The sequence below is a fragment of the Canis aureus genome, chromosome 28, assembly GCF_053574225.1.
Source record: "Canis aureus isolate CA01 chromosome 28, VMU_Caureus_v.1.0, whole genome shotgun sequence".
NCBI lineage: Eukaryota > Metazoa > Chordata > Mammalia > Carnivora > Canidae > Canis > Canis aureus.
Window position 1 is genome coordinate 3,010,977 of NC_135638.1, and position 143,196 is coordinate 3,154,172.

Here is a 143,196-nt window from a genome sequence, read left to right on the forward strand (position 1 = left end):
CATTTCTCTTGTTTGCTTGAAGCCAGAGACTATCCTCATGCTGATTCTACCTCTGGGCCTGGACCATAACACAGCGCCTAAGACGTAGATGTTGCATCCACTTAAAACTCCCAGAATTCAATTGTACTCAACATTTCTATTGTGATGCACCTCACAGACTAGGACTGAACAGACTATAGTCAGGTCAAGGCCAGAGTCAATCCCCAAGGGTTTATGGAGCACCTGCTTTGAGACTGGGGATGACTCAGGTACGGGAGAGCAGGCCACATGGCAAGCTAAGAATTCTCACCAACACGTGTGCTCTGACCACCTCCTCCCCCCTGCAGGGAGTCCTTCCCCTGCTGAGGCCCTGGAAGGAGAGCTTGTGCAAACCTAATGCCCGCATTTCTCCGCGCTCCCTCCTAGGTCCGTGTGGAGGACAGAAGGTGGACCGGGGAGCTGGCTTTGGAGAACACTCAGGTCTCTGCACTTCTCACCCCTGGTTCAGATTTTCACCCCCATCTCCTGAGACCAGCGTTTGGGTTCTGCCTCCGGGCCCCGTGCCTTTACTTCTCTTGAGTCCTTCATGAGGGCGTTCAAGGGCAGCCAAGCCCAGCCCCACCCCGCCATCCGCAGGTGAAGACGATGTCCTGAGCCATTTAGATTGAAGTCTGAGGACAGCAGAGGTGATTTCTATGCATGTATGTATGTATGTATTTATTCACCCTTTAGTATTTTTCAGGCACAGAATGAAAAGGAATCTCTGTTCTGGTGGGAGATCCGAATCTGAGTCCCTGCACATCTGGGTTCCAAAAAAAGGGTCACATTATTAGCTCTATGTCATGTGTCTAATCCAAGAACCAGGCCTCCTTGGTTGGGAAAGAGCCGTGGAGAGAAGACCCTCCCACCCCCCACCGGAGGGGACAAAGGGCGGGCCGTGGCTCATCCAGAGGGGCAGCGGTCCCCGAGCACTGGTTCCAGCGGGGTCCCAGGGGGGGCGGGCCACAGCCCGGGCGTGACTCGGGCACCCGGAGGTGGGCTGCGGCCCAGCTCCCGTAGGAAGGGTGGTAGACGACTCAGGTGTGCATCTCCATTGAGCCCCTTGGGTAAATCCTGGTCTCCCCCCCGTGGAGCGTCAGGCAGCTATTGAAGAGAATGTGCCAACACACAGCGGTCTCCGTGTTCCGGGGAGAGCAGAGGGTACAGCCCAGTGTCCATGGCTTCGATCAGCTCGGAGACGAGGACGGATCTCTGGGCCTACCTGTGTCCCCGTGCATGCCCGGGACCAGCGATCCTTCGTCTTAGATCTTCCTACAGAGGGATGGATCTTGATAGGACAATAGGTTGACTCACTATTACTCTCATCATCACCATTATTAGTGCTGCTGCTCCCAGTCTCCTGCACCCTGGCCCCTCAGCAGCTTGTCGCCATAGACAGGATCCATACGTTGGTGCTACCACGTTCCTAGGGACCACCAGGCAGGAAAGTAGCCACGTGGGTATTTCCTAACAACTAGAGAGGGAAGGCTGTTGATAAGTGTAAGAATTGGCCCCAAGTTCCTGAACGGTCTCTGGGCCTCCGATCAGCCAACAGACAGGCCAGAGCGAGGCTCTGAAGCCAGCTCCAAAAGGGACAGAAAAATGGCTTTTAATTAGCTAACCAGGAGGCCAGTGATAGGTAGCACAGTGGTAGAGGGCTTGGGTTTAGGGGGCCAGGAAGATTGGATATGAATTTTCGCTCCTCTACTTGCTAGCTATGTAACTGTGGGTATGTTATCTTTTTTCTTTCCATTTTTTTGGGGGGGAAGGGGGGTTCAAAATGAGGATAATAATAAATCCTTCTCCTTTCCATATAATGTTGTTGAGAGGATTAAATAAGACAAATACGGAAACTGTGTGGCTCATGGTCAGGCACCAAGTAGTCTGAAGACGGGCATTTATTCTCACAGCCATTTTCTTTATATGGCATCTGACCACGTACAACCCATATGTTATCCCTCCCTGCAGACAGACATATCCTTGCTCTCAGGGCACGAAGCACAGCATGACTATCCCCGACAAGTTCTTAGAAATTCCTCTCCTAATCACTGCCCATGAGCAACCGAGAAAAATACACGTTAAGTTCGAATTAAACGTAGAATGCGTCACATGGGCTCAGGGAACTAATTCATCAGTTGAAATAGGCTGACAGGAGATGAGATAAGAAGCTCTTGAGAGAAAAGACAAAGGATGCTATAAAAATAGGCAGCGTGGTTTATTGCCGTGGGGTGGTTTTGTAGTGAGCTGGCTGGCAAGGCAATACTCGTGCAAGCAAGAAGAAATGAGCTCCAATTCTTGGATAAGCAGAACACTTGTCTTCATTACCTTCAGCAGCTCAGACACCATTCCCGAGGCTGAAGCAATGAAGTATTGTTCTAGAATGTGAGCGAGGCGGTTAAAGAATGAAATAGTCCCCGACGGGCTGGCAGAACGGAGTGCTCTTTCACTCCCTTGGACTCCATTCCTCTCCCCACGAGCAACTGGACTGAGCCAATGTCTTCTGACTCTTTTTGGTGGCATTCTCCATGGAATCAAGCAAAAAAACTTTTACCCATTTTTTTTATTATTATTTTTCAAATGGTAACAGACCAGATGCCTTGTTCTTCGCTCTGGCATTGCATTCAGCGCCGTGGCCTGGTGATCACGGTGGCACCAGCGCGGGAGGGGGTCCTCGTCCCCTTCCTGGTTGTACAGCCACCTGTCACCCGCATACACCATAACTCGCTTAGGGCATGGCCTACTGGTGGGGGTTCGGGTTGTTTCTAGTCTTTCACTATCCTGAAGAGTGCTGCAGGGAATAACTTCAGACCCCTAGCACCTCTTACCTGTAGAGAGAGCATTGAAAAAAGTATATCAGCATTTCTTTTTTCTTATCTTTTCTTTTTTTTTTTTTTTTTTTTTTTTTGGAGGCGGGAGTTACAGACACTGAGAGTCTTGAGGAAACGATGCTTCTACTCGGGTGCCCTCTGCGATCCCCTCCACCAGGGCCAGTGCCCCAAGCCTCCAGCTACAGAGGCTGGAGGTGAACGTGGGCTGCTGATGGCTCATGGTGACCCTTTTTCCAGAGTGCCACCCTACCCAGAAGGCTTGACATTCCCCCCTACCCCCAGCAGCCCTGGCTGACACGGGGTACAAGACAAAGACCAACTCTGTGGTGCTGTTGAGTGTCCACAAGGCCAGCAGAAAGCTGGACCTCAGCTGAGACCACTGCTTCTCTTGGGTCTTTCCTGTGCTCTATCCTGCTTTCCTTAGTCCTTTTTTCCTGGAGATAATTCCCTCATACACTCGAATCTCTGTTTTAGGTTCTACTTCGAAGGAAGTCAACCTAAGGCAGCTTTTCTCCCCAGAAAAACGTCTGCACAGACACCCAAGAAAACTTTCCAGACAATTTCAGGGAATTTTATCATCTGAGTTCCAGCTTGAAAAACTTTGTGTGGAATAACACAGGACTTTACTTCCAAAATCCTAAAATGCCCCTGGCCTCACAAAGAGACATAGCCCCTCGCATGTGGGATGACATCATATCCAAACAACTCTTCGGCACTTTAATTTCTCTATTTCCTTTTCAGTGGAAGATGTCAACTTGATTAATTTCCTTCAGAGCATCAAAAATCTTGATCAATAATTGGACTGTTCACAATCTATGGGTTAAGAAGTGGAAATTTTTACTCCAAAATAGGCTCCAGTTTGCAAACGCACGTCCAGGGCAAAAGCGTTTTTACCTCTGGGAAACTGGTGGAAATAAGAAATCTTTCCAAGTTGTTCAAATACCTGATATCTTTTTTGGGGGGAGGAGGGAGGTAGTTTCCTGCATCTTTGGAAGACAGATCTCCAGTTTCCTTAGAGGACCGTAGAATTACAGGGGACGCATTCTTCTGGAATTCATCAGTTTCTGTTACCCAGTTTTCCAAAGTTATAGGAAGCTCTCTTCCTTAATCATTGGTAAACTCAAATGGCACAGATTCTTCCAGCTGGCTTAATGAATCCAATAGATAGGTCATGAAAAATGACTTTTTTTAAAAAAGATTTTATTTATTTGACACAGAGAGAGAGCATAAGCAGGGGGAGTGGCAAGCAGAGGGAGAGGGAGAAGCAGACTCCCCACTGAGCAGGGAGCCCGATGCAGGGCTCGATCCAGGACCTGAGCTGAAGGCAGACGCTTAACCGACTGAGCCACCCAGGCCCCCCATGAAGAATGACTTTAACTAAAAATATGGCACCTAAATTCAGCAGTCTAAGTCTCCACAGACAATGATCAGAGCCTTGGTTTTTTAGTGCTGCTACCTATGGGGAAAGGCGACAGATAGGAGGCTAACTAATAATAATAACAACAATAACAGCAGCAACATGAATAGCAGCTATTAATCACTGAGCATCCGCTGCTAGCACTGTGCTAGGTCAGCATTGTGCCAGTCAGCTTGCATGCGATATCTGATTTCAATCTCATGACCATCCCATAAGATGTGGCTTCCATGTGACAAGAATGAGGTACCCAGAGGTGCTCTTTTTCAACCTCAGGAAGACATATTTATATTAAACAAGGAATCTCCAAGAATTTCCTGATAAAAAGCCAGCTGAATCCTTGGGATTGCCTACCATAAGGATGGGGTAGAAAAGAACAGAAATAAGAAGATATGGGGTAGTAAGGACCCCAGCTAAAAATTAAAGCTGCCCATAAGTGTGCCACTGACTATGGAGAGGGCCTTGTGGTGGTGGCCAACAGAGGACCATCCAGGTCTGTTGAATGGGATTTCTGAGGTTTGAATTCACCACAGCCTTCTCTCTTCTGCCCTCCAGATTCTGAATCCATTAAGAAGTAGATAGGAGTTCTAGAGAGAGCAAGATATCCGGTTATTGATGGCCACGCTGGGTGAAAAGATGATCTGGACCCTCAGACAACCTAGTGATTAAATCTGGGCAGGGGTGGGGGGCGGCGGGGGGTTGGGATGGGAAAGCCGCATGGAGGACCAGGCCTGGCCTCACAGATTGTGAGTCTAAGAGATTGAGAGACGGGAGCAAAAAGAAGGAGGCCTCTAACTCATTGACCTAACAGAGAATATGAACTTCCAGGGACCAATGGATCGTCAAACTCTAGTCATCTCTGCAAGCAGATGAATCATTCTCCCCACAGGAGGAGGACTGACAGGTGAGGAGGGGGACCAGAAACATTAGTCCAGAGCTCTTTCCTCTGGGGAATAGAACGGATGTTCCCTCTCCTCTAAAGAAATGTGAAAACAGGTGACTGAACCTCCTCTCTCAGGCCTCATGGTACCTCGATCCCCACGTGAATTTCTGCCACGAAGCCATATTTGTTCAATTTTAACTTGCTTTCCACTAAAGGGATGCCACGTGTCATAGGAATATCAAGACCTAGACTGTAATGAAAAATAGAGAAAACAAGAACAGAAGCATAAAGAAACAAACGCTTTAGGCAGATTTTTTACTAGTGATGAAAGAATAAACACACTTGGCATGAAATGATGCTATGATGGTTTCTCCTGTTCACTTCCTTCTTGCTCCCCTTTCCTCTGGATTTAAAAAATTTAAATCCCTGAAGGGGAAGAGCATTTTTGTAATGCTCTCTCACATCTTGGGCGCTATGGGAAAAGGTCCAAACGTCAGAGAGGAAAACCCTCGGGTTCTCTCTGGAATACAGTTGCTCTACTCATACATGGTAAAAAGTCTCCATTCCTTGATGAGATTTTCCTAGGTGGAAACTGGGAGGCAAGGAGCATTGTCTTTCCCACGTTGGTAAAGCAAAAAAACATAGAAGACAAAGCCTGAAGGTGCATTACTTCCCAAAACTGAAATTTGACCCTTTGGGGGAAAAGAATGTGCATGTTGCTGCTCAAATATGGAAAGTGAAACATATATGTAAGACTGTATAGATCATGTAGCCCTTTGGGGATGAAAGGAGAAAATCTAGATGACTTTGGGTATGGTGATGATGTTTTAGCTACAACACCAAAGGCACCATTCATGAAAGAAACAGTTGATAAGCTAGGCTTTATTAAAATTAAAAACTTCTGGGGATCCCTGGGTGGCTCAGTGGTTTAGCACCTGCCTTTGGCCCAAGGTGCGATCCTGGAGTCCTGGGATCGAGTCCCATGTCGGGCTCCCTGCATGGAGCCTGCTTCTCCCTCCTCCTGTGTCTCTGCCTCATTCTCTCTCTCTCTATGTCTATCATGAATAAATAAATAAATAAATCTTTAAATAAATAAATAAAATTAAAAACTTCTGCTCTGTGAGAGACACTATCAATAAAATGAAAAGACAAAACCATAGACTTGGAGTCAGTACTTGCAAAAGACATATCTGATAAAGGACTATCATGCAAAATATCCTAAGGACGCTTAAAAACTCAACAGTAAGGAAACAAGCAACCTGATTTAAAAATGGGCAAGAGAGGGGTATTATCTGGGGGGTTCAGTCAGTTGAGTGTCTGACTCTTGACTTCAGCTCAGGTCATGATCCTAGGGTCCTGAGATTGAGCTTCCTGTCGGGCTCCATGCTGGGGGTGGCACCTGTTTGGGATCTTGTCTCTCCCTCTCTCTCTGTGCAACCACCCCATCACCCCACTCACTCTCTTGCTCTCTCTTTGACTCTATTTTTAAAAAATGGGCCAAAGATCTGAACAGACATTTTATGAAAGAAGATACACAGGTGGCAAGTGAGCATATGAAAAGATGCTCAACATCCTTTGTCATTAGGGAAATTAAAACAATGAGATAGCGCTACATGTCTTCCAAGATAGCCAAACCCAAGACACTGACAACACGAACTGCTGGTGAGGATGTGGAGCAACACGAGCGCTCGGTCATTATGATGGGAATGCAAAATGGCGCAGCCACTCTGGATGGTTTCTTTAAAAACTAAACATACTCTTTCCATATGATCCGACAACCACGCTCCTTGATATTCACTCAAAGGAGTTGAACATTTATGTTCACACACAAATCTGCACATAGATATTTATAATAGCTTTGTTTTTAATTGCCAGAACTTGGGAGCAACCAAGATGCCCTTCAGTAAGGGAATGGTGTGTAAATAAAAGGAAGCCAAGCAAAGGAGGAAAGCAGAGACTATTTATTCCGAACTTGCTATAGCAAGGGAAATGGCCACCATCATTCATATTCTGACAGAGACTCAAAGGCAAGCAGCGGTAAAAAGTGGGGGGAGAAAGGGTGGAAAAAAGGCTCCAGTACGCTGCTGTAGGAGGCTGTTGGCGTGAGGAAGCCAGAGGTGGGCTACCGAGAAGCGGGGCATCCTACGTGATTGGTTATGGGTGCATATTTGGCACTTTCTGCCTGGCCTGACATTGGAAGCAGAGACAAAAATGAGGGAAACTGTCATTTTAAACCCCAGCCACTTTGGGCAGATTGTTATAGAGCTGATTATTTAGTTTTGTGGGTAGTCTCTGAAGATAGCGTCCCCAATTCTGACAGAGCCGGCTGGCCTCCTGGGTTGTTTGTTGTACATGAAGAGGTTGGTTTCCCAAGGCGGTTAGATGGTGACTCAAAATCTTTTATATATGGTCTGGTGTGGTGGAAGGTGAAATATTACTCAGCATTAAAAAGAAATGGGCTCTCAAGCCATGCAAAGACATGGAGGAGCCTTCAAGGCCCATAACTAAGGGAAGCGGCCAATCTGAGAAGGCCGCATACTGTAGGATGTCAACTGTATGACATTCTGAAAAAGCCAAATCTATGGCGACGGTGGTTGTCAGGAGGGAGGGGTGTTAATTAAACTAGGAGGCCACTAGACAAAGGGGCTCTAATGCTGTGGTGGCATAAGGAAGCAACCAAAAATCTGAGTCTGTAAATGCCCCAAGTTTACGAAATCAAAGCTGAAGGACAACCGATCACTAACAGCCAGCTAGTCTTCGAGCCATAGCTGATCAAATAATTTCCTTTCATCACTTGGCACCGTCTCTGTCTACATCTACCCCCCAAGCTCCTGCCCACTTTGCAGTTTGGCAAGAGAGAACCCCGATGTAAACCATGGGCTCTGGGTGACAACCATGTGGCCGTGGTGGTTCATGGGTGGAAGCAAATGTACCAGTCTGCGGGGGGGATGTTGGTCGTGGGGGGAGCTGGGCATGTCGGGGGCAGGGGGTGCAGGGGGACTCTCTGATTTCTGCCCACGTGCGATGTGAACCTAAAGCTGCATTGAATATAAAATCTATTAGAAATGAAAAAAAAAAGTCTTAGAACTAGACAGTGATGATGGTTGCATAACACCATGGAGGTACTAAATGCTACTGAATCACATGCTTCAAAATGGCTAATTTTGTGTTCTGTGGATCCTGCTCAATTTTGTTTTGTTTTGTTTTCTTTTTTTTTTTTAAGGAACATATACTTAAAGTAAAGCCTGTGGTGAGTATTCTACTTCTGCCTATGCTGGTTCATTGCTGGGTCTCAGAACATGTGTAGGCCTGCCCGGGGGGAAACTGAGGCCCCACTGGGCGAAGGATCTGCTCCTATGGGAAGACAAAGAAGGCACGCTTTGTCCAGTAGGTCACGGGGAAGGGCGATTCAAAGAAGAAATCTGTTTCTGAATCCTGCTTTTCCCCCATGGAACCTTGACTTTGAGGCCAACTGGGGTGCCCTATCTGTGCACATCAGGCCCCAACTCCACCGTGACAGTTAGATGTCCTGTACACCCCCCGAGACTGCTGACAGTCCCAAGGAGTAGGGCTGTGACACATCCCGGGGGGCCTCTCCCCACTTACACCAGTATTATGCTCTGGTTCTTCCCCATACCGCCTCCGGCCAGCCCGCTCCCTCTCCTCGCCTCACTACTTCTCCCCAGCCTACATTCATAGAGCTTGGATGATAACAGAATTACATCCCTGAGCAAGGGACACGGTCAGACACCGGGCATCACTTTCCCTAAAGTCCTAGACCAACTCCGCCCAAGCCAGTCTCCTGGCAGAGGCCTTCCTCTGACCCTTGCCCATCGCCATGCTGCTCCGGCCTGTTCCCTCAGAATGGAAGCCAGTTGCCAATTATCTCTCTCTCTCTCTCTCTCTGAAGTCTAGAAATTTCTCCCTTCCCTTTTTCCCCCTGGACTGGCTGGAGAAAACCAAAATCAGTGATCACCAAATACGGGATAAACTGGTAGTAAAAACATAACATTCATCCAGAGAAGGAAATGCTGAAAACAAAACAAAACCAAAAAAAAAAAAAAAAAAAAACTAGCAACAGCTTCCACCAAACTCTAGAAAGAGTTCACTTCATTAGCAATGGGAGAAATACCAAACACAGCCTCTATTTCATACCCGTCAGACCGGCAGACCCGAATCTCAAAATACCAGCTGTTGGCAAGGATGTGGAACAACAGGTGCCTGTCACAGGCATGTTGGGAACACTCAGTGAAACAATGGGGCTAATTGCTTGGCGCAGAGCAAATACTCAGTGTTACTGGCCTTTAATATCCCTCCGTTTCTTTTACTTTGTAAAATGGAGCTAATTAGCTTCTCTTTGTAGCAACAGGAAAAGGAAGGTCTGGCATCGCTTTCATATATTCTCTTTGACAAAGCAAAATCTCCTCAGGATGGTTCTGCCCCTAAGGTGGAAGGGTCCCTGGCATGAGAGGCAAACCTGTAGCTCCTCCTGCCTCTGTGCTCCCTCATGGATCCTGGCTCTCCTACTCTGGGTCAGAATAACTGAGGTGGGGAAAGGGATTTCCAGGTCCTCCTGCAGAACTGCCTTCAGACACCATGGAGGCTGCACTGAGCTTTGCCAGCTCCAGGGCTGGCCTTCTTCATGCCGGGGGTCAGCAGGAGCACTTTGGCCCTGGGCACGGCAGGGATAACAGTGAGCACTGGAAGAGTTAGCGGTTCTCCAACATCAAAGGTGGTTCAGAGTCAGTGTGGGAGGCAGGTAGCAATCTGCGCTTTGGCACCGGGCCTGTGATGGCCTACGGGTGGCTCCCAGGGTTGTGTTCCTACAGGGAGCAGAGTAGGAATGAGGACGTGTGCACCTCACGTGGGTCAGGTCGATCATCTCAGGTAGATGAGGACGCCCTCCCCAGGGCTCAGAAAGCTTGGGGAAAGGCCTCACCATGGAGGGAAATAAATGCCAGAACCAGAGACCTTGATGGTGAGGGAGATGGTGATGGTATCCATGTTGATTCTCCAATTTTATACCCTGCTGGTGTGACCTGGGGCATGACCGACAACATGCTGATAAATCAGGTAATCCTCTGTTTAGAGCCAGTCTTATAGAACTCACGTAAAATAGTGCTTCTCAACAGGAAGTCTTCCAGCCATGAGCAGCAGTATCAGTGGGAAGTTTCTTTAAATGTGAGTGCAAGTCCTAGCACAGGCCTCCTGAATCAGGGTCTTTGAGGCAGGGACCCAAGAACCTACATTTCAAGGAATTCTTTTTTTTAAAATATTTTATTAATTCATGAGAGATACACAGACACAGGCAAAGGGAGGAGCAGGCTCCCTGCGGGGAGCCCAATGTGGGACTTGATCTCGGGACCCTGGGGTCATGCCCTGGGCTGAAGGCAGACGCTCAACCACTGAGCCACTCAGGTGCCCCCATTTTAAGGAATTTCTAGGTGTTTCCCCACCATCCTGAGGGGCAGGGGCTGTGCCTCTGACGACAGAGGGCTCAGTGACCCCGGCTCAGCCTTCTCACTGACTCTCAGGGAGTCTCATGCATCAAAGTGGCTCAAGAATTGTTTTCAGGTTCACTCGTCCCCTCATCAGAATGCAAGCTCCTTGTGACAAAATTCCTGTTAAGAGGCTTTGCTTGTAGAATGTCTCTGAGCAGTCCATCAAGGGGATGTTACATCCCTAAAGGGGTGGCGACACCACTTTTTGCTTTAATTGCGATTTTGTGAAACATGAGATTTAGGAATTAGCACAGTTTAGTCTGTTTTATCCTGGAAGCCACACTCGTGATTTGTCCCCTGAACATATGCATCCTCTAGAGGAAGGAAGAGACCGGGGTCGGCCCAGAGGCGCCTGCTCCTTTGCCACTTGCCCCCCAACTTCTATGAGGCCCTCACAGAGGCAGGCTCAGGGCCAACTTGGCTTGTAGAGTTTAGAGTGTTACCTGGATTTTTTTCCAGGGGTTTTCTGTGTATCTTGGTCCCTCGTGTTCCTCCCCCAGCTTCTCCATAGTGTCTCCAAGGTAAGTAATGCAGAAGAAAGACCCCCACCGGGATTCGACATGTTGGCTCGTATCCCTTGTGACCTGTGGTTTGGATGTGTTACTTAGTCACCAGGGAAGTCTGGCTTGGGCTCCAATAAAATCAGTTTGACACTAAAAACTTAAAAGTGCCAGATGCACTTAAATGTTTAGACGGGCCCGGCAGATGAAAGGTCCCACAATCGGAAAATGGTACAAGCAGGAAAGCCGCCCAAACGCACAGGCCTCTGCATTTATACTTTCTCTCAACTGTCCCGTCTGCTTCCCCAAGCCCTTCACTTGCCTGTGGGTGGGCAACACATCTGTCTCCCGCCAAACCTTCCTTTACCTGTTGTCAGTGATGAAGCATGTCTGTTCCCGGTGCAAAAGACGGAGGGGGACTCTGGAAAAATAGGGAGTCCCCCCATTTTTCTATTTATAGGAAAGCATAGGCAAGGACATGTCGCAGTTTGGAAATACATATGGCGCGTCTCCCCTGCTAAACACGTTTTCCACCACAGATCCAAGTTTGATCACAAAGGGCTGTTTTGGTGATAAAAGGGGAGAGAAAAAAGAAAAAAATGAGGAAAAGCATCTGTTCTGGGATGCCCGGGTGGCTCAGTGGTTGAGCGTCTGCCTTCGGTTCAGGGGTCCCGGGGTCCTGGGATTGAGTCCCACATCGGGATCCCCGCAGGGAGCCCGCTTCTCCCTCTGCCTGTGCCTCTGCCTCTGTGTGTGTGTCTCTCACTAATAAATAAATAAAATCTTAACAAAACAAAGCAAACAAAAAAGCCCCACCAAAAAGAAGAAGGAGGAGGAGGAGGAGGAACTTCATGCTTCCCACACATCAGATTTACAGATAAAGTGCACCTGTAATTCCTTCTAGAATAATGGGTAGAGCGCCGATCCCTACCCTATTTCTGGTTCCAGTTGAGGACCTCACTTGATCTGATATCTTTCCTTTCTTTTGGGGTCGCTTGGATGGGAAGAGCGGCATTGGGAAGACCTAATGTTACTGTTTCGAGACTATATATCAACGCACCCCCTCGAGTTTCAATCATTCCCCCTGCTGGGCTATTTCAGGGCCTGTGTCATGGGTGTCTATCCTCTACAAGGCAAAATTGGATCCTCAGAAATGTAGCTGTTGTCCTTTTTCGGCTTCTGGACAGTTTGTTTAAGATAAGAGGATGACAAATGGGCTGATGTAGAGTCGCTGAAGGAGAGGCTGCAAGAGCCACCACGCAGCCTACACCTCTGCTGGCACAGGGACGTCACCCCTCCCCCCGGAGAGCCCTGGTCACTGCCATTCTAAAGAGAAATATCCCTTCAAATATCCCTTGTTTTCTTTCTTCCTCTGGATGACCCCATATGGCTGATCCTTGGCCCAGCAGTTGTGGGATTAGAGGGTGGGGTGGAGTGAGAGGTGGTAAGAGAATAGGGGCTAAGAGCTCAAACTCTGAGTCAAAGACCACTCCAGCCCTGAGTGACCTTGTGATCTTGTCTTCATAGTCTGATCTTTTTTTTATTTTATTTTTTAAGATTTATTCATTTATTTTAGAGAGAGAACCCTCATGCTGCGGGGGCCGGGGGGGTGGGGGCAGAAGGAAAGGTAGAGAAAGAGAGAGAATCCCAAGCAGGCTCTGCACACAGTGCAGAGCCCAACACAGGGCTTAACTTCACGACTCTGAGATCATGACCTGAGCCGAAATCAAGAGTCCAGTGCTTAACCGACCACGTGCCCTCATATCCTGATCTTTAAATTGGGTGAAAACAACGCCTCCTTCATATCACAAATATGACAGTTAAGATAATGCAACGCTTTTAGAAAGAGTTTCTACAGTCCTGGTTCAACGTCTGGGTCCTCAACCCTCTTTATCCAGTTTTCTGTCCCCGAACTCTGCGTGGCCAGTCTCTGCCTTTGTCCAGGTCACCCGTGATCCACACACAGCATAATCCAGGGGCCACTTCTCCAGGACCATCTTCCTTGGCCCTTGTGCGTGCTCAACACGGCTGTCTCTGCTCCTCCTTGGAACGTTCTCCTCTCTTGGAGTCCCTGACACCCCGTCCCCTCCTTCCTCCTCCTTGGCCTCTCCTCAGCTGGCTTTGTCAGATCCTCCAGCTCCGCACCCCCTGACCCTGCTCCTTCTTCTTCCCTCCCCCAGTCTCCTCTAAGGTGATCTTAGACATCTCACCCTAAGGCTTTGAGTGCCATCTGGAAGCCAGTGATGTCCAAATCTTTATCAGCGGTCTTGACTTCAGGAATCCTGCACTTAGATAGCCAGCTGCCTGCAGGACATGGCCACTTAGGTGCCCAGGGGTCGTCACTCCATACTTAATATGCCCAAAACAAGACTCTTAGTTCGTGCTCTCCCAGCCCTTCCTCCTAAAAGGCCTGCTTCCCAGACTTGCCTTTAGGAGTTATCTTAGATTATTCTTTCTTTGTAACCCCCCTACCACCACCAGCAGTTGATCCATGGCCTGGCCTGTCAACGGCATCTCAAAACCTACCCCAAATCCCCCCCCTCCCTCCATTCCTGCCTCCCTAGGCCGAGCCCCCTTGTCTTGTTTTGGAACTGCCATCACCGCCTTACTGTTCTCCTTGCTCTTTCTCTTCCCCTCTATAACCAATCCCCTCCCCTGGCAGGAGCACACCCTTGCCTACTCCCTCTGCACCCTCGTCTCATCCTTTCTCCTTCCATCCATCCTGCCGAGGCCACACTGACCCTGCTACCATTTCTCGTACGTGCTGAGTTCACCCTCCCTCTAGAGCATTTGCTCTAGAGATTTATTTCCTCTGTCTGAATGCTCTTTGGTCGAACAGGGCAAGCGGTCTCTCAGCCTCACCCAGAAATGCACTCAGTAGCTGAAAGCAAAGGGAACAGAAGTTTTTAAATTATTTGCCACTTTAGACCATCTATAGCATGGCTGCATTTCTTCATCCGGGATGATTGGCAGCTGGACATGATCTCTGTCAAGAGAGACACAGACACTCAGGCAAACACCTCTCCTGTTGACAAGTCAAGGTGATCCCAACCTGAGGAATTCTAGGAGGTTATGTGGTTCATGACTCATAGTGACTCATAGCCCAGCCCGGCTTTGGTGCAAATCCCTTCCTGGTACCAGGGGCAGACTCCGAGGGCAATTTACTCAATTGCACCCTGTTACTATATTGCGGTCACATCACCTCTTGTTAAAATTTATTTCCCTTCCCTCCGAAAGTTTATTTCCCCTCCCATGCGCTCTCCTAAGCCCTGGAGCTGACCTCGGACAGTACCTGGAGAACAGACATTGTAAGGAAGAGCACGAGGGTCACAAGGGCCGGACGCAATTCTTTTTCCTAAAAATGAGACACAAAGGACATGACACAAAGCCGTGACAGGACAGGCCCCGTCGTTCTTCCGAAAGGGCCTCAGTGCACAGTCCATGGTACCAGACAGGATGGGTGAAGCCAGAGGCCTGTAAACGCTCTCATCACCATTAGACCCCTCTGCCATTTGCCAGTGACGTTGGAAGCTCCCTTTCCTTGGGCCCTAGAGTTCGGGGCTGCACTGCGGGTGGCCTTGTTAGCCGCTGGGATCCTGCCCCCCCACGTTGGGCGTTTTCAGAGAGCTGGGTGTCTGCTCCGGGGCATGAGAGCACAGATCATTCATCTGCTGCCCGCAGGCTGGGTGACCAGCGAACTCCCCAGCCCGTGGGGAGCTCAGAGACCAACAAAGAATAGGGAACACTTGGATGGAAGGCACATGACCTCCCTATTAACCAGGACACTTTGAACCCCGGCCCCGTGTTTGAGCCGTGCCCCATAGGCCACCCTACATTGTCTCTGCTCTACTTTATGGACCAAGGCATCAGAGGCAAAACCTGTACTCTTGGCGGCAAACAACACCCTGCGCCCAGGGCGGGAGGGTGTTCTGAGAATAAGCCGAAGCTCTAAAACGGCCACGGGAATGATTTGGATTTGAGCACAACACTAGGGTCACGCTGTAGTCACCACAGGTACGAATCTGGATTTGCAAGGACTGCGCGAAACCCTCAAATGTGTATTGTTACCCTTTTATTCTGCATTCTTCTGGAGAACAGAGGTGGTATAGGGGAAACGGATAAGAGTAAAATGAGACTGAGGCCCACAAGAGTCTTCATCTCAGCACCAGGGTGTCAGTGACCTGTCACCCGAGAGCAGCCCGAACTGGGCAACTGGGCTCCGAGAGGAGCTCTGGGGGGAGGACAGCCCAGCCCTGGACATTGCCTTCCACATCCTGAGGACCCTGGTCCAGGGACTGTCGGCAGCGACAGCCCAGTTCATCTGCACCTACGAGAGGGCCTGGCATGGCACGGCCCACGCGACCCACGTTCTCTGGAGTCTAATGCTCAAACCAGCCCAGCAGATAGGGGTCATCCCCCCACTTGACTGATGTCAAACAGGCAAGAACGGGGGACTAGCGCCCTCCACGTCTGCCCACCGCCCAGCTCCTTCCCTGGGTTTACTTCCTCCTTCCAGGCCCCCTACCGACCCTGCCCTTCATATCCTGCAGGGCCAAGCGTCCCTGTCCCAGAAGAGGCAAAGGGGAGGCCCCAGCGTCAGCCTGATGGTTCCTTTGCTTCTAGTCACTATCCCATCGCCCTCCCTCCTGTCATTTCATTTTTCCAGAATTCTTTAATGAGATAGATTTTAATATGTGCCCACGTTTGGGGGCTGACTTTGTGATCGGGGAGCGTGAGGCTCGGTTGCTATGTCGTTGGGAGGAAGTGATGATTCCCAGATTAATCCAGCAAACAGACTCCTCATATGGAGGGATGTTTAAAAATCCACATTCAGGACCCCATTTCACACCTGAATCAGAATTCCTGCAGCCTGTGTGTGCAGTGAGGACACTTAAGAGCTACATTTCTCGCAAATGCCCAGTGTATGCACAATACGACGTCCATCGGATCTCCAGGACTTACTTAGGTTCCAACTGCAATTTTGCGCCCCTTGACCAACATCTCCCTATTCCCCACTCCGGCCCCTGTTCTACTCTCTGTTTCCATGAGTCTGACTTGTTCATTAATTTTTAAAAATTTTTTAAAGATTTTATTTATTTATTTAGAGAATGGGGGTGGGGTGGGGGCTGCAGAGGACAAAGGAGAGGGGAATCCTCAGGCTGCGCTGAGCGCGGAGCCCGACTCGGGGCTGCCTCCCATGGCCCTGAGATCACGACCTGAGCCGAAATCAAGACTTAGACGATGGACCACTGAGCCTCCCAGGCGCCCCTCCGTGAGTCTGTTTTAGATTCCACGTGGAAGCGCGACCGTGCAGTATTTGTCTCTCCGCCCCTGGCTCATCTCACTCAGCATGTCTGCCAGGGTCATCCGCGTTGTCACAAATAACAGGGTTTCCTTGTTTTTCGAGGCTGACTAGTTGTGTATGTGCTCTATTCATTCACTTATCAATGGTCATTTAGCCTTTTTTCATAACTTGACTACGGTGAACAATGCTGCGATCACTGTAAGAGTGCAGATGTCGCCTCAACAGGCTGATTTCATGTCCTTAGGGTATGAGGGAGGGAAGTAGGGTGGTTGCATCCTTAGGGAGGTATGTGTGTCATTTTTTGAGGAACTCCCACAGTTTTGCATCAACTCCCCTTTAGAATCAATCTTCAAATCAATCTTTTTGCATGGTGTGCAAAGTACGCAATTGTGTTAAAAGGGAGGGGGATCTTTTTTACTTGTTTATGTACAGAATACCTGTCCTGTGGAAGGACACCCAAGAAACTGGGAACTCTGATTCCCACGGGGAGAAGAGGAGGGTCAGGGGCCGCCTCACACGGAGCAGGGCTGCCGGCTGAGCTCAGCTGAGGTCAGCCAACCCTCAGCAGATCCACTGATGTATGAACAATAATCAATAATTATTACGTAAAACTAATAGAAATGAATAAATTATACGGGTGCTGTATATCTCACCATTACACTGTAATAATTCTCTATTTAAATACGTATTCAAGGAGACTAAAGTGGTTAAGGGAACAGGCTCTGTAGCCTAACTGCCTAGTTCGAATTGGTTGAACTCTGGCACTGTCCAGCTGGGTAACCTGGGGCATGTCACCCGACCTCTCTGTGTCTGAGCTTTCTCAGTTGTAAAGTGAGAATTACAATAGAGCCAACCTCAAAGGCTGAATTAAAAAAAAAAAAAAAAGGATTTTATTTATTCCTCAGAGATCCAGAGAAAGAGGCAGGGACACAGGCAGAGGGAGAAGCAGGCTCCCTGCGGGGAGCCCGATGCAGGACTCGATCCCAGGACCCCGGGGTCATGCCCTGATTGATGCTCAATCACTGAGCCAGCCAGGTGCCCCATGGCTAAACACTTTCTAATACACATTTTACAGTATGTAACTATTCATAAAAAGTGTTTATTCACATACCACCTAAAATTATCTTCTAAAATGCCAATTGTCCTTACATCTTTTTTGGGATATGCTATTATATAAAATAAAGAAAAAGAAGTAAGTGTGCTTAGAGTCCTCCCTGAGCCCAAGAGGAAGGCAGGGTGATGCTCACGTGACCCCCCCTCCCCGCCCCCAGGGACTCCAAGCAGAGCAGCTAGGCCCCAGGCTGGCAGAAACTCCCATGACGCTTCCACGAGCCCACAATGTCTTCCAGGGCATGCGTGGCACCTGCCCCTTCCAGTCCATCGGGTCCTTCCCAAATTCATTTAAAATGGCTTTGCCAAAAGAGTAGGCTAGAGCCCCCCTCCCCCACATGGATAAGATGGATTCTGAGGAATCTGTTTGTTTCCCTAGCCCAATTCCATGTTTTTACCCCAAACTCCTTCAAATCTGAAAAGCTGTTGGTCAAGTTTTCAGGCTTTGCTAATATCCTCTAGGTGAGACAGCGTCAGCAAGCTTCTGGAAATCTAAGCACGAAGTGGTAAAGGGAAAGCCCGACTGTCAATCACAGGGATAAACACCTTGTAGCTTCCAAATGTAAGCGTCTTAAAAGTACTAAAGATGTTACATGTCCTACAGCTGCAAGCCCCTTTGTGCCTCCATCACGTGTGTGTGAAAGGGAAGAGAACACTTGAGCTGTTTTTGCAAGGAACACAGAAATCTGAGTCAAAAAATGACGAAAGCATCCTCGAGAGCCGGGAAGGTGGGGGCACACCTTGCCCCGCGGCCCTCCAGCGTGTCCTCAGGCCCGGTGACGTCTTTAGTAGGATGTTAGGGTCCCATGGGTCAGTGAGGGTAGTATCTGGGCTAAACCAGCGGCAGAAGGCTGCAGAAGGCCAAGGTCCGTGCTCCCCAGTTCTGTCTCTGCCGTTAGCCTCCTGCAGAATTCTGGGCTTCTCTCATAGGAAACAGAAAGGTTTTTAACCGAGCTAATCACCAAATGGTTTAAAATAATAGCAATAGCACGATGGAAAGGTCATGTTCACATACACCCGCGCAGATAGAGAGCCTGCAAGCATAGGCTCTCAGAGCTCAAGGAGGTGTTAGCTCAATCCTCTTGTTTAATCAGTGAAGACGCAGGCACAGAAAGGTCGAGTCCGCAGGTCACCCGGTATCACTCCAGGATGCTTTGCTCTTTAGTACTTGGATGGCAACGTACGTGGCACAGTTAGGTCAATGGTCAAGTCTAAAACTGGAAGATAAATAGATATGATGGAAGTATAATTATCCTTCTAAGCTCTTCTTACGAAAACTGAACACTGATAATTTTTTGCTCTCCTTGATAGAGATCGAATGGCAAGGAAATCAGTATAGATTTTAAAGCATAAGTAATAGTACAAATGATAACAGCCACGAAACGGTCTATCAGTAATCACAGTAGTAGTTGACACGGAGCACAGAACGTCACGGGCCAGGCCCTGTGCTTATGGCCTCAGTTTATCGTCATGACATCCCCATGCCCGTGAGATTGAAACCATTCTCGTCACCGTTTTAGCAAAGAGAAAAACCGAGTTTGATGAGGCTCTGCCACGAATGGCCTGCTCTGTGGATGGTCGGAGGCCTTGGCTGCGCCGCCTCTCTTTCACCAACGGCTCCCCGACAGCTCAGTCCCAGAAGCCCGGGGTCTAAAACTCGTCACAGCAGAGGGAGCGGAGGGGCCCCTTCCTGGACGCTCCTGGCCCAGGTGAACACATACCAACTCATTTGCTCCCTCTCCGCGACCATGAGGCCTAGTTACTGGGATCTCCCTGGGTCCGGTCTACGGATGTGGGCACTGAGCAAAGAGAGATCAAGGAAGTTAGCGGAGGTGGGGGGGCTAGGATTGGGTCCCGCCTGCTGCCCGCCAGGCTCTCCTCCGGACCCTCAGTTCTTCCGTCTGTGAGGGGCCTTACACACCGGTCCTAAGCGTGGGGAGGATTCCATCTGCGTGCTGCTGGCCTCGGCAGCTGCTAGGTGCTGTGGGGACCCCAATATTTCATGACAGGAGATGGAAAGGGCAGCTTTGTTCATAGAATTGAAAGCTTGGTTTTCCTTGGAACACTTTCTACTCTTTTTTTTTTTTTTTTCCTAGATTCTGGGCGCTAAACTTCTAGATGCCTCCTTGCAGTTTCCCGGCTGCATACATTGCTAAAATATGCATGAAACCCCAAGATGCGAATTCAGCTTTCTTATGAAAGCCATCACCAGTTAAAACGCTTTGAGAGATTGATGAAGAGCAGAGTTAAAAATCAGAATAGCAGGCGAGCTCCCCAAGGGTTGTTCCTGTTGACCTTGGGATTCTGAAAGGCCGTAATTAAAGCAGGGCCTGCGCAAGGTTCCCGCCAGATTTATGGACAGAAACAGGTACCTCAGCAATTCTGCTTGTTTCTGGCTCCCTTGTCAGTGACCTCCACCGGGGAGGGCCTGGGGCTCAAGGGCTGGGGATGGGGGGGGGCGTGGGAGTGGGATTGGAGGGGTGGGGTGTGGGTGGGGGATTGGAGAGAGAGTGGGGTGGGAGTGAGGGTGGGGGTGGGGGTTGGAGAGGTGAGACTGAAGGTGAAGTGGGGGTGGGGTGGAGGGTGAGGGTGGGAGCAGGGATGGAGAGGTGAGACTGAGGGTGAAGTGCGGTGGGGTGGGGTGGGGGTGAGGGTGGGAGTGGGGGTTGAAGGTGGGGGTGGGGTGAGCATGGGGGTGGGGCCTTGTGGTCCCAGCAGCCGGAGGCTCCCGCCGCAGACCGAGCAGTGTGTGTCGCCCGCGGAGCGCGACCAGCTGTGCTCCTGGAGGTCACCGCTCGTGGACCAAAGTCAAAGGTCCCACCGTATCTTGTAGCGCGTGCCGGGCCCCACGCGTCGCTTCAAGTTAGTGTTTCAGGCCCGGGTTGGAGCCGGGCAGCCCTGTCCCAACGCAGGGGTGCGGCCCCCGCCGTGACGCAGGGGTGCGGCCCTGTCCTGACACAGGAGTGCGGTCCCCGCCCCAACGCAGGGGTGCGGCCCCCGCCCCGGCGCAGGGGTGCGGTCCCCCCACCCGACGCAGGGGTGTGGACGCAGCCCTGATGCAGGGGTGCAGCCCCCCACCCGACGCAGAGGTGCGGCCCCCGCCTCAACGCAGGGGTGCGGCCCTTGTCCCGACGCAGGGGTGCGACCCTCGTCCCTCATCCGGACGCAGGGGTGCGGCCCCCCACCCGACGCAGGGGTGCGGCCCCAGTCCCGACGCAAGGGTGCGGCCCTCGTCCCGATGCAGGGGTGCGGCCCCCGCCCCGAAGCAGGGATGCGGCCCCCGCCCCGACGCAGCAGTGCGGCCCCCGCCCCGACGCAGGGGTGCAGCCCCCGTCCCTCGTCCCGACGCAGGGGTGCGGCCCCCCACCCGACGAAGGCGTGCGGCCCCCGTCCCGACGCAGAGGTGCGGCCCTCCTCCCTCATCCCGACGCAGGGGTGCGGCCCCCGCCCCGACGCAGGGGTGCAGCCCCCGTCCCTCGTCCCGATGCAGGGGTGTAGTCCCCCACCCGACGAAGGCGTGCGGCTCCCGTCCCGACGCAGAGGTGCGGCCCTCCTCCCTCATCCGGACGCAGGGGTGCGGCCTCCGTCCCGACGCAGGGGTGCGGCCCCCGCCCTGACGCAGGCTCCGGGCCTCCTCCGTTTAGAAACGCCCCCGCACCCTGGGATGCGCGCTCTCGGGGCCCCGGGTGGGTCCGCGGGCCGCCGTGGGGTGACTCCCGCCCTGGCAGCAGGCCCCGGGCCCCCGCCCCCCCAGCCCCGAGCTACCGCGGCCTGTTTTTTTCTGAGCTTCCAGGCTCCCCGAGGACGAGGACGAGGACGAGGACGCTTCCGCGATGAGCCGCGCAAACGGCCGCCCGCAGCCCGGGGAGCCGGGAACACCACCGGCTGGGCTCGTGCCCCCCCCCCCCGGGCCCCGCGGCCTCGCACTCGCGCCCCCCCGGCCACGCCCCCCAGCGGCCCCCAGGAGGCTGCCCCGGACCCGCTGCCGGCGTGTGGCTTCGGGCGGCCTCCATCCTCCACGGATCTTTATTTTACATATTTTACTTTAAAGATGTGATTTGTGTACTCACGGGGCCCCGGAGAGAGGCAGACACCCGGGGAGGGGGCAGCGGGCTCCCCGCGGGGAGGGCGGGGCAGGACTCGATCCCGGGACCCGGGGTCGCCCTGGGCCGAGGAATGCTCAGGCCGCACAGCCTTAGCCCCCAGGGCTCTGCCCCCCACCCCCAACCAGGCGGTCGGGGCCCGGGCAGGTGCGCACGCACAGGTGGGCGGCCGGCCTTCCCCCCTCCCCCCGGGGCCCAAGCACACACTCGTGTGCAAGCGGTCACGGCGGAATCGGGCGGCCCAACGCCCCCCTCCCGGGAGGAGAAGGGCGCAGCACAGGTGAGCCAGGCAGGTGAGCCCAGGCCCCAACTGCCGCTCAACCTTCCGCTGTTGAGGGAGCATCGTCTGGTGACCGTGGGACTCTGGGAGGGGCCTAGGCTGCAGGGACAGACCAGGACCGAGCATCGTCTGGTGACCGTGGGACTCCGGGAGGGGCCTAGGCCGCAGGGACAGACCAGGACTGAGCATCGTCTGGTGACCGTGGGACTCCGGGAGGGGCCTAGGCCGCAGGGACAGACCAGGACCGAGCATCGTCTGGTGACCGTGGGACTCCAGGACGGGGCCTAGGCCGCAGGGACAGACCAGGACTGAGCATCGTCTGGTGACCGTGGGACTCCGGGAGGGGCCTAGGCTGCAGGGACAGACCAGGACCGAGCATCGTCTGGTGACCGTGGGACTCCAGGAGCGGGAACCTAGGCCGCAGGGACAGACCAGGACCGAGCATCGTCTGGTGACCGTGGGACTCCGGGAGGGGCCTAGGCCGCAGGGACAGACCAGGACTGAGCATCGTCTGGTGACCGTGGGACTCCGGGAGGGGCCTAGGCTGCAGGGACAGACCAGGACCGAGCATCGTCTGGTGACCGTGGGACTCCAGGAGCGGGAACCTAGGCCGCAGGGACAGACCAGGACCGAGCATCGTCTGGTGACCGTGGGACTCCGGGAGGGGCCTAGGCCGCAGGGACAGACCAGGACTGAGCATCGTCTGGTGACCGTGGGACTCCGGGAGGGGCCTAGGCTGCAGGGACAGACCAGGACCGAGCATCGTCTGGTGACCGTGGGACTCCAGGAGCGGGAACCTAGGCCGCAGGGACAGACCAGGACCGAGCATCGTCTGGTGACCGTGGGACTCCGGGAGGGGCCTAGGCCGCAGGGACAGACCAGGACTGAGCATCGTCTGGTGACCGTGGGACTCCGGGAGGGGCCTAGGCCGCAGGGACAGACCAGGACCGAGCATCGTCTGGTGACCGTGGGACTCCAGGACGGGGCCTAGGCCGCAGGGACAGACCAGGACTGAGCATCGTCTGGTGACCGTGGGACTCCGGGAGGGGCCTAGGCTGCAGGGACAGACCAGGACCGAGCATCGTCTGGTGACCGTGGGACTCCAGGAGCGGGAACCTAGGCCGCAGGGACAGACCAGGACCGAGCATCGTCTGGTGACCGTGGGACTCCGGGAGGGGCCTAGGCCGCAGGGACAGACCAGGACCGAGCATCGTCTGGTGACCGTGGGACTCCGGGAGGGGCCTAGGCCGCAGGGACAGACCAGGACCGAGCATCGTCTGGTGACCGTGGGACTCCAGGTGCGGGAACCTAGGCCGCAGGGACAGACCAGGACCGAGCATCGTCTGGTGACCGTGGGACTCCGGGAGGGGCCTAGGCCGCAGGGACAGACCAGGACCGAGCATCGTCTGGTGATCCTGGGACTCCGGGACAGGACCTAGGCTGCAGGGACTAAGACCAGGACCGAGCATCGTCTGGTGAGCATGGGACTCCAGGAGCGGGGACCTAGGATGCTAAGACCTATCCTAAGACCAGGATAGGGCATCGTCTGGTGACCGTGGGACTCCAGGAGCGGGGACCTAGGCCGCAGGGACTAAGACCAGGATAGGGCATCGTCTGGTGACCATGGGACTCCGGGAGGGGACCTAGGCCGCAGGGACTAAGACCAGGAGGGAGACGGCCGCCCCAACGCTCACGCTAAAGCAGTAAGCAGCCCATCCGAGGGGTAAGGGCAGGAAATTGAAATAAGGAGGCAGGCGGGGCTTGAACGGGGACAGCCTGGCCTGTGGCCTCGGAAGGCTGGGCCAGCGGGTGGTGTGGCTTCTGGTTGCTTGTCCCCAGTAGCTCCGTGACCCGGTCACATTTCTTTGAAATCCGTTAAAATTGCTTAGTCAGACACGATGGCCTGATTTGAAGGGCTAACGTCCTGAAAACAATTTCCTAAGATTCTGTGACCCGTACCACTATCCGTGGCGTCTGCTTTGGCAAAATGGGAGAGGCGCTCTCTGGTCACTGCTGGCCCTTGTGTATCCCACAGGCGCATCACGAGCCAGCTGGACTTCCTGCTGTTTCTCGAACCCACTCCCCTGCCCATCTTCTCTGACCCCATAGCACATGTGCTCCAGGCCTGCACCACCTCTTGTCCAGGCTCCGTAGCAGCCTTCCGGTGACTGCCCAAGTTTTGCTTTGCTTGGCTGCCTCATGTCCTGGGGTCTAGAAAAATTTTCCTCTTTGTAATTCTCACCCCAGATGGTTCTGGTTATGCCCCCTAGAGACTCCGTGGGTAACGCAGGCTTTCTACCGCACAGCTGTCCTTCCGAGGACGACGTGGGACAGCACTCCTTCTCTGTCCTCTCTCTAGTCGGCCCCGACCCCATTCCTTGGCCTTTCTTACTGCATCATGGCTTCCAGACCCTTCTTCATCCCAGTTACCCATAATTTGATTTATCGTTTTGTAAGATGTGTCCAAAACTGAACACGGTATCTCAGGTGCTACCTGAACAAAGCACCGCCGTTCTATCCCTTTCTTTGAACTAAAACTCTTTTTCAAAGTAGGTTTTTAAGAGTGCAGTTCTGAGTTTTGACAGATAAATACCCCTGTGTAGCCCCCAGCCTGATGGAGATATGGATGGAATACTGTCACCACTCCAGGCAGGTTCCTCATACCCTTCCTCAGCCCAAACCTGCCACCGATAGTTATTCTGATTTTGATTACCATAAATTCGTGTTGCCCAAATCAGATTTTCACGTAGATAGCGTCACATAGAACGTACTCTTTTGTGATTGGCTTCTTTCAGTCAAAATAATGTTTTTGAGAATCATTCACGTGGCACGTGTCAGCAGCCTGTTCTTTTCTTACTGCCAAGTACTATCCCCTTGAATGGACGTACCACTATTTAGCTCCACTCTTATTGATGGACACTTGAGTGTTTTCAGTTGGAGCTATAATGAATAAAGCTTCTAGAAACAAATAGCTTTATAGACCTTTGCTTTTATTTATCTGGGGTAAACACCCAGGAGTGGAATTTCTGGGTCACAATACAAGCATCTAAATTTATAAGAAATTGACAAGTTTCCAAAATGTCTGTGCCAGCCGTGCACGAGTTCCAGGTCTTTGCTCCACGTTCTTGCCAACATTTAGAATTAGCAGTTTTATTTGTTTTCATTTCAGCCATTCTTCTGGGTGTGAAGTCATTGTGGTTGTAATTTGAATTCATTTAATGAACTCAATCATTTTTCATGTACTTATTGCCTTTTTCCTATCTTCCCCTGTGAAGTGCCTGCTAAGTCTTTTGCCCATTTTTATTGGGTTGCGTACCTTTTTATTACTGAATTATAGGAATTATTTACTGTTAAAGATTTAAAAATTTTTTATATTTAAGTAATCTCTACACTCAACATGGGGCTCAAATTCATGACCCCCAGGTCAAGAGTCATGCACTCCACCGACTGAGCCAACCCGCCACCCCAGGAATTCTCCAAATTATCTGGATACAGATCTTTTATCAGATAGATGTATTGTGAATATTTCTCTCAGTGTGTGGCTTATCTTTTCCTTTTCTTAACGGTATCATTTGATGAGTAGAAATGATTAATTTTTCCTAAGTTTACTGTAACTCCTTTTATAGCTTAGTGCCTTTTTTGTCCTAGGATTCTCATTGGACTGCTCTGGCCTTCAGCTGACATCAGGTAAGTTCTCATGAGTTTACTCAAGAGTCCTGAGCCTGGGACTAAAACAGCCAAACTGGGACTTTTGGCCAGATGGATAAATTCTATCAAGCCCTCTCCACCACAGGTTCAGAAGGTAGTTTTGTGCGAAGCATTCACAGACATTACGCGGAAATTCTTATTAGTGATGACATGGTAAGGTAGATATATCCTTGGTATTTCCGACATTACACGTATTTGTGTAATAGCAGAAAAAGGATGGACATAGCTCAAGAACAGAAACACAGCTGATGAGGGGCACCAGGGTGGCTCAGTCAGTTAAGCGTCTGCCTTCAGCTCGGGTCATGATCTCAGGGTCCTGGATCGAGCCCCACGCTGGGCTCCCTGCTCAGTGGGGATTCTGCCTGTCCCACTCTCTCTGCCCCTCCCCGCCCTGTTTATGTTCTCTCTCTCTCTCTCTCCAATAAATAAATGAAATATTTTTTAAAAAAAGAAATGATGAAATAAAAAGCCTTTAATCTTTATTCATTCGCTCCCCAATCATTTCTCTGTCACCTGTTATGTGCCAGGAACTATTGCTTGCTAAAGACAGGAAGGGGAAAAAAAAAAAGATAAACATGCTCCCTTCTTTTCAGGGGGCTCTTATCTTAAGGGAGGAGTAAACATAAGTGCAAATAATTAGTCATGATTATGCAGAAGGTGCTTTGGGAGCATTGGAGGAAGAATGGATTCGCTGGGAGGCCAGGGGCGAGCATCACAGAGGAGGCTGCACTTGAACTCAGTCTGGAGAAAGGCATATAAGAGCCTGTCAGACAGAAATTAAGGTGGGCTCCCCAGCAGAGGAAATTCCACATATAGAGGCAAGGACAGAGAAGAGGAATGAGAAGTTTGGGAAAATTACTCTAGTACCTCAATTTTGAGCAATTAAAATGAAAAAAAAAAACTGCAAATTACATATAGGTGCTCTGATGCTAAAATGATCGATCTGAAGTGGATCTAGACAGAAGAGCATGGATCAGGGAACTAGGGCCCCAGATAGACTAGGAATAACAACAAGAACAACAACAACAAAAGGACTATCTGAACTCAAAGAGTATGACACCCGGTTTCAGTGACTTCCAGTTTCCCCTAAATCCTGGTGGGGAATAAGTGGACATTAGTCATTACATGTAGCATCTGTAAATAAGAGGACTGTTAGGCTGCATATATAATTCCAAAATGCATGTTCAGCTACTCTCAGCAAATCGTTTTGTTGTAATTGCCTAAAGTAAGCGTGCCCTTCAGGTAGTGATAAGGAGAGATGCAAGAAATGGGTGGAACCCACTGACGTTGGCCCAGTGGGTAGAGTAGAGAGGTCCTTGCAGAATGGTGCTGCAGAAGCTCTGGCACACAGTAAGCACTCAATAAATGGTAGCTCAATGGTGACAAGAGGGCATAGAAAAATAACAGGTGAAAATCCACAAGGCAGCCTAGGACAGTCCGGAGATTGCTGTCTCTCTGGGGTTTCAAGTAGGCAAAAAGTCAATTAAGGAAGGAAAATGACGTCTGCATACACACACATCTTAGTCCAAATCTATACTATCTGTGTGGCACCAGAACCCCAAACTGAGAAATTAAATTGAGAAGCGGTATAGGAACATTGAAAACTCTAGGGCTTCGGTGGATGAAAATGTCAAATTGCTCCATAAAGAGAATTCACAACCACTCGTTCACACAACCTCTCAGGAGGGGGGAAAAACCCACTTTTCGAGGGATGAGCTCATAATCAAAGATTGCAAACCACATGAAGAGACAAGCCACCATAAAGGGGAGTTAGGAGGCATAAGAGCTGGAAATAATAGGATGCTCCAAAAATGATTGGAGGACGATTTGAGGACAACAAACACTTGTATAACTTCTACCCACGTACTCAATTTAATTGAAAACGGTTATAAACAATAAAAGGTAACTCCATCTGCAGATTCTTAATGGCCTCTTTTATGCTTCACTCTTGATTTGTGGATTGACTCAGATATCAAAGTCAAAATATAATTTGATACCAATCTGGTCAAAACCTACCCAAGCTGGTTGAAACCAGTCTTTAAAAGGTAATCTTGGAAAAGGCAGAGAAGTGGAAAATGCCAGAGCAGTCCAGTTAAAACAGGCATCTCATTTTGCCCAGGCAATTATACCCACACGGAAATGGTCATAAATAATTTTATCTATTCATATTTCAGCTACTGCTTCCATTTGGCTGAAGCGTATACTTCTTAGTCATTTATTTTGTTAATAAGAGATGTCAAAGCCTCAACGAAAACTCCACAACCTTTTTTTTTTTTTTTTTTTTTTTTTTGGATCCTACTCACTGTTTCATTAGGACAACATTCCAAAAAAGCTTTACAGGGTTTATTTTTACCTATTGGATTTTTAACTCTATGACTGCCAGATTTTCATGGGTTAAAGGACCAGAAAATGGCACTGAGGCAAGAACTCCAAGTTCCTGTGTGTCCTTCCAGAACTCTCTTCGGGTAGTAGTTGCTGAACATAAGGGTTTTATAAATGAACAAAGTTTCAGGGACTGAAATGAATGAAATATGGAGGCAGTGACATAGAATGTCCATCTCATTATTTGCTAGATAAAGACATTCAGAGTAAGTATCTACTACAGCCAGAATCTAATTTTTAAAAATATTTTATTTATTTATTAACGAGAGAGGAGAATGAGCTCGGGGGCGGGGGGGTGGGCAGAGGGAGAGGGAGAAGCAGATGTAGGGCTGAACACTGGGCTCCATGTGGGGCCTGATCTTGGACCACAAGATCATGCCCTGAGCTGAAGCCAGAACCTTAACCAACCGAGCCACCCACGTATCCCCTTAATCTCATTTTCGAAAGCCTATTTTGACACCAAAATAAGGAAGAACATAATCTCAGAAAAAAAAGAGGGTATTCTTCAAATTTGTATGTAAGTAGCTTTATTAAAAATACATTATAGCATCCCTGTTTTCCCATTCTGCCATGAACTATTAAAATATTTTTTCTGAACTACTAAAATATTGAACATGGTTTCAGGTTGTGAGATAATAGAGTTCCTAAACCTTGGTAATCTCCTCAGTGATAAAAACTCTAGGAGCATCTCTTGTTCTAATATTTGGCCTCACCCTTGGTCTCTGACACAGAGCCCCTGAAACCCCTGTAATTTCCCAGGTGACAGGAGTGCTTTGTGCTCTTGGGTGACTTGGGCTGGCCTCCTGAATGGGGGCGGGTCACCAGAAGGACCAAGCCATGATTAGAAGCTGGGAATGTTCAGCTCCGCCCTCCATTGTTTCTAGAGGGAAGAGGGCCTGAAGGTGGTGGCAATGGTTGATCTTGCCCATGCGATGAAGCCTCCATAAAAATTCAACTGGTCTGGGGTTTGGAGAGCTTCTAGATTGGTGAACCACATACTGGGGGAGTGACATACCCCAACTGCATAGGAACAGAAGCTCCCAGACTGCCCTTTATATATCCCCCCATCTGGCTGTTCCTCTGTATCCTTTATCATACCCTTTAATCAACTGGTGAATATAAGTGTTTCTCTAAGTTCTGTGAGCTGCTCCAGCAAATGCGTTGAACCTGATGAGGGCTCATGGGAACCTCTCATTTGCAGCTAATTGGTCAGAAGCACAGGTGACAATCTGGACTTGAGATTGGCATCTGAATCGGTGGTGGGGAGGGGGGCGATCTTTTGGGGACTGAGCCCTTAGGCTGCAGGATCTGACACTATCTCCAGGTAGATAGGGTCAGAATTGAGTTAAATTGGTGCTGTGGGGAGTTGCGCGGCATGGAGAAGACCCCACTCCTGTGGAGTCCAGATGTGTCAGAAGTGAAGTGTTCTGTGTGAGGAGTTTAAAGAGAAAGACTTGCAGGAGGTAGACTGAACTATAGGATCCTCCCGGACATAGACTCAGTGTTCCCCAGCTTTGGGGATGCAGGGCACGTGTCCTTGTCACTCTGACTTCAAAGCAGGGGTTTCAAAGCTCTAGAGTCCCTATCAACTTCGATACCCTTCAATAGTGACAATGGGCAGACTTTACAGCCCTTGACCTACCATTATAACTCGATTGCCTATAAAATCGTTGGAGTTTAGAGGATCCTTTCTGGTTTCCACAGCACTTACATATGCATTCTCTCCTTCAATCTACGGAAGAAAGAACCCTAATGTGAGAAATTTTATTTACCTCTATCTTGCAGTTAAAAAAAAATGAATGTCAGAGCTGTCATTCATTTATTCATTCATTTGCTCAGATAGTCAACAAATATTTATGTGTCTCCAGACCCTGCAGCACTCACTCTTCTAACCCCCAATGACATGATGATGAATACAAAGTCATCCCCTTACTTAAGATTCTGTGGATAGTTCATGACAGAGCTCACCTGGAGCCCAGGTGTTCTGATGGCGAGCACTGTGCTCTCTGGGAAGCCATGATGCCCATGTATCTCTCCCTTCACCATGTTCGGTTCTCTCTGCCCCAGGCAATCCTTTCACTTCCCACAGACTGTCTGAGCTCCCTGACCTTGGCCAGGTTGAGACACGTGGCATTCTGGACAGGCTCTCATATTCACACCAACATCTAGACATTAGTTCAACATTTATTTAGGGTGGCTGAGCTCTGGAATGGGGTTGGATGGGTCTGAAGAACAAAGAAGGGGACCACTAGAGGCCACACTCAATCAGCAGAATAAAGGCCCTGCGGCTAACAGGAAGTTTAAAGACTAGATATTGTTTCTTGAACATAAACATGCTGATAAGGCCCTTGATCTTTCCCTCCTACCCAAGTAGCTTATCAGAATATTTCTTCCAAGCATACATAGTTCTTTCCCTGAGAGGAGACCCAATAAATGCAATTTTCACCAGTTCCTAATATTCCAGTAACGCCTTCACTTAACTCGCTGGTCGCCCATCCCTTCATCTTCCTCTACGCTCACTTCTTGTTTGAAACAGCCTCGGCTTAGCGTTTGGCCAAGACATATTCTTATTAGGCTCCACCCAACTCACAGCCTGTTCTTTCCAAGGACCACTTTGGTGCACCTAGAACATTTCATTTTCCCAACTGGATCTCCACACATTTCACCACCTGGTGCCCATCCACCTGAACCTGCACCCACCAGTATGGGATTGGTGTGACGCGTCTCCTGGTCACACGGATGCCCCACGTTTGAATATCACTTTTACATGTATTGCTCATAGTCCTTTGCGCTTGTAAAATCTCGGTAGATACTCTTCTTTCATATATCTGCCAGACTGAGACACGTTGGACCTTGAAGGCCATTTCCAGATAGATATAGGTCTGATAAAGGACTTTTCAACTTTTCATGTCGGAGGGCTCTGCTCCCAGGCTCCCAGCGAAGCTATACTTTCACATCTACCAAGGTCAGAATGACTTGGCAAAACCTCAAAGCACAGGCTCTGGTTCTACCCTGAGCACACGTTGTACATCTGCTTTGTTAAAGAAAATAACAAAAAGGGGCCATTCTGAACAGAAAAGGTAAGAGGTTCCCATAAGATCAAAGTCATACACCCACACATACTAGAAACTTAACGTTGACAACTTTCTGAAATGTTCTTTGTTTGATAATTTGTAACTTTTATGTAAAAAATGTGTACAACCCGATACCAGATGTCCCTCTGCTCTTTGTGTGGATTGTATCTCCCGGGCACCTGCCCTAACTTGGGCTCCAATACAACTCTCTTTAGAATCCCTTTAGGGTTTCTGAAAAGTTTGGTCACTTTGTGTCAACAGATACATAAATATGCAGATTTGCAATATGTCCAATGCAATGTCATGTGATGGATCATTACGCATCTGCTTATGATGATTTTAGAGTTAAGTGGAAAAGAAAAATAGCAGTTTCAATTCTTCACTAACAACTAGCCCCACACTCTCTTTAATGGGACTTTTAAACTCTCAATGTTTTAGAAAGTAATTGGTGCCCAACCTGAACACATTAGTGGCAAGATGATTGGTCTGCCTTGGAAGTGCCAGCTCAGCAGAGGATAGTTGACAAATCTGTTGCTAACTTCCCGCAAGATGGCCCTTCTATGAATAAACATGCTCAGTTGCAAATACTTGGCAGGCAAAAGCCTGTGTAAGACGATCGTGAACCCCACCCCCCCATTTTCAGTGGCAGTGCAAGCTTCTCTGTGAAGGAATCCTACTGCTTCCACAACCCACTGCATAGTGACCTCCACACCTTTGCTCAGAGGCAAAGAGAGACAGTATGTAGCAGTGATGCACCGCGAGCCCGGGAGTGCCTCTTGGATGCCCACACATCAAGTGGGCACATCAAGTGGGCCATCAGGTACATGGGACTTGAGCTGATGTGAGCGGTCGGGTAAGTTCCTATGCTTCACTCTCCCAATAAAGAGATACATTCTCAAGCTAGCCCTAGCTTTGGGAAAGCTGCGGGCTTCATCATCAAAAAAATGGGCACTGGGTGTTATGCTATATGTTGGCAAATTGAACTCCAATTAAAAAAAAATATGTAAAAATAAATAAGTATGGACCTGCTGCAAAAAAAAAATGCTTTGCACAAATTCGGCAGCCGATAAATATTGGTTGAATAAAATCAAAGAATGGACTGAGAAAAAAAAAAGAATAGATGAATGGAATTGGATTCTTTGCAGCCCAGAGATCGCTACAAACCTCAAATTTATTTTTTTTTCATTTTTGAAAGGTATATTTTCTTTTGAACTGAAAGGTGTTTAAAAATCGTTTATTTCCTTGATACATTGTATTTAAAATTGATATTTGTAATGCTTCTGCTTTTGTCATAAATATATATATGTATTAGCTTTTCTTTCTCTGGATTACTTGTGCTTAAGGTTTTATAAGAAGCTTTAAATAGTGTGATTTGGAGAATAAAATTTCTAAGGAAAAATGGAAAAAAAAAAGATGAGATGGATCGTCCTAGATTTACAGGGTGGGCTCTAAATCCAATGACTGGTGGTGTCTATAAGAGAAAGGACAGGGACATTTGCGACATAGAGACGAGGAGAGAAGGCCATGTGAAGACAGGGGCAGGGATTGGAGTGCTGTGTACAAGGCAAGAAATGCCAGGAACCACCAAATGCTGAGAGAGGGAAAGAAGGATTCTTCTCTAGAGTCACTGGACAAACCTCAAATTTAAATGATAATGAAATTTAACGCTGAGAATTGTACTTTCCTAACACTGATCTTGGGGAAAGAGATTTTATGCCATACATTTGGGTCCTTTGGATTGTCAGTAACCCATCTTCTCTTTGTCTTTCTACTTTCCTTATTTCAAGGTAGAATTAGAGCCTATCAATATGAGAATTCCAGGAAGAGGTTAATTTGGAGAAAAGTGTTCTCTAAAGCAGCCATTCTAAGAAGAGTATCAACTGTTTCTTGCTTATGAAGACTTAATCGCTTGGCCGGTACTTCCATCCCTTTATTTTTTAAAAAAGATTTTATTTACTTATTAATGAGACACAGAGAGAGACAGAGAGAGAGAGAGAGAGAGAGAGAGAGAGAGAGACCAAGCAGCAGAGACAGGAGCAGGCTCCATGCAGGGAGCCCGAAGTGGGACTCGATCCCGGGTCTCCAGGATCAGGCCCTGGGCTGAAGGTGGCGCTAAACTGCTGAGCCACCTGGGCTGCCCCCTCCATCCCTTTAATTCCCTCTCTTTTCCTACTTGAATAATAGTTAGCAGAAATTAAGGTATCAAAATCCCTTCTCCCCTGCCCCCCACTCAAATAGCAGGAATCCTGAGTCATAGCACTCCAAGACCCACAAGTAGAAGTGGATGCTTCCTGCAGAAAGAGTAGCTGGAAGAGGCAGGGGATTCTGAGTAAAACACTGTGTCTCCTAGGAAGTCCTCAAGGGCCAACTGAAACCATGCACAGGGACAGCCAGTGTCCCACAGCTGCAGACAGCACCTTGTAATATTCATTTCTGTGCCTCGGGTGAACAGGAAGGAGACGCAAGACAGGGTTGCAGAAGGGTGCGTGAAAGAGCATTAGACCTGAGCTTGACCTTCCTCCTTGCTCCAAAGAATGAGAAGGCCCTAATGCTGCAGAGATTTGTTTGCACTAAGAAGCTCTTATTATAAAATGCAATTACCTGTGGGATGATTAGGCCTACAGTACTGGAGATTGCATTAAACTCAATTAAGTCCTCTGCAATCAGAGTCATTATTTTGGGGCAGGGAATGAAAAAAAAAAAAAGATGTATAGTCCAGTTAAAAGGGGATGAAAAGGAAAATGATCTAGGGCAGTGTTTCCCAAATCTGCTGCATAACAATCAGAAGAGCTTGTTGAAAACACAGATTCTCTCCTCCTTCTCCCTACCTCATACCCATTCTGAATCAAGAAAGTCTGGGGTGGAGACCAGGAATCAATTTTTTAAAAATATTTTATTTATTTATTTGACAGAGAGCTGGAGAGGGCCAGAGAGTACAAGTAGGAGGAGTGGAAGAGGAGAAGCAGGCTCCCCACTGAGCAGGGAGCCCGATGCCGATGCCGGGCTGGATCCTAGGACCATGGGATCACAACTTGAGCCAAAGGCAGATGCTTAACCAACTGAGCCACCCAGGTGCCCCCAGGAATCAATATTTTTAAAAAGCTCCCTGGGTCATCTGATATTGCCAGGCCAGAGATGAGCTCTGGGGAAGCGCAGGTCTTAGAGGCTGGTTTGGTGCCCTGACCAAGCTTCAGTGTGATCCTCACCTTGACAGACATTGAACTTGGGTTTGCAGCGGGTTGATCGTAACTGATCTGCTTACAAAGTTTGTAGGAAACTTATGTATGTCAGCTTTTACAATTACAAGGAGGGAGAGTCCTTCTCAGAGGTCAAAATGCCCACGTTTCCTATGCAGAACACAGGCAGAGCACCGGACACTTAATCAGATGGTTGCCTGCTATTGATTTGTGAAATCAGATCAAAGGGAGGCTCCCAATGGCATTTTTATTCAGGCCACAGGCGGTGTGGGAAATAATTCTTTTATGCCCCAGACCAAATCTCCTTAACCTTGGCCAGAGCTAGAGAAACACTGCCAAATTCTTGCTCTCAGACACTTTTTCTAAAGTCTATGCAGACAATCCCCTTTTTGTTTTTTCACATGTTTATTCTCTTTTTAAACAGGATACTATTTTACTAAATTTCTATTTTCTTCCTTGAAGTTGCATTCCATTCATGCATCTCTGGCCACCTATGTCGCACTGCATGTATCCACATCACCAGTATCTTGGTGACTGCTTAGATGTGTAACTTATTTTCTATCCTTATGCACTGACCTGATGGTCAACCTCATGAACTTACATTCCAGCAGGAAGAAATTTGTAATAAATATATTTTAAGAACAAAATAAATATATAAGATTGTGTGAGTACTTTGAAGAAACTGAAGTACAGCAAGAGGTAGACATGATTAGCACTGGGAGTTTGGCTGAGGAAGACTTCTTGTAGATGAGAGAGCTAGAACCTCATAAGTGCACTCTCAAACAGTGTGCGTTTCCAAGGTCATGTAGAGCTTTGCATCTCCACCAGAGATACTATCATCGTTAAACTAACAGAGTCAGTAGATGGTTTTGTAAAATTTGTTATGAGAAGCTAATGGAGAAAATACTCATCTAGATAGTCTGAAATCTCTTCCATCATTAAACACAAGGAACATTGGATAAATTGGAACAACTATTTATAAATATGCTATTTTCAAGTGAAATCTATTTTTAAGTGAAGATGTGAGCTTACAATAAAGTAAGAGAAATCACCAGTTAGCAAAAGTAATGAGGGAAATTAAAATCAGTGAGGTCAACATGAGACCTGAAGCTTCAGCTGCTGCCGGGAAGGGGTTTGGATACTAATCCCTGTGTAGGAACAGGAGATACAGCCTTAAAGCCCTAGAGACAGGAAATTGGAATTCAAAAGATAACAGGAAGCCAGGATGAAGCTGTGCTGAATTTAAAAATATTTTTTAAAAAAATCCATTAGTTTTGGGTAGAGGTTTTTAAAAAGAAAAGATAATATCCCTGAGGATTTATAGCTACATAACTATCTGATGTTCAAATTCATTCCATGGGCAAGATCTAGGAAACTCCAAATTCAGATAACAGCATAAAAAGTAGCATTTAGCTAGTGATGCTCCTGGAGTAACTTACAAAAGCAAATGCAAAGCCTCTCTTGAAGAACGTCCCCTTAGCAAGGGCTCTGTAGGGATTTCCAGAGATTCAATTCCTATGAAGGCAAGCTCATAATCTAAAACTGTAAAACATATGTGGAAACAACACTATAAAAATGAGTCACCAGAAGTAATGTGTACAGTACAGAAGGTAGACTTAGAACTTTAAATGCTATAATTCTTGAATAGAAATAATTTTTAGAAAGAAGTTAAAGGATTAAATATATATTTAAAAAAAGGTCTTAAGGAAAAAGTACAGGAGTCTCTGAAAAAAAGCGGAGGCAGACCTTGAAAACTGAACCACATAGAACTTTTAGAAACAAAAAATATGGCAATAACAGCTAAAACTCGGTGGTGAAAGTATTTGCATATCACATATCAAATAAAGGACTTGTATCTGGAATATATAAAGAACTCTCTAAATCAATGATTGATGTACATAATGTGAATGGATCTTAAAGGCATTATACTGAGTGAATTAAAGCCAATCTTAAAGGGTTATGAGCTGCATAAAATTCCCCAAATGAGAAAATTATATAGAGAGAGAAGAGATCAGTGGTTGTCCAGAGTTAAGACAAGGTGCAAGGAGGCGGTGGCTATAAAGCTGCACTGGGGCTCCTGGGTGGCTCAGTCAGTGAAATGTCTGCCTTTGGTTCAGGTCATGATCCCAGGGTCCTGGGATCGAGTCCCGAATCAGGCTCCCCACTCAGCATGGAGCCTACTTCTCCCTCTTTCTCTGCCTGCTGCTCCCCCTGCTTGTGTACTGTCTCCATCTCTCTCTCTCAATCCCCCTGTCATATAAATAAATAAAATCTTTAAAGGGGCAGCATGAGGGTGTTCCACTGTGGTGAAAATTGTGATGATGGTGATATATGAATCTATATTTGTGATAAAAGTCATAAAATGGGATGCCTGGGTGGCTCAGCGGTTGAGCGTCTGCCTTTGGCTCACGGCGCGATCCCAGTTCGGGGATCGAGTCCCACATCAGGCTCCCTGTGAGGAGTCTGCTTCTCCCTCTGCCTGTGTCTCTGCCTCTCTCTGTGTCTCTCATGAATAAATAAATAAAATCTTTTGTAAAAAATAAATAAAAGTCATAAAATAAAAACATGAAAATAAAAGTATATGCAAAGACTTATGAAATCTGTGATGCAGTTGATAATATTGTGCCAGTTAATTTCTTGGCTTCAATAATGTGCTATAATTATTAATAGATCACCACTGGGGGAAGCCAAACATGAACTCTCTGTGCTATTTTTGCAACATATTATGATTCTATATTTTACAATAAAAGTTATTTTAAAATTATAAAACTATGGAATACCTATTTTTTGGAAGACACATATTTTTAAAAACCAAATGGACATGTTAAAAATAGATAAGTCACAGACAAAAAGAGAATTAGTGAATGAGGAGACTGATCTGAGGAGATCATCCAAAGTCAGTCCAGGAAGACGAAGGGATGGCAAATATAAAAACATTAAAAGACATAAAGAACAAAAGGAGATGTCTGACATAAATGTAATAGGAGTGGTGGAAAGAAAACCCTGAGAAAATGGAGGAAAGAGAATATTTGAATAGATAAAGGCTGAGAATTTTACAAAACTGATGAAAGATACAAATCTGCAGATTCAAGAAACATAACCAGTTGCAAATGGTTATAAATAGTTATAAAAAACTACCCACCCTCAGACACATTTTAATGAAACTACAGAATAGCAAAGAAAGATTTTTCTTAAAATAACAGAAACGATTCTATCTGTTGCTAATCACAATTTTCTTTTCATTGCAACACCAATTGCTTGATATTTCTTTTGCGCTTACATCTGAAATCTGCTATCCAAATACAGTGATCCCTAGAATGTCCACAGTTTATGGCTTTAGGGGAAAAAAGTACACCCTGTACTGTGTAAAGTTCAGCGCAATCTCAGTAATACGAGCTGGATAAATACGACAGGCACATGACTGTGGCTGGCCAAGAACCCAGCAAACTGTACGTCTCCCTTAGTTTTGCTCAACTTGTTTTTGCTCTGTAAACAGTGAATAAATCAAACCTGCCCGTCCTCCCAGCCTGGTCGTGGTAATGGTTCCTGCTTGGCCTGAGGACAGCTCAGTGCAAACATCTTTCAGTTAACTGGTTGAGAGTTCAGAGGGTACACTCGGGATCAGCCCCACACATCCCTTCTCCCTCAGCTACCAGTCTCTGGCTTCAAACTGGGAAAAAACTGGACCAAGATAGAAAAGAAGAATCCTGTTCTTGTTGCTACTGCTTTATCTCATACCTTGTAGGCATCGGGTCCTTCTCTGTGAATCAGGCGATTTCAGTCACTATTTCAAACTTGGAGTTGATTTACAAAATAGACCAGTGGGCTGAGAATGTTTCTGACTCTCCTGGAAATCTCTGAGTCTTGTTTTTATCCATCTCTCAAATGGTGCAAAACAATAAAACACTGCCACTCTGCTTCTCTTAAAAGAAATATCATGTTACAGCCCAATGCCCCATGGACATATGTCTCACCATTCTATTCTACTGCTGCTTAAGCTGGAGAGGGGAAGGGAAACCATTTATTCGTGCATTTATCTCTCTATAAACATTTTAGTCATTTTTCAAGCTAGAAGATAAAAAAGATGATCTTTGAGGACTAACTGGGAAAAGGTGGAATGATCTTTCATCTCTTCCTGTTCAAATTCTTGGTGGATGAGTAAGGCATGAGGGGACATTTTCTCTGGAGTTCTCCAATACATGGGGCATGGTGTTCCAGAAGAACAGGAGTCATGAAAAAAGCCCATATATAATTTCCTCATTTGGGGGACTTCTGTGACTCTCCCCCATTGAACACCCTACCTGTCCGTCACACTGTCCATAGCTCGGCTGGACTGACAAGTGCATTTCTATTAACAGCATTTAGAAAGGGGTAGATTACAAGTGTCTCAGTCCAAGGAGTATGAATAACGAGAATGAACTACGTGGGGAGGCAGGTGGTATCATCTCTTTCCACATTGAGATTCTTAGGCACAGGGATGGGAACGATTCGCAGTCCGTCCTCTTGGATCTGGGATTCTCTGTTCCCCGAGAATCTGCATAAGTAGGTCATGCAGATGTCATGCGAAGATGATTCCATCTCTGGCCAGAGGTCATCTTGATGCCTTCTTGGGCAAATTTTTAGTATGGAAAGATTTCAGCTAAAATTCACGGTAGAGAAAGATGCAAGATTTTGCTTAATCTTTATAGTTCTTGGCCCCAACTCTACTGTTTTTTTCACCTCTTGCCTACTCTCTTCGTCTGTCTTCTCTCCCTCTTTGAGCTTGAGCTCTTTGTCCTCTCATCCTTTACTTGAAGTGCTGAAATCCTTTCAAAAATTGCTGTTAAATAAAAACAATGAGGAAATGGAAAATTGCTGCCATACTCAGGCTAGGAAATGACTGGAAATTCTGACCATATCAAATAAATATACATGTGTTTTACCATCACTGTGCATTATACCAGTAAACCACAGCTGGCTAACATCACACCTACCTTTGAAAAGTGAACATTGTGGCCATAAATGTTCCAGGATGACGTGGAAGTATTTGCATCCCTTCAATTTCCCATTCAAATGATATGCACGCAGCTGGTATTTCAGTTGTTCCAAATAATAAATTATTTCACCAGGTTACATCCTTCACTTACACAAACCTCGGGGCTCTGTTTGCTTCCATCCTCCCTGCAGCTGTTGCTTAGGTTTTTGCTACATAATTACTGTTTATTCAAAATCTCTCACTTGTTAGAGGAGTTACCACAGAGCTCTCACATTCAGCTTTCAAAATGTGATGACTCTTATGTTTTATTCTCTGTGCTAAATGTTGGAGGCAGCTTTGAGTCCTAACCAAAATATTTGCACGATGCTAATTACATTTCTGTGGACCATCAAAATCAAGTCTGTAGAAGAAGAAATGAAAAACGTGCATCGAACTTCGTAATTGCAATTTCAAAAATTTCAGAACAAAGGATCTTAACGTTGGACAAAGCACGGATCCAGGCCCCTTCTTGCGGATGAACACTAATAGAAAACCCAGCTGGGGAGTACTGAGTGCTTCGCCTGGGCCAGGCCTGTCCTGAGTGCCTTCCACACTTCGTCTTTAAATAACCTGAGTGCCAAAAAAATAAAAATAAAAATAAAAATAAAAATAACCTGAGTGCCTTCCACACTTCGTCTTTAAACAATCGTATGAGATAGGAAGTATTATGAGCCCATTTGATAGGTGAAAAAAACCGAGGCACAGAGAGGTCAAGTCACTTGCACAGGGTCCCTTACACACCAAGTAGTAGGATCTGCGTTTAAATTCAGGCATTCTGACTCCAAAGCCCACGCCTGAACCACTGCTCCTTAGTCTACTTGTGAAGGCCACCTTCCCACATTACTGTATATTTTTAAAGAAGTTCCCTTGCCCTGATCCAGGTCCCCCTCTCAATGCATCAACCCCGTCATCTCCTCCCCACTATGCCCTCCACCTTGGCCGTCAGTTGGGAGAAGCCCCGTAGGGCACCCAGCTCCCCAACAGCTGCCTTTCCTGTTAAAGTTTATTTAAAAGATCTGGTCTCTGTCTTCTTCTTTTTTTTTTTTTTTGGTCTCCGTCTTCTAAGTTCATAATCCAAATCAAACAGTATACGGAGGCATATCATTTATAGTCCACGAACACAGTAGAAAGAGGCATACAGACATGGGCAGGGGGAGCCTGAAAAAAAAAAAAATAGAGTTTGTACCAAGTTTGGCCAGTGAAGCAATGAGATTTGAGATGTGTAGCTGATGAAGGGCCTCTGAAGGCCAAGTCCCAGCAAGGACTCTGCCAAGTAGCGGTGCAGCAGCGAGATGGCAGCTGCTCTTGGGATGCTCGTGTCCAAGTATCTCCTTATTTTACACCTGCACCTTGAATATCAAATGGCCTTCACGTCTCTCTGGTTGATTTAACTGGCTCTCCTTACCTCCCCTTCTTTTTGTCTCCCCTTCTTCCTTTATGTCTGCTTTCACCCCTTTTTCCAGGTGGTCCCCAAACAGCTCCTGATAAAGTGTTCATCTCCGAAAACCCTGTTCCAGGCACTCCGCGGGCGGTCACCAACAGCCAAACGCAAAGGCCTTCCTACTCGAGGAACTAATGGGCCACAGGACCAGCTTTTGGAAATACAAATTTGATCCTGCCTATGACATATGAGACCAGCCCACGGCTTTCCATTGCTCTTAAGATAAGGAGCAACTCCCTCAAAGCCCTGAGTGGACAGCCTTGCTTCCTCCCCCGCCACACCCCACAAACACACTACCCCTCTGTTTACGTCTCTCGGACATTTGTCACCTCCTCGAATGGACCAACCAGGATCTCAGTGTTTAAGCCTGATAGAGTCCTCTTTTGCCATTCAGAGTCCTTGTCCCGAGTCATAGGTACACTCCTGTGATGATGGATTAGTGCTGACCTCCCCCACCCGACTGTGAATTGCAGGAGTGTGGGGAGGAGGTTAGAGGTCCCTGGACAGGTAAGACAAATGGCAGCTGAAATCAGATTGTGAAGAGTTGTGAGGTGCCAGACATTGCCTTGCATGCTTTGGGGAGTGATTAATGGTTTTCGAGCAAAAAGGCAAGGTGATCAGAGGTGCGCTTTAGGAAAAAGAGGTGAGCTGAGCAGTAAGAAGTGAGATGGGATGGAGTGAGCTAGTGCAGGAGCCCGTTCGGGAGGCTGAAGCTACAGTCAGAGTAAGAGGTAAGAGGTCGCACAAAGGTGATGGGGGAGAGGAGGACAGGACAGACTCAGGAGACTTGGCCAAAGCAACAACATTTGATCATCGTCCAGATGTGGGAACTGAGGGCCAGGGAGAGTCCACAAAGATTCCAAGTTTTCCAATCAGGGTGTCGGAGGATATAAGTGGTGTCACGATAGAAATAGAAAGTAAGACGAGGAGTTCCCTTCTGAGAAAATGACAGAATCAGTTTGGAATTTTTCAGCTGGAGGCCGGCTGGGTGTTGGACCCATGAGACTGGAGCCAGAAGAAAGGTCATGGCCAGTGAAGAAGAAAAGGTCATGGCCAGTGGATGCCCTGGGCTGATATGGTCCTCGTGAAGAGGAAGAGGGGAAGGAGAGAAAGGAGCCGGCAGGTAGGAAGAACACCCAGAGGGAGCACCTACACTTAGGAAAACGAGGGTGGTGGCGGGGGCGTGGGGGGGAGGGTGGAGTGGTTCAGTGGGAGCCACGGTCAGTAACCGGGAGAGGAGGACACACGAGAGAAGCCAGCTGAGAGTGCCGATTATGGGAGGCCTGAGAGCACGGCTTCAGTGAGGAGTATTTTGAGGATAAAACCCATATTTCAGGCATGTTATGGAGACTATGAGGTCATGAGGGATTCCACTGCTCTGAGCTGCTGGCCTTGACTCAATTAAGTGGAGCAAACACTAGGATTTCCCTGACCACTGGCCCTGAACCAGGTGCTTTATGCTATTCAAATTATTTCTCACCACAATCTTGTAAAGAGGGTATCTTCACTCATTTTAACATTTTAGTATCTGTCATCACATAATTTACAGTTTTAAATGGAGCTCAGAAAAGTACTGTAACCCTGTGCCTCAGGACGCGTGGTGAACAAACAGCAGGGCTGTACGTTCTACGAGGACAAGACACCACAAGTTTTACTCACCAGCATCTCTACCCAGATAGCAACGCTTGGCACATAGGATAGGATGATTTTTCAAATGAATGAATGAATGAACAGACTAGTGACATCTAGCATCAGAATTAGGTCGAAGCCTCCCAGACACACGCTGCCGCCTCTCACGCATGAGTAACCCAACAGAGGGAAGTATCCTGTTGCCAACGTCTTAAAAAATCCCTCGAGCAACCAAAGTGAGGAAGTTGACTTTGTGAGAGGTGTTATTTCTGAATAAAAGTGTGTGATCATAACTTGGCTTTGCAAATTACCCAGCTGAGAAGTCAATCAAATAATCAAGTCAATGAAAGCTAAATTCATCCCGTGTATTATGTCAAAGCGTACAAGCAAGTCAATATGTAGGAAATTTAAGAAACATATCTTGGAAAGGATGTGCCCCTCAACCATCCCAAGAGTCAATCATGGGCCAAATGGTTTCCAATGATAGGAGGCAACTTTTCATAGATTTCTTTAAAAATTTTGTTTTGATTAATTTATTTGAGAGAATCTGAGCGTGTGCGAGCAACCTGGTGGGGAAGGGCAGAGGAGAGGGCGAAGGAGAAAGCCGACTCCCCGCTGTGTGGGGAGACAGATGTGGGGCTCAAGATCATGACCTGAACCTAAATCAAGAGTCGAATGCTTCTTCGACTGAGCCACCCGGGTGCCCCTGACTTTTCATATACTTTTAAAACTTTGTTCCTAAAGTGCCATTCCTTCATATGTACTTTAGGAGGCAAATTCATGGAAAATAGTGATCACATATTTAAAACTAGTTATTGGAAGTTGGAAGGGAAGTGATTCCAATTTAACTTCTATAGGATATAATTTTTGAATTTTTTTTTTTAATGAAAACGTTTGGAAGAGGCATTTCCTAAGAATAAAGATTGGAAGCACAAGCATCTGTTTGTTTCTCTTCGGGGAGGCTGCCATCATACTGATTTTTAGCCTCTTCCACCAAGTCCAAACCCAGCTGGGAGCTGGGAGGCCGGGTGGTCCATTAAAAAGCATTACAGAAGGAAGCAAATTTCAGGTCTGCCTCTAATTAAATGCAAGTCTGGGTAATCAATGAGACCTTTTAACTATCAGTTTCCCCATCTGTAATACGGGTTTAGAAGTGCCCGGTCTACGTGCTTTACAGAATTGTTTTAAAGATCAAACCAAAATCGAGCAGAAATGTCAACACTACGCAGATGCAGCATTCTCACTCTTGCCTGTGCCCTAAGAGATGTTTCTAATCCATTCCCACTTAAAGAAGAACAATCTTCAAGTAGTTGTGCTGCTCCTGGGTTTTCTCTGTGTCATCAAACACAAAATCGAAATGGCTCTTTAAGAATTCTCCAGGCAAGGCTGTCTTTAAGGACTCTGGAGAGAAAATTGTCTTTGCTTATGTTACAAAGTTCTGGTGTTACAGATGTCTGCCCCTTAGAAGTTTCCAGCTCGTCCTGAGGTTTTGATTTCCATGAAGCGTCTAGAATAATATACCGTCTCTAGATTTGAGGTTATGATTGTCCAATCCTGAGGTAGAAACTCCCACTGGTATCCTTCCCAAAGGAAAACTCAAAGTAAGCTTCAAGGAAACCAACGCCAGGATTAGCTTCGGGAGCATCGTTGGAACCAGGAAGCCCTCTGAAGCATGGAGTTTGATCCGGGGCTTCTTTCAGAGGGCTGGGCCTAGACCGCCCCGTTGTCTCTGTAGGACCCAATCTGGGCTCTGTTTGGAAAGAGGCCTGGTGCCTTCTTACCAACTGCACACTGAGCTTTCCATGGCTTCTGTTGCTGCAGCCAGACCTCCAGCCTTGAGGGCGAGTGGATAACGTTCTCTGATCGGGGCCTCTCCAATCCCGACACCCCTGCAATAGCTCTAAGTACAAGCTCAGATGCCGAGGAGGTGAGTAAGAGAGGGCGGGGGGCAGGCAGCACCCAGACAGCTCCTCCTTGGGGAAGTCCATAGGGTCGGGCCCCAGCTTCATGCCTGAGGATTACTTGGATTACGGGAATGCAGGGCAATGGGAATGTTGGCCAACAAAAATAATACTGACTGTAGATTTATCCAACACGTCTCGTGTGTCAGGAACTTCAAATACAGCATCTCATTGAGTCTTCATAACAGTTGATTCGACCAGGTAGGTATTTTGGTACCTGTGTTATAAAGAAGTCAACTGATACACAAAGTCCCATTCAGACAAAATATTTATTGAGCACCTACTGCTTCTCAGGCGTGGAGGATATAGCAGTGAGTACGGCGCATTATTGTTGAAGAACCAGCGGCCAAGTGGTGGTCAAATAACTTGCCCGGTACATGGTCACTGACAGGATTCTGGAGCCAGAATTTAAATATAGGCCTGTTGGGCTCAAAGTCTTGCTGCCTGGCTTCCAAGGCCACAGTGGCTTTAAGTCATTCATTTGTTCATTCGCCAGGGAAAGGTAAAGTACGAAGCACCTACTGGGTGCTGGGCACCATGCCAGGAAGACAGTGGACAAGATGAGTCAAAGGAGGTGGAGCTGGTTCCCATCTTCTAGGCCCTTCAGCCCTGTCCTGCGGCCCGGGGGGCCTCACCAGGGAAGAGGCTCCCCACGCTCCCCAGGAGCTGTGGCCCTCCCGCCCATCCTAGGCGGCTCTGCGAGGCCCCAGTCCACTCCACTTGGGTCAGGCGCCCCAATGGGGACAGGCCTAGCTGACGTTCCTTTCCATTTACGGACAGAAATATCTTCCTTGTTAGAGAAAAATGCTGATTTGGGGCAGATGAGATCATGTCTAAATGAGAGGAACATAAGCAAACAAATAACATAGAAGGAAGAGATTTCCTGTGTTTTCCAAAGCCGGTACCGTGGAGGGCCAGCCCCTGGCTCCCGGTGACCCGGATCCTCAGGAGCCGAGGCAGAAAACGCGCTGGCTTTGCGCTGGGGCTGCGTCAGAGCCTCCCGGGCAGGTGGCAGGTGGCGTCAGCTGCCCTCGAGTCTGTCCACCCCCCCCCCAGGGGGGGGCCTGCATTAAGGGGATGGAGGCACCGGTGACTGTGGCTGACGCAGGAATCCGGCTCACGCAGGGCAGAGGGGTTCGCAGCCCCCCAGCTCCATCTGTTGACTGTTCCAGGCAACTGTCCTCTGCTCTCCCACAGCCCTCTTGTGCGGCCCGGAGGCTCTAGTTCTTTCTGTTCCCTTTTCCTTTAGCTTTTCGACTTCAGCATTAATTTTAGGACTAAGTTATGCATGACGAGCTTTGCATCGCACACCGTGTGATTGCCTACGTGTCCTTGGTGGGGGGGGGGCAGGAAGCCATCCGTGCCATTACTGCTTATTCATACCAAAGAGGTTCAGGCTCCTGATGGGAAAGCTGCAGAACTGCAGTTGGCTCGTCTGGGTGCTTCTGGTAGGGTCTGGTGTCCGCTCTCCTGGTTTCACCCCTTTTCTGGGGTCCCAACAAGGCCCTACACACCTTCCCTCCCACCGCCCCTATGGCCAGAGGTGGTCTCTTTTTCTGGGGTTCCCCTGGGGGTGTCTCACCACAGTGAAATATTCTCTTTTCTTGTTTACCTAGCTCTTTCCTGTGCTTGTCTCAGTTCCCTGCTCATCGCATCTCAAGCCAGTTAAGTATGTTGATGCACAGGTGAACGGCTATCTGCCCACCTTTGGCATGGCTGTCCCACACCAGAGAGGTAGGAGTGAGGAGGATGAAAGTTTTCTTAAACTGCTTTCAGGTGGAATTTTGCCTTGATGGACTGGGCTGCCAGATTTAGGCTTGACAACATAAGGAAAAATTCATAGCCTATGTCCTGACGCAAAACAAAATTTAATCAATGTTTATTTCCTTCCTTCCTTGGAAGAAGTCGTCTAGTCTGTCTTAGAGACTGTCCATTCTTACATATGTGGGGAGCCTGTACCCGAAATTAGGGGAGTCAGAGCTCTGCTCAGGGACATTTCCACCTTTCCAAAGAACCGTTCTGATGGTCCAACACGCAGACTTTGTGAGATAATAGAATCTGGGGACTAACAGGGCCCTTAGAGATAATCTCTGCTGATGCTAAGGCAATTTGATAAGCTTTAAATAGATTAGTAAATTTAAAAATAAGCAGACAAAAAGATGATGGTCATTACTGGAAGAGCCCATCTTGGCTTCTTCTTGAGCACAGTCTCCAGGAAGCCAACTGTAGTGGTCCGCTGTGCTCCCTCTCCCAGGAAATGATCGACTTCCCCGGGGTTCATCTGCTTCCATATGTTTGTTGCTTCAAAAACGTAGCCATCGACTTAGGTTGATCCTTAAAGAGACACTGAAGGTCCCTTGTGAGATGCTACAGCTTTTAGGATTAGGATGACTTCCTCCAGAAGTGACGGGGCATCTCAACATGGGTGTCCGAGGAGGAAGTGGCTTGGCCCGGGGCAAAGAGCGTGGGCTTTGGAGTCAGGCACACCTGGGTTTGAGTTCAGAGGCTGGCACTTTCCGATTGTGGGATGTGGCGTCAGGGAAGTCAGTAACGTACTTCTCCGATGCCTCCCCTCCTCATCTGCAAGACAGGAAAATTAGTAACTCTCCCTGGAGATTGCTGGAGACGTGAAGGTACCTTATTACGTATACAACATGCCGGGCACATAATAAGCACCAAGTACCACTCGTTTATATTCCTTGTTGCCCATTTGAACGTCACTGTGTCAAATAGGATCAAAAGACGTGTCGCTGATGACCTATGACGTCACTGAGATTGGGAAAGGATTCAGCAGGAGGCTCTGCTAACATTTCAGCTGTGATGTTCGTTCACGATAGTCCGCATCCATTGGCAGAAATAGATTTCCTAATAAACATAATAACAAAGGCGAAGGAATGGCACTTTCCTATTGTCTTACGCAATTGAACCCACTTCTGTATAACCAGACATGCCCTGGCTTGCTGTACGATGTTTTCTCTTTTAATTTGCCATCATTTTTGGAGAACCTATCATGCATTTAATTAGGTGCTTGACATATATTTTTCTCATTTAACCCTCCTGATGATTCTGTAAAGGGACTGTCGTTATTCCAATATTATAGATGAAGCTCAGTGAAACTAAGTGACTTACCCGAGATGACATAGGCTCATCTGACACTCAGCCCCTTCCAGATTTTAGAGGTTGTGTGCGTGCACACCCTGATGAAGGTGACTGGTACTCAACAGTACTTGTTGGATGAATGAACCTTCCCTTTCTCTCAGACCTTACTTTTAATCAGCTGTGTGTCTTTGTGTGATAGTAGCAAGGTCCATGCAATGGATTTGCCTCCTCAGGGCAAAGAGATGACTTGCATTTTTGCCGAGCTAACCATGTGGGATGAAGGGAAGTGTCATGTACGTTCTTTCATAACTCACATGCTTTGTATGGTCTGACCCTTGTCTACTCCAGGTTCCACACTCACTACTCTCCCATAGGTTCCCTACATTCTGGCTACACCGGCCTGCTTCTGGCTCTTGGCAGCATCATGCTTCTCCAGCCTTGGGGTCTTCCACATGCTGCTCCACCTGCCTGAAATGCCAATCCCTTCCTAAAGTATTGAACCCTATCCATTCTTCAAATCTTAGCTTAAATAGAACTTTCTCTGAGGGGGGCACTTGACCGGATGAGCACTGGGTGTTATTCTATATGTTGGCAAATTGAACACCAATAAAAAATACATTTATAAAAAAAAAAATAGAACTTTCTCCAGAAGGCCTCCTTGACCCTCTGTTTCAGTTACCTATTGTTGTGTAAGAAACCTCCTCAAAGTGCAGTGACTTAGAACAACCATCATTTATCTGCTCACAGATGTGTGATGGAGTTGGGCTTAGTAGGGGAGCTCGTTTCTGCTCTGAGTGGCATTGGCTGGGCTCATCTGCTTGAGACTGGAGAATCCAAGATGGCCTCGGTCATACGTCTGGCATTTCAGCTGGGATGCCCACTCTCTCCCATGAGATTGCTCCAGCTGGACTTCTTTACACGGTGTTTGGCTTCCAAGTGGGTGAAAGTGAAAGCCGCAAGGCACCTTGAGGACTCTGCTTGGAAGTCCCCTGGTGTCTCTCCTGCCACATTCTATGGATCAAAGCAAATCTCAGGGCCAGGCCAGATCAAGAGGAGGAAAAGTAGACTCCATCTCTTGGAGTGGCAAGTGCTTGAGGGTGAGGAGGAAAAGCTGGTGGCCATCCTTACAGCGTCTCTACACACTCCCAAGCTAGATTAGCTCTGTTATATACAGCACCCCCTTCTCTGGACAACTAAGAGCATTTGTAAGTACTTATTCACTATCTGACTACATTCTCCCATCACCTCCCACACTGTAAAATCTATTAGAACAGGAATCCTGTCTGCCATCTTCATAGCTAATTGTAAATATGGAGTGAATGAATGAAGGAATGAATGAGTAGGTGAGCATGCTATAGTCCAGGCACACAGTCCAAAGCAATGATTGCATATGTAATGAGTGTAGTTCTCTCTTCTTGGTGATCATAAGCTTGACATTTAAAGTCCTGTGGCACTTCCTCTCTCCTGGAAATAGTGACAAGCATCTCATGAGGGTTGGAATTTGACTATCCTTAAAGGCACAGAAAAGCCTATAGTCTTGAAAAATTCTGACTTACCTCTAGGAGGTAAAGGCAATGATCATGTTGTCAATAGTCTTTCTTAAGGTTACTGCAACATGACTTGTGTTTTGGTGCCTGGAAAGCTGTTACTGTGGTACTAGAATATCTTGCCTTGTTGATGTTGACGTCTAGAAGTAGCTGTTTTGGAAACACATTGGAAAACCCCTTCCCCTGTCCCCATCTGTGTTTTTTTTTTTTTCTTCTCTCTTAATATTAATGAAAACCAGAAGGGGATTTCAAGAGAACAGCAAAACCAAACATGGCTATGCAGCATTCATGGGAATTCGTTTTAGAAACTCACATTTCAAATGCTAAATTAACTGCAGGCTTGGGAGAGAGAAAAAGAGAAACTTCTTAGAACTAGAGAAAAAAAAAAAAACAGGGAAATCGATCAATGTTCATTTCTTTTGATGTTCTTTTGCATGAAAACAGAACAGGATGTGAGGCACAGGGAAATTGGGACTTGTTCAGCCAGAGCAGAGCTTGAAAAATCTGGTTTTGACCTATGAGTCATTTGATGCACAGATGCCAAATCTGGGGCCTTAGCTGGTCGCTGCCTATCTCCTTGGCCTTCAACAGCTGAGCTCGGCCAAGGCGGATGACAAGCAGAAATCGGCCTATCAGCCACCCCTGTGTTGTGTTTTCTTTGCTCCTCTCTAAACGAACCGTGCTTAGGTGCCGGTAGTGATTGCAAGCATTTCTAAGAGTAAATGAGTGCCCACTGGCAATAATTGTTTGTTGTGTTTTTTTAAAACAGCTTAGGAAGGAAGAACCCCAAGTTACTTCAAATTCCTATAAAAAATATAGTTGGATGGATGGATAAATGTCTATGTATGTTTGTGTATATACGTGTATGTCTGTGCATGAGTGTGAGTGTGTCTGTGTGTGCAACTTTTCCTTTTCAGCAGATTGCAAAGACAGAAATAGAAGCATGCAGGCAAACATGGTCTCTTAGCCTCCGAGCTCAAACACTCAGCATCTCAGAGCTGAGAGTGACATGTTTTTCATTTGGATGTCTAGGCCTGTGTTCAGTATTTATTTCTTTATAAATACATATAAACAAAGTCTCTAGGCAACCATCATGAAAGAAAGGCAACGAGTTCTGAAAGGCAGAATAATTACTTTCATTTTATTTTTCTCTTTTTGCTATTTAGAAAATATCTTCCACTCTCTACCCACCAACTAACCCCCTCGCCACACACACGTACACATTCCCCAATAAAAACAAAGTTGTTTACAGGTTTTTTTTCATCACCAAACAGGGGGAAATTTCTCAAGTCTTAACATATTAATTATCAGAGGCAAATGCCTTTGCAAAATTCCATCGGAGAGCGCCCTAAACTGGTGGATCTTCCCAACTGAAACAGAAATCACAGAATGCAGGAGCTCTCACTGGCCTCTGGCATCATCTGGCTCAGCTCAGGCTGCTTCCTCGGCTGCCTGGTTGCCTAGCAACCTGCCACCCGGCAGCCCCGCTCCTCGGGCTCTTTTCCTAACGTGGGTCCTCGCAGGTTTTTCTTTTTTGCGTTCGTTTACTGCCAGAGCAGCATCTGCACAACCTGCAAGGATGGCTCAGGAGCCCGGGTCAGGGGCTGCCTGGCTGGCTCAGTGGGCCGAGCATGTGACTCTTGATGTCAGAGTCATGAGTTCAGGCCCCATGTTGGGTGTGGACCCTACTTTAAAAAAAAAAAAAAGTTGTTCAGGACCAGAGAGTGGAAGTCTTTGAACGTCAAGCTGCAGGGTGTCTCCATCCTTTGGGAGGTGGGAGGGAGCCCACTGTTATTCTGAAGCACAGCAGCAGCAAGATCAGTGCCTGCTGCTGCTTGGGAGACAACAGAGCATAGTGACGCCCGTGGGGATGGAAAGGAGGGTGCCCGGGTTAGCCACAGGGCCGCCCTGGAAGCAGGCCCAGCTCGCACGGGAGCACACAGTGGAGCACGAGGCACTGCGCCCGAGTTTGCCCGGACCCCACAAGGCCAGTGTTCTTTTTGTTCTTTTCCTCAGACCATCTCGTCTCCCAGCTAGTCCTGCAATGTGGCACTCGAGGGAAGAGGCAAAAAAAAAACCAGATGTGTTTGGATCTCTGCACGTTGTCCTCAATCATCTAGTGAAGCCATCTGTGACATTTTTTAATGCCCAATGTCATAGAAAACAGGAGCTATGCTCATTGTACAAATGTTCTCCATTCTTCTCCAGATGGTGACTCTCCTGCCTGCTTCAGCTTTACAAGCAAAACACCTACTTTCAGCTTGGAAAGAATCAATGGGCAGGCCACGCGCAGCCTGCCACGTCAGGGAGCCGGGGGACGCTCTGCGCCAAGGCAGCAATCCTCACGAAGGACCAGGGGTAGGAATGGGGAGAGGCGCTCTGAATGGAGGCACCCACCCTCCAACTCCGAAGGAACAAGAGCTGACTCAGAAGTTGAGGAAGGTGTGGCTGGAGATGTGGCCGTTGGGTAAGCTCACGAAATCTTGACTTTAGAACATTCTTAGTACCATGCCTGGGCTCCCGCAACAGACAACCCCTGAGCCTGTTTGGTCCTCTTTTCTGACTCACGGAAGACAGATGGATGTTTCTTGGCATTGCACAAGTCAAGGGACAATTCCTAAGTGACCCTCCCATGGAGGCGGCCAGGGCCACATAGGTCAGCTAAGAGCATGGGTGTTAGGGGAGAGAAGGTAGGGGTGAGTCAAGCCATCATCCCAAGAGAGGTCCCCTGCCACTCGATGATGGGCTCGGGAGGTGGTGACAAGATACCGCAGGCAGGGCCACAGGAGAACCGAGATCACGGCGGGTGTTTGTGGGCAAATATGAGGTTCGACCTGGGGACCCAGAGGAACGAAGGATGGGAGAGCTAGTGTGGTGCAAAGGAAGAGCAGCAGTCATCAGTCACTCAGCCTGCCCGGGTGTAGCCCACCTGAAGCTCGTGCCAACCCACTGAATCCTCATGGGCGCCTACACAGCAGGCGCTGCTGCACCGTTCAGGTGAGGAAGCCAAGGATGGAGAGGGTGGGCGACTTTCCCAAGGCCACGCAGGGGAGAGAGGCCTCCTGGCCTGGAACCCAGACACTTGAACTCCAGAGGCCTTGTGCCCTGCCAGTGTTTCACTCAGCAAATGGGGCAATGAAACGTGAGTTCTTGCTCTGCCATGGGCCCCATATGCAGCCACAGGCTGCAGTCAGGCCTTGGGGGGTAGGGGGGTGTTGGGTTTACGCTTGGTGGTCGTTTCAGATCAGCCTTATTCACCACTTGACCAAATGCCATCTACACGGACTAGTTTAATACTTAGAATTACTTAGAAATACTTCCGTCCTCAGGTTCCTCGTGTGCCCTTACGTATGAATCTGTCCACACCCTCGTGGCTGTGACAGCCTCTGCGTTCCAGCCCCGTAACGGTAACGGTAACGCCAACTGTGTCACCTAACGCCGTCTGTCCCCAGTACGGGCACTGGACTGTGTCATCCAGGCAGGGGGCTGGTCCCAAGCGTGCCCACGTCTGCATGTGGGTATTCACATAATCACCTGTCCTTTCTAGAGGAGGGCGAGGTGTGTACCTGTTGGGGTTTCACGGTTAATGAGAAGTTGGTTGCCACCATTGTTGCTTTGAGTTCTTCCTGTGGCGCTCTTTTCCTTGTTCCGGACCTTGAGCTCTGCTCATGTGCGTCCTCCAGGGGCATTCCTAAGCCCACGACTCCGGATTTTTACATGTGCAGCCAGCATGTTGGGGCGGGGGGGCGGGGAATGGCTGGGTGGTGAAGCACCAGCTTGTCCACATGGATTTTTTTTTATCAGACCAACCGTCAGAGGGCGCCCTACAGGAATGGCTTCAGGGAAGGGGGCCCTCTGGGCCCTTACAGTCCCCACAGGGGTCCAGAAATGCGGGCTTTGGCCCAGAAGAAATATGGTCTGGGGCGATGTTTCTGTCATGAAGAAGATTAGCCATCTACTTCCTGCCTGCTTGGCTAATTATATTTTCTCGGCTCTCCTTAATTACACAGACCAGATGCTTTATGACTAGAAATAAACACAAAAAAAGAGAAAGAGCATCAAAGATAAATCGTCTACGACGAAGAGTCATAAATTGAAAGAAACTAACGCATTAAGTAGTCTAGTCACTGCCACACTTCACTTAGCACAGTCCATCTTCTCAATTCGATTAGTTTTAGTGTTGAGTGTAATGGTAAGCATTTTTAAAAATTGGGGCCGGAGTCTTTTGGTTGTTTTCTTTTCTTTTCTTTCTTCTCTCTCTCTCTCTCTTTTTTTGAATAAGCAGTCAAGTAAAACATCAATGCTAATTTCCAGATCCTTTAATGGAAAAACTCATCAACTAGAGAATGTGGTACAGAAAATCCTTTGGTAGTGGTCATTTTTTAAAAATTAATCTGAAACTGTACGAGTAATCCAGAAATACATTCTCCTTGTTAAAAAGAGAAACTATAGGTACTTTGTTCAAGGCCCCTTTGAACACCACCACAGTCCTCCTACCCCCTCCATCTTCCCAGAGATCATCATGATTTCCTATCAGTGTGTTTTCTTCTGGACTTTTCTTCAATCATTTCGGTGGGTGATGAAGGGCACGTTTCTCTTACACCCATGTGATCATCCGGGCTATGTCAGGCCTTAGGAGACACTGCAAAGGCACTGGCCTTGGATTTGGTAGGCCGACGTTTGAATGTCACCTCTGTTCGGCTATGCGGCGGACTTTGGACAGGCCGCCTAAGTGCTCTGCGCAAGGGGTTCGCAGGATCTCCTTCGGACATTTGTTCACTTATTTATTCTGCAAATATTGACTGAATTCCTTCTGAGTTCTGGGCACCTGGGCAAAGCTCTGGCTTAAGGTGGCTTGCAAAGGAGTAAACATGGTATGGTCAGGAGCACGTCACAGAAGTACCAGGTGCTCTGGGATTGTGGCACTGAGAAGTCAGGGACGGCTTCCTGGAGGAGGTATTGCTTAGCTGCAATCTGAGTGATTACAAGGAATTAATTGGGCAAATAGGAGCTTGGAAGAAGGTAAATGTGTGGGGTGTTTGGGAAGGAAGAAGCAGTTTTCAAGGCAGAGAAAATGTTATGTCCAAAGGCTCATTGGCTAAAACATATATATAAAACATATATATGTGTGTATATTTGTGTATATATATATATTTGTGGGGGTTTTTTAGTTCAAAAAGCTAAAGTATGGTTGAACAGAAATTTTGAAGTGGGTGTAACTAGAGATGAGGTGGGAGAGCTTGGCAAGAACCACAACACAGCTTGTAAAGGAGCGGGACTGGATCCCACGGACGAAGGGGGCCCCTCGATGTAGCCAGGGGCACGCCGTGCTCAGATCTGCCTTGGACACGGCCAAGTGCCCCAATATGAGCTACGGTTTACACTCTCTTCCTTCAGGCAACGTCGTCGGCACGGTCACCAGCAGCGACTGCCGTCTATGAACCAAGTCCAAGAGAAGAAGGAAGAGAAGGCTGGCTGTGGTGGGCCTTGCGCCGGCTGCCGGCTGCCGGGGTCGTTAAAATCAAAGCTCCCTCCCGAGCCCTCCGTCCCAGCCCCATCTGTGTAGCTCAACCGTGACTTTCATCTGTTTTCTTCCCTGTGACCAGAGACCTGAGGAATGAGTCCAGGAGGAAAGACAGAGAAATCCATCCAGAAGCACAGAATCCGGAGACTCGGGGCCTCCCTGGTCGCGTCCGGCCGCACGCATTGCTGCTGTTCGGGGGGACCCCTGGCGCCCACGAATGGGGACACCAGGTGAGAGAGGCCGAACTCCGGGAAGCTTGCCCACGACCCAAGGCAGAGCGGGATCTGTTCCAGCACAGGAACAGCAACTAGAGGGGAAACGGGGGGAAGGGGGGGAGGGGGCTCTAGCTTTTGCCGCGTGTTCTCGATGAGGCTATTCCTAACTTTTCATCACCCTTTTCACCTCTTACCCCTTCGTTATGGAAGTGGAGGCGTGAAGAAGTCCCCGGCATCTTCCCCTAGTTCAGACACTCAAGGATTCCTGCATTTGGTGACCTGGCCCCCCCTCAGCTCCCTAGGAGCCAGGGTCTCTTGGATCCCCTCTGGAAAAACCGCTGCCTCCATCGCCCGGAGGGGGGCGGTGGTGCACAGTCCCAGTTGGACGCCCACCTGGGGATGGGGCCAGCCAGGCAGCCAGCAGGAGCCGAGAGATCAAGCGAGAGGAGACCTGCTGAAATACTAGTTGAGGCCTTCTTCTCGTTGGTAAAATCAGACCAGGCTTCGGAGCTCGGGAGGCGAAGTCCCAAAGCTCCCCTCTGAGAACAGTTCTGTTCAGGACCTCGGGTTCCAAGTGTCTCGGCTTCAATGGCAAGAACAAAGCAAGAAGGGCAGGAGTTGGGGTAGATTTGTCTGGATTCACAAAGCCTCATTTGAGGATCCAGTGCCAAACCCCGAGGACTCCGAGCCTCGAGCGGGGGTGGCAAGCCTTCTCCAGAAAGGGCCAGATGGTCCTTGTCTCCACTCCTCAGCCCTGCCCTTGGGGGGCAAACAGGTGTGGTTGTGGCCCAATGCAACTTCATTTACAAAATAAACTGTCACCAGATTTGCCACACAAACCCTAGTTGCCAGCTCTGCCCTAGAGAGTATTTGGAACCCGGAGACCGGGAAGAAGAAGATCCTTTTGTGGTCTGGAAAGAAAGCCCTGGAAGGGATGGGAAAGTAAAAAGCAAGAGAATTGAAATGCTAGTGTTGCCTTCACGTCTTTGCCCTTGTCTCCACGTTGAATCTGAGTGGAAGAGGGAGTTAGGAATAAATCCCAGACAGTCTTGGAGATCTGGGAGCAGAGGGTCGTGGGCCCAGAACATTCCACATAACTGTAGGAGGAACCAATCCCAAGGAATACCCCACATCAACATAGCATGGCCACCAGAAAGGAAAAAAGGCACTGTGGGTGGTTTAGCAGAGGAGGTCAGAGCCAGGCCTCTCACGTCTCCAGGTCTTCTTTGGCTCCCACAGGGCAAAGAGGAAACCTGAGCTTTGCACACACGCAAGGCGGCTCTGGAGGGTCCCTGGTGAGAACCAAGATGAGCCGACCCCATAGCCCACAGCAGAGCCGGGCAGTGCGCTGCCCAGACGGAAGTCGCCCTTGGCTTGAGCCAAGTGAACACCTGGTGGGCAGAGAAAGCCCACCCGGAGCCCAGGCTGGTCCCCAAGACTAGCCTCGCCCAGAGGACGGACAAGTGACATCAATTTGGGGCCTCAGAGCAGGGGGGACGGGGCGAGACCTGAGCGTCGGGGCCCAGGGGTTCCGAGGGTTTCCCTCCACAGCCTCTTCGGCTGGGGGTGAGTGCTCCTCCAGCCTCCCTCCGAATAATTCATTAATTAGCTAAAGAATGACCTCGGCCATGTCCTCTTGCTCCAGGCCTTGCTTATCTCGTGGACATCCAAGCCTTGCGGGCTGGCTGAGATGGCTGGTGGAGCTGTCAGTCCCCCTTGAACCCGAGGCCGAGAGCACTGTACCTTTTTAATTGTCACAGCTTCAAATTCATGTAAATAGATGAAATGCAAACTGAATTTCGCGCAGCGGGGCGCAGGGAGAGGGCCTGGTTGGTGCGGGGCCGGGGACACTGGGTCCTGCCGCCCTGGAGCCCTAGGGTCCCGGCGTCTGCAAACAGTTTGCACCAAGTGCAATAGTTGGAAGCGGGGGAAGCGGTGGCTTAAGGTGAGGGCTCACCTGGATTAGCCTTCTCTGGCTGCTGCAACAAATCACCGCCAACCTAATGGCTTCAAACGACACGGATTTATTGTCTTACAGTCTGGACGTCGGAAGTCCTAAAATCGGGGTGCTGGCAGGGTTGTAGTTCTTCTGGGGGCTCTAGGGGAGAACCCATTTTGGCGACTTCTCGGGGCCACCTGCATTCTTTGTCTCACGTCCCCTTCCTTGATTTACACTAACCTCTGTTTCTGTCATCATGTCTCTCTGTCCCTCTGACCCTCCTGCCTCCCGCTTATAAAGGGCTTTGGGCACGATGTCGGGGCCACCCAAATAATCTAGGGCAACCTCCCTAGTCAACAGCAAGTCCCCTTTGGCACATGGTAACGTACTCGCAGGCTCCAGAGGTCAGGACGAGGTCGCGGGGACGGGGAGGAGGTGTTTATTTAGTCCACAACACCAGCCGTGGCGCGATGCCAAAACCAGAGCAAGCCTGCCCAGGAAGACTTCCCTTGACCTGCTTGACCCTGGGTGAGAAACTCTGGGTCTGGTCTGGGCTCCCCAAAATGGGCAGCTAGAGCCTGTGTGTCCTTTCCTCTCCCCTTGCCCCACCTTGGTCTAGGTTTGCTCACGGGCTGTTAGGAAGGAAGTGAGGCTGGGCCTGGGGGCCTGGGAGGGCACACCCCACGCTGGGAAATGTCCTTCCTACAGGGAAGGGCCCCGGGCTGGGCTCCTGACCTGAGGGCCTCCTGGAAGTGCGTTCTGGGAAGTGGAGCCCGGCGTCCAGCCCTGTGGGTACCTGAGAGCCACGGAGTGGAGATGGGGACGCCATCTGCCTGCGGCCTGGGGAACTGCTTGAGAGGCACGACAGCTGGAGGGAGACCCTGCACACCCCCTGCCATCCGGCTTCGTTCTCTCCTTCCTTGGTCTGGGAGCTCCCCTATACCGTTCAGACAGATCTTTTCATATCTGAGCCACAACAGAGCTGAATTCGAGTTCTATCCTTTGGCACTGTTAGGCCCAAGCAGAACAAGGAATAAAGATGACCACTTCTGGTATGAAAGCTGAGGTAATTAGGACCGATGTACCCGCTGAGGACAAGTCAAAGAACTGGGTGAAATAACAAAAAAAAAAAATCATCAAAGAACAAACAAGGGAGTAATTGCTGAGGTTGAGTCAAGGTGAGGATCAGAACCCAGAAGCCCAGAACTCAAAGCTGTCTTTGTCCTGAGGGTACTTGCTGATACAAAAAAAAAGGGGGGAGGGGGCAGTTGAAAACCAAGCAGGTGGATTTCCAGGCTCAAGAAGACAAAAGTCAAAACCTAGAATCCACCAAAAATATGTACTGTGTTAAAACATCTTTTTTTAATGCTGGGACCCCAAAGGGCCTCAGAATAAGTTGAGTTGAAAGAAAATCTTGCAGGGACCCACAGCCCAGGTTTACCCTGCCCAGGTGGGTGAGGAAAACTCAAGACTTGAACTTGGATGAAGGGAGCACTGGACTAGTAATACCCCAGGCACCCAACAAAAATAAATGAAAATGCTCCCAGAATGCATATGTCCTCACCTAGGGGTCCTCGTTATTACTACAGCGCTCCCAATACAACGATCAGCACCCAGCGGAAGACAACCAGACACACTCAGAAACCAGAAACCATAAGTTAAAAAGAGCAGAAAGGCCAGACAGCACAAATAGACACACAAAGACCTACCGATTATCATATGCGAACTATAAAACAGCTACACTGATTATATTTGTAGAAATAAAACACAGGCCTATAAGTTTTAACAGGGACCTGGAAATTACATTCGAAAAGTAAGGGCAGCCTGGGTGGCTCAGCGGTTTAGCACCGCCTTCAGCCCAGCCCTGGAGGCCCGGGATCGAGTCCCACGTCGGGCTCCCTACATGGAGCCTGCTTCTCCCTCTGCCCGTGTCTCTGCCCCTCTCTCTCTCTCTCTCTCTCTCTGCATGTCTCATGAATAAATAAATAAAATCTTTTAAAAAAAAAAAGAAAGAAAAGTAATAGGGCAGGGGCGCCTGGGTGGCTCAGTGGTTAAGCGTCCAACTCTTGATTTTGGCTCAGGTCACGATCTCAGGGTGGTGAGGTCGAGCCCCACACCAGGCTCTGCACTCCTTGGGGAGTCGGCTTGAGATTCTCTCTCCCTCTGTCCCTCCCCTTGCTTGTGTCCCCCCGCCCCGAAGTAAATGCATCTTTAAGAAAATAAAAATTAAAAATAAACGGTCATGGGGCAGAACTGAAAAAGAGCCAAATAAGATTTCTTTCATTAAAAACTGCAGTAAGCGACGCGAGTAGCTCAGTACAGAGATGTAATAGTAAGTTATAGACGTGGCTGAAGAGGGAACTGGCAAACGGGCAGCTGGGCACGGTGGGAACGCAGCACGGAGAAACAAAGATGGAAAACACAAAAAAGACTAGGAGATCTGAGGACCTGGTGGGAAGGCCTCCGGGGTTTCTGAAGGCCACCAGAGAGGGGAAAGCGTGGGGCGGGTAACATCTGAAGAAATGGTTGGGATATGGCTGGCATCAGGGTCCCTGAATGTGCCATCAATTAGGGTCCCAAAAGCAGCCGGATTTAGGGGCCCGCTTGGCCCAGGGTGCAAGCAGGTCCTCTAGGGGATGGGGTCGTCTAAGGCCAGACACCCGTCTGAACTGCTCAGATGTGAAGAGGCCCGACGGCTCCCCACTGATGGGCGACAAGGCAGCTTGGCCGAGAGGGAGGGGGTGTCCCAACCCGATTCCATCACTTTGTGCGGAGACTGGAAGGCAGAGAGAGGGGGAAGCACAGAGATAGGGGAAGGGGTATGAATGACTCCGTCTAAAGGTGCAAATGAGCTCCCCATCTGAGGTCAGGGTGCATGGTGAGATGATAGAGAAGACCCCAAAGAGGTATTCGGGATGGGCAGGAAGGCCCTCGTAGGCCCTGGGGACATGCAAGCCCACTCTGTGGGCTGTGGGTGGCGGGACAGGGTTCTGAGAAGGGAGGGGGTGTGATGACACTCACGTGGCAGGAGAAGCCTGTGCGGCACAGAACGGGCAACTGACTGGAGCACGGAGAGCAGGTGGCCGTCCTAAGTCATCCAGGTGACAGCCCAGTGCCACCTGCTTCGGTCATGGCATTTAGAAACGGCGGTACCAGACCTCGAGAAGGGGGCAGCAAACAGGCGTGCTCGGACGCTGCTGCTGGGACACTTCGTTGAGGCAACCTCAGGGAGAGCAATTGAGGAAAACGCAGTAAGGGCTTAAAAATGAAGGTAAACTTTGACCCAGCAAATCCACTTCTAGGATTTATTTTTAAAGAATGTAAAATGTGTAGCTGATCTCAACAGTAATTATAAGAAGAAAACAACGTACATGCCCCACGTCGCGGATCAGTCACACACTGTGCACAAATAATATGGGTAGGTATTAGAGATCGTGTTGCGAAAGATTCATTTTCCTCTGGATGCTTTTATCTTTTTGTATTTCTCCATAATTGGCACAGACCACTTTTGTAATTAGGAACAAATCAGTGAGAGATGTTTAGAGTTTATGAAAACACTATAAGGAATGTTTCCAAAGAACACAAGGAGTAAGTTCCCCGAATAGAAATGATGCAGGACTTATGCTTCGACCTCTACGGATCGAAAATGAAAAGTAGCAGCGTATGTATAAGTGGCTCCACCCAGGAGGAATGCGAGCTCCAGCACGTTGTATTCATTTCTCAAATTACTCAACCCCAGTTTGAGTCCCCGTTGTCCGGGTTGCTGGAAAGTCACGGCCTTTGTGCTGCCGCCACGCGGCCCCTGCAGGCATCGGGGGAGTTCGCTGCAGGCGGTTCGAGATAGGACATTGGCAGCCACCTATTCTCAAGCAGAGAAGAAGCCTACGTTGTTGTTGTTGTTGTTGTTGTTGTTGTTCTTCTTCTTCTTCTTTTTAAAGATTTTGTCTATTTATTCATGAGAGACACACAGAGAGAGAGGGAGGCAGAGACACAGGCAGAGGGAGAAGCAGGTTCCCTACAGGGAGCCTGATGCAGGGCTCGATCCCAGGACCCCGGGGTCACGACCTGGGCCTAGGGCAGACACTCCACCACTGAGTCCCCACAGGAGGCCCAACTCCTAGGTTATGGAAGCCGGCTGCTGCCTCATCAGAGTTGTTTCGTGCTTCACAAAGCACTTTAGCCAGCTTGGATTGTCCTCTCTCTGCCCCGCACTGCTGGTCCCTGTGTCCCAAGGTCATGTCACAACAGTCATGCCCTTCAAAGGTGAGCAGCACCGTGAGCAATCCCACATGGACAGCAGGGAGTCCAAAAGGGCAGGGCTTGTAGGATTTTCCAAATCAGATCGTCCCCGGGGGCAAGCGTCCGGTGTCTCCCCGCTTTTCTTCCCTGGCTCCCAGGTATCAAGCCTGCAGCCCCCAGAGGTCACTGGGGGGCTCACAAGAACGCCGATGTTCATAGCAAGGCTGAACCCATTGAGGCACCATGAGTTTCCGCGGCTCGGGGGACCCAGAGCAGTGCTGGGTTCCACGGAGGAGGAGGAGGCTATTATCTCCTCTCTGACTCCTGCCACGTCAGACTCGTGCCCTGAAATAGTGGAGAGCCCCCAGAGCCCCCAGCGTTCCTCTCAATGTCTTCACCTCCTGGCACAACTCCTTGCCGTGAGCCCACCAAGGGCCTCAAGAAATATAGTTAGGTTTCCGAGCTGAAAACCCTCTGTAAGGAGACAAAAAAAAAAAAAAAAAAAATGAAACAAAACAAAAGCAAACAAAGCCAAACCAAATAACCAACCCCTACATATCCGTCACCTTTAACCCCGATTCCTCATTCAACCACCGTTGCACAACTGGAGCCGCAGGTGTGCGAGTGAGCGCACCAAGAGCCTCTGGGCCCTGGGGATGGAGATGTTTGTTCACAGCCTCTGAGTCCCAGGTTAGCAAGTCAGAAATGCCCCACACTCACCAAAAAGTCCATAAAACGATTCTTGGCTCATAAAACGCACTCAGGAAATGATCCCCCAAGAGCGTCAACGGTTGCTGAGTCAGGCCTCCCTCACGCGGGAGCTCAGAGCTTGGTGCTTACAGGGCGCAGCCACTGGCTTCTCTCCTTGCTTTTCCTCCCTTTGCCAGGTCTTCTTCCTGCGCCCTTCCCCATCCAGCTCTCCTCGGCTTTCTCTTTGTCTTTACTCTTTTTTTTTTGTCTTGACTCTACTAAATTCTGTTATTAATGATGATGGTTTGAATTGATTCTCTTGAGTTTTGCGGATAGAAAATGACATAATCTGAAAATCAGGCTACATTTACCTCTTTTCTGATAACACTTCCTTTCCTCGAATGCCATTTTGACACGTGTTAATCTCTCTCTTTTTTAATTTTTGTACAATACTTATCAGTAAATTCTTTTTTTTTTAAAGATTTTATTTATTTATTCATGAGAGACACAGAGAGAGAGAGGCAATGTTAATCTCTTTTTTAACGTGTACTAGAATTTCGGTAAGCCATACTGTGCTCAAGACCTAACACTGGAAAGTTCCCTAAACGTCCATTAATCAAGAACAGATAAATAAATGGTGGGGAATTCACACAATGGAATATTATGTGGTCGTGAAAAAGAACGACCTACTGCTGCGTGCAACGATGCGCGTGGATCTCATAAATACAATGTCGAATAGAAACCGCTGGACAGGAATCATACCTACTCTAGGGCCCCATTTGTATCAAGTATAAATGCAGGTGCATCTAATCTCTGCTGAGAGAAGTGAGGATGATGACTGAACAGGGACGTGAGGGGGACCCCCGGTGTGAGGGTATCTTCTGTTTCTTGATCTGGGTGCTGTTCCGTGGATAGGTTCCGTGTGTTGGAACCTGACTGCGTCACAGGGAGGCGTGCTGAGGACGGCGACAGAGGCCAGGGGCCAACTTCATCCAAAGGTGAACACACCGCTCAGGTCCAACCAGTTGCTGCAACTCAGAAAGAGAACATCAAGAAGCCAGAAGTCGAGATTTCTTTTTTTTTTTTACATGAAATCTTCCTTTTAAATATTTCTTTTTAAAACTTCAAACCAAACACAAACAAAAAACTAGTGTATCAGCCAAACACATCCTGTGTGAGGGCCAGACTTAGCTTATGGATCCCAAACTCACAGGCTCTGTTCACAATTCGGCAGGGCCAGGCGGACTCCAGCTGATTACAAGCTGACCACCTTCTTGGGGGGCGGGGGGTCTTTCTTCCCTGAAGGAGATGCTCTTCAGCTATGGCACATAAGGGTCACTTCGCAAAATTGTTACCTTCACTGATGCCCCCCCCCCCACCACACACACACACACACAAAACCTGGGAGGAAGGGGTAAAAGGAAAGGTTTGGGTCCCCTAAAGCCCACCGGCACCCCTTAATGTTTTATAATGTCCTTGCTCAGAAACTGCTCCTTTTTTTTTTCTAAGGGTTTTATTTATTTATTCATGAGAGAGAGAAAGAGAGAGAGAGAGAGGCAGAAGCAGGCTCCGTGCAGGGAGCCCGACGCGGGACTCGATCCCAGGTCTTCAGGATCACGCCCTGGGCTGAAGGCAGGCACTAAACCACTGAGTCACCCAGGGATCCCCAGAAACTGCTCCTTATTAGTAGGTTGGTTTCTGGAAGAAGCAGGACAGGAAAAAAAATGAGGCAGCATTTGAACTGGAACAGAATCTGCCACAACGGGGCAGTATAACTACATCCTGCCCGCAGTCCCTAACCACCGGGGCTTTAAAGTCCCAGCCCCTGATCCCCGGAGAGGAGCCTTATGCAATGCGGGCGGAGGTCGTAGAGGGCCGAGAATACATTTGGGACACGATGCTCTTCCTGAGTCAGGACAAAAATTGGACTTGAAAATTGCCAGGTCCATGTTTTGAGGAAAGATGGAAAGTCCAACAACAGAGGAAGATGTATTATCGAGGATCTTCTGGGTGTTTTTTCCCTTGGGGATTTCAAAACGGATGGTTTTCTGTCACGAGTTAGACAGGGAAACTTCTTGCCACTGACTCTGCTGTGCTTTAGAAACAATCTAAGGGAAGTCTGCTGTTCTTAGCAATAAACATCCCATTTCTTTTCTCCATTCAATGGAGGGGAGAAGTGAATAAACAGACTCACACCTATAAAAAGGTCATTTCCGAAAGTGTGCTGTTGGGTGAATGTTTTGGCGGTTACAGTGCATTTTTTGCACTATGAGGACTATGTTTTCATAAACAGGTCAAAAGAACCTAACGGTTCTTAACGGAACTAAAATATTATTTTTGCAATTAGGATGAGTAGAAAATGGCACTGTCCTAAGAATGGATCGTGGAGAAAACAGCCAACAAACTGAATAATTCAGCAGTCATTTACCAAATATTTGCTTTGTGCAGGACGCAGCCAATCTGAATTGGTTTAGAAGGAGGGCACTGGCAGGTTTAGTGGGGAGACGGGAACAGAAGCCCGAGGAAAATGGGCAAAAGGGAAAAGGAAGTGAGAAAGTAGAGCCAAGTGAGCTTTTTCTTTCCAGGACTTCCGTGGGGAGAGGAGAATGTTGTCGTGATGACCAAGTGGGAAAGGATTCAGGATCACGTGGGGAAGGATTCAGGACCAAGAGAGAAAGGATTTGGGACCAAAAGGGAAAGGATTCAGGACCAAGTGGAAAAAGATTCAGGAACAAGTGGGAGAGGATTCGGGGCCAAGTGGGAAAGAATTCGGGACCAAGTGGGAGAGGATTCGGGACCAAGTGGGAAAGGATTCGGGACCAAGAGAGAAAGGATTTGGGACCAAAAGGGAAAGGATTCAGGACCAAGTGGGAGAGGATTCGGGGCCAAGAGGGAAAGGATTCGGGACCAAGTGGGAGAGGATTCAGGACCGAGCCCAGACAGCAGGAGAGGCAAAACGACAAGTTAAAGGAGGTGGAATCAATGGACGTACCTGTGTCCTTGTGCAAACGCTGCTGCTGCTCGCCGCTCTTCCATCTCTGGCCTGTCCTAGTCAGAGCCCCTAGATTTCCACCAGGAGGGGGTTGCACTTAGCTAGAAGGCTGGACTCTCCAGCCTCCCTGGCAGCAAGGTGTGGCCGAGGACTCAGGTCTGGCCCATGAGACAGACGTGGGAATTCAAGGTGGGACGGGTAATGGATCATTAGTGACGGAGGCCAGCAAGATGGCAGAGCCGGTCCAGCAGGGAAAAAAGAAATCCTGAAATAAGAATGCTAAGTTGGACAGAAAGAGGCAAATGTTCTTCAGAGTCCTCAAACCATCTCTCCCGAGAGAAATCCACCTGCCCCTTCCCCATTTTTAACAAATTAATGTCTGGAATGTGGGTGCAGTGGCTGGAGCCGCAGCAGCCACGGGGAGGAAGCCATGAACTGCGCTGGCAGGACAGAGAGGGAAAGGGGGCCTGGGCGCCTTGGCTTCATCGAATTCCCCGGTCTGATCCCTCTTTGGGCTTCATGCCGTGGGACTGTCACCTCGCATAGCAGCGCCTTGCGCAGTACACATGCCTTACACGGACGTACTACTCCATGCGCTCAGGCCTACATGGCACCCCGCAGGGCTGTGTTCCTACAGCCACAGCTGACGTCACGGGTGATCTGAGAAATCTGCTAGAACCCTTCTGAGCAGCTGGGACTCTTGCCCATGTGCCCACGTAAGGATCTAATCTCCACTTTGAGATGTGATTTCACTCAAGGGAGGCTGAAGGGGGAGCTGATGAAGGCCAGTGGAGGGACAAGCTTGAAAACCGGGGAGACGGAGGGAGAAGAGGCACGGACCCCTTTGCCGTCTGGGAAGTGGGAAAGCGAGCAAGCCCTGCTAAGGAATGGGTCTGGGAGGCGAGCGAGGCCTTTGCAAGATGACAAACAAAGGCATACGCTTAAACTCCACGCATGATTTGGCCTCGGCTTGGCATCCTCTTCCTCTCCCCGTGTTTCCAGTCCCGGGGGTGGGGGGGACGTGGAGGGCGAGTGGGAGAAAGATCGAGTAGTTATGTGTTAAGCCTCTACTCAGAGTAAATACAGTCCGATCCGTAAGTAAGGTGACATTTTAGCAAGCTGTGCCGTCTGACCACATGTGGCTAAGAGCTGAAGTTTCCATCACGTATTTTACGCTTATTTTAGGTTAAATTCTGTCCCGGGGCAGAGTGTATACTTCATAAAGGCCGACGGATTGGCCAGAAACAAGGACTCCTGTAACTTTCTGAACCCTGCAGAAGCCACTGCTTAGAAGAAAAGCCCGTCGAGGCAAGAGCCCCTTCCTAGCGAAGGAGGCCTGCACCAGCACCGGCCTGGCCGCGGGTCTTGGGGGGCACCTTCCTCGCTCTCCCACCTCCTTTCACGGCGGTGACAACGGGGGGTGCCCCGAACCAGAGGACTGAGCGCCATCCTTGGCCTCTCCCATGACCCATACTGTTAGCCAGTACCATGTCCTCCAGGGTGTGCGCTTGGCCTGAGGGCGCGGCCAGTGTCCCAAGGCCGCCCGGACGCCGGGAGTCCCCCTCCAGGTCCCCCTGGGGTTGGCTGGCGACCCCACAAGAAAGGAGGCCAGAGGCAGGAGCAGGGGCGGTGGCCTCCAGCACTGCGGCCTCTGCTCCTGAGCGGGGAGCTCAGCTTCTCCGTCCAGGTGGGGGCCCCCGGGGAGGGACGGCGGCCGGGCCTGGGGCCTCTGTGTGGCCCGGACGACCTTGGGCCCAGTGGGACCCCTGCGTCCTCAGGCCCCAGGTAGGGGGATCCCGCCACCGCCCGCCCCCCTCCCCCGGGGGGTCTCCGTAGGGCTGCCCGCCCCCCTCCCTCCGGGGTGGGGAGGCCGAGTGTCCCCCCCTGGGGCACAGGCTGCCGGGGCACCCCCTCTGGGGCTGAAACATCATTAGACAGAGCCAGTCGCTCGGACTGGCAGGTATTTCCTCGCCCGTCCGGAGGGAAGGTGTGCCAGCTGCCTGGGCGTCTACAAGGCGCGGCAGGACTCTACTGCAACTAAGGACTTGGGGGCCACCCGGTGGCTCAGCGGTTAGCGCCGCCTTGGGCCCAGGGTGACCCCGGGGTCCCGGGATCGAGTCCCACGTCCGGCTCCCCGCAGGGCGCCTGCTCCTCCTTGGCCTGGGTCTTGGCCTGTCTCTCTGGGTCGAATGAACGAATGAATGAATGAATGAATGAATAAATAAATAAATAAATAAATAAATAAATAAATCTTAAAAAAAAGAAAGTCCCAAACCCCGTCAGCTGTGGCCCGAAGCCGCTGCCGGGCCGAGGGCGCGGACAGGCCGCGGGATGGACGGGCTCCCAGGCCCGTGCGGAGCCCCGGGGACAGCGGCAGCGCCGGGAGGGAGGCGCCAGGGACCTGGGCCGGGGAGGGGTGGCGGGTGAAAGCTGTGAGAACCCGGTTTTCCGAGTGTCCAGTGTACACTGCGGACTCCGGGGAAACAGAGGCAGGTGGCCCGGAGGCCCGGCGGGGCAGCTGTGTGCTGGTCCAGTCGCAGAGCGCCTGCTGGCCGCCCTCTTCCTAGGGGACCCGCACGGGTTAGAGACACGACCTTTATGAAGGTGGGATTCACATCCCCTACAACTCAGCCACCAGGTGACAACTCTGTGTTTTAGTACATTCAGAGTTGTGTGACCATCAGTCCTAGAACATTTTCTTCACCCACGCTACCCCCCACCCCCAAAACCGCACACCCATGGCAGTTGCACCTGTCACACCCCAACCAAGACAGTCTATCTAGAGATTTCCCTCGTCTGGACACTTCACAGAAACAGAACCACACAGCACAGAAACAGAACCACACACAGTGGCCCCTTGTCCCTGGCTTCTTTCACTCCGCATGACTGTTTTCACGTTTCTTCCATGTTCTATCCGTATCAACACTTCGTTCTTTTTTATCGTCAAGTGAGCTGCTGCGGCGTGGATGCGCCACGTCTGATTTCCCCACTCACCAGTTCACAGACACGTGTGTCATTTCCACTTTTTGGCTGTTATAAACGATGCTGCTGGGAACACGTATGTACGAGGTTTGTAGGACACGTATTTACGTATTTTCACTTGTCCTGGTATGTCCCTAGGTGTGGAACTGCTGGGTGATTTGGTAACTGTCTGTGTTGATCTTTTGAGGAACTGCCTTGGAGTGATCCCTATCCAAATCCTCTGCCCGTTTTTAAGTTGGGTTAGTTGTCCTTTATTATTGAGTTGTAGGGGTTCTCTATATACGTTCCGGATGCAAGTCCCTTATCAGTTGTATGATTTGCAACATGCCTTATATTTGCAACATTAGATTGATGTTCCGTGTTGAGTCGACTTTGGAAGGTGTCCAATCGTGTTGTATTGCATGTGGTGCAATTTGGTGGTGGTACCCGTCCCATTTGTTGAAAAGCCACTGCACTGCCTTGGCACCCTTGCTGGAAGTCACTGATGGGCGAGGGCAGTACACTCTGGTCTCCCGCAGACTTCACTGTATAAGGAAACTGGAGCAAGGGTAAATGGGACCCAAAGTGCTTGACCTGCCACATCCAGGGTGGAGCCTGCGTCTTAGGAGTGGGGACTGAGTGAAGGAAGGAAGCCTCCAATCTCCTGGCTGCAACTTAACCTGGAATTTAGCCCCCACTATGTAGAGCTGGTGGGGATTCCTGCATTCCAGGGAAGACACCACACAGTCCTGGGCTGGTAGCTAGGGCAACACGAAGGAACCCCATAGTCTTGGTCACTCCGAACTGGAGTGGAGCTCCCATCGCGCTGAACAGAGGCTGGGGAGAGGCAGGGAGCAGAGTGCAATAGACTTTTACCATTCTTACTGAGATTTATTAGATTTTCTTGAATGAATGATAAGTGCTTCTCCATTTGCCCTCAGGACAATCTCCACAAACTTTTTTGTTTTTTTAAAATAATTTTCACCAGTTATGGTTGTTTCACTGGGGAGCAGGCCTGAGAAGCTCCTCCTGCCATCATTCAGGAATTGCACATCTGGTACTTGCATTTGATATTTGAGCACAGAGGGAGAATACAGCTCAAGTTTGGTTGGGAGCCAGACAGAAAAGAAATGAGAACTTGGAAGCCAAAAAGAATCCCTTGGTCATGGTTACTTACCTCCTGGGGATTTTGTGGTGCAGCTCACTCTGGAGTTAGACCTCTTCTGGGCTGAGCCTGCACTGGCAAAGCTGTGGGCAGTGATGTATGACAGCCTAGCACCATTGGGAGGCATGTGATGTTCCCGCCAGCTTGCTCCTCTGACCAGAGACCAGAGAGGATGTGGGTTAGAGAGATAAGGCAAAAGTGGGGTTGGGGCTGGAGCCTCAGCAGGCCAGGAAGCAGAGAGGTAGGAAGTGAAGTGGGCAGGGTCAGGGACAGTCTCAAGCTGGCAGTTTTTGTTTGTAAAATATTCATGTCTTTCTTTTTCTTTTTTTTTTTTTTTAAGATTTTATTTATTTATTTATTTATTTGACAGAGAAAGAGAGAGAGAGAGAGAGAGAGAGCAAGCACAAGCAGGGGGAGCAGCAGAGGGAGAGGGGCAAGCACATTCCCCACCGAGCAGGGAGACTAACGTGGGGCCTGATCCTAGGATCCCAGATCATGATCTGAGCCGAAGGCAGACACTTAACTGACTGAGGCCCCAGGGGCCCCCATTTTCATGTATTTAAAGATTCTGTAAACCAGTATCACAGTTATATTCTGCAAACTTCTGCTAAAGAATGGAAATTCTCTCTGCTACTAAGTCAAAGGTAAAGAGAATGAGAAAAAGTCTGAATTTAACCACTTAAATTATTATTTTTTTAGCATGGAAATTAATCCAATAAAAAAAAATCAGACAACTAAATATGAGCTCAGGTTCTTTGTAATAGAAAAAAATTAAGATATTGGTTATATGTATTTTGGCATGTCCAAAAAATAGATTACTATGCGATTATTTTTTAAAAGATATTTGTCATTAAAGGAGAGTTAATACCTATTCTTCTCAAATTGTTCCAGAAAATAGAAACGGAAGGAAAGCTTCCAAACTCATTCTACAAAGCCAGCATTGCCTTGGTTCCAAAACCAGACAAGGACCCCACTGAAAAGAATAACAGGCCAATATCCCTGATGAAAGTGGGTGCAAAAATTCTTAAAATACTAGATAATCAAAATCAATAATACATTATGAAAAGAATTATTCACCACGATCAAGTGGGATTTATTCCTGGGCTGGAGGGATGGTTCAATATTTACAAATCAATCAATGTGCTACACCACATTAATCAAAGAAAGAATAAGAACCACATGACCTTATCAATAGATGCAGAAAAAGCATTTAAAAAAAATAAAGCTAGATGAAATAGAAAACCTTCAAAAATAAATAAAAATATTTGTCATGTGCGAATTTCATTTTACTTATATATTTAAGGTATACAAAGTGATGATTTAGTATATGCATATATTGCAAAATAATCACCATAAAGCTAATTAACATATCCCTCACCTCACATAATTAAGTTTTTTGTTGTTGTTGTTGTTGTTTTTGTAGTGAGAATACTTGGGATCTACTCGCAAGGCATTTCAAGCATACGATACAGTATTATTGGGGATCCCTGGGTGGCTCAGCGGTTTGGCGCCTGCCTTTGGCCCAGGGCATGATCCTGGAGTCCCGGGATCGAGTCCCGCGTTGGGCTCCCGGCATGGAGCCTGCTTCTCCCTCTGCCTCTCTCTCTCTCTCTCTCTCTCTCTCTCCTCTGTGTCTATCATAAATAAATAAATAAATCTTAAAAAAAAAAAGAAACGATACAGTATTATTAATGGTAGTCACCAGGCTGTATGTTAGGTTCTCAGAATTTATTCATTCTGCATAATCCAAACTATACCCTTTGACCAATATCTCCCTATTTTCTCCACCCCTTAGCTCTTGGAAACCACCATTCTGCTCTTTGCTATTACAAGTTTGAATTTTGTAGATTCCACCTATGAGATCATGCAGTATTTGTCTTTCCGTGTCTGGCTATTTCACTTAGCATAACGTGCTCCAGGTTCTTCTGCGTTGTTGCAAATGGCAGAGTTTCCATCTTTTTCAAGGCTGAATAGTATTCCTCTGTGTGCGTGTTTATGTGTGCGTGCATGCGTGTGTGCGTGTATTACATTTGCTTTATCCATTCATCTGTCAATGGATTTTTAGGTCCTCGTATCTTGGCTATATGCCAATATGTGCATATACTAAATCATCACTTTGTATACCTTAAATATATAAGTAAAATGAAATTTGCACATGACAAATATTTTTATTTATTTTTGAAGGTTTTCTAGGTCATCTAGCTTTATCTTGGCTATTGTGAATAATGGCATGAGAGATACGGGAGTGTGGATATCTCTTTGGGATACTCATTCTACGTCCTTTAGATATACACCTACAGTTGGGATTGCTAGTCCATACTGCGGTTCCACTTTTAATTCTTTGAGGAGCCTCCATACTGTTTTCCATGGTGGCTGCACCAACTTACATTCCCACCAATAGCTCACAAAGTTCCCCTTTCTCTGAATCCTTGCCAACAGTTGTTACCTCTTCTCTTTTTGATAACAGCCATTCTAACAGGAGGGTGATATCTCGCTGCAGTTTTGATTTGCATTTCTCTGGTGATTAGTAATGTTGAGCACCTTTTTCATATACTGTTGGCTTTTGTATGTTTTGAGAAACGTCTATTTGGATCCTTTGCTAATTTTTAAAAAAAATACTATGTACTTTATTTTTTTTAAGATTTATTTATTTTTGAGAGAGAGAGAGTGTGTGTGTGAGTGTGTGCATGCACACTAGTGGAGGGAGGGGCAGAGGGAGTGAGAGAGGGAACAGATTCCTGACCTGGAGAGCACGATCTGAGCAAAACCAAGAGTTGGATGTTTAACCGACTGAGACACCCAGGCGCCCCTCCTTTGCCCATTTTTAAATCCAGTTATTTGTCTTTTGCTATTGAGTTCCGTATATATTTTGGATATTAACCCTCACCAGATACATGGTTTGCGTATATTGTCTGCAAGTCTGTAGACTGTCTCTTCGCTCCGATGATTGTTTCTTTTGCTGTGCAGAAGCTTTTCAACTTGACGCAATCCCATTTCTCTATTTTTGCTTTTGTTGCTTGTACTTTGGGGGCCAGATATGCAAAAAATCATTGCTCAGACCAATGTTCAAGGCAAGCTTTTCCCCCTTGTTTTCTTCTAGCAGTTTCACAGTTCCAGGTCTTATGCTTAAGCTTTTAATCCATTTTTAGTTGGTTTTTGTATATATTGTGAGACAAAGGTCCAATCTCATTTCCACATGCAGCTATCCAATTTTTCCATCATCATTTATTGAAGAGATTCTCCTTTCCATAGTGTGTGTTCTTGGCACTCTTGTTGAAGATCAGTTGAACTATAAATGCATGGGTTTATTTCTGGCTTCTCTATTCTGTTGCATTTGTTTCTCTATGTTTTTATGCCAGTACAGTACTTCCCACATGGGCCTCCCTATAAGGCTGCTCTGATCATGGCTCCTTGCGGAGTGAGTCATCCAAAAGAAAGAGAGTGAGAATGACCAAGGCAGAAGCCGTGGTGCCTTTTATAACTGAATTTCAGGAGGGACATCTCATCGCATCTGCTGTGAGTCATCCAAAAGAAAGAGAGTGAGAATGACCAAGGCAGAAGCCGTGGTGCCTTTTATAACTGAATTTCAGGAGGGACATCTCATCGCATCTGCTGTCTTCGATCGATCACACAGACCAAACCTGGGAGCCGATGACACAGGGAGGCAGGGCGCAGTGGGAGTCATCTTAGAGGCTAGTTACCAAATATCCCAAGTATTCTAAGCAATGAAGATGGTCGAGAAAACACTTTAGCTAGACTGGACTGAACAAACTGGTGGCTGGCAATTCCATCCATAGGTAATGGCCCAAGACTTTGAAGAGTGGCTGTTTCGTCACCCAAGGCCAGTTGTCAAGTTGGCCCAAACCTGAGTAGAGCCCAGTGATCCTGCACTGTGTTAACCAAGGAATTGAGAGGAATGAAAACATGATGGTTCGAACCAAACATAATAAGCTTACATAGCAGGTTACTAAATGTCACCATAGGCACCGAATGACTAATGGCAACATGTAAATCACACAGATGTTCTGTTGCTTAACCACTAATCTTACCTGATTTAGAATTACTCAAGTCTCCCACGTACGAGAAGCTAGAAGCCCGATTTCAGCCTGGCATGGCTTGGCTGACTTTGTTTTTGTTCTTTTTCCTCTTCCTCCTGCTCCCACCGAGTCTTGCTTGCGTCCCATGATGGTCCCGGCCAGTGTTTGCCTTTTCAAGTAGTTCTGTCCTTAAACCTATGCTGGCTGCAAGGGTGCTGCAGTCGCCCTATACCTCCTTACAGCTCTTTCTGCAGTTCCTACCTCTTTACCTCTTCTCTGACCAAGGTCCTCCATCACAATGAATGTTCTGGTCATACAAAAGGTCCTCAGACATCTTCAAACATACAGTACGGTTTCAGGTTTCTGGGCTTTGACTGATGCTCTCCTTCTTCCAGGAATGTCATTCCAGGCCCTTCTCTGCCTAGGAAACTTCTCTTCGCCTTTCAAATCTCTGCTCAAGTGTTTTCCCTTCTAATGAAATTTCCTGGACTCTCCGGGGCCTGCCTTGTACCTTAGCACACCAGGACAGAGTTCATCCTTCTTTTTCCTGGATTATTGCTGGAACTTCTGCTTGTTTCAATTCCTGAATCACTCTTACTTGAGGGTAATTTTTCTTTTGTTTTACACATGCATCTTTCCAAGCAAAAGGTGAGCTCCTCAAAGGTAGATTCTACCTTTTACCCTCAACAGCTCCCCTTGGTGCCTAGACTGTAATAGATTTCGATGATCTTTCAACAAATAAACTGAGGAACTGAGAAACTGCACATCTGGACACCGCAGTGTCCTGCTAAGTGAGAGACATCTCTGGTCCCAACCTATAACACTACAACTTTGTTGATGCCCTCACCAGGCACACTCCATCGGTCTATGGGTGGTTCCATTCCTTAGGTGCTAGACTAACTATGGGGCTACATCAATCTTTGCTTTCTCTGAGGATCTTTGCCTCTGCTTCTCAGTGGGTCACTTGCTCATGGCCACCTGCTAGGTCTCAGGTCTTCTCAATCCTGAATTCTGATTACCTGGAGAAGCCAGGCAGCATGACGGCTTAGAGAAGAGGTTAAGGGGTCAGACTACCCAACGCAAGAATTAATGAGGAAATGTACGTAGCGCTCTTTCTACAAGACCTGACACGTAGTACGTGCCCAAGACACAGTAGTTGTGGTTCCTGTCAGTGCTACGATGGCCACGAGGTTAGTGGACTTTCTGGTTACACCTACTGCCATGTGAGCCGTCCCTAAGCAAGAGCCCCAGGGATCTGACCGGATCACCGGCGTGCTCACTCTCATCTGCTCGGTCCCACAGCTCTAGCTCTCCTGACATCAGGACTCAGTGATCCAGTCTGTTTTCATCAGGCTAAATTAGGCTGATTTAACCCGTGCCCGGATAGGGAGCAAGAAAAACTATCGCTAAGTGAAGTCCTTTTGGGAAAACTGTCCATGTAGGTACCACCGATCCCTCTGCACTGGGTCAGTTCCAAAGACTTCTCTTTTTCCATCTTATCTGATGAGCCGAGACAAAATGGCCATGCTGATGGAAACTGCTTTGCATTCCAACTGCTGCTGTCCCAGCATAAAATACACGGTTTCATAAAGGCCCAAAAATGTTTAAGATCTTTAGCTACTGGGATCCCTGGGTGGCGCAGCGGTTTGGCGCCTGCCTTTGGCCCAGGGCGCGATTCTGGTAGACCTGGGATCGAATCCCACATCGGGCTCCTGGTGCATGGAGCCTGCTTCTCCCTCTGCCCGTGTCTCTGCGCCTCTCTCTCTCTCTCTGTGACTATCATAAATAAATAAAAATTAAAAAAAAAAAAGATCTTTAGCTACCACTCATCAGCTCGCTGCTGCCTTTGCTCTGCAGGGCTTTCATCCTGTCACTGGTCCAAGGTGTCAGAGGATCTGAAGCGCCCTGTCCCGTTACTGCCTCTAATCACTACTGAGATTGCTGCCACCATTCTCTTCCTTCTCTTGCCCCCCCTCCCCCCAAACCAGGTCTCTTGTCAGATTTCCCACGCTTCTCCAGCTTTTCTGCCAGAAGTCTGGCCTCCTCGTCAACGCCGCCAGCCAGTCAGTTCTTGTCCATCAAGGAGGCAAACTGAGTAAACCACTGCAGGAGAGATAACATCTTCGGTTGACTCTTCCTGGCTGCTTGTTTGTGCTCAGTGCCCAAGGTCTGAGGTTTCTGAAAGGCTGAACGTGATCACTGAACTCCTTGTACCATAGTGAAATCTGGTTGTACAGCTTGGTCGAGAGCGTGCAGCAGGCCAGTCAGCGAGTTAAGGATAGCTTAGAAAAGCAGAGAAGCGTGAGCCTTAGGGAAAGGCATTAAGTGGGAAACTCTCTCTCCCCTCCACCCCATGGGGTAGTAAGGTGAACCAGGAGGAAATAGTCCTTTGGGGGCTAAGTGCCCAATACTTTCAAACAGCAGCTAGTGTTCGTGGTTGGCCCTCACAGGAACACTTCTGCTCTGTGCATATGGCATAGGGAGCATCAGGGATCGAGGGTTGGATGGGGAACATTTAAGCAAGTTTTACTGGGGGATTGGTATTAGCCTTTTGGGTCCAATTGACTGACTCACTTGACAATGGAGACTTTGATGTCTCTCCTGATTAATACTGGAAGCCATCTCCCCTGGCTAACCTGGCCAAGGGGCTAATTTGTAATTTGGCACTTTCTTTTAAATAGTTCTTTCCAACAGGAAACTACACCAAGTTTTAGAAATCATTGACTCAACTATCAAGTCGAACTACAGCTCTAGGAATAAATTATTTCTCTGCAACTGGACTGAGAAGTTCTGAAAAAGAAGGATAGAACTTCACTCTGGTTGATGTTTTGTGTACCACTAATGCAAAATAAAGTGAAGGCCGAACAGCCACTTTACATTCATTTTGTGTCGGCTCAGAGAAACAAAGCCCATGTATGGGGTCCTGCCTCTAAAAAACTGAAAATCTTGATGGATAAAATTAAAAAAACTATTACAATTTAAAACCAGATATGTGCACATTTTATGAACCTAAATATTGCTAAGTAATCGAGCCTAAATCGTGTGATCCTTAACATACGTGTCGGATAATCATTCTTAATGGCATGTGAAATACATGGATTTTATTCTTAATATACTCACTTAGAAGACTTATAACTTGAGAGCTCTTTCGAAAACAATGCTGTATACTGTCAGGATTCAATCGAAGGCATACATTTTGTCATTAAGAACTGGGCAGAGAGGATTTAGTTCGGATTAAGCGTGGCTTGCAAAGTAAAGTCTGAAAGGAAAAGATCTTCCTACTGTAGTCAATTCAGATGCCATTCAAGATGTCATTTAACCAGCTCATCCAGGACTCACCTTTGAAGTTATTATTTATGACAAAGGGATGTCAACTACTGACCAAGGAGAATAGGTATCTTCACACTCTTGCTATAACCCAAGGACAAAGCTAATAACTCATAGTCAGGCACGAGCTTTGACTCCTAAACCAAGACCATGAAACACCAAGGCATAATTTGCCTTTCTGTTACAGTCATTAGCTCAATCACTTAATGAACTTAATTAGCTCAACAAAATTCTCAGTGGGAGAGGTACAGAGAGGTCAACAGCAAATGACCACTCCTTAATCCCTTCAAACTTTCACCATCATTACTTTTTTAAAGGGCATTTCCTTAAAAAGTCCTGCCTTTGAGGTATAAAACTCACCTGCAATTGTATTTGCAAAGTTAAAGCCACACTTCAAAAAGAGTACTGCCGACAACAGCTGATCTAATGGTTGGCTTTAGTAGGGGACAGCGAGGGGCTCGTAATGGCCATCAACCGTGAATAAATTGTGATATATATTCATATGGTGGAATGTTACCTGGTAATAAAGAGACTATGAATACGCTCAACAACATAAATGAGTCTCAAAAAACTGAACAAAAGAGTAGTACGTACTGTATTTCATTTATGTGAATTTCTAGAATGAGCAACACTAAGCCACGGTGGTAGAAGTCAGAACAATAGTTAACGTGGGGAAGGATGAACTGGGAGAGGGCAGGAGGGAATTTTCCATAATGGAAAAGTTGTGTATCTTTATTGGGGTTGTGGTCACCAAATTCCAAGCTACACATTTAAAATCTGTGCATTCTATTGAATGTCAATCGTATGTGGGATTTTTGTTAAAGTACTAATTACCTACTGGATTCTAAAGTGAGGTATAACCTACTGTTGTAGAAAGCATCTAATAAATCGCATTACCATTAAAAACCAACACAAGCCATTCAGAAAGCAGATATGAAGCTTTAATTTACTGTGGGCATTTCTGTGACCAATATTATAAACTTTTCACACGTCTTCATACAGATATATCTTTTATAAGACACAGGTTTTTGTTTTTGTTTTTTACCAAGTACTGTGAAATATACCACCATTCCACTTAGTTAGGGGCATATTATAAATATCGTGAGCCACTGATTAAATATAAATACAGAGGTTGATACACGTTAGAAAGTTTCCATAATAAAAAAAAGTTTAAGAAAAGCTAAATACTATGAAAGTTTACATATGTTGCATACTTTAAATATCACATCACAGTGACAACCAATTACAATAAAATCACAACTGCTTTTAGATGATAGTACATTCAGATTTCTAACATCCAATTATTTTTGTTTCCATCATGTCAACTCCACACAGCGTTCTCATTTCTAGAGAGTAGACCAGCTTTTGGACTGCAGACCGAGTTTCTTGTGCAATAATGATTACTATTTTGATTGTGACCACTGGACACTGAATTTATAACATACGGTACTAAAAAGAGACAAGACTATGAAGTATATGATATGGAACTCTTCAGTGGCGGTGTTCAAGAGAAATTAAAATAGCAGCCTGAAAATGGGTTTTAATAATCTACATATATTTCAATTAAAAGACGTCAAAACATTTGGAAATAAATACATAGTACAGCCTTCCCCCTTCCAAAATGCTGCCTGGAAGAAAAGTTCCAAGCCGAATGAAGGGGAAAAGTGAGGGAAAAACAACAACTCAGAAAACAAACATTATATGCTGCTCTGAGCTACAATCTGCCTGAGTCTGTTTTTCAGTTGGAACAAGTTTTACCATCACTTCTACATTGCTTTAGTGTCCACAGTCCAGAGGAAGTCCTTGAACAGCTAGTTCATATTTTACAGAAATTGGAAGGACTCCTAAAACCCCTCAACTAATTACACACGGGAAAGCCGATCACGTGTTGTCTTAAAATCTATGTGAATATCAAACATAGTCGTAGCCATTCTCTTAACGGTGATGCCAGAGGAAGTGATGAAAATATATGCACAGCTGTACACAGATCACCATTAAACACAGGACAAATGCCGTTTGATGCATATCAAATAAGCTCCCAAAAAGCCAATTTGAATATATTTATTTTCATTTACTTTGATACAGCACTAGAAGGGACTGCATATAATTACAGAGACTGCTGCAAACAACACTTGATGCTACTAAGGGTTCTATTAAGCATCAGGCATGCACAACAGTTGCCTTTTAAAACTTCTCATGTATATATCTTAAGATTTCTACTTATAAGCTACAATAGGTTTAAAGCATTTAGTCATTTTTAAACCAAATATTTTAACTGACCTATGTCTACGTGGGGAAAAACAAAAACTCCCTCCCCGGTGTCAACACCCAAAAGTAATATTAAATCTTACTCTCCAATTTGAGACTTAAAACTTATTTTATATACGTCACCCTTGAAACTCCAAAAGTGGGGAAGATTCTGATCACTACTAACTGGGCAGTATGATTTCCTGGCAGCAGTCTATCCACCGCACACGCACGCACGCCAAGCCTTTGGGGATTACAAGATAAGCGTGACGTGCTGGTGGCTACAGATGACAATGATTGAATGAACAGTCTCTTCTTTTTATTCTGGATCATTTTATTTCAAACTAAATGAAATGAAATCCTTTCATTACTACAAACTAAAAAATGTTTTCTTTAACATCAACATAAGAGTGGAGGAAACCAAAAGCATCGTTTTCTAGTGTGTGGCAAAACAGAAAAGATCTCGATTACATTAGGTAACCAGGGGTGGGGAAGGGAGTAGTTTGTTTTTCCACTTAAGAAGCATTCCAGTCAAATAATCACAAACACTTACAAATTCAGATTGGTTCTCAGTCATTTATGGCTTAAAGTACTGGATTTGAAAACCACTTCAGGCTAAAATAAAGTTATATGAATAATGCATAGATTGTCTATCTAGGAAATCATGCAGTAAATAAACATTCTCATGTACACTGGAACCTTAGTGATGAAAGGGGTCTGCGGGTGTGAACGGAAACGTTTCTTCCCTTTTACCAAGAGATACGCCCAGCAAGATCCTGGCTTTGGGCCTATTCAAGATCCTACCTGCCAGGTCATCTTGATTTTCTCAGATTGATAAAAGAAGCCAATGTCACAAGACATTTGCAACAAGGAACTGACTTGCTGCGAGTGCAGGCGCTGTGAGGTCTGAGCCAGGCAGGACGAGACGCTCACGGTCCTGCCACCCTGCTGCAAAGTCAATCTGGAGTATGTGACCAACTAGAGTATCGAATGGGTAAATGCTTAGAATGACCCACTGGAAATGTTTATTATATTAGTATCTTTTACAAATCTGTCTGCCCTTGAAATCTATTTCATTTTGAGAAATGCCAGGGTAATAATATCCACTCGCTATTCCTGGTTTTGATACGCCCCTACGACATGAGAATTGAACTGAACCACGATGATGGTAATGTCGTCTCTGTACATCCGGGCAAGCTCCTCAGGAAGACTAAGCATTTTGGAGAGGCGCTCGTGATCAACAGTCCCGAACTCGTTGTTGCCCACTGCGTGACGAATGAGATGGGTTGCTGCATTCTGGTCCTCGAATACTGAGGACATCTTGGCTCTCCTTTCCGTTAAAAGGCCATGCATCTGTCCTAGAGTCACCTTGTAGCCACCAACAGCTATTGGCTGTTGGTGATGCATGCCGGTCAGGTACTCACCCACAATCCTAACCACATCCTGCCTATGCATGGTCTCCCACAACCCATCAGTAGCCAACACTAGAAATTTATCCTGTGGCCTTAACCGGTGGTAAGTGACCTCTGGCTCAGCAGTGAGATAAGGAGGTGTGTAATAATTAGGAGGGATGAACTTGGTGTATTCGTTGTCGTTCAACTGGTCTGGGCCCGATTCTATCACTCTCTTTTGAAGGTCAATGCTCCATTTGAACTTTACGTCTCCAAAAGCCCTAAAAGGCATCAGCAAGCCAAGCAGCCGATCCTGTTTCACCACACTCTTGGCCTCATTCTTCGGGTGTTCCAATTTCAGCCGTTCCAGTTCTCTTTCATTCTGAGCGTTGTGATCATTAGAGAGAGTGACTGCTGACCAAGAGCCATCCTCTTCCTGCACACCCAGCATGGCCCTGCTATCACCAGTATTGGCCACGTGAAGGTCAACACCGTCTACGTGGGCCACACAGGCGGTGGCCCCAGAAAATGCCACTCGGAGCACCAGGTAGTTGAGGAAAGAATTGGGATCACCAACTTGAGCCTCCAAGGAGATGTCATTGTCGAGCCTCTTGAAAGCATTAATTAAAGCCTCCTTAACATCGATATCAGTAGACTCCCCAGTGTTGAGGTCTATAAGTTCCTGCCAGTAAGTCCTCAAGCTGTTGAAATACAATTTGGATGCCTCCTTACTGAAGTAATCATTGGGGTGCTTGTGCCACTGGAGGATGGGCAGCAGCGCCCTACCACTCTCCACTGCATTTTCAATCTCTAGCAAAGTCTCATGGGGTAACAGAGAGACAGCAATATAATAGAAGAGTCTCTCGCTGACCGCCTGCGAACAGGCACAGCCCGCATGGCCGTCGAACACCCCCAAGAGCATCCCTCGGGTCTGCAGGCAGGTGGCCGCGCTCCTCCGGTCCTCGATGGGTGCATTTGCAGGCAGCTGATTGCTGTCAAATCCAAGGACAGAGCTGACGTTTTTGCCATCGAACTCGGGCACCTTGAAACTGTACTCGTTAGCCTTCAGGATGCTGTTGACTTGTGGAGGTGTGAGGTAAAACTTCTGGGGTGTGGAAGCATATCTCCTCCCCTGGGTGTACTGCCACCAGCTCTCCTTCGGCCTGCAGAAGGTCGCGTACGCCGGGTGGGGGCTGTATCTCAGGCGACTCTGAGGAAGGTACGGGGGCGGGCAGCAGAGATGCTTGTGGTGGCAGTAACAGGCGGTGCCATAGATTCTGCTCAGCTCGCAGTTACGGAGGAGAGGGAAAAACAGCTGAGCTGGCGCTGGCATGGCATCCGAGAACAGCGGCAGGCCGGAGCTTCCGACGGGGATTCCTAGACGGCAGGTACACAGACAACAAAGGCAAGAGTTACACTTGGGATCACTCCACCTCGCCTCGCTTCGTGCAACTGCCGGCAGGTGGACCTGCGCTAGGCCCCGGGCTCCGAGCACCGCATCTCACGTGCCCACCACGTGCTCCTTCTACAGGGTGGATTGTGCTAAGTAAGTACAATTCTCACTCCCTCACGGAGCCACGACTACAGTCGAGCTTTACTCTTCTCTTTTCCTCACATTTCCTTGTGCAGCGCAGACTGTGCGGCACGTACAATAGATGCGGCTGGGAAAAGCTGAGGAGAAGAGGATTACATAACATCATGCAGCGGCAGTCCACCTGGCCAATCACCCTCCTCCCTCTGTATCCTCAAGGCGGCCCTGGATCTCCCATATCACACAGAGACTCCTCTCATTAATGACAATCCTGTTTCGAGACTTGTGGCCAATTGTCAACCTTTGATGACACAAGGCTATCGCATGTATCGGGTGTTAGTATTGTGTGTGTATATATGTTTTCATGAATTATTTTGTAAGTAATATACGTAGATCACTGTATTGATATAATGTTCATTGTAACATATAGAAAAAACTTTACATAATGAATAAAAATAGGAATTCCAGTATTCCCTTCCTGCACCCCAGTGGACGGTCTTGCAAACTACGCTTCTCTAGACCACTGCGCCAATTTGGTGAGCTTAGGAACGTAGGTCTGCCTGCAACTTGCCAAATAATCCTAGAAAGGTCAGTTTACCTCTCTGGGCCTCACTTCCCTAGGTTGTAAGTGAACACACCAAAGCAGATGCTATCGAAAGCCTCTCCTGGAATCCTATGCCTTTTTAAGTGTTAGCTGAAGTGAGGCTTTGAAATCGGATACTAGCTTCATTTTTTCATTGTTTAATTTACTGTACTCTTTGTGATAAAAACAATTTTAGGTATAGTAGCAGCTCTAAGACTTTGTTAGTAATGTAAATGCTCTCAGTTCTGGAATTTAATTTACTTGCTGGTATTTTCCCCTGATAATCAGAGGAAGCTATAGAAATACTATTTTCAAACATTATGGATCCTGAATAGAGTTTAATACCTAGAAAAATATTTTCTCTTACATTAAAAGAAAGTATCCACTTGCCATCAGGAAGCAATAAATAGTGAAATAAAAGTCTAAGGTTTGTATAAAAAAGGTACACATATTAATCAAGAATTTAAAAATGTAATACTATATGACACTGAAAGTATTTGGCCAAAACATTTACCTACAAAATTTTATTTTATTTTTATTTTTTTAAAGAATTTACTTATTTATTCATGAGAGACACAGAAAGAGAGGCAGAGATACAGGCAGAGGGAGAAGCAGGCTCCATGCAGGGAGCCCGATGTGGGACTCGATCCCGGGTCTCCAGTATCACGCCCTGGGCCAAAGGCAGACGCTCAACTGCTGAGCCACCCAGGCACCCCTACACAGAAAATTTTATGAATGTGTATCATTAATCCAGATAATTCAGGCAAGGGGAAAAAAAAAAAAAAACTCTTCCTTCTCACTAACATTTATTTCCCCTGAATTCTTGAGGCCTTGCTTCAAAGAATTCATTTGGCCTGTAAAGAAATAGACTTTAGAAATACTTGATTATTTCTTTTTTAAGTGGACTCCATGCCTAGCATGGAGCCCAACACAGGGCTTGAACCCAGGACCTGAGACCAAGACCTGAGCTGAGATCAAGAGTCAGACACCTAACCAACTGAGCCACCCAGGCACCCCAGAAATACTTTTAAAAAGGAAATAAATGCAGTAACAAAACAGAGTACAGAAAACAAAACCATTTGAATCATAATATCAGCATTTCCTTCTTAAGTTTGAACCCATTACAGGAAAAAAATGTACAAATATCACAGAGATGGTTAGCTATGTTACGTTACTTTCAGGTACGCCCTTCTGACAATTAGAGAAGTGATAAGTGAGATGTAGGAAAGCAGAAAAAATCAAACACTGAATAATAACCGATTCTTGTCTGCTTCCGTAATAAGCAGTGCATAAGCCAGGCATATAGAACCTCTTTTGCAAATGACAGAAAGTACCATTATTTTAAATGCACTATTAAAGAAGGGATTTGTTTAAAAAACTGAAGCATAGGCAATAGAAGCTAATGATTAGAATTTTGGAAATAAGATCAATAACTAAACAAGCATTCTAAAATGCAGTAATGAAAAAGAAATTCCAGAAGGACAGGAATCTATCAAGACTAACCACTTAAATAACCGCACTTAAACTGAATACCTGAAAGTCATCCAAAGGTTAAGGGTACATGATTGAGCCAGGAGATGTGCTCAAATGTTGGGCCACATGACATTGGCTTCCAGGCATAGACTATATCTCTTGTCAGATTTGCACACAGAGAGCACAGTAACTCACTTCATGTTCTGTATAAAGATTTTCTAATATTAAAAATACACACGGATGCCCATCTTAAGGGAACGTTTTCTCCATGACTTTAGATTAAGTTTGTATTTGTACAAAAAAAAATTTGTATTTGTGCTATTTTAAAATGTAAGACTTTTACAAGAAGAAATGCTTGCTTCTGCGTGATTCAGTTGTGATTCAGTTGAACTGAATCAAACTACTACTTTGTGCATGCGCGTGTGTGTACGTGTTTGCAAGGCAGGGGTTTGGTAGATGCATAACAGAGTTTGGTTATATGATGTCTAATCAAGGAATAACAAGTCCAAGGAACCTGCACTTTCCTTAAATACTTTGTTTTGACAATTCTGCTTTTGTAGTCCACTGCAAAATGAATGAAACATTGTGGCAAAAGAACAGATTCATGCAGCAGATGGTCTGAATAATACATAAATTCAAACAACAAGCACTCAAATACTCAGGTAATAGAATATTCCTTCACCGCAAAAGTCCTCAAGATTAAAAAAAAAAAAAACAGTGGAATTTATCAACTTTCAGTTATTCAGAGGCTTAACATATGGACTGAGACTATCCCAATCCCCCAACTCCCAACATTCTTTCAAAAAACAAATTCTTGGAGAATATGGAATTCATGAAAACCCTGCTCTGTGATTATTGAGTGTTCTATCATCACCAGCACGTGATATATTCTCTCCATCAGACCAGAGATCCTTAGAAATCAGAGTACTTTCAAATGTGTAAAGCATAAAAGGAGCATTCAAAAACTGAGCATCTTTCTGAATATCCTGTGATTCAACCACAAAACCCCACAAAATCAAAACTTCTGCTGACAAACTCGCTAAATTAATGAGGTAGAGAGCTCTTGACCAGGCTATTAAGAAGGGCAACAAGGTGCAGCGTCAGGAAACCGGAGGAGTGTCGGATTTTCAAGCGATCTCTGAGCACAATTTCACTGAAAAGTTCCCATCCCGTGATCCAGACCCAGGCACCTTTACACGCAGCATCTTAGAGCTGGGCAAATTTGGCCCATTTTGCCAATGACTAATAAGAAAAGATGCACCGCAATCCGACACAGGAGCGAGACCCATCCCTTCTTACTGATGTGCTCGGCAGAGCCTGTGCCAGGAAATGATTCCACTTCATTCAATAAACCCACAGACCCTATTAATTAGAAAATGCTGTTATACTGCTCCGACTCCGCAGCTCTTTAGCTTTCCAAGCTTTTGGTAAACGGAAGAGGGAAAAAAAGGAAGGAAAGAGAGCCACACTAGTCAATGTGTCAGAACCTCAGTTTATGTAATCCGATTGCATGAAACACCCTGTATAAAGACTTGAATTTCTCGGCATTTCTGGAAATGCCTAGCCGTTTCCCAGCCCCCGTTATCCATCTCTCCGTGAGTGAAGACACCCATTTCCCTCTGAAGCCCCGAAGCCCCACGCCAGCACTTGTTTGATGAGTTTCCTCGGTCCCTCCCTGGGAATTGCACTGAGGTCTCGAAGCTCTCCGGGTCCAGGACCACCCCCCGCCCCCGCCCTGCTTCTACCTACCTCCCCCCTTCATCCACGGCGACCCACCGAAAACCATGCACACGCAAAGACAGTCACCATCCTTCCCGGGTACCCAACGCAGGTGGTCAAGCGCATACCTACCAATTCGTCTGGGCCCGGGACACACACACATTCTCCTGTCATCACAACACGGAGCCGACAACATCCACAACCCGCGCGGGCAGCAGCAGCGACAGCAGCACCGGCCCATTGAAAGCAAAGCAGAGATGCTCATTAGAGGAGGCGGCGGCGGGGGGCGGGCGCGGAGGAGGGGCGAGCCGTCGCTCCAGGCGGGAGGGGGCAGGCCCGGGCGGGCCCGGAGGGGTGGGGAGGACCGGAGCAGACGCACCCACCCACCCCGCGGGGGCGGCCGGGGCACGGCCCGAGGCGGCGGGGACCCCGCAGCCGGCAGGGGTGCGCCCCGGGCCCAGCCACGCCATCCGGCCCGGCCGCGGAGCCCGGCGGCCCCCGGCATCCTCCGCCGCCGCCGCCGCCCACCCCCCGCCCGGCCTCGGGGCAGGAGCCTCGGGCGGGGCGGCCCCGCGGCCCCGGGAGCGTACGGGAGACCTGGGCTCGCCCTCCCCCCGGTGCAGGAGCCTCGGGCGGGGCGGCCCCGGGAGCGTACGGGGGACCTGGGCTCGCCCTCCCCCCGGTGCAGGAGCCTCGGGCGGGGCGGCCCCGGGAGCGTACGGGGGACCTGGGCTCGCCCTCCCCCCGGTGCAGGAGCCTCGGGCGGCGCGGCCCGGGAGCGTACGGGGGACCTGGGCTGGCCCTCCCCCCGGCGCCGACAGCGGCCCGCCCGCAGCCCGACGCCCCCGCGCGCCCCGGGGCCCGCCCCTCCCCCGCCCGCAGCCCCCAGCGCCCCGGGACTCGTACCTCCCCCGCCGCCCGCCTGCAGCCCCGACGCCCCAGAGCGCCCCGGGGCCCGCCGCCTCCCCCTCCCGCCCGCAGCCCCGCCGCCCCGGGGCCCGCCCCTCCCCCGCCCGCGGCCCGCCCTCCGCAGCCCCGCCGCCCCCGCGCCCCCGAGCGCCCCGGGGCCCGCCCTCCGCACGCCCGCGGCCGCCGCTCCCCACGCGCGCCGGGCAACCCCTCACAACTTCGGGCGGGTCGGGGAGGATCCCGCCGGCGCGGGGCCGCGAGCAGGGGATACGAACCGGGCACGCAGGGGACGAGCCTCTTGAGCACCGGCAGGCCGCGGCGGCACCCGGCGCTCCTCCCACGCCGCCCAGCTCGGCTCCCCGGAGTGCGGCCCCAGGCCCCCAGCTGGCCCACTCCCTGCCCCGCCGGGCCGCCACCCTGCCCCGCCCGAACGTCCGGGCCCCCGGCGCTTCCCGCCTCCCGATTGGCTGCGCGAGGGCGGGTGGGCGGGGCGGAGGACGGCAGGCCCCGCCCACGGCGCGGCGGGGGGCGGAAGAGCGGCGCGCTCCAGGCCCGCTTTGTGACGTCACGGGGGTCAGACAATCCCTTCCATTCCGAACCAGCCGCTCATTGGCTGTGAGGCCCGCCCCACGTGACCGCGCCCGCTCGCCCGGCTGGGGGCGGGGCTGCGCGGCGCTAGGGACCCGCGAGCGGTGGGCGGGGCTTAGGCTCCCGCTGGGTCCCCCGGGGGCGGGGCTGCGCGGCGCTAGAGACCCGCGAGCCGTGGGCGGGGCTTAGGCACCCGCTGAGGTCCGGGGGGCGCGGCTGCGTGCCCCGCAGGGAGCGGAATTGCCGGCGCCTCGCCCCAAACGGGACTCTAAGGCGCGGCGGCCCCAGGTTCCTTTGCATTCGCTTGCAGATTTTAGACAGGGGGACTGGGAGCCTGCGTTCCCTCGTTTTCGGGACACCTTTCGGGTCCTCGCCAGGGGCAGCGGGAGGAAGTCGCGAGGAGGGCGCGCTCTCTGCAGAGCGGGGCGGGTGCTCGAGGGCTTGGGAATCTGTAGGGTCTCCTCCTCCCTAAAGGGTTGCAGCCTGCGCAAGCGGGAAGAGCGCTGGGGTCGGCAGTCAGGCCCACGGTCCAGGTCACTCCTGCTGCATGAGACGGGGTCAGTGAGGTGACGTCAGGCTTGGGGTGGCTCGGCCTCCTGTGCTTGAGCAGAAGACCTCCTGGGGCTCCTTCATTGCCTCCATCCACACTCCATCCACGAGCCCTTGGGAGCAGCGGCTTCTAAAAGCTTCCTTGGATATTTTCACTCATTTTATCTCCTTTCCCTTTATTACCTTTCACTAATTTTTATGTCAGTGAGGGTGACAAAACATGAGAGACACCTAACTCTGGGAAATGAACACGGGGTGGTGGAAGGGGAGGTGGGCGTGGGGGGGGTTGGGGTGACTGGGTGATGGGCACTGAGGGGGGCACTTGGCAGAATGAGCACTGGGTGTTATGCTATATGTTGGCAAATTGAACTCCAATAAAAAATTAAAATAAAATAAAATAAAAGCTTCCTTGGAGATGACACCAGGTGGATCCTGGCCCGATCCCTGCCCCGTGCTGAAGCTTAGTTTGATTCATTAAGCATCTCTGCTTGCTGGCCAACAGCATTCACAGGGCGATGTGAGCTGGATATAAAAACTGTCATGTTAATAGTGTTGCAGGGTTTTTACTTTTTATTAATCCTGCATTATTTGGTTTGTGTGTAATAAAGGAAGAAACTAAATAGACACAAAACAGTGCCAAGAACAGATGCTTCGTAATTGCCGGGTGTTCTCAGCTGCTCCTCCAGTCTCTAAATAAATTAGAGACGCGCATTTTTGTTCAGTGCCAGGCTGCCCACGAAACTCTTATAGCTGCTCTAAGTGGCCTTCAGCTCCGTTTACGCAGTCCACCGCCCTCACTTCCCCCTTTCTTGTTACTTCTTAAATGAGCATCCCATAATTTCCTAAGTATTCTTCATCGTCCTTTTGCCTATTAGTATATGATCCCTTTATCCACTTTTTTCTTGGTTCATAGAAACAGTAGAATGTGGTTTAGCCTAGTGGGTAAGAGCGAAAGTGAAGGCAGGCTGCCCGGGTTCCAGTCTCAGCTCTGCGGCTTTACTATGTGGTCTTGGGCAACCTCTCTCTCTGGCTCAGCCCTCTGCTATGTAAGACAGGAATAAAAATAGTGATAACTCACAGGGTTGTATTACCTAGGTCAATATAAATATATATTGTGCTAAAGAAACTACATAGCAGGTAGTAAGGTCTGTAGAAGTATTAAACTCCACATTGAGAGTAGAGGTTACTTAAAAATAAAATCTTGGGGCAGCCCCGGTGGCCTAGCAGTTTAGCGCCGCCTGCAGCCTGGGGTGTGATCCTGGAGACCCGGGGTTGAGTGCTACGTTGGGCTCCCTGCATGGAGCCTGCTTCTCCCTCTGTCTGTGTCTCTGCCCCTCTCTCTGTGTGTCTCTATGAATAAATAAGCACAATCTTTAAAAATAAATAAATAAATAAAATCTTTTTAAAAAGGTGTTAGCTGTTATTAATCTTATTGACATGTGTCCACATAACTTGTGCCTGTTTTAGATTTAGGACTCCTAAAGGGTAGGAGATCCAGATCCTTAAGAGCCTTCAGTGCAATATGTTCTTCATTAGATACTAAGAAGTTATTAATAGACTGGAAAGTCCGAGAACCTTAGGATATCAGTTTAATATGTGTGAGGGGTGTCCTGCCTCTCAGCCCCTCCTTTGCAGACGTGGTGACCAGTTAACTGAAGCTAAGAGTAGATTTTTACAAGTTTCTGCCTGAGATCTCAGAAGTGAAGTTAATACCAGGCTTGTCTGTTGTCTCTAAACTTTCCCAAGGACTGTGATAGTAATGAGATTCCACGACGTACACATCCATATTCATGACCTCTTCGAGTTGTTGGCTTGGTTGCATATACTTTTATTCCACACCAACATTGCCACTGTTCAGAGCACTTTTAAAATGACCATTTCAAACTGTCTTTGCACAGGAAACGCCCAACCTGTCTTATTATAACTAGCACCTTGGTTTTTATACCAAAATAGCATTGATTTCCCCCATCTTACTATTCTTAGTTCTAAATGACCTGACTATTTCTGAAAATAACACACATTCTCAAAAAACTAGACTTTGCCACCACTAAGTATAGTCACAAGAATTTGTCCTGACTATTGAAGGCAATGTCAAGGTATTTCTGGAATCAGGATAAAGGCTCCCCAATGTAATGCCATGAAATAAACCCATTTAGAGGGGCACGTTTTGTTTTCTCACTGCAAAGTTGGAGGATTCGGCGATATGTGTCTTATAAATAAAGTCATGGTCTTGCAGATGCTTTAGTATCTCGACCTTGCCTCCTCTCTCCTGTGGCTCTCCTGTCTCCAGGTCTCCGTTTAGCCACTTTGTAGCCTTGCTTCAAAAGTGCTGCTTGTTTTTACGTGGTCATCTGGCCAGGCAAGGACAGGTCCTTGGGTGTGCTGCTCTGACCCCACAGACTGTTTTAGCTACCAGAACACCTGTTGACACTTGGACATTGGAAGGCACAGAAAAGAAGCTCCATGACAGCCCAGGACTGTTGTAAAGAAGGGCTGGCAAAGAGAGAAGAAGGGGTTTCAAAAATAGTATGGTACCCCAAACAGGGCTGTGCAAGAAGACCTACTTTGTCAACACCCATGCTTTCTGTGATACCAGTAATGCAAAGACAGGTTCTTTTTTTAAAAAGATTTTATTTATTTATTCATAAGAGACACACAGAGAGAGGCAGAGACACAGGCAGGGGGAAAAGCAGGCTCCCTGCAGGGAGCCCGACGTGGGACTCACAGGGCTCGATCACAGGACCCCGGGATCCCAGGACCCCGGGATCACAACTTGAGCCAAAGACAGACACTTAGCCAACTGAGCCACCCAGGCGTCCCTGCAAAGACAGTTCTTGAATGAGACCCTTGACAGTCATTTTGTTGCCCTAGAATAAACCTAGAGATGAGCAAGTGCTGAAGCAGACTGGCCTGTTGTTCTTAGGGATGGATGATCAAACCCTTGGGGGTATTGGAGGTTAGCTGTGACAGCATGGAGACGGTCCAGCAGAGTCTCTGTGATCCCAGCCAGGGAGTTTAAAATAGATCCACATGTGGGTCTGACATACTGTTGGTCCCCTGGCTGCTGACTTACCTTTGCCTTTGCCCAAATCAACAATTAGAAGAGAGGTGGAGCCCACCACACTCCTCTTTTAAGTCCTACTTCCCTCCAGATGTCCTCCCCCATTCCAGATCTTGAATAGGAAATCAGCAAGTATTTACCAAGTCCTTCAGCAATCGCATCTCTTTTATTACCATCTCAGAGCTGAGAGTTGCTTCTTTGAAATCACTTGGAGTTTTATGCAGTGAGATGGACAAATCACCTGTAAGAAAGACATAGAATGTGTATTGTAGCTCATAGCATGTGGACGAGGAGCTTTCACATTTATCTCATTTAATATTTTATTTTTTATTTTTTAAAAAGTGTAATGGCTTTTAAAGTCATCATTGAAAAAAATAATAAAATAAAGTCATCATTGTTTATTTTATTTTTTAGATTTTATTTATTTATTCATGAGAGATACACAAAGAGAGAGAAGCAGAGACACAGGCAGAGGGAGAAGCAGGCTCCATGCAGGGAGCCTGATGTGGGACTCGATCCTGGGTCTCCAGGATCACGCCCTGGGCTGAAGGCAGATGCTAAACCACTGAGCCACCGAGGGATCCCCTCATTTAATATTTTAAAAGGGACCTGCTGTCATCAGAATTCATTTGGCAACAGTATGTTTGAGAGAGAAAAATAAAGCTTCATTCTCAATTTGCAAAACTAGAGACAAAAGTCGCCTGATCAGTAGGCAGGAAATTTCTGTGCATTAATTTAATATGACAAAGAATATGAATATGGGGTTGCTTAGTTAGAGGTTCAGGGGCCTTAGTAAGAAGACTGCAGGTCTGGGGACCTGGATGGCATGTCTTTCAACAGTCCCTGTTAGCGGGGTGTCTTGGAACACTGAGGATGACATGCATGTGGGGGCTTGGTATTATCAAGGCATGAGACAATCCACCAAATTGATTGCTCATTCGGTGTGAGTCTATGGATGGGTTCCCAAGAACACAGAGGGTGAAAGGTGAAGGAAGGGCTGCAGGGGAACTAAGACTATACCACAGGTGCCGATTCGTGGTGCCTCTGAAGCGGGTCAGGCCAGTCTGCAGACTCCAGGAGAGGCCTCCGCTCCATACGATCAAAAATAGTAGCTGCTGACGTGCACACTTCTTGAAAGCTGTACGTCTTTGCTGACCTACCTGTACACCTTAACTACTAGAGTGTAAGCCTCCCAAAAGCAGGGACCAGGTCTCTCTTTTGCACAGATGTAAACCCACGGCGTGGCATACAGTGAGAACCAGCAGGTCGTGAGTGCCTTAGTTTACCCTAGTGTCTCCTTATGTCCTCATAACACTCACACGAGGAAGGTGTCATCATTATATCCATTTCACAAGAGAGGAAACTGAGTCTCAAGGAGGTAACTGGCTCAGGGCTACATGGGTAGGAAGTAGCAGTGGAGCCATCTATCCCAGAGCCTGTGCTCTAAGACGCTCTAAGGACCACCACACACAATAGGTGCTCAATAATGAACGAATGACCTCACTTCAAATGAAAAAAAAAAAAAAGGTCACTTGCTGCACCCGATGAATGCATTGTGATAAAGAACTGAAGTTTTGCGGTTTCTTTGTGGATTTGAGGTCAGACTAGATACTTGCAGAATGGTCACCCAGGCTTGTCGTGTCTGTGACCAGCAGTGCATCCCGGACAGCTGAGTGTCTCACCTCCGAGTGACCACCCTGGTCAGAGCGCCGCGGGGTTTGCTCATGGTTTTTCAGGAGAACTGACTGTGGCTATAAAAGCGTATTTTCCTGAGAAGCCAGATATCAACATTTGTAGACGAATACCTAACCTAGTCGATTCATACCCTAGTAATAGACGTATAGGTAATTACAGGATACAAAGTGAACAGTTTAATCTGTCAAAAAGCTATCAGTTATGTTGAGTTGAAAATGTCACTTTTATTTTTTATTTTTTATTTATTTTTTATTTTTTTGTCACTTTTATTTTTAAGCAGTATCAACTGGAGGGAGAAGAAGGTCAAGGAGAGAAGACAGACAAAGTGGAAGGTTAGTAATCGCTATCGGATTATGTATTCAGTGTCTGCCAGGAACAATGGGCTCTGGATCACTAATCAGAATATTTAGGTAATTACTCAGGTACAATATCTGGGTTGGTATTTTATCCCTTAAGGCATCACGGCTTTAGGAAATAGGTGTAGGTTGGAGTCAGAGAGACCTGGGTTCAAATCCTAGCTCCGCTTCTTATCAGCTGGGTAATTTTTCAAAGTTTACCCGATGGCTTCGACATTTAGGAAGAGCTAAGGCACGTCGTAAAGATTAAGGATAACGTCAATGAAAATACCAAACGATGGCTGGCCAGTGGTACCAAGTGGCAGACCTTAAATGAGTTCTCTGTTGCTGCTCGAAGAAACGAGCACACATCCATGGTTAAGAGCGCACCTGTCTCATGTCTCACCGTTCTGGAGGCAGACGTGTGCCGTGGGATTCAGCTGCCGTCTACACGTCAGCAGGGTGCATCCCCTCTGCAGTCTGTAGGGAAGAGACTGCTTTCTCCCCTTGCCCGGTAGGCCGAAGCTGCCTGTGTCACCAGGCCGATGGCCCCTTGTTCCGGCCTCCGGATGAGCAGCGGTGGCATCTTCAGATCCCTAACTCTGCTCTCCTGCACTGCCCTCCTTGCTGGGGGACGCTTGCAATTGCCCCGGGCCAGTGTGATAATCCAGGAAGGTCTCTTTTTTATTTTATTTTATTTTATTTTATTTTATTTTATTTTATTTTATTTATTTATTATTTTAAATCAGCTGATGAGCAACCGTAATTCCATCTATCACCTGAGTTGCCCCTGGGGATTCTGATGTGGACACCTTGAAAGGAGGGCATTGTCCTGCCCACCACTGTGCTTTCCTCCCCTTAACATTTGTTCATTCGTTCCTACACTTATTAAAGAAAAATATGATGGCTGAAAGTATCTTTTACCCTCCAAAAATCTGTTTAGGTAGAGAGCTTAGATCTAAAAAAAAAATGTAATGGTGCACCTTATGGGTTAAATATCTAACTTCGGCTCAGGTCATGATGTCAGAGTCCTGGGGTGGAACCCTGTGTCAGGCTGTGCTCCCAGTGGGGAGTTCGTTGTCCCTCTCCCTCTGTCCGTCCCTCCTCTCATGCTCTCTCTCTCTCTCTCTCTCCCAAATAAATAAAATCTTTAAAAAAATAAATTAAAACTGTACTGCTAATCATATGTAGTTGACAGTTTTATTAAAAATCTCATTAGAAAATTAACTGGAAGACAATCTGCAACAGGCCCTGGGATGAGCCATCGATTTCCTGCTGCAGACTTTAGGAGGAAAGATCACATAGGTGTAGGAGACCCAGGGAAGAATCTCTGGAAACTTTGATTGTCTCTAAGACTGAATGTAATAGGGTGCCCCCTACCCTCCCCAAAGGACACACGTGGTCTTAGTCTACTTTAAGACGAGAACAATGGAGGTGATAGTCTCCTTCCATTCTGCCTTGGTGGCTCCTTACCAAACTTTGGAGGATGCAAAAAAATCTTCAGTGGAGCCATCGGAGGGCAGCCAACAGGGCGAAGAGCCTAGAACCGGAACATATGAAGAGTTTAGGGACATGCGTGGTGTGACCTTCAGGTGCTTAAGTGATAGTCACAGGAAAAGAAAGGTAGATTGAGCTTTCAAAATCCTAGGTTTGAAAACGCCAGAACACACGTGCGTCAGATTTAAACTCTGTATTAGAACTTTATGTGATTATAGTTTTCCGAAAATGGAATGAGCTGCCCCTTGAGGTAATGAGTTTCCTGTTCCCCAAGGTATCTGAATAGAATCCAGACAAAAGTGTGACAGAAGGAGTTCCCAAAGCCCTTTGTCCCTGTCTCAAACATTGTGCTTACAGTGGAATCATTTCCACTCCAGTCTTCCTGCATGAACTGTTACCTCTTTCTAGGCTGAACCCATCATATTGATTTTCACTTGGTGTGGAAGGTACCCACTGAATATCGGGTGGGGAATGGGTGTGGCCTGGATGACATTGAGGTTGGACAGGGCAGCCTTTGGAGTGTCTCCGACTCTGAGACTCTCAGTTCTCTGAGCTAGGATTTGAACTAGGTTAAATCAGTAGAATGAGAATCCAGAAAGGAGATGCTGGTGGTACATCCTAGGTTTCACAGTAGGGAAAGGCCTAGAGAGGGGATGGAGCACGTCTGAGTGGAGGTGCTGTATTGGGTGAAGAAGAGGCGTTAGAGTTGGGGCAGAAAGTTGGGTGCTGTTTTCCCGTAGTCTGACACATGCCTAAATCGTTCTGAAAGAAAAGTACTGTGACGATCTATGACTGGATGGGGGTGGCTGGGGGCGTAGCATGGACTGAAGTATGTCCCTCCCCAATTCGTATGTTGGATGAAGATGGGGCCCTCATGATAGGATTCATGCTCTTATACAAAGAGACACCAGGAAGCTGGCTTCCCCACCCCCATCCCGTGCAAAGACACATAGAGAAAGAAGGGTGCTGTCTACAAACCAGGAGGGCACCCTCACCAGGGAAAAGAATCAGCCTAAGCCAAGCTATGGCCTAAATATGGGAGTAAAAAGTTACAACTCTGAGCTAGACATTGGCAGCAGGATTATAAAGGAGGGGACAACTGGGGGTACCTGGGGGGCTCAGTCGGTTATGTGTGTGCCTTTGGCTCAGGCCATGACCCCGGGGTCCTGGGATCCAGTCCTGCATCAGGTTCCCTGCTCAGTGGGGAGTCTGCTTCTCCCTCAGCCTCCACTCTCTGCTCATACTCTCTCTCTTTCAAATAAATAAATAAATAAATAAATAAATAAATAAAATCTCTAAAAAAAAAAAAAAAAGGGAGGGACAGGTGGGAAGAGACATAACTGAAAACACCAGGACTCGGTGGTAAGGTGAATAAGAAAGGGAGGAAAGGAAAGGAAAGGTATCAAAGAGGCTTTGTGCATGGGTGACCTGGAGGATGGACATTTATGCCCATTGAGTTTGCTTCTTATTCAGATGGAAGGAATTTAGGAAAATATTCAGAATATTCAAGATTTCCCAACTCTTTCTGTGAAGCTCGTGGCTGAACGTGGGCTGTTCTTAATATCTGTGAGGATGAAACGTCGAGTGTCAGTCTGGGAGGGGCAGACGTCTCAGAGACGAGCTGGGGTACGGGCAAGACTTGGCCCCGAGTGGTGGCTGTGATAGCAGGTGCTGTGTGGGGCAGCCCGTCGGGAGCCGGTACAAGCACAGACACTCGAGACCAATCACCCCGTGTCATTAAATGGCCTGTGAATGTGAAGGCCTTTCAGCTCGTCCTCCACATGGTGTCTGCTTTGGGGTCACGCCCAAGGAAAATTCTCATCCGTGTTAATACTAAGGATAATTATATGTTTCTTAAGTAATTGTGTTTTCTTTTAAAAATTTTTGGACTCAGAATTGAATAAATACCCGACTGTCTTGTGTGTGTGTGTGACAGGGTGAGGGAGCAGGTTGGAGGAAGTACTCAATGTTTCGGAGCCAGGATCATGGTCCAGTTATATACTATATGTGTCATAAATTACTTTTTTTAGCTTCTCTTCCATTTCTTTTTATATCCCTACCCTTGTTTTTCTATCCTCCTTCCTCTTTTAATTTATGCTGCCTCGTATTTTATGCATTCTTTCTAGAACAAAGGAGAATAAGTCTAAACATATTTTTATATATATATTAGTCCCCATTTTATACATAAGGAAGCAGATGCTCAATTAATGTATCTAACTGACCCAAGATTCTGGCGGGCATATTAGTATTGTTAGGTAGCAAATCACCCTCGAAATGAGCAGTTGAACACATGAGCATTTATTTTCTCACTTGGTGTCTGCGAGTCAGGAATCTGGGAGCAGCTTAGCTGAGTGGTTGCAGCTCAGAGTCCGATGAGGGTGCAGCCGAGCTGTCGGCTGTGTTGCAGTCATCTGAAGGCTTGACTGGGGTGGGACAATCTGCTTCCAGCTCCTGCCCATGGCTCTTAGCAGAACATTTCCATTTCTTGCTTCATGGGCCCCTCTGTAGGGCTGTTCACAACATAGGGCCTTGCTTTCCCAAAAGCCAGTGATCTGAGGGAGACATTGAGGTAAAGTTGCAATATATTTTATAATCTAACCTAAGAAATGATGTACGATCACGTCCTTACATTCTGTTGGTCACACAAGCAAACCCTGGTAAAGCCTGGGAGGGAATTCCACAAGACGATGAATGCCAGGGTCGGGGATCACTGGGGCCATCTTGAAAGCTGCCAACTGCCCTGAGTCAATAATGTAGCTGAGGCCCCAAGATGCCACTTTTACCAAAGCACTGGATTCATGCACAAGTGTGGGCCCCAGAGCCGTTTCCATTCCTTGCATCTTGACCTCTAAGTGAATGAGCAGCAGCAAGCAGTGCTAGTCTGGGTTCCCATCCCCTGATGCTGCTTCCCATTGCCAATGCTGCCACAATTTCATCCATAAAGCATTGTATGGCCTCGAAGTTCTATTTATTTAATCACTGCTAAAGCTAAACCCAAATCTGGGTCTTAAGATAACCCTAAATGATTTAACCTTTGCGTACCACTAAGAAGTTCCACTAACAATAGCTAACGTAACACTATTCATGCCTACATTCTCTGACTTCGGTTATGCAAAACAAATTAATTATGACTTTTCTTTTCACTTTTTATGTTCTTTGCTTTGTGGGAGGTGTATGTGTAATGAGGATAAAAGTTTCTGGTGATTCCACCCCTCTTGCTAATGTAATGAGAAAATCCATAAAGATATTTCTACAGAACATATTTTTACTGCATTGTTGAACTGTAGCCAAATTTTGTCAGGGAACGAAATTAGGACACGTTGTTTTCCTGGATTCAGGGAACTGCTGGCTCAGTGTTTAGCATTCAGACCACAGATCCGTGACTTACCAATAAACCACCTGGATAAGTGAACACAAAGGATTTCATTTGCTGCTGGCTATGACCCTGCCTTTGGACGACTCTTACTCTATTCCGCATCTGGAAATTCCATTTTCATTTGAAGTATGCATAAATCGATGTCAGTATCAACCTTTAAACACAACCCCAAACCAATTTATCAGCCAAGATTATTTTTCAGGACAATGGTGTTGATGAATTATTTCAGCTTCAATTTAAGTTCGTAAGCCATCGCTCTGCGCTAATGGTATTCGAGAGTTCTTGAAAGTTTCTTTCCCTCTGGGATCGACCTTCAAGGCCTGGTGTGGATGTGCCAGTTTACAAATAAGGTCATTAATTTTGTCTAGGGGGAGAACTTCCTCTTCTCATCTGACTAACTGTACAAATGATTTAGATAAATTCTCCTATAATGCTTACCGGGTTCTCAGCTTTGTGCTACGATCTGTGAATGGATTAAAGGGTAAGGCACATCCTTGTGCCTTTAAGAGACCCATGGTCTAGCTGCTGGATAAACATTAACAGGAATAATCATGAAACCATGTGATATAGCAGCAGTATTCACAAAATGCTTGAAGAGAAGGGAGAAGGAGTTTAGTTCTGGCTGGTGGAGGAAGGAGATAGCAGGAAAGACTCTTCCTAGATCAGTGGTGCCCAGGTGGTGGCCCCAGGGCCAGGGCTAGTCTCTATTAGAAGTTTGACGATTTGTGGCAGAGTGAGAAAAACAAAACGAGGCCGTCATATTTTAAAATGCAAATAAATGAAATTGCATAAGCTAACTTTATGATTTTTAAAAATTCTCCAGCCTACAATGATGGGTTTATGTGTTTGTTTTCTGTTATATGGCCCTTTATGTAGTCATGATGATAATATCTATTATGATTTGTTTTCTTTAATTGCAAAATGAAACTTGGCTGCCCTCATGTCAATCTGCATTTTCACCCCTTCATTCATTTCTTGGCCCCGGCTATCCAAAAGGTTAGGAGCCCTTAATATGGACAGAGTTTGGGACAGAAGTACACTTTTGGAGCTGGAGTTGGAAGAGAAACACAGTCCTGCATGAAGGAATTCCTGCTATTTGCCTGCAAGTGGTTTAACCACATCTGCGTCAGGGGTAAATTAATTTATGAGAAAGAAAAAAATATGCATGCTTGCTTTTTTGAGACTGATTTTGAATGTTTTTCTTGTATGTGTCTGGGGGCGTGTGGGAGGAAGATGGAAAACCTGTGTCCGCAGTGCTACAGAATTTGAACTTACAGCTTTGGAAAGCTGCCGTTACCAATGTGAATACAGGTTTTAGAAGGATTTTTACCCCCATGAAGTCTTCTGAAGTTTAAATCAAGTGAATCTTGATGATTATAAACCTACTTTTTTCTGGGCGTTCTGTTAAAAAAGCAGAACTTTTGTATATATGAGCCTTGATCCCCCTAACTGTTTGCAAGGAGGCCGGAGAAAGAGCGGGCCATGGGCCCTGTCGGAGCGGGTCAGCAGCAACCGGACCTTTCAGGCAGCCACGCCGAAGGCCAAGGCCAGCTGTGCCCACTGCCACTCGCTCATCTCACCTCTGGTAGCAAGGCGTTTCATCTCTTTGCAAATAGATGCCTCTGAAGAATTGAGCTGTTGCCATAATTTTAAGGAATATGTCATCTTTGAAGAGAGATTCAAAGAGAATGACAAAAATGATAAAAAGGACTGAATAATTTCACAGAGATGTTTAAGAAAGGGATAGGGACTCCCCTGTCTGAACTTGGACAAGAGCTTACCTGCCCCGAGTGCCTCCCAGCAAAAGCACTTTAAGACACGATCAAAGATTTCCTTGAAAACTTGCCAGACAACACTTGTACACACCAAGCTCTCGTCGTACTATGCACTTGGAAGCAATCCCTGTGGATAGTAGGGTTAGGGCGTGCTGAGGTCAGACAAGCTCGTTGCTCCATCCTCCTCCTCCTGGCAGGTCACAACATTGCTAAACCTCAGTTTCCTCCTCTTCACGAGGGAAATAATAGTTTTTGCTCCAGAGGGTTGTTGAAAACAGAAGCAATAACATGCAACAAGCACAAACTACCACTCTTCCTATTTTTGTTGCTGCTATTTCCTTCTGAAAGGAGACCCTCTCTCCTCCCCACTCTCGTCCGTACTGGGCACTATCGATCATCTTTGATTGTGGAAGGTCCTGATTCAAGCTGATTCTTTCAGCTTCCTTCAAACTAGAGCATCTGCATATGAACAAAAGAAAAATACTCTAATGTCCATAGGGCAGGTCATTTATTTTGGTTAACTTTCATGTATTTAAGCAAAGTAATCAAGCATTTATATCACAGTACTTCTGGACAAAATCATGTAGAGAAAAGAATGTCATATATTTAATGTCAAATATTTAATAGAAAACTATATCTTCTATTAACCATCCTCCAACTTTTCTCTCTCCATGACCTGTAGCAAATCAGCAATGGAAATACTAGAAGGAGGTAAACATACCGGTGATGATGGAATAATGCAATATTATGTGTCCTTCCTGGTTCCTGCTTTGAAAAAAAGACAGGGGTGGGGATGCAGAAGGGAGACAAAGAGATATGTGGTCTCAAGGGAGTGGAATCATGACCTAATCTGATGCTCAGAGGAGTGTCTGCCCGCCTGAGATGACTGGCTGAGCTGTTGGGAGGATGAGATAGAGAAGCTAAGAAGCCTGTCTTCACTCAGATACGCCTGAGAAAATTTTGTAATTAAATCAAAAGGGGGGCAGGGATCATGAAATCATATCTCTTGATTAGAAAGGTTGAAGAATGGTGCCTGGGTGGCACCATTGGTTAGGGGCCTGACTTAGTTCTGGCTCAGGTTGGGATCTCGGGGTCATGGGCTCGAGCCCGGAGTCAAGCTCCATGCTCAGCTCAGAGTCTGCTTAGGATTCTCTCTTCCTCTCCCTCTGCCCTTCCCCACCTCACATAAACAAATAAATCTTTTTGAAAAATGTTGAATTGACCTAACCTTAAAGAGCATGACTTTTCCGTCATTAGTTCAATCGATAGTTAACGGTCACCCCAAGGGTACCAGACACTGCTCTGGACACTGGAGATCTCCGTGTTCTCATGGAACTTGCAGTCTAGTGGGGAAAACCGTATAGAAAGAACACAGCAGTTCCGCAGAACGGACCCGCCTGTGGCACAGGAGCACCCTGAGGGTGGGCCTGGCAGCATGAGTACCGTGCTCACCAAGTTTCATATCCACTCAGAAACTTGGGTGTGTGTTTTTATGTTGTTATGCTAATTACCAAAACACCGACTTCGAGCTCAAGCGGTGAGAATTTTTGACCTCTCAAAAATGGTTGGCATGGCTTTGCACACAGATCTATTTTTGTTCTGCTTTCTCGGGTTTACACCCTTTGTGGTAGCCAACTAGGAAAATGCTGCCCAGCCACAAGCGTCATAGAATATGCTCTATGTTACCCACGATACGCACATGCCGAGAAGCAAAACTTTGATTTTTATCAAATGCAATTTTGTACTTTAAGCGCTGGGGTTACCTACCTAGGGCTTTTACTCTCGGATATACTTGACTTTTTTGGCATGCTTTCTTAAGTTTCATCGTCAATTTTAACAAGAAATCCCAGCTGAGACCAAAGTCTGGATCATATTATATGTGCTGGTAAAGCCACAAGAATGACCCTCAGATTCCTGTAGGCTGGTGGTTTGTAAAGGAGGAGAGTTCGTTCTAACCTTAACCCCCCCACAACCCTAGGGAAAAACATGTGGTAAATCAAGCAGAACATGTTAGGTTTTATATTTCAGCTATGGAGTGATATCTAATACGGGTCAGCATTTGTTTTTAACTCTGGATGTACTGTATCAGGTAGTTAGAACGCATCTTCTCTCAAACATTCCCCCCCCAGATTATTCATGAATTACAATGGGGGGAATGGGACGTTTGTAATGGGGAAATCTGGCAGATGCCTCTACCATCATCAGTGCTGGTGATTGTTGACTGGCAGGGCCTCCCGATGAGATGAAATGGCAAGTACCCGGCATCACCTCAGAAATAAGTATTCTCACCGAAGAATGTGTGACTTGCCCATGAGGAGACAGGCAGACACATCTAGACTGTGGGGCATTCTGCAAGGCAACTGGCTCGGCCTCTTCGAACACCTCAGTGCTGTGATGGGACGATGACAAAGGCAGGGAAGGATTGCTGCAAATTAGAAGACACTAAAGAGACATGGCAGCTGGGTGACGGGGTGAGTGCTGGATCCCAAACTGGAGGAGAGAAGAAGAGAGGGGATGGGAAGGGGGAAGGAAGAAAACATGTCAAGGTTATTTGGGACCAAGCTGGAGAACATTGACTATAGTCTTTTTATTACATAATCCTTTGCACCGGTGTTAAGTTCCTTAAAACCGATCATTATCAAAGAGATCGTTGTTGTTCTTTGGAAATACATGCTGAAATCTTTGAGTGTGAAATGTCATAATGGCTGTGACTTTCCCAGGGTCTAAGACAAAAATAAGAGAAGCAACCATGGCAAAACGGTAAGCGGTGCGTCGAGGTGAAGGGAATGTGTGTGTTCATTGGATTATTCTTCCAACTTACCTGCAGGCTCCAGATTTTTTTTTTTTTAAATAAAAGGGAGCGTGGGGAGACAAGGAAAGTCTACTTGAGAGAAATTATAATAGAAACCTGGAACAAACCCAAAAGATGTGGGAAAGCACATATGCCTACAGCTTAGGCACGCGGCCCAGGACAATGGGCGGAACTGCGCAGTGGGAATCGCAGAGCTGATGTTCCCGGTCCTCTGTCATCACCCGCCGTGGGACTGTGGGCAGTCGGCCCACACTCCCTGTATCCGTTTCCTAGGACTGCCGGGACAAAGAACCGCAAACTATGTGGCTTCGAACAACAGAAACGTGGTTTTTCACAGCTCTGGAGGCCAGGAGCCAGGCGTCGAGGTGTCGGCAGGGCCCTGCAGCCTCTGAAAGCTGGAGGGAGCCTCCTCCCTTGCCTCTTCGTCGCTCCTGGTGGCTTGCCAGCGATCCTGGGCAGTGCTCCTCGCCTTGCAGTCACGGCACATTCAGCTCCCTCTGTGCGGTACACGGTGTTCTCCTGTCGTGTGTGTGTCCCGGGACCTCGTCTCCTAAGTACAGCCGATATATTGAACTAGGGCTCCCATGACCCTAATGACCTCGTCTTAAGCTTGCTTACGTCTGCAAAAACCCTATTTCCAAATAACGTTGCATTCACAGGTCCAGGGGGTCAGGGCTTTGACATGTCTTTGGGGAAGAGGGCACAGTTCAACTTACAAGACCCTCCATTCTTGGTTCTCCAACCCCCCAAACATGCCTGAACCAAAATGAAGTCCAATGCCCCTTCGGCTCCCAGAGCACAAGGCTCTGTGCGTCCACTCTTCCAAGTTGTGACATCAGCCGGCCTTGGGTAACTAAGGAGCCCAAGGGAGACTTGGTGAGGAGGAGGTTCCAGGTCATTACTGAACAGATAAGAAACGCGGCCTTTGGAAAACACGATTCTTGCACATTCCTGGCATAGCAGGCCGCTTTAGCTCGCCGTCACAGTCATCCTCTTTGTCTTCGTTTTGATTTGCCTCGGTGGTTGTTGGCCCAAAGTTTTCCAAGTTGAATTCCCATCCCGTTACCCATGAAATTACATAAAATGAGATGCTAGCGTTTAAATAAATAACTGTCACATCGCAAGTGATCTCAGATGTTGGGTAGGCCACCAGCTGGAGCAGATTAATGAGGAAAATCAAGACTCCTCTCTCTGTCTTTGTCCTTCAGGCTAAAAAAAGGCAAAATAAGAAGAGAGGACGTTCTGTAATGAGTAAGGGCAGCTGCACCTTCAAACCGGCTCAGTCCCTCCTGCTGGGCCCGCTCTGGGCGCCTGGAGGAGGAGACCCTTTGAGGCCTTCGCCCTTCCCTTTGCAAGCAGAGCAGGCAGGGGGGCAGCATAAATGGAGATGAGAACTGTCCATGCTTTTTCCTGATGTCCCCATGCTTCAAAGAGAAAACTGTGTCAAAGCACCGAATACCAAGTTGAAAGAGGACGTGTCCCCAGAACTCTGGGCCCACGGTTCTCAGTGTGACACGTTGTATACAAAGATGCATCTGCAACCCCTGCATCTCCCTCCAAGTGACCTAATGCAGACACACCAGGTGTCTGTAAACCAGGACAAGGTGGTGTCCCATCTGAGAAATCTCCAACTTGTGGCAGGAAGCAAAAGCCTCAGGGAAATGAAATCTTACCGGAGATTAAATAGTGTTTATTTTTCCTGACTTCCAGAAATTATATAGGTAAGCAGTTGGTCATTTTATTATAGCATTGCCTTTATGAAAGCCCGTTACGTCACCGGCTGCCAATACAAGATGAAAACATTGGGAATCCACACTGTGTTGTTATTATTTGTGTCTATCTCTGTCATTCCTTCAGCAGTGGGAGTTATGGGTTTGTCAGCATTTCCATTATTACCTCTTATTGCCAAGGCTCTGTCTTCATTGCTGAAAATTGCATTGTACTGGATGGAAGCCTGGGGACAATTTCCTTTAGGGTTATAGCAGCGACATTCCTTTATGGTCGTGTGTGACTTTGCAAGTGATTTCTTTTTATTAAAAGATTAATTTGCACATAAATCTCAACTCTTTATGCGTCTAGCTCTTATTCAAGATTGGAGTGTGAATCACACAAAGGAAACATTTACGAGCGGCGCACAATTCAAGAAAGGTACTGCCCTAGCAGCAGCAGAGCAAGGTGTGGTCAAGAAGTAATGAGATCTATGTGGCGGTAATCAGCCCTAGTTCTTTCTGGTCACACATTGTGTATCTCTGGAATTTGCAATATAAAACAGAGAAGAAAAGAAGATATGGTCTTAAATTATAATTTAAGTATTATACTTGTAGTATACTTGGTATCATACTTGCTACAGATATTGGGGATTTCTTATCAAATCATAGAATTTCAGTATCTGAAGAAGAACTTAGATTTGATCTTATCCATCAATTATGGATACTCATTCCTTCAATTCCACATTCCATCTTCCTCTTTTCCAACAGTGTATCAGTCACCTATGGCTGTGTAACAAATAACTCCACAACTTAGTGACTTAAAAAAAAGCAATCATCAAGTAACTCATGATTCTGGGTGTTGGCAGTTTGAACTGAGCTCAGCTAGGTGGTTCTACCACTGGCCCCACCTGGACTCACCCACGTGGCTGCACAAACTCTTTTCAGGCCTCTGTTTGTGTACCATTTGCTAGTGTGTCATTGGCCAAAGCAAATTACATGGCCCAACTCACATGCAAGGAGGTGAAGTGATACGACTCTATCTCTTGGTGGAAGGGGCATAAATGGAAGTATGCATCCATTTGTTTTTATTTGGAAGCTGAGGTCCCATCTGTCAAATTCAGCTGGGATGTCCAGAGTATTCTGTTTTGCCTGAAAAAAACTAAACAAGAGATGGTTAGGGGCCAATGTGCCAAAACCAAAAAGCTTCCTAAGCGAAGTGATAATTCATCATAAGAGAGAGAGGACAGTGATACGATTGCCCAAGGACAGTGAGTCTGTGAGACAGGTGGGGACACCTCAGTACAGTCCCTGTCTGTCCCTCAGATGGCCCCAGCCCTGTGCCCATGATCATACCCAAGGCCTGAGAAGAGGCTGCAATAAAAAGAACAAAACAGAGTTTTAGTGAAGGCTCCAGGGAAGACGTGGAGGTTTAGAGGTGAAGGGTGTATGGGGGGTGGTGCTGGGGGTGCTGAACCCAGCTAGCTTCTGGACCAGAATTGATATGGGAGAGGAAATCACCTGGGTCAGGCATCCAGGCCTTTGACACAGGCTTCGACGGAATGTCCAGGAGGAGCTCAACAGCCTCAGCAAGTCAAGGCAGGAGAGAGGACTCATTCTCAAGCACACATGAGACTCCCTCTCGGGACTCCCAGACAAACTAGGAGACACCCAGAGAACTGAGCATTCCATAGAGCAAGGACGGCTGGAGTCAGAGAAACCTTTTCTGATGACCCTTATCTTGACCTCATTTCTAGTTTCTGGCTGTCGTGGCCTGAGGAGCAGGAATGAGGCCTGTCCTCTACTGATGAGCCATGCATGGCCCAGGAAAAACTGTAGATTATGGTTTGCTCTTGACTCGTCTTAACCTCCTGTACAGATTCTCTTTCTCCTTTCTTGTCCTCATCTCCTCTATATTTTATTTACTGTAACGAAAAGTTCTGCTTTCTGTTATTTGACAAGCAATTCCCTCTAGGCTGAAATTACTTCTCTGACCTGGAGATCTTTTCATTTTCATAGGAGATTTCTGATGCTCCAAATGCCCTCTGGGTCTAAAGGAATAAATCTTTTTTTTTTTTTTAATAAGAAGAGAAACTGGCTTTCATATTTTCATATATTCCAAAACGATCCACAAAAAGACATTCACTCTAATAAGTAAAATTATCAAGATCTAAAGGAAAAAAAATCATTAATAGAAAATTCAGTTGTGGCAGGGGAGACGCCGAGCAAAGAAAGCTTCCTGGAGTCTCTGAAATCACATCTCATGGGTAGCTCTAGGCTCAAGGCTGTGTTTGTGCTTCCAGGAACCGTGAGGACCAAAGGAAACTTGAAAAGGACAATGTACTGATTTTGGAAGATAAGAGAAGCTAATGAGCCCTTAGTCAATATTTTATTATGCAAATTTTCAAACGTAAGAAAATTCAGAGGAATTTATACTCAACATCCATGTGCTCACCACCCAGATTGTATCATAGTGTGTTAATATACTCTATCCTGTCCATCCCTAGCCATCAATCCATCAAATTTTTGGCTACATTTCAAAGTAAATTGCAAACATCAGTTCCCCCTAAATACTTCAATGTGCATTTCATTAACTAGAGTTTCATTTTATTTACCGCTGTTTTTTAGGTGCACAATGATACAAGCACATTTTAAGCAAACATTCCCTAAGTTTTGACAAATGTACACAACTGTTTAATGGAGACTCCAATCAAAATGACATTACTATTATCCCAGTCACTATTCATCCAAGTGGTTGCTGTGTCATTAGTTCATCCCTTTTGGTTGTCGAGCAGCTTTCCATTTGTTAAATTTACCACGGTATGTGTATCCACTCTCTAAGATCAATACCTGGAATAAGGCTCCATGAGCATTCTTGTATGTCTTTTGGTGGAAGTGTATTTTCATTTTTGTTGGATAAAGACTGAGGAGCCGAGATCCTGGATCATAAGATCAGCATGTGTTTCGTCTTACAAAAAACTGTGACATTTTTCTGAAGTGCTGTATCATTTTACAACCCCACCACTAATCGGTTGCTCTATATTCTCATTAGCATGTTATATATTGTCATTCTTGCTTAATTTTAGCCATCCTGGTCGGGGAGTAATGAGAGAAAGTAATGAACATGTAAAATGAGGTGAAAATATTTGATAGGGCGATGAAAGAAATCATTATGAGTTTTGTATTTTTATTTTTCTAGTTTTCTATTTAATCTCAGGGGGTATTCTGGATACCATAAAAGTTAATGATATTGGAGGTAGAGTAGCTCCTTTTAGCTCCTGAAAAAATACGTGAAGGTTTTCTCGTCTACACATAACACTGTCATGAAGACAAGAGAAGCATGATTACCGGTGGCTGTTGAGGAACCAGAATGAATTGAGTAAGTAAGTAGAAATTTATATTTCCAGAAATATGAGCCACTGGGCTCGAAGTCATAGAAAACAAACAAAACTATTGTTCTTAAGAATTTCGGGATCCCTGGGTGGCGCAGCGGTTTAGCTCCTGCCTTTGGCCCAGGGCGCGATCCTGGAGACCCGGGATCGAGTCCCATGTCGGGCTCCCGGTGCATGGAGCCTGCTTCTCCCTCTGCCTGTGTCTCTGCCTCTCTCTCTCTCTCTCTGTGTGTGACTATCATAAATTAAAAAAAAATAAATAAATAAAATAAAATAAAAAATAAAAAAAGAATTTCTTTCCTCTTCTTTCATTAGCTATTGCTTGACATCAAAGCCGATCAACTATTGCTCTAGGTGGGAGGATACACCGAAGCATTTGTCGTGGTTTCTGTTCTCCAGCTCGCATGCAAGTCTGCATGTGTTGTTCCGTGATGCTGTATGAGCAATAACTGCTATGCAATCAGCAAGTGCTGGAGAAGGGGCTCCTGGGAGCCCTTGGCCAGAGAGAGACTTCAGGGGAGGGATGATACTGAAAGTGGATCTGCAAATATGGGGCGATCAGGGGAGGGTTAAGATGGAGAATATTCCAAAGACCAATCAAAGGAATACTCATGAAGGTAGAGTAACACCTTACTGAGAAACCTGCTTCTTTATTAAAAGATACTTTGTCTTTGGTCACTGTGAGAGCTCACATGTCCTTGATCCCCTGAGAGAAACTGTAGGGTCAGGGGAATTAGGGAGGAAGAATGTTCCTGATGCCCCCTAGAATTTCAATATTCAGAATCACTACAGAAATCGAGCTTCTTCGGCAATGGCGTTGGTGAACTATTGCCAGAGAGAAAGTGAGTGGGGTGAGTGAGTGTGTGTGTGTGTGTGTGTATCTAAAGCAGAGGCCAGAGGCAGCAGAAAGAACACAGAAGTCTTGGATAAAACAACATGTATATGACACACTTATTGATGTGTGTTTATTTATATGCTATTTTGTTGCAGAAGAAAGGATGACTGGAATGGATACGCACAACTTGAAGGCAAAAATTTTAAATATGGGCGAGTCATTGTTACGTGCGTTTTCTCCTGCATCACTGTACTAATAGCTTTGCACTTGTGGGGACGATCGAATGGCGCTTACATCCTTCGACCTACATTTAAAAAGTGGGCTGTCTGACTGTTGTGCAAGCTGGATCCTTTCTGGGTCACCGCCCGCTGTGAGTCAGGTTTGGAATGAGTGCCACAACCTTGCTCGGTTTAGGTTAAGGGATACTCTTTATTGAGGAAAGGGGAAACATCTGAGGCAGGTCACAAAGAAAGAGAAGACATGGATTCACTGCCTCCCATGGGCCCTCAGAGAGACAGGCGAGGGGGCCTTGCAAGACTTGTAGTCAGGGTTGGTATTCCAATAAGGAACAATCCCCCCTCCAACACCCTGATTCCACTTTTTTTCTAGAAAACAAGTATAAGAAAGCTGCCCTGTGGCTGGAGGCAGACTCGGGCAGCCCTTCCAGGCAGTCTGGACTTGGAGGCCCAGGTGTTTACAGAAGTTGCTGGAAAAGCCAGCTGCCCAGCAGCTGAGGAACTAGGGTTTGTAGGATGTTGCAGTCCTCCTACCAGGAGAAGGACACTAGCCTTCCCAGGGGAAGCGGAGCTTAGATGCAGCTCTTCGGCCGTCACCAGGAGTCTCATCGCTGGCTCCTGTCCAGGTCACCAGGGTCATTCTCAGACTCTCTTGCTCATCACACTATCCTTAGTGAGAAGGCTGCAGCCAGGAAGCCTGGAACTTGCTATGGCAGCCTTGCAAAGGTCCCTTTACCTCTCTGGCCCTAATTAGAGGTTCTGGTACTTACCCTGTTGGTAGGTTGTTAGGGAATCCAGTGGGAGCGACCAACAGCCAAACAGCTAAATGGGCTGATGTGGAAGTAGGTGGTGAAAAGGTACAACCTTCCCGTTGAAGAAGATAAGGAGTAGGGGTGTGCGGCCCAGCGTGGTGACTGGGGCTGAGGCTGCCGTGTGGGATATAGGGAGCAGGCAAGAGAGTAAATCCTAAGAGCTCTCACCACGAGGAGAAATTTTTCTTTCCTTTTTATTGTATTTGTATGAGAAGACGGATGTTAACTAAACCTACTGTGGCAATCACTTCAGAATATATGTAAATCAAACTTCCACGCTGAACACAATGATGTATGTCAGTCATTTCTCAATAAGACTGGAGGGAAAAAAGATTTAAAAAAAAAAGGTATGAGCAACAGAAGTGTCTGGGTGGCTCAGCCAGTTACGTGTCTTTCTTGATTTTGGCTCAGGCCGTGATCTCGTGGTTGTGCGATCAAGCCCTACACCAGGCTCTATGCTCAGTGGGGAGTCGGCTTGAGATTCTCTCCTCTCCCGCTGCCCTCCTCATTTTTCTCTTTAAAATAAATAAATAAAATAAAATAAAATAAACAAAATAAAATAAAATAAAATAAAAATAAATAAATCTTAAAAAAAAATAAATCCTCATGGTCAATTCCACTTAATCTTTTTGCTTTCTAAAATGTGGCTACCAGGGCACTTGGGTGGCTCCATCTGCTAAGTGTCGACGTTCGGCTCAGGTCACGATTGAGCCCCACATCAGGCTCTCCACTCAGCAGGGAGTCTTCTTCTCCCTCTGACCATCCTCCTCCTCATGTTCTCTCTCTCTCTCAAATAAATAAATATGATCTCTTTAAAAATAATTTTTAAAAATATTTAATTTATTTTTTTGAAAGTGCTACCAGAAGGAGGTTATAAATCATTTTCTACAGTTATAATAAGAGAAAGATGAATTCAAAGTACTCTGTAAATAGGGTAATACTATATCCCAGTCATATCAGTTGTCCTAGAATAATTCTTAACAACACCCTCTTTTGTTTTCAAAAATTTCCTGGGTTTTACAATAAATTACAGTAATTCATTTTCTAAATATTTTGGGAATAAAGAAGGGAGGAAGAAGAATTACACAGACACAAAGAACTTTTGGAGGTTTTTCTGTTTCTGAAACTAGAATATGCGAAGAACGTCAGTGAAGTACCCCAATCCTAGTTCGTCAATGATTAGACTTACACTTCCTCAGAGCTTTGCACAACCATGCCTGATAATAAAAAGGAAAAAAAAGGATTTTGTTAGAACTTCAGAAGAAGTTATCCTTAGTTTTTATCAGTTATTCAATGATAAACATTTATGAATTCTTTTTCCTTGGGGAAGTAAGATTATTTTTAATTAACAGTAAAGACTAATGCTTTCCTGAGTTCTTTTCAAGAGCCTCGAAAGTGAGTCTTGTTATCTTAGATTGTCTTTTGTTTCTCATCCTTTCTTTTGATTGCAGCTGATTGTTAATTAGAAAAAAACAAACAAACTGATACAACACATGAATGTATAATAACTAAGTGGCTTTTTTGGGAATGACTTCCTGGTATACATATTAAAACACAATTCTGAGAATACCACAGTCCCTCAGCAAAACCATTTGAATTCAGTAAATAGTAGAAATGCAGGAGGATTAATTTAAGTCATGAAGCAAAACATTGACTTCTGGAAACATGAAAGGTTTTTTCTATGAGGTCTATTAACCCTTTACAATGTGTTCATTTCTTGAGTCTTTAATTAAAATTTATTCCATTTGAAGAGAGCATCAGTCTCTATAACATGGCTAAAAAGTATCGTGAATTGGAGGCTTTTTTCATAGAGGAAGTTAATTATATGATGGATAGCTCAAGTTGAGTAAGATTGACCCCCAGGAAATTAAAGACTATATTTTATATATGTTGTCATGAAATTGCCATCCATATCTTGACATATAAGGCTATAAATGCCACATGGCCTTCTTTTCCTAAGACCAACACTGTGGCCCTCCCATTCTTCCTCTTTCACTGCTACTTTTTTTTTTTAATTTATTTTATTTTATTTTATTTTTATTTTTTATTTTTTTAATTTATTTTTTATTGGTGTTCAATTTACCAACATACAGAATAACCCCCAGTGCCCGTCACCCATTCACTCCCACCCCCCGCCCTCCTCCCCTTCCACCACCCCTAGTTCGTTTCCCAGAGTTAGCAGTCTTTACGTTCTGTCTCCCTTTCTGATATTTCCCACACATTTCTTCTCCCTTCCCTTATATTCCTTTCACTATTATTTATATTCCCCAAATGAATGAGAACATATAATGTTTGTCCTTCTCCGATTGACTTATTTCACTCAGCTAAAAATATTTTAAAAATAAATAAAATGTGGCTACCAATTCCTTGTTTACCGGGCAGCGCTAAAGTAGACCAGCGGTGATGTCAGGGTCATAGCTTTCAATGCTATAAAAATGTATTGAGCACATACAACGTGCCAGGGACCTTTCTGGGCACTAGGGACCCTGAGACAGTGAGGCACAAACTCTTGTCAAAGAGTCACAAAGATTTTGCAGGAAACAGACACGCAAACGAATCCACCGCGGTGGAGGATTTGGTTCTCAGCTTCACGTAGCTAGAAACAATCTTATCAGTTCCACAGAAAAAGGAACTGGCTCGCAGTCCCCACCCTCATGAGACACTGATGCATAAATCACGGTACCATCAGTTATCAGTTTTCCAGGAGATCTGTCATAATCATAGTTATGGCTTATTAAGCACCTACTGTATACAGACACTGCCCTAGATATCTCCTCGCATTATGCCATTTACTCCTCGGGATGGCCCTCTGAGATGGTGCCCTGGTCACCTCCATTTTACAGATAAGGGATTGAGTTGTAGCGCTTTGAAATAATTTGCCCCAAGTCACGCAACTGGGAAGGTCCTAGGCTCAGGAACTGTACCCTTTAACCACCACGCTCCGTCCTCTCTTGCCAAAGGTCCCAGACCTGAGTGTTGGCGGCTCAGTGGTTAGTTCCTCTGTAGGAGGATGCACACGCAAAGCACAATTACACCCGGAAAGGGTGTCTGTGAGCATCAAGTCAGAGCAAGGAGAGTCGGAGACAAAGTGAGAGGCTAATGACATGAAGACCCCCAGTAGGGTCAAATATCCCCAGTGCAGTGATGGGAAATTGAATTTGTGGGGTCATCGAATCCCGGCCTCCGGATGCTGCCAACTTCGGCCTCTCCATGCTTCTGTTTATTTTCTTTTTCACTGTTTCTAGAATGGCAGTTCCCCTTTCATTGATTCAGTCCTACTTTTGACAGCATAATACCTGCAGTTATGTTCTTGCTCTTCCTGTTTTGAGTCTAGGAAATATTTTGTGTTTAAGTTGACTGATTTACTGCATTCCTTCACTGGCCGTTGGCTTGATTAGTCAAAGCAACAGGGTTCTGACCGACCGCGCTCCACCCTCCCTTCCCTTCGCAGTTCAAATCTGGGACCTGAGATTTCTACGCCACTCCTACCATCTCTGTCACAGCAACTGAGACAAGCCTGGCTTAAAATGATAGATCTTTAAAAAAAAATTTTTTTTTCACTGAGGGGGACACTTGACGGGATGAGCACTGGGTGTTATTCTGTATCTTGGTAAATTGCACACCAATAAAAAATTATTTTATTAAAAAAATTTTTTTTATTCGAATTCAGTTAATTAACATGTATTATTGGTTTCAGAGGTCGAGTTCAGTGATTCGTCGGTTACATGGCACCCAGGGCTCAGCACATCGCGTGTCCTCCTGCATGCCCATCACCCAGTTATCCCCATCCCCCAACCCTGCTCCTCTCCAGTGACCCTCAGTTTGTTTCCTATGATTAAGAATCTCTTATGGTTTGTCTCCTTCTCTGATTTCATCTTTTCCCCCTTCTTTTTCCCTGTGATCCGGTTTCATTTCTTAAATTCCACATATGAGTGAGATCATATGATAATTGTCTTTCCCTGATTGACTTATTTCACTTAGCATAATATCTTCTAGTTCTAACCACGTTGTTGGAGATGCCGAGATTTCGTTTTCTTTTTTGGTGGCTGAGGAATATTCCATTGTATTTATAGACCACATCTTCTTTATCCACTTATCTGTTGACAGACATCTGGGCTCTTTCCACAGTGTGGCTATTGTGAACAATGCTGCTATAAACACTGGGGTGTGGGTCGCCCCTCGGGATCACTGCATCTGTATCTTTGGGGTAAATCCCCAGTAGTGCACTTGCTGGGTCACAGGGTAGCTCCATTTTCAACTTTTTGAGGAACCTCCATACCATTCTCCAGAGTGGCTGCCCCAGCTTGCATTCCCACCAGCAGTGCAGAGGGTTCCCCTTTCTCTGCATCCTCGCCAACATCTGTCATTTCCTGACTCTTAATGTAGCCGTTCTCACTAGGGTGAGGTGGGATCTCATTGTGGTTTTGATCTGTATTTCCCTGATGCCGAGTGACGTGGAGCATTTTCTCATGTGCTTGTTGGCCATGTCTAGGTCTTCTTTTGGGAAATTTCTGTTCATGTCTTCTGCCCATTTCTTGACTGGATTATTTGTTTCTTGGGTGTTGAGTTTGATAGGTTCTTTATAGATCCTGGATACTAGCCCTTTATCTGATACGTCATTTGCAAATCTCTTCTCCCATTCTGTAGATTGTCTTTTGGTTTTGTCAACTGTTTCCTTTGCTGTGCAGAAGCTTTTTATCTTGAGGAAGTCCCTATAGTTCACTTTGCCTTTGTTTCCCTTGCCTTTGGAGACCTGTCTAGGAAAGAGTTGCCGTGGCCGAGGTCACAAAGGTTGCTGCCTGTGTTCTCCTCTAGGATTTTGATGGGTTCTGCCTCACTTTTAGATCTTTCATCATTTTGAGTCTGTTTTTGTGTGTGTTGTGAGGAAGTGGTCCCATTTCATTCTTCTGCACTTGGCTATCTAATTTTCCCAACACCATCTGTTAAAGGGACCGACTTTTTTCCATTGGATATTCTTTCCTACCTTGTCAAAGATTAGTTGAACATATTGTTGTGGGTCCATTTCTGGGTTGTCTATTCCTTTCCATTGATTTATGAATCTGTTTTTGTGCCAGGACCATACTGTCTTGATGATCACAGCTTTGTAATGCAGCTTGAAGTGCGGAATTGTGATGACACCAGTTTTTGTTTTCTTTTCAACATTCTTTTGGCTATTCAAGGTCTTTTCTGGTTCCATACAAATTTTAGGATTATTTGTTCCAACTCTGTGAAATAATTTGATGGTATCTTGGTAGGGATTGCATGGAATGTATAGATTGCTCTAGGTAACATAGACATTTTAACAATATTTGTTCTTCCAATCCATGAGTGTGGAATGTTTTTCCATTTCTTTGTGTCTTCTTTGATTTCTTGCATGAGTGTTCCATAGTTTTCTGAGTACAGACCCTTTGTCTCCTTGGTTAGGTTTATTCCTAGGTATCTTATGATTTTTGGTGCAATTGTAAATGGGATTGACTCCTTCCTTTCTCTTTCTTCTGTCCCATTGTTAGTGTATAGAAATACAGTTGATTTCTGTGCATTGACTGTATATCCTGCCACTTTGCTGAATTCCTGTATGAGGTCTAGATATTTGGGTGTCGAGTCTTTTGGGTTTTCCAAACAAGAGTCCAGGGCCAGATGGCTTCCCAGGGTAATTCCACCAAACATTTAAGGAAGAATTAATACCTATTTTTCTGAAGCGGTTTCAAAAAATAGCAATGGAAGGAAAACTTCCAAACTCTTTCTAGGAGGCCAGCATTACCTTGATCCCAAAACCAGACAAAGACCCCACCCAAAAGGAAAATTACAGACCAATATCCCTGATGAACATAGATGCCAAAATTCTCACCAAAATACTAGCCAACAGCATCCAATAGTACATTAAAGGATTATTCACCACGACCAAGTGGGATTTATTCCTGGGCTGCAAGGGTGGTCCAACATCCACAAGTCACTCAATGTGACACAATCATATTAATAAAAGAAAGGACAAGAACCATGTGATCTTCTCAATAGATGCAGAAAAACCATCTGACAAACGACAGCATCCTTTCTTGACTAAAACTCTTCACAGTGTAAGGACAGAGGGAACATACCTTGATATCATAAAAGCCATATACAAAAGCCCATAGCTAATATCATTCTCAATGAGGTAAAACTGGGAACTTCTCCCCTAAGGTCAGAAACACAGCAGGGATGTCCACTATCATCACTGCTGTTCAACATTGTACTAGAAGTCCTAGCCTCAGCAACCAGACAACACAAAGAAATAAAAGGGATCCGAATTGGCAAAGAAGAAGTCAAACTCTCCCTCTTTGCAGATGATATGATCCTGTATATGGAAAACCCAAATGATAGACCTTCTTGATCTTCCTGCCTAGAGCTTTCCTCTCTCCTGAGCAACCTCCACGCACATGCAGCCACCCAGAATAGCTCCAGGGTTGACCTACACCTTAGGTAGCTCCCTTTTGATCTCAAAATAGTTTCCTTGGCTTGGTGTTTTCGGCTCCTCATGATCCAGCTCCACCCTCATCATCAGTGTTCCTCCCACCAGGAATCTTCTGTCCTTCAGGCCTTTGTCTTTGCTCATGGTAGTTTCTTCCTCTGAAAGCTGTCTCTATTAAAACTACCTACTCTGGCAGGGTCTCCCTGATTGCTCCCTCTCTTCTTTTATTTTATTTTTTACTTTTTTAAATATTTGACTTATTTCTTTGAGACAGAGAGAGAGAGAGAGAGAGAGCACCAGCGGCTAGGAGGGTCAGAGGGAGAAGGAGAAGCAGGTTCCCTTGAGCAGGGAGTCCCACGGGGGGCTCGATCCCAGGACCCTGAGATCATGATCTGAGCCGAAGGCCAACGCTTCACTGACTGAGCCACCCGGGTGCCCCCTCCCTCTCTTCTGCGTTAAGATTCTCTCTCTCTCTCTCCTCCAGGGTATGTTCAGTGCAGGAGAGCAGGACACAGTCTGGCTTATGTTATGTTTAGCTTGGTGGTTATGGGAAACTGGGGGCTCTGGAGCCCTGCTACCTGGGTGAGGAGCATGTCAAGTCATTATGACAATATTCGTAACAGCTTGGACTGTTTCAGGTGTCGCATACTGAGTCTTTATGGCATTTTCTCACTAACTACTTCTAGCTCTTTGAGGAAGGGGTTACCGTACTCATGATACAGATAACGAAACTGAGACTGGGGAGGTAAAGTAGTAACCAGGTGGGGCAGGGATTCAGAGCATGTTGCAGAGGCTCACGTTGGCATTTTGGTGCCCACCTCAGGGGTGAGCTGGTTGCTGGCTCAAGGGATGCATCAAGCCGATCTGGTCTAGGCTGCCCTCACTGAACTCCTGTTCTTAGTAACTTGGCAAAGAGCAGATACAGTGGGTGCCGCAGCGACCAGAGGAGGAAACCAAAGCAGGAGTCCAGAGGAGCTGGTGCAGAGCAGGAGAGGGGAGCTAATCCACCCCGAGGGCGGAGGGGCCCCGAGAGAAAGGAGAGCTGGGAAGGTGGAAAGTACTAGGAGGGCTGGCGGACAGTGACGGGGGCTGCTGAGTAGTGGGACGAGGTAAGAGCAAGGCCGGGCTCTCCTGGGCAGCACCCGGTGGAGGTGTGAAGGCCCAGACAGGTCGTCTCATCTTCGTGTTTCTAGACTCAGCAAGTATGTGTGTGTGCGCGTGTGTGTGCGTGTGTGTGTGTGTGCACTCACTCACTCGCAGCCTCATCTCTCACCCCTTGCACACTAAGACTGAGCCCCATCACACCCCGTGAATCTTACTGACTTTCTTCTTTTCTGGGTTTGCCTGTGTTTCCCATTGCTGCGGAGAGAAGCTGTGGGGCTGTTGCATTTATAGAACACGGGGTACAGCCCATAGCAGTGGGGAGGCAGCAGGTGAGCAGCTGGATAAGAGTTCTGGAGGCTCTGCTTTAGCTGGAAGCAGGATCCTGGGTTCCATGTGGCACCACCTTGTACTCACCACCTTTCACTCCCTACATACACTTAATTATTCCGTACTGATGAGTCTGCTTCCTCATCTGTGAAGTGGGAATAATAACAGCGCCTACCTCATGGGGTTGCAGACAAGGGTAAAGGCAAAGGGGCTTGTGTTGATCGTTGGTAAATGGACACTGATGTTCTCTTTAAATCTCCTTGGAGGTTAATGGGGGAACGTATTCACAGTTTGCCTGTAGCCTTCTCATTCAGATGACTTTGGATTTTGAAATGCCAGGCTTTGCACAGATTAGCAGATGGAAACTCATAGTGCAAAACAGAAAACAAGGCTAGTCTGAGGACTTTAGGCTAGAGCTGGAATAAGGGATCCCAATCTTTGGAAAGTTGGTGAAATGGGTCCAGGCTTTAGAGCCATATTTTTATGGACTCCTGGGGCATTGTGGGCCTCGCCCCATCAAGAGGGCCCTCATGCTTGGATATTTGGGAGCTGAAGCTCTGTAGTGATGTGTCGTCCCCAAACCTCACTGCTGGCCGCACCATCTAAGGCTCGAGAGCACTGTTCAAACACGATGTAGCTTACACATCCGGGCTGCAGGCCTGCCTGCAACAGGGTGAGGAGGAGATGGAGTGAGGGCCTCTGAGGGTTTCCTTTTTCTCCCTCTTCACTTGGGGAATGTATTCAGTGCCTGCCAGCAGCACAAGAGCAGTTCTGGGCCCTCTCAGCTGGCTGATTCCCCGGAGGGGGACAAGGGCATCCCTGGCCTTCCAGCTGTGAAGGCCCCCTGGGCCTGTTCAGTCTAGACTCAAGGGCTCAAGAGCCAACAGTGCTAGTCTGTAGTTCCCTGTCAGAGTGACCGATGGGCAAACCCACCCAATACCCTCAACCAGGGCTCCCCACTCCGATGTTCTGGGTGAGCAGGGCATATCCGGAGAGAAGCCATAGAAAGATCCTTTATGATTCAGACCAGAGCAAGGACAGTCAGAGAGAGGCAAGTCGTCTGTCATTGTCTTCTAGCTGCAGAACTGACGAAGCCAAGTTAGGAACAGGCCAAGACGATCTAACTCCTGATTCATGGACCTGAATTTTGTTTTTGTATTTGATTCATTCAATTAATAAAATGCTTACATGCTCCAGTTTTCCTCTATAATAAGCAGAAAGATTGCTCCATAAAATGTCATGAGTGACTGTGCTTTTGAATGGAGTATGACGCCCTGCGGGTGATTTTTGTGCACATTGGAATGTGAACAGCTCAACAGCTCTTTTAAAAATGTCCATTAAGAAGGATGATAAGGGTCTGTCTCAACAGAGACGGAGGACAGTCTCTGCTCCCCTTACCCCATACATGTATCTTGGCGGGCCCTCTTGGGAAGCTGACCCATACATAGATCCTTCTTGGAAAACTTTTCTTTGCTTAGTTTTATCTGACAGAGATGCTGAGTGTTTTGCCAGTTTCCAAGGAAACTAGTGAGGAGAGAGAGTTGCTGCTGCTCAGTCGCAGTGTCAGCGGGCTCCTCGGTGTCCCATGGAGCCAGAGAGCCATGGCTCCGTCTGGCGTAACACACGTCTTTATACACAGTGTCATCTCAGGCAGGTCACACAACCTCTCTGGATCTCAGCTTCCTTATTTCAGCTGCCCCACCTGCCTTGTATGGCTGCTCTGGGGAGTGAAATGGCATAAATGTGTGACAAAAGGCTTTGTAGAGGCAACAAGCCATACAGATGCAAGGGGTAATTATTGTACTGTTACGGATGCCTGCCCTTAACTAGAATCAGTCCGGAGAATTTTATTTCCCCGGGTGATAACTCCTTTATTTCCATAAAAATGGTTAAATTCTGTCAAGGACTATGGGGCAAAGGCATCAATCTTCTGCTCTCACTGACAATGGAACGGTATCCCTTGGAGACAAGTCTGAACGCTATTTGTGCTACCCACTAGTATTAAAATGTGTTTCTAGATATTATGTCCTTGGATTTAAAAATTATTACCTGAAAAAGTATTTTCCTCTGATAATCTTCAGAGCTATCCTTCACCTACATGGAGTTGGCCAGTGTGGAGTCGGACACAGGAGCTCCATGTGACACTGGACACAAGACTTGCTTGTGGTTGAAGACTATGTCAGGAAAGGTGCAGGGACTCCAGGGGATGAGGATGAAGAACTTCACTACACTGACCAATTTATTTGTGGAGACATAAGTCATCAAGTGGGAAAGTTATCTGGGCAAAACTCCTCATTTTAAGATGAAAAAATTATGGCTCAAAATTGCTAAAATAAGCAAAATCGGCTTAGTGATAGGTTCAGTAGTTATTTTTTGAAAACTTAGTTTTTCCCATTTCCAGGTCAATGTTCCTTGTATTAAACTATTAATAATATGAGCAACCACCACGGTAACAGCTACTGTTTATTTATTTATTTTTATTTATTTTATTTTTTTACAGCTACTGTTTATTGAACAACGAGTATGTGTTAGACATTGCGATAAGCTATTTACATATATTCACTCATGTAACTCCTGCAACAAACCAGTGAGGTGGTATATTCCCCCACTTTACAGATGAAGAACACGAAACTCAGAAATACTAATTACTTGCCCGAGATCTGGATATTGGTGTATACAGTTCACAGTACAGAGAACAAGAGGGAGTATAGTGCTGTGGTTGTTGCTGTTTCCTACACACCATATTGTGTCTACATTCTTAGAAAATTTAGAGATGAAAAACCACTTTTGACCCCAAATATCAAGGACCCTCAAAAATATACTCTGAATAGAACTGTCACACAAAACTCACCCCGAAGTGCAGCCCGACTTTATATCGACAGAGATTAACTGGAAATGAGAGTGTGGAGGCTCCACTTCTTCCACAAACCAAGCTTTCAGAATTCAGATACAAGATGAGTCATAAGAAAAATGTGCAGGCTTTTGGCCATGGTGGAAATACTCATTTCCCCAATTGTTCAGCACATCAAAACACCGAGGCCAACTATTTTTATGTACTCAGAATGTTAAAAGCATCTTTCAGTCTTCACGTTGCTTTTAAAATAATTGAACCAACCTCTGTGGCCCCTGCTGTGGTTTCATTCTAAAGATCCTACACTCTGGCTTTTTCTCCTCTTGCTTCGTGGGAGTCGTGATGAGAAACTTCTCAGGTCCACAATCGTCACTTGCCACAGTCGGTTTGCCTGCCCCTGCATCTCGGCATCATATGCTCCTAATGTTTGTTAAAAAGCGTAACTCCTCTATAAAGTCTTCCCGCACTCTGGCACAACTTGCGGAGCTGGATTTTTAAAACTCTGAATACGTATTTAGTTATAACTCAAAAGATTAAAGGATATTTTTCAAAAAAATCTGCCTTTCCTAAAAAGGTAACTGTACATTAAATAGTGCTATGAGCAAATGTCCTAAAAGCCCCAAAATAAGTTCCTGGAATTTCTCCATTATAAAATAAAAGCAAAAAAAAAAAAAGAGAGGGAGAGCAACAATCTCTGAAATCTAGTCCAGACTCTTTAAGCCCAAATAGAAACAGGATGAAACTTGACAAGAAGAAAAGAAAAATAATCTTATGAAAACAATCCCGTATTTGCTTATTGGCTGGTAGTAAAATGTGGATGGGAAAGAGGATTGTGACGCTCATTTAACAGGATATTTAAAGAGGAGAATGAGCTGTGATTAGTGGGGTCTATGCCATCACTTTTACTTTTTTTGTCTCTTTTATCCATTTTTGCATATATTTGTAAATCTGTCTGCACCCAGTATTTCAGTGCTTAGGGGCTTGAGTCCTTACTACCTGCAGGCCCTTAGGATCCAACACTTAAGCTGTCACACTCTATGCCCTTGAGAAGCCCTCTCTCAATTGATAGAAATAGACTATACACGGATTCCTATGAAAAGATGTAATACCTGCTACAGGGCAGGAACGTACACAATGGAGTGGAGTTCAGGCTGTGTACGTCTGAGGAGTCAGGGATGGAGTTGCCTGAACCTCAGTTGCTAACTAGTGGTTAGCCAGCTAGAGAGAGAAAAAAAAGGGGGGGCATTCCAGACAATGGGAAGAGTGGGTACGAGAGGCACAAATGCATGAAACACTGTAGTGAGTTTAGAATGGTGATACTGGTGTTACTGGCACGAGGAAACAGAGGAAGGCTGAACCAAGAGGTCGGGCCTGGATTTTGAAGGACCTCTTATTGCAGGTTAGGAATTGGGCATCATAGATAACTGAGAATTAGAGAGAACATCAAGGGAGGGCTGCCCTGCTTGCATATATATTAGAAAGATAACTTGGCTCGAAATATCAAGGGTAGGTGGGAAGGAGGGAAGCTCGGAAGCAGACATGGATGAAGATTGAAGGGCTATAGGGCTCCGCCAGCATAGTCACAGTTCTCCAGAGAAACAGAACCAGTAGGGTGTGTGTGCGTGTGTGTGTGTGTAAAGAGACTTACTATAAGGAATCGGTTCGTGTGATTATGGAGACTGAAAAGTCTAGACTCAGGAGAGTCAATAGTAGAGCTCCATTCTGGTCTGAAGTCTTGAGGACTGGTAGGGCCAATGGTGTAAGTTCCTGTCCAAGTCCAAGTCCCAGTCCAAAGGCAGGAGAAGACCAATGTCCCAATTCAAAAGACACTCAGAGAATTCTTTCTTACTCAGGCTCTTTATTCTGTTCGGGCCTTCAGCAGATGGGATGAGGCCCCCTCACATCAGGAAGGGCAATCTCCTTTACTCCGTCCACCAACTCAAATGCTAGTCACATGCAGCAACATGCCCACAGATATACTCAGATATAATATTTAATAAATATCTGGGCACCCCGTGGCCCAGATAAGTTGACACATACAATTAACCATTTCATTCAGCCACTGATACTCCCGGCCTGGTTTCCTGGCCCCTCCACAACCTGGAACTTTGTCACCTTCCAGAATGATCTTCCCCCAGAGCCAATATGGGTCTGCCGCTGCCTTGTGTGAAGTGCACCACAGGCCCCCACTGCCTTCAGGGTATAAGGTAAGCCCTTGGGCCGGGACAGGCCCTTGCTGGAGAAGACCCTGCCTTTCCAGTGTCCACAGGCCCATTTCCCCTTCACCCTACATCCCAGCCACACTACCTCCATTTCTCCAGAAGGGCCTATATGCTCTCTCCTGGTTTCCATTGGCAGTGCCCTCTACCTGAGCCCGGTTAGCCTTGCTTTCCTCTTCCATTCCCCTCTCTGGGCTAACTCCTACTTGATCTTCAAGGATCATTTTAGGTCATTCTTCTGTTCTAGAAGGTCTCCCCTGACTTCACCTTCCTCCCCAGTCTAGGTTCAGAAAAACACGCATCTGTTGCACAGCACCCATTTGCCTACCCCTATTTGGCTCTTGTCCCACTGTAATGCGATGGGAACAGAAACCGCTCGCTATTACTGAATAGTCCATTTGTCAGGCTCTGAGCTAAATGTTTTATATACTTTACCTTGTATAATCCTTGTACCAACCTTTGGTGGTAGGAATTATAATGAACCTCATGATACTAAGAAAACCAAAGCTCAGAGAGGTAGAGTCACTTGCCCAGCGCTGCAGCTCATAAGTAGGAGAGACAATTCAAAGCCAGGTAGTCAAACTCCTAAATCTGTGTTCTTAACCACTGTGCTTTACAACTTGAATTTCTTTGCCCTAAACCACGTGCATTTTAAGGAGAGAAACGCCCTTTCTCTTTGTTTCTGTAGGACCTCGCGCAATGCCTGGCATCCAGGGAAGAAAAGTTTGTTGAATGAATGCAAATGAATGAATGCATGGTGGAGACAAGGAGCAAGGAGGTATGAAATTGGGCAGTGATTGCAGAGTACTCCTTCATGAACTATGGCTCAGTAGGAAGAAAGAGAAAATGAACCAGTAGGGTGGAAAAAAAAGAACCAGTAGGGTGATAGCGACAGGGATACACAAAACTGAGAGGAGTGTGTGTGTGTGTGTGTGTGTGTGTAGATGGAATGGACTTAATCACTTCTAGGCTGAAGAAGAGGAGCCAGTGAAAATAGAAAACCCGGGTGCCAGAGTGGCTCAAATTTAAGCATTTGCCTTCAGCTCGTCATGATCCCAGAGTCCTGGGATTGAGTCCTCCATCGGGCTCCCTGCTCAGAGAGGAGTCTCATTCTCCCTCTCCTTCTGCACCTGCCCCCCGCTCATGCTCTCTCACTTGTTCTTCTCTCTCTCCAATAAATAAATAAATATTAAAAAAAAAGAAAGAAAATGGAAAGACGGAAGACATTGAAGAGAAAGCGCACCCTCCCAGAGCTCACGAGGCGATGACATCCACCAGGAGCTTGAATAATGTGAGTTAGCTCCTGGGGAGCACATGTGCATTCTCAGCTCCAATTTTTGCCTCGTAATATTTCTCAAAGGATGTATCTCCTGGAGCCTTATGTTTAGAAAATGTTAAAAGTATTTGTTACGAATGGGGGTGTTTGGGTGACTCGGTTGGTTAAGGGACTGACTATTGGTTTCAGCTCAGGTCATGATCTCAGGGTCATGAGACCCAGCCCATGGGGCTCCATGCTTAGTGCAGAGACTGCGTGGGACTCTCTCTCTCTCTCTCTCTCTCCCCCCCTCTACCCCTTCCTCCTGCTCTCTCTCTCTCTCCTTCTAAAATAAAAATTAAAAAAGCGTTTGTTATGATTGCACAAATGAGGGAAATAAAATCCTATCAATCTCCGTAACCTGTTCGAAACACATTTGCAGCGGCTCTAAAGCAGCGAGCAGAGTGGATCTAGAAAGTCTCATTAGAAGAAAACCATGTTGGGGGTGCCTGGGGGGCTCAGTCGGTTAAGTGTCTGCCTTTGGCTCAGGTCATGGTCCCCAGGTCCTGGGATCCAGCCCCACATTGGGCTCCCTGGTCAACAGGGAGCCTGCTTCTCCCTCTCCCTCTGCCGCTCCCCTGCTTGTGGTCTCTCTCTGTCAAATAAATAAATAAAATCTTTAAAAAAAAAAAAAAAAGAAGAAGAAAAACATTTTGTAACTGTGTGGTAAAGGATGCTAACTGGACTTACCGCAGTGATTATTTTGCAATTTAAACAAATATTGAATCATTACACTGTACACCTGGAATAAACAGGCATAATGTCATGTCAATTATACCTCAAACTTAAAAAAATTTTTTTTTAAAAAAAGAAAGAAGGAACACCTGAAATTGCTTTGGACACTGCATTTTCTAAGCTGAAGGAGGTCCTCCATAAACATCACTTTTGTTTTTCAGGAGGTAAGACATGAAACATATTTTCCACTAGCATGAATGCCGCAGGCTACATCGCCAGTGATTTTTCTTGTTGTTGTTAGACCAGCTGGCGTTAGCCCAGCATTTTAGGTCAAAACGGCGGGGCAGCTGAGGATCGCAGCAAGCGGCTCAGGTGGGGTAGGAGGTAGGAACCCCTCCCCCAGCATCTGTTCCTTCCCTATCAATTGGAAGACTAATACCTGCCTTCCGAAGATCTTATGGGAATTAAATTTTAAAAAGTGTGAAAGGGCTTTCAATTTTCTAAGAACCTCCCGGTTATAAGACTCCTAGGCAGTGAGCAGATATCAAACCATTTGATGTCAAAGATAAAATTAAACACAATAGCAGTTGTGCTAGAGCTCGCAGAAAGAGGGCCTTAAAAATAGAAGGGCCTCTCGCGTGCGGCCTGGTCCGCAGCCTGGACAGCCTCCACCCACCGCGCGGCCCCATCTCCCGTCTGCAGGCCGCGAGGCAGGGTCCTAGGAGTCCCGCACCTCTCGGGCTCTCTCAGAGACTGTCTGCAGGCGTCTCCCACCCCGGAGGGAAGAGAAGAGAAGGGGGAGTCGCTAGGCGCTGGGCTGGCGGCTGGCGGGGGCGCCTGGAGACGGGTGCGGATTATGGAAGCTGAGACTGGGACTGGAATGTTCCAGTCCTGGCTCCTGGGTCATGCCCTGGTATCCTGGAGAAAGCCGCAGGCCCCAAATCCAGGGCGGGGGCAAGAACCTGTGGCAGGTTTGGGGGGCCCAGAGAGAGGACAAGTGAAGGGGTCAGCCACCTGGAGCTGGGACTTGAAGCGGAACCAAACCAAAGCACAAGGAGATGGAGAACAGCAACCTGCGAAGGTTCGTGAAGGAGGCGGTTCTGGGAACCTCCTTGGGGAGCCAGCGGCCCCGGAGGACGGAGGAGGAACCGGCTTATAAGCCACCTGGCAGTGCAGGGAAACCTCAAAGTAAACGCTGACCCGCCTTGGCCGCTCCAGGCCCGCCATCCTCCGCCGAAAGCGAGATGCGCTGTGGCCCAGCGGCCTTGCTCTCGGATCCCAGCTCCCTGCAGCGGGGGCGCCCCGACGGGGGGCGCAGTGTCGGGGGACAACGCATCCCAGAGCTGGAAGGGGAGCTGAGCTCACCAGCGGCCCTGAGGCGACAGGAGGCCCCTTCGCTGCTCAAAGGCCATTCTGGGGGCTCAAGGGGGCCCCCGACCCCCCAAATTCATATGTCGAAGCCCTAACCACCACCCGTGGGAGGTAATTACATTTAGATGAGGACATGAAGGTGGGTGCTCCTGATGGGATTAGCGCCCTATAAGAAGAGACCCCACATGGGACGCCCGGGGGGCTCAGCGGTGGAGCATCTGCCCTCGGCCCAGGGCATGACCCCAGGGTCCCAGGATCAAGTCCCGCATCGGGCCCCTGCATGGAGCCTGCTTCTCCCTCTGCCTGGGTCTCTGCCTCTCTCTCTCTCTCTATGTCTCTCATGGATAAATAAATTTTAAAAATCTTAAAAAAAAAAAAAAAAAAAAGCCCCTGCAGAGCTTGCTTAACGGCCCCCTCCCTTGTACCCAAAGTGTCCCAAGAAGGTTCGCGCCGGGACACAAGGAAGCAGCAGCGTCTGGGACTCACGGAGGCAGGTGTCGCCGGGTGCCACTCCCAGGGCACCCTGAGCCCAGACCCCGCCTCCGGCCCGGTGAGACACCCATTCACCGAGACAGGCACCTGCTGCCTGGGTCCCGGGGTGCGGCGGGTCAGCACTCCGTTTCACCTACAAAACCCTGAAATGAAGCCTAAGAAAGCACCTTCTCCAAGTGCACTCAGGCGTGTCATGTACTACTGTCATGGATTTGCCGCTTGTTCGCAGACCAACAGACCAGATGATCCTGCTCGGGGACAGCGGTGTCCAGGCCGCCTGCGGTGTCTCAACTCCCTGTGCAGGTGTCCTTGCGGCAGTGAGGTCGCCGCTCCGGAGGCGAAGTGCATTTCATGGTCCCTGATGCCCCCTCGTCCGCAGCTCGCCCTTCCCTGCAGGGGAGCGGCCACCGCCGCGCGCTCAAGGCAGCAGTGACAAGACCAGGCAGTGCCACCGTCACGGGCTCACCTGGCACGTGGGCCGATCACCTGTGCCGGCCAGCTGGCTTCATCCAAAGGAAAACCGGGATTTCCTCTGGCCAGGAGCTGGGTCTGCAGGCTGGAGCCGGGGGGTCCCGGAGTCAGGCTCCTGCCTGTGCTCCCTGGGCTCCCCGAGGCCTGCACCCCAGAGGCGATTCCCACGTCCTCGAGAAAAGGATTCCTGGGACTTAAAGCTGGCAGGAGGCTGGTTTAGCTTTTAGAATGGTTCACATAAGGGGCACCTGCGTGGCTCTGGGGGTCAGGCTCGGGTCTCGATCCCGGGGTCCTGGGATCCAGGCTGCTTCTCGGTCTCCCTCTGCCGCCCCCCCTTGCTTGGGCTCTCCCACTCTCCCCGCCAAGGAAGTAAATGGAATCGTTTTTGGATTTGTTTTAATGGTTCGCATACATCTCACAGGGACAGAGAAAGAACTGAGAATTACAAGTTTTCTAAAGCAAATGCTGGAAGGAAAGGGGGAGGGGGAGGAGGTCTCCCCTTTGGTGCCAGGGAAATGATTCTTTAAAAATTGGTATTGCCCTTATACTTGGCATTCAGATGTGTGGGCTAATCCTGAGTTTTGTTAAGGGCAGTCAGCGTACCCAAGCCCAGGCCACCAGGACGGCGCGGGACAGACTGGGTGTCGGGACATAAAACCCTGAGAGGGGCGCCTTCCGAGCGGTGATGATTTCATCTGTGAGAGTCTGTCTGAGAGGCAGTTGGCTTTCTAGATGACCCTCCACCCGACAGCTCTCCACCTGACCCCAAGAGCTGTTAGACACTTTGAATATCAACATTTTTTTCACAGAGCAAACCCCAAGCCAACGCTACACCTACTATCACGGTACTAAGTGACACCTTGTAATGGTCCGAAGCTACTTCGAGTTTTGAGCTTCCCAGGAGGAAGATACTACAGAAGCTGAATAGCTGTTAGGAGAGAGTGGGGCAGGAATTCTAATCATGAGTGGAGTTTCGATTACATGACCTGCAATATTCGTCTCAAAACAAAGATACTGGTTCCCTTAGGCCTTCACACACATGGACTCCAAGACTCCAAAACCATTTTGCAGAAGAGAGGAGTGTCTAGGTTAGGAAAAGTCTGTATCATATGACCTTACAACTTCAGCTTGTTGGGGTTGACCAGGCCACGTTGGCTTTTATCTTTGCTTTAAGTAGCCTCCACACCCAGCGTGGAACAATGTGGGCTCCAACTCACAAGCCCAAAAGAGGAAGACCTGAGGTGCAATCAAGAGCTGGATGCTTAACCGGCTGGGCCCTCCCCACCTCCCCAGGTGCCTCATTGTCCAGATCACTTTTAATTTCTAGATTTATCCAGTCAGATACTGATGTGTTTATGCCTTTGAAGAGCCTAGTGATTAATAAAGGAAAAAGAATGGAATGAAATATGCATGTGTGAGAGTTTATATGCTTAGAAAAATCTGGAAGGGCAAACGTTAAAATATTACAGTGTTTATTGCTGAGATATGAAATTATGGATGATTTCAGTGTTTAATTTTGTTATTCTCCATGTTTCAGGTTTTTTCTTTTTAATAAGGAAACAAGATTTATGTTTACAATCAAATATCTGCTTTTCTATCTATATAGATCTCTTTCCCTTGGCGGGCTGGAGTATGAGTGGAATCGGGAGTGATTGGTAGGAGGTAGGGCTAGGAGTCCCGAGAGGCAATACATATCTAGCAGAAGGAGATGCCCGAAGACAAGAGGGCTGCAAGCAGTAGGCTGACACCAGGGCTGGGCCCATGGGAGCCGTTTGGGGAAATCAGCTAAGGCAGCAAGAATCCATGGCCCTGGACTTCAGGTGGGAGAGCGAGCAGACCGGCTCTCTACATACGGCGAGGTTTTTAACTCAGTAGAAGGAACAACTTTCTCCCCCTCAGAGCCTGCTGGAAACCAGATGGAGATCACTATAAACAGTAATGTGCAAAAAGGGCCAGAGGCCCCTGATGATCCACTGGGGCACAGAACCCAAGTAGATCTTGTGTGTCCCACACCTGAAATGTCCTGAGGCCAGAGCAGGGGTTCCATAACATGGGGTGTCATAACTAAAGTAATCCCAGGGATCCCCGGGTGGCTCAGTGGTTTAGCACCTGCCTTCGGCCCAGGTCATGATCCTGGAGTCCCGGGATTGAGGCCCACGTCGGACTCCCCGCATGGAGCCTGCTTCTCCCTCTGCCTGTGTCTCTGCCTCTCTCTCTCTCTCTCTCTCTCTCTCTGTGTCCCTCATGAATAAATAAATCTTTAAAATATATATATATAAAAGGTATTCCCAACAAAACAGATAAGTGGCTTAAAATGACTCCTGTGACCAAGAAATATAAGAATGAGAGAACTTCAAAGAAATGGCAGCGCTGGCACTTCGCCAACACTGAGAAGAAGGTTTTGATCAGCCACAGTATAAGGTAAAAATAGAAACAACTCTGGCTAGAAGTTGGTCAAACACAGCTGAAATCATCAAAAAATTAAAAAAAAAAACCCTTTCTGAAATATGGATTTACATCCATCATGATACATAATAAATGGAGCAGTAGGGAATATCATGCCCTGTGATATCAGCCTAGGAGAGTAGGAAGCCAGCATGGTTATCGGGACATTTTAAAACTAAGCACTTATGATATTATTGATACTAGTTTCATTATGATGAGAACAAAGGGGATAGACCACATTAAGAAGGTAAAACGTGAGAGCACTTCAGAAGCATTCTGTATTTCGTCCTTATCTCATCATTTTTATTCCTGCTTTTATACCCGTTTTAATAGCAGACGCGTGCGGAAGTGTCCCTGAATGGAAACATCCAACATCCCGGTAGGTGTGCCCCGTGCTATGCGGGACAGGACAGAGGCCTGCACCCCAGGAACCACCCCGGGGACCAGACATGCGATCTCAGATGTATCCATGATGGGAGGGGAACAAAAACCAGATAACTAGGCTCAAAACTAGGAGTCCATGAGATAATGAGTTCCTGTCACTGGAGCTTTTCAGATGTAGGCCAGCTGGTTGGTTATTTGACTATACCAGAGGGGATTCAAGGAACATTTGCAGAATTAAACTAGATGGGTTTTTTTTTAAGATTTTATTTATTTATTCATGAGAGACAGACAGAGAGAGAGAGAGAGAGAGAGAGAGAGACAGGCAGAGGGAGAAGTAGGCTCCATGCAGGGAGCCCGATGCGGGACTCGATCCCAGGGTCACACCCCAGGCTGAAGGCGGCCCTAAACTGCTGAGCAACCTGGGCTGCCCCAAACTAGATGATTTTTTAAAAAACCTTCTAAGTCTGAATTCTATAGTCGATTGATTCTTCTGTTTCTGATGTATTTTGATTCAACTGCTTCCACGGATTTTATCTCATTCTGCTTTTTACTATGTTAATTTATATGTTTTATCTCTTCCAGTAGATTAAATTCCCCGAGGGCAGAGATTATTGTGTATTTCTCTTTGGTCCCCAAATCACTTGGAACCACATTTTGTACATTGGAGGCATTCAATAAATGCTTGTTAGTTTAAATGGTAAAATGTTATTATCTTAGTAAAGCAAAAAGTATTATCTGACTGTTGGGGGAATAAGATAAATCAAATACTGAAGAAAGCAGTGGAAGTTATTCAGAGGAGTCAGATCTTTTCTGATATTGAATGCAGATGATTTTCAGTATTGAATGCATCACATCTTAGTAAAACAATGTCCTTTAAAAAAGATGGTATATATATATATAAATATACACACACACAATGGAATATTACTCAGCCATCGGAAAGGATGAATACTTAACATTTACATCGACATGGATGGAACTGGACGGTGTTATGCTGAGCGAAATAAGTCAATCAGAGAAAGAGAAAAAGAGAATTATCATATAGTTTCACTTATATGCAGAATATAAGAAACCGTGCAGAGGATCATAGGGGAAGGGAGGGAAAACTGGATGGGAAGCCACTCGCGAGGGAGAGAAACCATGAAAGATGCTTCATCATAGGAAACAAACTGAGGGTCTGGAGGGGAGGTCGGTTGGGGGGATGGGGTAAAATTGGGTGACCGGCATGAAGCGGGGCATGTGATAGGATAAGCACTGGGTGTGACATGATACGTTGGCAAATTGAATTTAAATTCAAAAAAGATCACGAAGTGACATATGTTTAGTCTTACATATAGTTTATGAAATACGGTAATTTGATTAAGAACTACCAGGATGGATAATCTATGAGATTACATCATACCTAGATATTACAACATTATAAACTGTTTCCAACCGAATGTTCTAGGGCTCCAGGGGCAAGAAGGTCCCTGTAGGCTGAAGTGACTGGCCAAGGCTTCTTGGGGGAGAATGGCTTGAGCGGGACTCTGCAGGCATCGACCACTTTGGTACCTGTGGAAGGCATCCCACGTCAGGGGCCGGCCCTCTCTTTGGGATCCATCCAATATTTGCTTTCTGGGTGAGACTGGAGCCACAAGTCCGAAAACTTCTTTGTCATAGAGTCATCGACCATAGCCTTTGTCTCCTGCCATGAAAAAGCCCCTGACTTGGTGTATTTACCTATAAATGTGGTGAATTGTGGGTGACCCAATGTCAAACATTTCTTCTAGATATTAAAAAAAAAAATCTGTAATTTTATGAGAAAAGAGAATTTCCTGAAAGAAATCCAAGATCCAGATCCAAGGAACTTGGCCTTTCCAGATGGTGGGTCTGGGTAGAGCCTGAAGAGACAAAGCTTGTAGAGGAAACAAAGGGGCGGGGGTGGGGGGAGACTAAAGATCCACCCTCACCCTCTGAGCCGCGGAGCAGCCTGAGGAGCCCGCAGCCCTGGCAGGGCCCTGGCTGTGCCCAGCACGGGGTCCTGCTGGAGCCGCTCGGCACTTGTCCCGGTTGACTCAGCCTGGCTCTCCGCAGTAGCTGTGGCCACAAAGAGAAGCAATTTGGTTTTGTACTTTGGTCACGTCCATCTCAGCGGCTAAGCCCAAGAGCTCAGCGCCTGTGGCACACGCTCACATGGCAGTTTCTGGAGCGAGGCCTTGTCATTAACGGTCAGGGTTGCCCATGACTATGAGCCCAAGAGACAAAGGGCAAGTAGAACCCAGGCGAGAGTCATTTTTCTGTTTGTCGTTATCAGGGGTGAGGATCTGTACGGAGGAAACCACCCACTAGAGACATTTCTGCTTTGGTTTTTGGTTTTTCATTTTAACAAGTGCTAATTGATCCAGTTTGGCTCTTTGTCTAAAATGCTGGGACACGAGGCATCCTCCTGCTCTGGGCCACGTGGTACACAGACACCAGACCTGGAGGTGGGGTAGACGTCTTAGCTCTTGTGGGGAAAGTCGGCCTGAAGATGAGAAAGAGGCTTGCGGAGATCCAGAGCCACAGCCCCGGTGACACAGACGACACACGAGCCCACATACACGGGTGAAGCCGTCTCACCTACATTCTCGAAGCACTGCCCGGTAATGGGCTAGAAACGCAATGTCTCCGTTATCACCTGAGACTCCCTGAATCAGAAACTGCGGGGTGGGGGCCAGCAGTCTGTGCTTTACCAGGCCCGGCAGGTGATTCTGATGGTTATTAAAATGTGAGAACCAACGACCTAGAGAAGTCACTTAGGCAATAAATCTGCTTCCTAGTGTTCCTGTTACTGGGGTCGCCCGCACTTTGAACAGTAGGACTCCGGTGGCGTAAGGACTTCCTCTGTGGCCCTCATGGCCTTGTAAACCTGCTCAGCTGCGGGCAGTCCTTTTGCCAGCTGGGGAATATCTGGACAGGCCCCAGGACTTTTCCAGCCCTTCTTTTCCCCCTGATGTTTTTTTTTTTTTATATTGTAAAATACGCACAACAAAATACACCATCACAACAATTTTTAAGTATAGGACTCTGTGGGATTAAGTACATTCACATGGTTAGGCAACCATCGTCACCATCCACCTCCGGAACTTGAACATTTTCCCCTCCTGAAAGCACATGCTCTTTAAACACCAACTGCCCCTTCTGTGTACCCTCTGCCCCCGGCAACCATCATTTTACTTTCTGTCTCTGAATCCAACTACTCCAGGAACCTTGCATAAAAAAATCATACAACATTTATTGACTGGCTTAGCTCCCTTAGCACGATAAAGTCTCACCCGTGTGGTTGCACCTGTTAGAACTTTAACTTCCTCTACAAGGTGGAATGATAGTCCGCTGTATGCATAGGTCACGTTTCATCCGTCTGTTCATTGGTCAACAGACGCTTGGGTTGCTTCCACCTCTTGACTATTGTGGGGAATGCTGCACAAACCCGGGGGGGGGGGCGGGTACAAATACCTGTGAAGTCTCTGGCTTCACTTCCAAGAAATTCTTATCACAAATCCACTTCACACATCATCCTCTCTTACTCTCCTCTCTGTCCCTTTGGAATGAGGGGATTCCAGTGTCCGGGAGTTGGTTTCGGAGAATTGGAGTGTTTTCTCTTTTATCTCAAAGTCTCAGTTAAAATGTACAACTCAACCTTCCATTGTACAACGGAAGACACACGAGCTGTTGCTAATCTCTTGCAAGAATTCTTTAAATGTGAGTCATAGCCCAACCCTCAAAGAGAAGAGAAAGCGCCCAAGTATGTAGAGAGCACAGAGTGCTGGGCCTCACATAGGGCTCCCCGTTGTTTGGGTGCTGCTTCATTTGTGCAACTGCCCTGCCAAACGAGGTTCTCATCTTCTCTTCAGATGAGGAAGCTCACTTCAGGAAGGCAGTTAGCGGGTCTGGTCTGGTGTCCCATGGCCACCAGAACCCAAACACAGGCCTGCTGGTCTGCTAGGCCCTTCCATGACCTCTGTAGCCTCTAGGTTCACCTCTAACCCCACAGACAAAGCTTGGATGAGTAAGTTACGAGCCCCGATCCTATGTCAAATCTCAGGAAAGGGAAACAGGCCTTCGGGCTCCAGGGACTTCAGGGCAGTCTAGGTTGAAGACTGAGCATGGCCAGGACCTTGAAGAACGGGTAAGAGGTAGGCAGACGGAAGTTAGAGGCCGGGCGTTCCTGGGGTGAGGACGCTGTCGGACAAAGTGGGGAGGAGGGAGTCGGTGCGGAACCTGCGAGGGACAGAGGCGAGCCTCTCCCAACCGAGTGAGGGGTCCGATGCAGAGCAGCAGGCCGGAAGGTTAGATCCGCAGGGGCCTGCACGTCGCAGCAGACCCAGAAACGCACGGAGCTTCCCGAAGGCGGGTGGCCTAGCAGGTGCAGCGTGGGCTCACGCGTGGCCTCCAACTTCCACCTGGTCCTAACTTGGGCCATTTAAGTCGTCAACACACGCTGATCCTGTTTCCCTTCTTTTTTTTTTTTTATTTTATTTATTCATTCATGAGAGAGAGAAAGAGAGAGAGGCAGAGACAAGGCAGAGGGAGAAGCAGGCTCCATGCAGGGAGCCCGACGTGGGACTCGAACCCTGGTCTCCAGGATCATGCCCTAGGCCGAAGGCAGGCACCAAACCACTGAGCCACCCAGGGATCCCTCCTGTTTCCCTTCTTACACAATGGGGAGGGTAGTGTGTGCTCAGGTCGGCCCCTCGTGAGGAATTAGTGGTACGAGCTGTCCAGGGTTTGCCCCGGCCCGTGCACGCCCTGGTCACCACGGAGGCCACCACGGCCATCCCCATCAGTGCACTGGGCGGCAGGGCCCCACGCTCGGGGGCTGTGCTGCTCCCGTGGGTGCTGTCCTGGGATGACTTGTCCCGCAACAGCATGCAGCCTGGACTCCGGGGGCGATGCTGGCGGCCGCTGACTGTCCGGGGCCCCAGGGCTCCTGGCCTGTGACACCAGGGCGAAGGGCAGGGCGGGGGTCCTGAAACGGAGGGAGAGGAATAAGCGGGAGGCACCCTGAAGGCGGGTCCGCACACCCTGCAGAGGCTCCAGCAAGAAACACTGACAGCCAGCTGTGTAGTGAGAGGGAGGAGGAGGAGGAGGGGAAGCAGAGGGTAGGAGGGGGAGGAGGGAGGGGGGAGTGGAGAGGGAGGGGGATGGGGAGGAGGGAGGGGAGGGGAGGGGGAGGAGGAGGAGGGAGGGGAGGGGGAGGGGGAAGGAGGGAGGGGGAGGAGGGAGGGGGATGGCAAGAGGGAGGAGGATGGGGCGAGGGAAGGGGAGGAGGGAGAGGGAGTAGGGAGGGGTATGGAAAGAGGGAGGGGGAGTAGGAGGGGGAGGGGAAGGGTAGGAGGGAGAGGGAGTAGGGAGGGGTATGGAAAGAGGGAGGGGGAGTAGGAGGGGGAGGGGAAGGGGAGGAGGGAGGGAAGGGGATGGGGAGGAGGGAGGAGGAGTAGGGAGGGGTGAGGGGAGAGGGAGGGGGATGGGGAGAGCGGGACTCGGGGCGGGGGTCCCTGGCCCTGCCGGCGGGGTCATCCTGTGGGGCCTGGCCCGTGCTCCTTAGGGGGTCAGCGTGGCTCCCCAAAGCTCTCCCTGTGGCCCATTATCCCTAGAAACTGGAATGGAATTAAGGTGACCTAGCAGTGGTCACAGGGTCTTATCCTTCTTAGCTTTTTTAATCGTTTTCTTTTTAAAGATTTTATGTATTTATTCCTGAGACACAGAGAGGGGGGCAGAGACCCAGGCAGAGGGAGAGGCAGGCTCCCTGCGGGACCGACTGGGGGCTCCATCCCAGGACCCGGGGTCACACCGGGCTCCACACTGAGCCCCCGGGGGCCCAGCACTTTGCTTTGGGGAGGAAAGGGCCCACAGGGTCGGGGTGAGTCCTGGATCTGGGCTCCACCCGTTGCCACCCTCAGTTCCAGCGGATTCTAAGAGAGTCTCTAAGGTTTCCGCCCACGACTCAGAGCACCCTTGGGGTAGGAAGGACCGGGCAGGACACGGCGTCCTCGCCTTTGTGGCTGGCTCCTCCGGTGGCAGCTGCAGAGTGGCCACGTGCAAACCAGCCGCAGCCGCTCCGCTGGGGACGGGCCACCTGTCGCAGCGGGTGGCCCAGGTGAACCAGGTAAAGCGGGACACCAGGCCCCGCCCGGATGTTTCGCTCTTCGTTGATAGACTTGGAATAATTAGGATCCACCGACGGCGCCCTCCAGCCAGCTCCCGCTTCTCTTCAACAGTGTTTAACACAGAAACGCTGTTCCTATTTAGCTCCTCTTCCACGAAACTGTCAGTTTTTTTTTTCTTTTTTTTTTTTAAGATTTTACTTATTTATCTGACAGGGAGATAGAACAAGAGGGCACACGCAGCGGAAGTGGCAGAGGAGCAGGCTCCCTGCTCAGCAAGGCCTCGATCCCCGCCCCCGGGGGTTAATGACCCGAGCCCGAGCCACCCAGGGGCCCTAAATTGTCAGCTCTACGAGGGAGAGAGCACGTGTGCCTTGTTCACCCGTGGATCCCCAGTGTAGGCCCCGTGTCACATCGCGGTGCGAACGCAGAGCATAGCTGAGTATCGGAATGCCTGAACCCCGGGGACAACTTGGTTCATTCAGCTGATTACCCGCAACGCCCATCCGTTGCTGGATTATTTTAACACCATCTTTTACGTAACCTATCATTTTTACCTTAGAGTCAGAAACTTGGCAGAGGTCCCTTTACTGCGGCAGTTTTCAACTCGAGAAGTGCATTGGGGGACTGGAGGGTATTATGCTGAGTGAAGTAAGTCAGTCGGAGAAGGACAAACATTATATGTTCTCATTCATGTGGGGAATATAAATAATAGTGAAAGGGAATATAAGGGAAGGGAGAAGAAATGTGTGGGAAATATCAGAAAGGGAGACAGAACATAAAGACTCCTAACTCTGGGAAACGAACTAGGGGTGGTGGAAGGGGAGGAGGGCGGGGGGTGGGAGTGATTGGGTGACGGGCACTGGGGGTTATTCTGTATGTTGGTAAATTGAACACCAATAGAAAAAAGAAAAAAGAAAAAAAAAGGAGTGCATTGGAATCATCTGGGAGCTTTGCAAAATACTGAGGCCTGGGCCCCCTCCCGGGGATCGTGACACCCTGGGTCTGGGCGGTGGCCGCGCCAGGAGCCCTACAGTGTCCTCAGGTGCTGCTGTCGTGTAGCCAACGCTGAGAAGCACCAAGGGATCGCGGCCTGTTACACAGGAGGAACTTGACCCCTGGAGGGCTCACGTGCCTTACAGCTAGTCATACAGCTGGTTAGCGGCAGAGCGTTGAAACTCAGGAGTCTGGCTCTCAGACCAGTGGTTTTCGATCTTTTTTTTTTTTTTTTAAGATTTATTTATTTATTTCAGAGCTGGAAGCAGGCTCCCCGCTGAGCAGGAATCCCCAGGCAGAACTGGATCCCAAGACCCTGGATCATAACCTGAGCCAAAGGTGGACACTTAACTGACTGAGTCCCCCAGGTGCCCCTGTGTTTTTCCATTTTGACTCATTCACAAATGATTTGCCACATCATTCAATATTGTCCTTTAAAGTGACCCACTTTTTAGCATTTCTTTTATTTTTTATTTTTTAAGGTGTTATTTATTTATTCATGAGAGACACAGAGAGAGAGAGGCAGAGACACAGGCAGAGGGAGAAGCAGGCTCCATGAAGGGAGCCCGATGTGGGACTCGATCTTAGGACGCCAGGATCATGCCCTGGGCCCGAGGCAGGCACTCAACCTCCCAGCCAGCCAGGCGCCCCATAGAATTTTAATTATTTATTTTAAAAGAAAATTTTCGGGTGGTAAGTGGGGAGGGATGGGGTAACTGGGTGACGGGCATGAAGGAGGGTACATGACAGGTGAACACTGGGTGTTACGCTCTGTGCTGGAAAATCGAATTTAAATAAATAAAATTTTTGAAAAAAAGAAAAGGAAACTGTTCATTAGTTGATAACTGGAAGCTGTGAAACAGCTTCCGAGGACAAGAACTAAAACTAACCGCAGTGAGAGGAAAACATGACTTTGCTTTAGCTGAGATAAAATTAGATAATTAGACTTAGCTTTAGACAAAATCGCCTGCTGGAGGTCCCCAGCCTAGGACCCGTTCTCTGCCGGGAAGGAACAGGAAGTGACCCAGAGGAGCCCGCGGGAGCCGGTGTTAGGTCGAGCCTTTGTCCTCCGCCAGAGGGTCTGAAAAAGGATGAAGGCTGCGGGGCCGTTTCCCTACGTGGGTCAAATGATAAATTCTGGAGGAATTAAGTAATACTTTCATTGCCTCCGCCCGTGTCCGCCTGGAGCCCAGCAGGCAGCCTCTGTGCCCATGCCCCTCGCGGCCTGGCCCGGGCTCGACACCAAGGCACCCGTCGGGTGCAAATCTGCCATCGGAAGAACAGGGAGGGAAAGAAGAACGCAGAACTTTCTCTGATGGACCCGAGGGAAAGCTCACCAGGGCTTCCCTTCCTGGGTTTCAGGCTCTTTACGAATTCTGAGGTCCCTGGGTTGCGCCGCCAAATGCCCGTCTGGCCAGAGCGCTCTGCAGGCCGCAAAGGCTCTGACAGCGGCTGCAGCGGGGAGGGAAGATGGGACGGGGATGGGGACCCTGCTGGACGCCGGCCAATCCCGTCTGCTGAGACCACCTTTCACAATACGAATTCGTACCTTCGGAGGCCGAAGGTATCAGAGGGCGCAGCCCAGAGGCCCAGGACACATCTGGGGCGGGGGTGGACATGGGCCTGATGTGTGTTTGCTCTAGAATGTTCCAGAACGAGAAAATGTTTGCTGGAACCACCCTGACACCCTCCCTAACCCGCGGCCTCACGGGCACTCCCTCCGGGTCTTTCTCAGAGGCTGAGATGCTCTTTGTCTACTGCGCGGCCGTTCAAAGTCGCCTCGCCGGGGTTGGCCTAATGCTCGCGTCTTTCCTGCAGAAAAGCCAGCTGGGAGCTTTGCTTCCGTCGGGGGCCAAGTCACAATGCAGCCACGTCCCTTTCAACACATTGACTAGGAGATCGCCCCTGCCAGGAACTGAAAGGCTTTAATTTTATGAATCATCAAAGCTTTTTTTTAAAATTTTTTTCTATACATGATGTAGCATAACTTTTTCTTTTCGGAGCGCCTAATCCACTAGCCTCGCAGACCTCAGGATGTCACCAGATGGCATGTGCGTGGTGTGCGAGAGGAACAAAGGAGCTGAGCTGGGTCTTGCATAACACCCCGCATGAGGAAAATCTCGACCCATAAAGCACTTACCTACTTTGGAGTTTAAATAAAGCAGGATGGCGTTCCTTTTTAAAACTGCTTTACAGATATCTTCCTGTCAGAATTCCAATTATTCTATGACTCAGTGGGTATATGTCTAGCTTTTTGAAGATTCTTTTTTTCGGGGGAGAATGTGAAGAAGTTTTTAGGAGAAGTTTGTAAAGGAAAGGTTTATATAATAACGCGGAGCTGCCTCAAATACAAATACGTTTTGCCTCATTATTCGAAATACAGTGTTTTGCAAATGATGTTTGCAGACTTGAGCCTTCCCTGCAAAAGTGCTGAACATGTTCTCTGGTGCCTTTGAAAATGTGGTAATTAACTTTTGCTTAGGGATTTTTTTTTTTTTTTTAGAGATGTCATTTATTTAGAGAGACCCAGAGAGAGAGGCAGAGACACAGGCAGAGGGAGAAGCAGGCTCCCTGCGGGGACCCCGATGCAGACTTGATCCCGGGACCCCAGGGTCACGCCCTGAGCCGAAGGCAGACACCCTAGGGGTCCCTCTGCTTAGGGATTAGCTGATATTTCTGGCAGGTTGAGGGGCTCCAGTAGTCACCTGTCTCAGTCTTTTGAAGTAAGACTCTCAGAAGAAGAAACAAACTGGACTATTTTACGTAAGGAATTCACTTTTCGTAATTTTCACATCACCTGAGCCTTGGCCCTTGCCGCGTCATCCGTAGCGGAGGCTGGCGGGGCACACGGCTCCACTGCATCTCCCGGACCCTCGCGTGGATGCACAGGGCTGGGGGCCGGCTCTGGTCGGGGCACGTGTCCACACTGTGCACGGCAGCGGTGCGCTCACCTGCAGGCCTGGCCCACCGGGTCTCCACTGACTCCGGTCCCCGGATGGCAAAGGATCCAGGCCAGGATGCTGAGGCCACGCGCCCATTGCAAACACCCACCACGTTGAACTTTGAATAAGTAAGAAATAAACTTTCATCATATTGAAAACTATTTATACTTTTAAAAATATTTTATTTATTTACTTATTCATGGGGGACACAGAAAGAGAGGCAGAGACACAGGCAGAGGGAGAAGCAGGGAGCCCGATGCGGGACTCGATCCCGGGACGCCGGGGTCACGCCGTGAGCCGAGGGCAGATGCTCAACCGCTGAGTCCCCCGGTGCCCTGAATACTGGGACTTCGGAGAGCGTTTTCATTGTGTGTTGTTGCTGGTTGTCGTGGGAGCCACTAAACACACCCCTCATCCTCCTTTCCTCCCTCCTGCGCCTTCCTTCACCTCCTTTCCTTCCTCTTAGTGTCTCCATCCATCACGGGAATCGCTCCTTCTGAGTTAATCACCAGACCAAGCTGCTTTTATTGGACTTGGGGTGAAGGCCTTAACCGTGTCGAAACAATGAGACCCAGTGAATTTAATTACAGGGAACAGTGCAACGGACCCAACTTCTCCAGGAAGCTTCCACGCCGGGATAAGTTTTATGAAGCCACTATTTGCGTAAAGGATCCCAGGTACCAAGTTGGGGGCGCACAGGGGATCCTCACGGTAACCGTGACGCGTGTGATGCCCTCGGGGCCGGAGGCCCAGCCACCGTGGACACCACAGCCACCCTCGGATGAGGAGAGCCGGGGTGCACGGCCCCATAATAGAGATGGGCCCCGGCGCTCAGCCTGCCACCTTCCTGGGCGGGCCGGCCTGGGCCTTGCGCGGTGGGAGCGGGCGGGAGAAACGGCGGGGCTGCAGCCCACTGGCTGAGGCCCCCCCAAAGAATTAGAGTTTCAACGTGGCTCTTTTGAAAGTCCAAAAGGGACATTCCAATCTGGTTTTGTGTCAGCGGCTCTCCTTCCAGCTCGGCAGGGCCATCCGGCCTCCTCCTCCTCTTCTGGCCACAGGTGGGCGGTTCTGGAGCCCCTGCAGACCTGTCTCAGGAAGCGGGCTCCGGGCACCCCGCTCCAGCTGGACAGGAGAAGCTTTATTTGCATCCACTTTTCCCGTCGGGCTTCTGCAGAAGCATTTCTCTTGGGGTGTGAGTTGGGAAGTTTCCCTCGATTACAGGGTTCCGAGCCATCACTTTGTAAGTCCCCCCCCTTCCCCGGTCATCGCACCTACGCCACCGGTGTCGGTGCCACACTTCTGAGTCCACAGCACGCCTCTTTGCCGCCCCCGCCCCGAGCCCCACCCGTACTTCCCCACCTCCACTCGCTGGATGCCTCACAGCCACCTCTTCACGGTGCTCCCGAAATAGACCGCAGTCTCCTGCCCACCTTCCCTCCTGCATCGATGACATCACCATCCACCTGCTGATTCACAGGGAGCTCTGAATCATCCTGACCCCCTTTCCCTTCCGTCCCCAACTCCAATCAGTCACTGAGGCCAGTCTGTAAAGTGTTCTAATTCTCTATTAAATGCGCCCCCCCCCTCCATCCCCATGGCCGCTGCTCTAGCCTATGCCCCGGTCACCCTCCTTCATCCGGACCCTTGCAGTCGTCCCCAGGGGCGCTCCAGTACGCCTGTCCCTGGCTGCCTGCTTCTTCTGAAGTGCAGTAGGAATCGTGAAAAGTTAATACTTATTTTTAGCTTGGCAGTTAGCAAGCTGCTCTCCTGTACATTTTCATTTAAGTATCACAGCATTCCAGCAAGACGACACGCCTATTCTCCTTTAGCACGGGAACGTGAGGCCCCAGGAGTCTTGACCAAGGATCCGCCAAAAGTCAAAGGCTGTTGTTCGAACCCGAGGACTCTGGAGTTTATGCTGATAACGTTGGGCCACACTGCCAAACACGTGTCAGTCCTCAGTTTTAACTCCTCCGGCTCCTCACCACTGGCTACAAGAGAAAGACCAGAAAAGGCTCAGCAAAGGGGCGCCCGGGTGGCTCAGTGGCTGAGCATCTGCCTTCGGCCCAGGTTGTGATCCTGGGGTCCTGGGATCGGGCTCCCCGCAGGGAGCCTGCTTCTCCCTCAGCCTGTGTCTCTGCTTCTCTCTGTGTCTCTCATGAATAAATAAATAAATAAAATCTTAAAAAAGAAAAGGAAAGGAAAGGCTGACTGAAACTGCACCCCAGGGAACTTTAGTGGTTAAGAGTAATAGGTAACAGCGCAGCTCTGGAGTTAGAACCCACATTCTAGTCTAAACCCATGGATAAGTCATATAATCTCTCTAAGCCTCAGTTTCCCAGTGTGCCCACTGAGGCTAACAGTAGGGGCTGCTGTTTGGACCCGAGGACTCCCGGCGCGCATGATGTGGGCACTGATTCCCCAGCCTCATCCTGCGGCATGTTGCACCCTTTAGGCGGCCCACACTCTCTGTTCCCCCCCTATGAGACGGTGAAGTCCCAGTGGGCGATTCCACCCCCACTGTGCTCACCCCTCTCTAGCTCCATCCTGGGTTGGGTATTTGCAGCCCTTAAGGCCAGCGGTGGAAGGTGCGTCTCCTGGGAGGGGTGAGCAGGTCTCGGAGAACGTTCCCACTACAGGATGCTCTTCCCCAGGCTCTCCCTGCGATCTCTCGGTCCCTTGCTCTGCCACTCCCATAAGCCCTGCCCTGGATCTCTCGGTCCCTTGCTCTGCCACTCCCATAAGCCCTGCCGTTCCTGATGTCACATTTGTCCTCCAGGCCTGCCCTTGCTCTAACTTAGCAGCCCTGCTGAAGGCATCTGACCTCAGCTCCGTGCCAGCGCTGCGCTCCACTCAAGGGCCAGGCTTTGGCAACTTGTCTGTCTCTCTCTGGCATCTGACTGCACTCTGTCTCCCGTTTCTAGCTTTTCTGAAGCTGACAAGCCCCAGGGGCTGAGCGGCGACAGTTCAGATAGGATGATCACAGAGCTTACTACCCTGTTCTGTGTTGTCTTTCTCGTCCATCAGACTGAACTCTCTTCCAAGACAGAGGCGTCTTGTCTGCGATCTCAGTAGATCCTCGGTAGCATCTGGTTGAGAATAGATCCTTAATAATTGCCTGTTGATTGCACGTGATGCCGTGAGCACGGGGGATTAGACTGATGAATCATTGACGTCTGCCTCGGACATGAATAATTAAAAATTATATGTTAATTAATTGAATTTAAATTTTTAAAAAGGATTTAAAAACTAATAATTGCTTGTTGAGCAAATTGACTGTTTTGTTCCCCAAACAAGTGGCTGTGAGTCTTGGGGGCTCCTGGTGTCTAAGTTCTTAAGACCACTTAGAGGCACCTGATAGTGCACTCAATCTTCTGAAATGCCTCTTATACAGCCAGTTTCAAATCAATGAAAAGTACACATAACGACGATAATAGTGTTTTTTTCTCACACCAGAATATAAAAGTATTTCACCTACAAAGTGCCTTTTTCCATTTTTTTTGCCATTGCTTGCTGACAGCAAATTTGACTATGTCATCAACAATCTATTTAGCTTCATTGTATTCATTTTCAAGGTTAACTGTTTTTTGCTACATACTTTGTTGATGTTAATCCCTTATGATTATAAATACATAAATTTCTTGAAAGAAGTCTTTGTGTAGTTTGTTTTTTTTTTTTTGGTGGTACCTTCTTGAACAACCTTATGCAAAGTGCATACCACAAAATATTGCTTACATTTAAATACACTGCTGCTTTTCAGGTTTTGCTGCTGAAAAATAATCTCATTTTGTGCTTGACTCCACTATCATGGCTTTCATTGAATACATCTTTCTTTAACCACAGGGCCTTAGCTTTGATTTATCTATAAAACAACAAGATTGTCTAGGTGATCGCTGTTCTTTTCACTTCCAACCATATGTAGTGCGGAGTTCCGAAATACAATTAAAAACCCTGGTATCTCCTGGTCTCAAATGATCTCAGAATTAATAGACAAAAAAATCCTAAAAATCTATTGTTATATCGAAAAGAAAAACACACTTTGAAATTATTAAAAATTTGAAACCTATACCTTAGGGAAATGCAAATTAAGGCAACAGTGAGATACCACAAATTGCATACCAAAGAGATTTAATTATCCCAGTTCTGGGGCATAACTGGACAGCACTGGTAGAAATGTAATTTTGTATAACCTTTATACCAAAAGGGCAATTTGACATTTATCACCAGACTTAAAAATGCATATTTTAAAAATGCATTTGAACCAGGAATTATTCTTCCAGAAGCTTCTCCTAAAGAAATAAAGATAGATGCAAAGTTTTAGCTAAGCAGTGGTTCTCAGCATTTAGATCCAAAAAGAAAAGAAACTAATGAAATGTTTGTGGATTTTAGGAGTGTCATTTCCCAAACAGGTGGCACAGTGCTTTAAGGC

At 47.7% G+C, this 143,196-nt stretch overlaps 1 protein-coding gene and 5 long non-coding RNA genes across 8 annotated transcripts; 2 read left to right on the forward strand and 4 right to left on the reverse strand.

Annotated features, from left to right (window-relative positions):
• Window positions 1-17,320: 17,320 nt before the first annotated feature.
• On the reverse strand, window positions 17,321-21,452 carry LOC144300316 (uncharacterized). Its single transcript, XR_013366898.1, has 3 exons — window positions 21,325-21,452; window positions 19,281-19,358; window positions 17,321-18,776 (listed from the first exon to the last, which is right to left on the reverse strand). It is a non-coding gene; the product is annotated as an uncharacterized LOC144300316 (long non-coding RNA).
• A 1,433-nt stretch (window positions 21,453-22,885) lies between these two features.
• Window positions 22,886-40,300, forward strand: LOC144300318 (uncharacterized). The gene is made up of 5 exons (XR_013366900.1): window positions 22,886-23,417; window positions 25,591-25,629; window positions 31,750-31,959; window positions 32,898-33,022; window positions 34,019-40,300. It is a non-coding gene; the product is annotated as an uncharacterized LOC144300318 (long non-coding RNA).
• Window positions 40,301-40,558: 258 nt separating this feature from the next.
• Window positions 40,559-60,540, forward strand: LOC144300317 (uncharacterized). The gene is made up of 5 exons (XR_013366899.1): window positions 40,559-41,265; window positions 41,732-41,881; window positions 51,203-51,461; window positions 54,392-54,748; window positions 54,944-60,540. It is a non-coding gene; the product is annotated as an uncharacterized LOC144300317 (long non-coding RNA).
• On the reverse strand, window positions 59,964-66,101 carry LOC144300319 (uncharacterized). 2 transcript variants are annotated; one of them, XR_013366902.1, is made up of 3 exons: window positions 62,813-66,101; window positions 61,632-62,629; window positions 59,964-61,385 (listed from the first exon to the last, which is right to left on the reverse strand). It is a non-coding gene; the product is annotated as an uncharacterized LOC144300319 (long non-coding RNA). The 2 variants fall into 2 exon arrangements; XR_013366901.1 differs by having other exon boundaries at window positions 61,632-66,101.
• A 10,901-nt stretch (window positions 66,102-77,002) lies between these two features.
• PDP1 (pyruvate dehydrogenase phosphatase catalytic subunit 1) lies at window positions 77,003-86,370 on the reverse strand. 2 transcript variants are annotated; one of them, XM_077876255.1, is made up of 3 exons: window positions 86,212-86,334; window positions 85,160-85,194; window positions 77,003-81,098 (listed from the first exon to the last, which is right to left on the reverse strand). In XM_077876255.1, exons 2-3 carry the CDS (start codon window positions 85,188-85,190, stop codon window positions 79,441-79,443), a joined length of 1,689 nt encoding a protein of 562 aa, XP_077732381.1. In that variant the 5' UTR covers window positions 85,191-85,194; window positions 86,212-86,334; the 3' UTR covers window positions 77,003-79,440. The 2 variants fall into 2 exon arrangements, with proteins under 2 accessions (XP_077732381.1, XP_077732382.1); XM_077876256.1 differs by lacking the exon at window positions 85,160-85,194 and having other exon boundaries at window positions 86,212-86,370.
• Window positions 86,371-93,442: 7,072 nt separating this feature from the next.
• On the reverse strand, window positions 93,443-99,257 carry LOC144300160 (uncharacterized). Its single transcript, XR_013366754.1, has 3 exons — window positions 98,819-99,257; window positions 95,972-96,213; window positions 93,443-93,704 (listed from the first exon to the last, which is right to left on the reverse strand). It is a non-coding gene; the product is annotated as an uncharacterized LOC144300160 (long non-coding RNA).
• Between the last annotated feature and the right edge of the window lie 43,939 nt (window positions 99,258-143,196).

Bases quoted from the DNA above. Each gene is read 5' to 3' on its own strand.
- PDP1 (XM_077876255.1), bottom strand. From the start codon at position 85,190: ATGTGTGTGTGTCCCGGGCCCAGACGAATTG. The intron at 81,099-85,159 runs GTAGGTATGCGC...CCTGCCGTCTAG, and splicing joins TCCCGGGCCCAGACGAATTG to GAATCCCCGTCGGAAGCTCC.